Raw genomic sequence first — 144,179 nt, 5'->3', positions numbered from 1 at the left:
TGTTTGAACTTGCTATCACTTTTGGTTCCGGTAATTCCGTCGACCATATATGTGATATTCAGATGCCAAATGTCACATTGGAGCATGTTGGAGATAAAACACAAAATGTGCCCAAAACGTGATATTATGAAGTTATACGACGTTTTGAGCCATGTTTAAACTTTCTATCACTTTTGGTTCCGGTAATTCTGTCGACCATATATGTGATATTCAGATGGTAAATATTATTTTGGAGCATGTTGGAGATAAAAAACAAAATGTGCACAAAACGTGATATTATGACGTTATACGCCGTTTTGAGCCATGTTTGAACTTTCTATCACTTTTGGTTCCGGTAATTCCGTCGACCATCTATGGATATTCAGGTGGCAAATGTCACATTGGAGCATGTTGGAGTTAAAAAACAAAATGTGCCCAAAACGTGATATTATGACGTTATACGCCGTTTTGAGCCATGTTTGAACTTTCTATCACTTTTGGTTCCGGTAATTCCGTCGACCATATATGTGATATTCAGATGCCAAATGTCACATTGGAGCATGTTGGAGATAAAAAACAAAATGTTCCCAAAACGTGATATTATGACGTTATACGCCGTTTTGAGCCATGTTTGAACTTTCTATCACTTTTGGTTCCGGTAATTCTGGCGACCATATATGTGATATTCAGATGGTAAATATTATATTGGAGCATGTTGGAGATAAAAAACAAAATGTGCCCAAAACGTGATATTATGACGTTATACGCCGTTTTGAACCATGTTTGAACTTTCTATCACTTTTGGTTCCGGTAATTCTGTCGACCATATATGTGATATTCAGATGGTAAATATTATTTTGAAGTATGTTGGAGATAAAAACAAAATGTGCATTAAACGTGATATTATGACGTTATACGCCGTTTTGAGCAATGTTTGAACTTTCTATAACTTTTGGTTCCGGTAATTCTGTCGACCATATATGTGATATTCAGATGGTAAATATTATTTTGAAGTATGTTGGAGATAAAAAACAAAATGTGCATTAAACGTGATATTATGACGTTATACGCCGTTTTGAGCCATGTTTGAACTTTCTATCACTTTTGGTTCCGTTAATTCTGTTGACCATATATATGTCATTCAGGTGGCAAATGTCACATTGGAGCATGTTGGAGATAAAAAACAAGATGTGCCCAAAACGTGATATTATGACGTTATATGCCGTTTTGAGCCATGTTTGAACTTTCTATCACTTTTGGTTCCGGTAATTCTGGCGACCATATATGTGATATTCAGATGGTAAATATTATTTTGAGGCATGTTGGAGATAAAAAACAAAATGTGCCCAAAGCGTGATATTATGACGTTATGCGCCGTTTTGAGCCACGTTGGAACTTTCTATCACTTTTGGTTCCGGTAATTCTGTCGACCATATATGTGATATTCAGATGGTAAATATTATTTTGGAGTATGTTGGAGATAAAAAACAAAATGTGCCCAAAAGTGATATTATGAAGTTATACGCCGTTTTGAGCCATGTTTGAACTTTCTATCACTTTTGGTTCCGGTAATTCTGGCGACCATATATGTGATATTCAGATGGTAAATATTATTTTAGAGCATGTTCGAGATAAAAAGCAAAATGTGCCCAAAACGTGATAATATGGAGTTATACGCCGTTTTGAGCCATGTTTGAACTTTCTATCACTTTTGGTTCCGGTAATTCTGGCGACCATATATGTGATATTCAGATGGTAAATATTATTTTGGAACATGTTGGAGATAAAAAACAAAATGTGCCCAAAACGTGATATTATGACGTTATGCGCCGTTTTGAGCCATGTTTGAACTTGCTATCACTTTTGGTTCCGGTAATTCCGTCGACCATATATGTGATATTCAGATGCCAAATGTCACATTGGAGCATGTTGGAGATAAAAAACAAGATGTGCCCAAAACGTGATATTATGACGTTATATGCCGTTTTGAGCCATGTTTGAACTTTCTATCACTTTCGGTTCCGGTAATTCTGGCGACCATATATGTGATATTCAGATGGTAAATATTATTTTGGAGCATGTTGGAGATAAAAAACAAAATATGCCCAAAGCGTGATATTATGACGTTATACGCCGTTTTGAGCCATGTTGGAACTTTCTATCACTTTTGGTTCCGGTAATTCTGTCGACCATATATGTGATATTCAGATGGTAAATATTATTTTGGAGTATGTTGGAGATAAAAAACAAAATGTGCCCAAAAGTGATATTATGACGCTATACGCCGTTTTGAGCCATGTTTGAACTTTCTATTACTTTTTGTTCCGGTAATTCTGTCGACCATATATGGATATTCAGGTGGCAAATGTCACATTGGAGCATGTTGGAGTTAATAAACAAAATGTGCCCAAAACGTGATATTATGACGTTATACGCCGTTTTGAGCCATGTTTGAACTTTCTATCACTTTTGGTTCCGGTAATTCTGTCGACCATATATGGATATTCAGGTGGCAAATGTCACATTGGAGCATGTTGGAGTTAAAAAACAAAATGTGCCCAAAACGTAATATTATGACGTTATACGCCGTTTTGAGCCATGTTTGAACTTTCTATCACTTTTGGTTCCCGTAATTCTGTCGACCATATATCTGATATTCAGGTGGCAAATGTCACATAGGAGCATGTTGGAGATAAAAAACAAAATGTGCCCAAAACGTGATATTATGACGTTATACGCCGTTTTGAGCCATATTTGAACTTTCTATCACTTTTGGTTCCGGTAATTCTGTCGACCATATATGGATATTCAGGTGGCAAATGTCACATTGGAGCATGTTGGAGTTAAAAAACAAAATGTGCCCAAAACGTAATATTATGACGTTATACGCCGTTTTGAGCCATGTTTGAACTTTCTATCACTTTTGGTTCCCGTAATTCTGTCGACCATATATCTGATATTCAGGTGGCAAATGTCACATAGGAGCATGTTGGAGATAAAAAACAAAATGTGCCCAAAACGTGATATTATGACGTTATACGCCGTTTTGAGCCATGTTTGAACTTTCTATCACTTTTGGTTCCGGTAATTCTGTCGACCATATATGGATATTCAGGTGGCAAATGTCACATTGGAGCATGTTGGAGTTAAAAAACAAAATGTGCCAAAAACGTGATATTATGACGTTATGCGCCGTTTTGAGCCATGTTTGAACTTTCCATCACTTTTGGTTCCGGTAATTCTGTCGACCATATGTGTGATATTCAGATGCCAAATGTTATATTGGAGCATGTTGGAGATAAAAAACAAAATGTGCCCAAAGCGTGATATTATGACGTTTTACGCCGTTTTGAGCCATGATTGAACTTTCTATCACTTTTGGTTCCGGTAATTCTGTCGACCATATATGTGATATTCAGGTGGCAAATGTCACATTGGAGCATGTTGGAGATAAAAAAACAAAATGTGCCCAAAACGTGATATTATGAAGTTATACGCCGTTTTGAGCCATGTTTGAACTTTCTATCACTTTTGGTTCCGGTAATTCTGGCGACCATATATGTGATATTCAGATGGTAAATATTATTTTAGAGCATGTTCGAGATAAAAAACAAAATGTGCCCAAAACGTGATAATATGGAGTTATACGCCGTTTTGAGCCATGTTTGAACTTTCTATCACTTTTGGTTCCGGTAATTCTGGCGACCATATATGTGATATTCAGATGGTAAATTTTATTTTGGAACATGTTGGAGATAAAAAACAAAATGTGCCCAAAACGTGATATTATGACGTTATGCGCCGTTTTGAGCCATGTTTGAACTTTCTATCACTTTTGGTTCCGGTAATTCTGTCGACCATATATGGATATTCAGGTGGCAAATGTCACATTGGAGCATGTTGGAGTTAAAAAACAAAATGTGCCCAAAACGTGATATTATGACGTTATACGCCGTTTTGAGCCATGTTTGAACTTTCTATCACTTTTGGTTCCCGTAATTCTGTCGACCATATATCTGATATTCAGGTGGCAAATGTCACATAGGAGCATGTTGGAGATAAAAAACAAAATGTGCCCAAAACGTGATATTATGACGTTATACGCCGTTTTGAGCCATATTTGAACTTTCTATCACTTTTGGTTCCGGTAATTCTGTCGACCATATATGGATATTCAGGTGGCGAATGTCACATTGGAGCATGTTGGAGTTAAAAAACAAAATGTGCCCAAAACGTGATATTATGACGTTATGCGCCGTTTTGAGCCATGTTTGAACTTTCCATCACTTTTGGTTCCGGTAATTCTGTCGACCATATATGTGATATTCAGATGCCAAATGTTATATTGGAGCATGTTGGAGATAAAAAACAAAATGTGCCCAAAGCGTGATATTATGACGTTTTACGCCGTTTTGAGCCATGTTTGAACTTTCTATCATTTTTGGTTCCGGTAATTCTGTCGACCATCTATGTGATATTCAGGTGGCAAATGTCACATTGGAGCATGTTGGTGTTAAAAAACAAAATGTGTCCAAAACGTGATATTATGACGTTATACGCCGTTTTGAGCCATGATTGAACTTTCTATCACTTTTGGTTCCGGTAATCCTGTCGACCATATATGTGATATTCAGGTGGCAAATGTCACATTGGAGCATGTTGGAGATAAAAAAACAAAATGTGCCCAAAACGTGATATTATAAAGTTATACGCCGTTTTGAGCCATGTTTGAACTTTCTATCACTTTTGGTTCCGGTAATTCTGGCGACCATATATGTGATATTCAGATGGTAAATATTATTTTAGAGCATGTTCGAGATAAAAAGCAAAATGTGCCCAAAACGTGATAATATGGAGTTATACGCCGTTTTGAGCCATGTTTGAACTTTCTATCACTTTTGGTTCCGGTAATTCTGGCGACCATATATGTGATATTCAGATGGTAAATATTATTTTGGAACATGTTGGAGATAAAAAACAAAATGTGCCCAAAACGTGATATTATGACGTTATGCGCCGTTTTGAGCCATGTTTGAACTTGCTATCACTTTTGGTTCCGGTAATTCCGTCGACCATATATGTGATATTCAGATGCCAAATGTCACATTGGAGCATGTTGGAGATAAAACACAAAATGTGCCCAAAACGTGATATTATGAAGTTATACGACGTTTTGAGCCATGTTTAAACTTTCTATCACTTTTGGTTCCGGTAATTCTGTCGACCATATATGTGATATTCAGATGGTAAATATTATTTTGGAGCATGTTTTAGATAAAAAACAAAATGTGCACAAAACGTGATATTATGACGTTATACGCCGTTTTGAGCCATGTTTGAACTTTCTATCACTTTTGGTTCCGGTAATTCCGTCGACCATCTATGGATATTCAGGTGGCAAATGTCACATTGGAGCATGTTGGAGTTAAAAAACAAAATGTGCCCAAAACGTGATATTATGACGTTATACGCCGTTTTGAGCCATGTTTGAACTTTCTATCACTTTTGGTTCCGGTAATTCCGTCGACCATATATGTGATATTCAGATGCCAAATGTCACATTGGAGCATGTTGGAGATAAAAAACAAAATGTTCCCAAAACGTGATATTATGACGTTATACGCCGTTTTGAGCCATGTTTGAACTTTCTATCACTTTTGGTTCCGGTAATTCTGGCGACCATATATGTGATATTCAGATGGTAAATATTATATTGGAGCATGTTGGAGATAAAAAACAAAATGTGCCCAAAACGTGATATTATGACGTTATACGCCGTTTTGAACCATGTTTGAACTTTCTATCACTTTTGGTTCCGGTAATTCTGTCGACCATATATGTGATATTCAGATGGTAAATATTATTTTGAAGTATGTTGGAGATAAAAACAAAATGTGCATTAAACGTGATATTATGACGTTATACGCCGTTTTGAGCAATGTTTGAACTTTCTATCACTTTTGGTTCCGGTAATTCTGTCGACCATATATGTGATATTCAGATGGTAAATATTATTTTGAAGTATGTTGGAGATAAAAAACAAAATGTGCATTAAACGTGATATTATGACGTTATACGCCGTTTTGAGCCATGTTTGAACTTTCTATCACTTTTGGTTCCGTTAATTCTGTTGACCATATATATGTCATTCAGGTGGCAAATGTCACATTGGAGCATGTTGGAGATAAAAAACAAGATGTGCCCAAAACGTGATATTATGACGTTATATGCCGTTTTGAGCCATGTTTGAACTTTCTATCACTTTTGGTTCCGGTAATTCTGGCGACCATATATGTGATATTCAGATGGTAAATATTATTTTGAGGCATGTTGGAGATAAAAAACAAAATGTGCCCAAAGCGTGATATTATGACGTTATGCGCCGTTTTGAGCCACGTTGGAACTTTCTATCACTTTTGGTTCCGGTAATTCTGTCGACCATATATGTGATATTCAGATGGTAAATATTATTTTGGAGTATGTTGGAGATAAAAAACAAAATGTGCCCAAAAGTGATATTATGACGTTATACGCCGTTTTGAGCCATGTTTGAACTTTCTATTACCTTTTGTTCCGGTAATTCTGTCGACCATATATGGATATTCAGGTGGCAAATGTCACATTGGAGCATGTTGGAGTTAAAAAACAAAATGTGCCCAAAACGTGATATTATGACGTTATACGCCGTTTTGAGCCATGTTTGAACTTTCTATCACTTTTGGTTCCGGTAATTCTGTCGACCATATATGGATATTCAGGTGGCAAATGTCACATTGGAGCATGTTGGAGTTAAAAAACAAAATGTGCCCAAAACGTAATATTATGACGTTATACGCCGTTTTGAGCGATGTTTGAACTTTCTATCACTTTTGGTTCCCGTAATTCTGTCGACCATATATATGTCATTCAGGTGGCAAATGTCACATTGGAGCATGTTGGAGATAAAAAACAAGATGTGCCCAAAACGTGATATTATGACGTTATATGCCGTTTTGAGCCATGTTTGAACTTTCTATCACTTTTGGTTCCGGTAATTCTGGCGACCATATATGTGATATTCAGATGGTAAATATTATTTTGAGGCATGTTGCAGATAAAAAACAAAATGTGCCCAAAGCGTGATATTATGACGTTATGCGCCGTTTTGAGCCACGTTGGAACTTTCTATCACTTTTGGTTCCGGTAATTCTGTCGACCATATATGTGATATTCAGATGGTAAATATTATTTTGGAGTATGTTGGAGATAAAAAACAAAATGTGCCCAAAAGTGATATTATGACGTTATACGCCGTTTTGAGCCATGTTTGAACTTTCTATTACCTTTTGTTCCGGTAATTCTGTCGACCATATATGGATATTCAGGTGGCAAATGTCACATTGGAGCATGTTGTAGTTAAAAAACAAAATGTGCCCAAAACGTGATATTATGACGTTATACGCCGTTTTGAGCCATGTTTGAACTTTCTATCACTTTTGGTTCGGGTAATTCTGTCGACCATATATGGATATTCAGGTGGCAAATGTCACATTGGAGCATGTTGGAGTTAAAAAACAAAATGTGCCCAAAACGTAATATTATGACGTTATACGCCGTTTTGAGCCATGTTTGAACTTTCTATCACTTTTGGTTCCCGTAATTCTGTCGACCATATATCTGATATTCAGGTGGCAAATGTCACATAGGAGCATGTTGGAGATAAAAAACAAAATGTGCCCAAAACGTGATATTATGACGTTATACGCCGTTTTGAGCCATGTTTGAACTTTCTATCACTTTTGGTTCCGGTAATTCTGTCGACCATATATGGATATTCAGGTGGCGAATGTCACATTGGAGCATGTTGGAGTTAAAAAACAAAATGTGCCCAAAACGTGATATTATGACGTTATGCGCCGTTTTGAGCCATGTTTGAACTTTCCATCACTTTTGGTTCCGGTAATTCTGTCGACCATATATGTGATATTCAGATGCCAAATGTTATATTGGAGCATGTTGGAGATAAAAAACAAAATGTGCCCAAAGCGTGATATTATGACGTTTTACGCCGTTTTGAGCCATGTTTGAACTTTCTATCATTTTTGGTTCCGGTAATTCTGTCGACCATCTATGTGATATTCAGGTGGCAAATGTCACATTGGAGCATGTTGGTGTTAAAAAACAAAATGTGTCCAAAACGTGATATTATGACGTTATACGCCGTTTTGAGCCATGATTGAACTTTCTATCACTTTTGGTTCCGGTAATCCTGTCGACCATATATGTGATATTCAGGTGGCAAATGTCACATTGGAGCATGTTGGAGATAAAAAAACAAAATGTGCCCAAAACGTGATATTATGAAGTTATACGCCGTTTTGAGCCATGTTTGAACTTTCTATCACTTTTGGTTCCGGTAATTCTGGCGACCATATATGTGAAATTCAGATGGTAAATATTATTTTAGAGCATGTTCGAGATAAAAAGCAAAATGTGCCCAAAACGTGATAATATGGAGTTATACGCCGTTTTGAGCCATGTTTGAACTTTCTATCACTTTTGGTTCCGGTAATTCTGGCGACCATATATGTGATATTCAGATGGTAAATATTATTTTGGAACATGTTGGAGATAAAAAACAAAATGTGCCCAAAACGTGATATTATGACGTTATGCGCCGTTTTGAGCCATGTTTGAACTTGCTATCACTTTTGGTTCCGGTAATTCCGTCGACCATATATGTGATATTCAGATGCCAAATGTCACATTGGAGCATGTTGGAGATAAAAAACAAGAAGTGCCCAAAACGTGATATTATGACGTTATATGCCGTTTTGAGCCATGTTTGAACTTTCTATCACTTTTGGTTCCGGTAATTCTGGCGACCATATATGTGATATTCAGATGGTAAATATTATTTTAGAGCATGTTCGAGATAAAAAGCAAAATGTGCCCAAAACGTGATAATATGGAGTTATACGCCGTTTTGAGCCATGTTTGAACTTTCTATCACTTTTGGTTCCGGTAATTCTGGCGACCATATATGTGATATTCAGATGGTAAATATTATTTTGGAACATGTTGGAGATAAAAAACAAAATGTGCCCAAAACGTGATATTATGACGTTATGCGCCGTTTTGAGCCATGTTTGAACTTGCTATCACTTTTGGTTCCGGTAATTCCGTCGACCATATATGTGATATTCAGATGCCAAATGTCACATTGGAGCATGTTGGAGATAAAAAACAAGATGTGCCCAAAACGTGATATTATGACGTTATATGCCGTTTTGAGCCTTGTTTGAACTTTCTATCACTTTTGGTTCCGGTAATTCTGGCGACCATATATGTGATATTGAGATGGTAAATATTATTTTGGAGCATGTTGGAGATAAAAAACAAAATGTGCCCAAAGCGTGATATTATGACGTTATACGCCGTTTTGAGCCATGTTGGAACTTTCTATCACTTTTGGTTCCGGTAATTCTGTCGACCATATATGTGATATTCAGATGGTAAATATTATTTTGGAGTATGTTGGAGATAAAAAACAAAATGTGCCCAAAAGTGATATTATGACGCTATACGCCGTTTTGAGCCATGTTTGAACTTTCTATCACTTTTGGTTCCGGTAATTCTGTCGACCATATATGGATATTCAGGTGGCAAATGTCACATTGGAGCATGTTGGAGTTAATAAACAAAATGTGCCCAAAACGTGATATTATGACGTTATACGCCGTTTTGAGCCATGTTTGAACTTTCTATCACTTTTGGTTCCGGTAATTCTGTCGACCATATATGGATATTCAGGTGGCAAATGTCACATTGGAGCATGTTGGAGTTAAAAAACAAAATGTGCCCAAAACGTAATATTATGACGTTATACGCCGTTTTGAGCCATGTTTGAACTTTCTATCACTTTTGGTTCCCGTAATTCTGTCGACCATATATCTGATATTCAGGTGGCAAATGTCACATTGGAGCATGTTGGAGATAAAAAACAAAATGTGCCCAAAACGTGATATTATGACGTTATACGCCGTTTTGAGCCATATTTGAACTTTCTATCACTTTTGGTTCCGGTAATTCTGTCGACCATATATGGATATTCATGTGGCAAATGTCACATTGGAGCATGTTGGAGTTAAAAAACAAAATGTGCCCAAAACGTAATATTATGACGTTATACGCCGTTTTGAGCCATGTTTGAACTTTCTATCACTTTTGGTTCCCGTAATTCTGTCGACCATATATCTGATATTCAGGTGGCAAATGTCACATAGGAGCATGTTGGAGATAAAAAACAAAATGTGCCCAAAACGTGATATTATGACGTTATACGCCGTTTTGAGCCATGTTTGAACTTTCTATCACTTTTGGTTCCGGTAATTCTGTCGACCATATATGGATATTCAGGTGGCAAATGTCACATTGGAGCATGTTGGAGTTAAAAAAAAAAATGTGCCCAAAACGTGATATTATGACGTTATGCGCCGTTTTGAGCCATGTTTGAACTTTCCATCACTTTTGGTTCCGGTAATTCTGTCGACCATATGTGTGATATTCAGATGCCAAATGTTATATTGGAGCATGTTGGAGATAAAAAACAAAATGTGCCCAAAGCGTGATATTATGACGTTTTACGCCGTTTTGAGCCATGATTGAACTTTCTATCACTTTTGGTTCCGGTAATTCTGGCGACCATATATGTGATATTCAGATGGTAAATATTATTTTGGAACATGTTGGAGATAAAAAACAAAATGTGCCCAAAACGTGATATTATGACGTTATGCGCCGTTTTGAGCCATGTTTGAACTTGCTATCACTTTTGGTTCCGGTAATTCCGTCGACCATATATGTGATATTCAGATGCCAAATGTCACATTGGAGCATGTTGGAGATAAAAAACAAGATGTGCCCAAAACGTGATATTATGACGTTATATGCCGTTTTGAGCCATGTTTGAACTTTCTATCACTTTTGGTTCCGGTAATTCTGGCGACCATATATGTGATATTCAGATGGTAAATATTATTTTGGAGCATGTTGGAGATAAAAAACAAAATGTGCCCAAAGCGTGATATTATGACGTTATACGCCGTTTTGAGCCATGTTGGAACTTTCTATCACTTTTGGTTCCGGTAATTCTGTCGACCATATATGTGATATTCAGATGGTAAATATTATTTTGGAGTATGTTGGAGATAAAAAACAAAATGTGCCCAAAAGTGATATTATGACGCTATACGCCGTTTTGAGCCATGTTTGAACTTTCTATTACTTTTTGTTCCGATAATTCTGTCGACCATATATGGATATTCAGGTGGCAAATGTCACATTGGAGCATGTTGGAGTTAAAAAACAAAATGTGCCCAAAACGTAATATTATGACGTTATACGCCGTTTTGAGCCATGTTTGAACTTTCTATCACTTTTGGTTCCCGTAATTCTGTCGACCATATATCTGATATTCAGGTGGCAAATGTCACATAGGAGCATGTTGGAGATAAAAAACAAAATGTGCCCAAAACGTGATATTATGACGTTATACGCCGTTTTGAGCCATATTTGAACTTTCTATCACTTTTGGTTCCGGTAATTCTGTCGACCATATATGGATATTCAGGTGGCAAATGTCACATTGGAGCATGTTGGAGTTAAAAAACAAAATGTGCCCAAAACGTAATATTATGACGTTATACGCCGTTTTGAGCCATGTTTGAACTTTCTATCACTTTTGGTTCCCGTAATTCTGTCGACCATATATCTGATATTCAGGTGGCAAATGTCACATAGGAGCATGTTGGAGATAAAAAACAAAATGTGCCCAAAACGTGATATTATGACGTTATACGCCGTTTTGAGCCATGTTTGAACTTTCTATCACTTTTGGTTCCGGTAATTCTGTCGACCATATATGGATATTCAGGTGGCAAATGTCACATTGGAGCATGTTGGAGTTAAAAAACAAAATGTGCCCAAAACGTGATATTATGACGTTATGCGCCGTTTTGAGCCATGTTTGAACTTTCCATCACTTTTGGTTCCGGTAATTCTGTCGACCATATGTGTGATATTCAGATGCCAAATGTTATATTGGAGCATGTTGGAGATAAAAAACAAAATGTGCCCAAAGCGTGATATTATGACGTTTTACGCCGTTTTGAGCCATGATTGAACTTTCTATCACTTTTGGTTCCGGTAATTCTGTCGACCATATATGTGATATTCAGGTGGCAAATGTCACATTGGAGCATGTTGGAGATAAAAAAACAAAATGTGCCCAAAACGTGATATTATGAAGTTATACGCCGTTTTGAGCCATGTTTGAACTTTCTATCACTTTTGGTTCCGGTAATTCTGGCGACCATATATGTGATATTCAGATGGTAAATATTATTTTAGAGCATGTTCGAGATAAAAAACAAAATGTGCCCAAAACGTGATAATATGGAGTTATACGCCGTTTTGAGCCATGTTTGAACTTTCTATCACTTTTGGTTCCGGTAATTCTGGCGACCATATATGTGATATTCAGATGGTAAACTTTATTTTGGAACATGTTGGAGATAAAAAACAAAATGTGCCCAAAACGTGATATTATGACGTTATGCGCCGTTTTGAGCCATGTTTGAACTTTCTATCACTTTTGGTTCCGGTAATTCTGTCGACCATATATGGATATTCAGGTGGCAAATGTCACATTGGAGCATGTTGGAGTTAAAAAACAAAATGTGCCCAAAACGTGATATTATGACGTTATACGCCGTTTTGAGCCATGTTTGAACTTTCTATCACTTTTGGTTCCGGTAATTCTGTCGACCATATATGTGATATTCAGATGCCAAATGTTATATTGGAACATGTTGGAGATAAAAAACAAAATGTGCCCAAAACGTGATATTATGACGTTATACGCCGTTTTGAGCCATGTTTGAACTTTCTATCACTTTTGGTTCCGGTAATTCTGTCGACCATATATGTGATATTCAGATGGTAAATATTATTTTAGAGCATGTTGGAGATAAAAAACAAAATGTGCCCAAAACGTGATATTATGACGTTATACGCCGTTTTGAGCCATGCTTGAACTTTCTATCACTTTTGGTTCCGGTAATTCCGTCGACAATATATGTGATATTCCGATGCCAAATGTCACATTGGAGCATGTTGGAGATAAAAAACAAAATGTGCCCAAAACATGATATTATGACGTTATACGCCGTTTTGAGCCATGTTTGAACTTGCTATCACTTTTGGTTCCGGTAATTCCGTCGACCATATATGTGATATTCAGATGCCAAATGTCACATTGGAGCATGTTGGAAATAAAAAACAAAATGAGCCCAAAACGTGATATTATGAAGTTATACGACGTTTTGAGCCATGTTTGAACTTTTTATCACTTTTGGTTCCGGTAATTCTGTCGACCATATAGGTGATATTCAGATGCCAAATGTTATATTAGAGCATGTTGGAGATAAAAAACAAAATGAGCCCAAAACGTGATATTATGACGTTATACGCCGTTTTGAGCCATGTTTGAACTTTCTATCACTTTTGGTTCCGGTAATTCTGTCGACCATATATGTGATATTCGGGTGGCAAATGTCACATTGGAGTATGTTGGAGTTAAAAAACAAAATGTGCCCAAAACGTGATATTATGACGTTATACGCCGTTTTGAGCCATGTTTGAACTTTCGATCTCTTTTGGTTCCGGTAATTCTGTCGACCATATATGTGATATTCGGGTGGCAAATGTCACATTGGAGTATGTTGGAGTTAAAAAACAAAATGTGCCCAAAACGTGATATGACGTTATACGCCGTGTTGAGCCATGTTTGAACATTCTATCACTTTTGGTTCCGGTAATTCCGTCGACCATATACGTGATATTCAGATGGTAAATATTATTTTGGAGCATGTTGGAGATAAAAAACAAAATGTGCCCAAAACGTGATATTATGACGTTATATGCCGTTTTGAGCCATGTTTGAACTTTCTATCACTTTTGGTTCCGGTAATTCTGTCGTCCATATATGTGATATTCAGATGGTAAATATTATTTTGAAGTATGTTGGAGATAAAAAACAAAATGTGCATTAAACGTGATATTATGACGTTATACGCCGTTTTGAGCCATGTTTAAACTTTCTATCACTCTTGGTTCCGGTAATTCTGTCGACCATACATGTGATATTCAGATGGTAAATATTATTTTGGAGTATGTTGGAGATAAAAAACAAAATGTGCATTAAACGTGATATTATGACGTTATACGCCGTTTTGAGCCATGTTTGAACTTCCTATCACTTTTGGTTCCGTTAATTCTGTCGACCATATATATGTCATTCAGGTGGTAAATGTCACATTGGAGCATGTTGGAGTTAAAAAACAAAATGTGCCCAAAGCGTGATATTATGACGTTATACGCCGTTTTGAGCCATGTTTGAACTGTCTATCACTTTTGGTTCCGGTAATTCTGGCGACCATATATGTGATATTCAGATGGTAAATATTATTTTGGAGCATGTTGGAGATCAAAAACAAAATGTGCCCAAAACGTGATATTATGAAGTTATACGACGTTTTGAGCCATATTTGAACTTTCTATCACTTTTGGTTCCGATAATTCTGTCGACCATATAGGTGATATTCAGATGCCAAATGTTATATTAGAGCATGTTGGAGATAAAAAACAAAATGTGCCCAAAACGTGATATTATGACGTTATACGCCGTTTTGAGCCATGTTTGAACTTTCTATCACTTTTGGTTCCGGTAATTCCGTCGACCATATATGTGATATTCAGTTGTTAAATATTATTTTGAAGTATGTTGGAGATAAAAAACAAAATGTGCATTAAACGTGATATTATGACGTTATACGCCGTTTTGAGCCATGTTTAAACTTTCTATCACTCTTGGTTCCGGTAATTCTGTCGACCATACATGTGATATTCAGATGGTAAATATTATTTTGGAGTATGTTGGAGATAAAAAACAAAATGTGCATTAAACGTGATATTATGACGTTATACGCCGTTTTGAGCCATGTTTGAAATTTCTATCAGTTTTGGTTCCGGTAATTCTGTCGACCATATATGTGACATTCAGGTGGCAAATGTCACATTGGAGCATGTTGGAGTTAAAAAACAAAATGTGCCCAAAAGTGATATTATGACGTTATGCGCCGTTTTGAGCCATGTTTGAACTTTCTATTACTTTTTGTTCCGGTAATTCTGTCGACCATATATGGGATATTCAGATGCCAAATGTTATATTGGAGCATGTTGGAGATAAAGAACAAAATGTGCCCAAAACGTGATATTAATATTATTTTGGAGTATGTTGGAGTTAAAAAACAAAATGTGCCCAAAACGTTATATTATGACGTTATACGCCGTTTTGAGCCATGTTTGAACTTTCTATCACTTTTGGTTCCGGTAATTCTGTCGACCATATATGTGATATTCAGATGTCAAATGTTATGTTGGAGCATGTAGGTGATAAATAACAAAATGTGCCCAAGACGTGATGTTATGACGTTATAAGCCGTTTTGAGTCATGTTTGAACTTTCTATCACCTTTGGTTCCGGTAATTCTGGCCACCATATATGTGATATTCAGATGGTAAATATTATTTTGGAGCATGTTGGAGATAAAAAACAAAATGTTCCGAAAACATGATATTATGACGTTATACGCCGTTTTGGGCCATGTTTGAACTTTCTATCACTTTTGGTTCCGGAAATTCTGTCGACCATATATGTGATATTCAGATGGTAAATATTATTTTGGAGTATGTTGGAGATAAAAAACAAAATGTGCCCAAAACGTGATATCATGACGTTATACGCCGTTTTGAACCACGTTTGAACTTTCTATCACTTTTGGTTCCGGTAAATCTGGCGACGATATATGTGATATTCAGATGGTAAATATTATTTTGGAGTATGTTGGAGTTAAAAAACAAAATGTGCCCAAAACGTTATATTATGACGTTATACGCCGTTTTGAGCCATGTTTGAACTTTCTATCACTTTTGGTTCCGGTAATTCTGTCGACCATATATGTGATATTCAGATGTCAAATGTTATGTTGGAGCATGTAGGTGATAAATAACAAAATATGCCCAAAACGTGATATTATGACGTTATAAGCCGTTTTGAGCCATGTTTGAACTTTCTATCACTTTTGGTTCCGGTAATTCTGTCGACCATATATGTGATATTCAGATGGTAAATATTATTTTGAAGTATGTTGGAGATAAAAAACAAAATGTACATTAAACGTGATATTATGACGTTATACGCCGTTTTGAGCCATGTTTGAACTTTCTATCACTTTTGGTTCCGGAAATTTTGTCGACCATACTTGTGATATTCAGATGGTAAATATTATTTTGGAGTATGTTGGAGATAAAAAACAAAATGTGCCCAAAACGTGATATCATGACGTTATACGCCGTTTTGAACCACGTTTGAACTTTCTATCACTTTTGGTTCCGGTAAATCTGGCGACCATATATGTGATATTCAGATGGTAAATATTATTTTGGAGTATGTTGGAGTTAAAAAACAAAATGTGCCCAAAACGTGATATTATGACGTTATACGCCGTTTTGAGCCATGTTTGAACTTTCTATCACTTTTGGTTCCGGTAATTCTGTCGACCATATAGGTGATATTCAGATGCCAAATGTTATATTAGAGCATGTTGGAGATAAAAAACAAAATGTGCCCAAAACGTGATATTATGACGTTATACGCCGTTTTGAGACATGTTTGAACTTTCTATCACTTTTGGTTCCGGTAATTCCGTCGACCATATATGTGATATTCAGATGCCAAATGTCACATTGGAGCATGTTGGAGATAAAAAACAAAATGTGCCCAAAACGTGATATTATGACGTTATACGCCATTTTGAGCCATGTTTGAACTTTCGACCTCTTTTGGTTCCGGTAATTCTGTCGACCATATATGTGATATTCGGGTGGCAAATGTCACATTGGAGTATGTTGGAGTTAAAAAACAAAATGTGCCCAAAACGTGATATTATGACGTTATACGCCGTGTTGAGCCATGTTTGAACATTCTATCACTTTTGGTTCCTGTAATTCCGTCGTCCATATAAGTGATATTCAGATGCCAAATGTTATATTGGAGCATGTTGGAGATAAAAAACAAAATGTGCCCAAAACGTGATATTATGACGTTATACGCCGTTCTGAGCCATGTTTGAACTTTCTATCACTTTTGGTTCCGATAATTCTGCTGACCATATTTGTGATATTTAGGCGCCAAATGACATGTTGGAGCATGTTGGAGATAAAGACAAGATGTGCCCAAAACGTGATATTATGACGTTATACGCCGTTTTGAGCCATGTTTGAACTTTCTATCACTTTTGGTTCAGGTAATTCTGTCGACCATATATGTGATATTCAGATGGTAAATATTATTTTGGAGCATGTTGGAGATAAAAAACAAAATGTGCCCAAAACGTGATATTATGACGTTATACGCCGTTTTGAGCCATGTTTGAACTTTCTATCACTTTTGGTTCCGGTAATTCTGTCGACCATATATGTGATATTCAGATGGTAAATATTATTTTGAAGTATGTTGGAGATAAAAAACAAAATGTGCATTAAACGTGATATTATGACGTTTTACGCCGTTTTGAGCCATGTTTGAACTTTCTATCACTTTTGGTTCCGGAAATTTTGTCGACCATACTTGTGATATTCAGATGGTAAATATTATTTTGGAGTATGTTGGAGATAAAAAACAAAATGTGCCCAAAACGTGATATCATGACGTTATACGCCGTTTTGAGCCACGTTTGAACTTTCTATCACTTTTGGTTCCGGTAAATCTGGCAACCATATATGTGATATTCAGATGGTAAATATTATTTTGGAGTATGTTGGAGTTAAAAAACAAAATGTGCCCAAAACGTGATATTGTGACGTTATACGCCGTTTTGGGCCATGTTTGAACTTTCTATCAATTTTGGTTCCGGAAATTCTGTCGACCATATATGTGATATTCAGATGGTAAATATTATTTTGGAGTATGTTGGAGATAAAAAACAAAATGTGCCCAAAACGTGATATCATGACGTTATACGCCGTTTTGAACCACGTTTGAACTTTCTATCACTTTTGGTTCCGGTAAATCTGGCGACCATATATGTGATATTCAGATGGTAAATATTATTTTGGAGTATGTTGGAGTTAAAAAACAAAATGTGCCCAAAACGTGATATTATGACGTTATACGCCGTTTTGAGCCATGTTTGAACTTTCTATCACTTTTGGTTCCGGTAATTCTGTCGACCATATAGGTGATATTCTGATGCCAAATGTTATATTAGAGCATGTTGGAGATAAAAAACAAAATGTGCCCAAAACGTGATATTATGACGTTATACGCCGTTTTGAGACATGTTTGAACTTTCTATCACTTTTGGTTCCGGTAATTCCGTCGACCATATATCTGATATTCAGATGGTAAATATTATTTTGGAGTATGTTGGAGATAAAAAACAAAATGTGCCCAAAAGTGATATTATGACGTTATACGCCGTTTTGAGCCATGTTTGAACTTTCTATTACTTTTTGTTCCGGTAATTCTGTCGACCATATATGGATATTCAGGTGGCAAATGTCACATTGGAGCATGTTGGAGTTAAAAAACAAAATATGCCCAAAACGTGATATTATGACGTTATACGCCGTTTTGAGCCATGTTTGAACTTTCTATCACTTTTGGTTCCGGTAATTCTGTCGACCATGTATGGATATTCAGGTGGCAAATGTCACATTGGAGCATGTTGGAGTTAAAAAACAAAATGTGCCCAAAACGTAATATTATGACGTTATACGCCGTTTTGAGCAATGTTTGAACTTTCTATCACTTTTGGTTCCCGTAACTCTGTCGACCATATATCTGATATTCAGGTGGCAAATGTCACATTGGAGCATGTTGGAGATAAAAAACAAAATGTGCCCAAAACGTGATATTATGACGTTATACGCCGTTTTGAGCCATGTTTGAACTTTCTATCACTTTTGGTTCCGGTAATTCTGTCGACCATATATGGATATTCAGGTGGCAAATGTCACATTGGAGCATGTTGGAGTTAAAAAACAAAATGTGCCCAAAACGTGATATTATGACGTTATGCGCCGTTTTGAGCCATGTTTGAACTTTCCATCACTTTTGGTTCCGGTAATTCTGTCGACCATATATGTGATATTCAGATGCCAAATGTTATATTGGAGCATGTTGGAGATAAAAAACAAAATGTGCCCAAAGCGTGATATTATGACGTTTTACGCCGTTTTGAGCCATGTTTGAACTTTCTATCACTTTTGGTTCCGGTAATTCTGTCGACCATCTATGTGATATTCAGGTGGCAAATGTCACATTGGAGCATGTTGGAGTTAAAAAACAAAATGTGCCCAAAACGTGATATTATGACGTTATACGCCGTTTTAAGCCATGTTTGAACTTTCTATCACTTTTGGTTCCGGTAATTCTGGCGACCATATATGTGATATTCAGATGGTAAATATTATTTTGGAACATGTTGGAGATAATAAACAAAATGTGCCCAAAACGTGATATTATGACGTTATGCGCCGTTTTGAGCCATGTTTGAACTTTCTATCACTTTTGGTTCCGGTAATTCTGTCGACCATATATGTGATATTCAGATGGTAAATATTATTTTAGAGCATGTTCGAGATAAAAAACAAAATGTGCCCAAAACGTGATATTATGACGTTATACGCCGTTTTGAGCCATGTTTGAACTTTCTATCACTTTTGGTTCCGGTAATTCTGGCGACCATATATGTGATATTCAGATGGTATATATTATTTTGGAACATGTTGGAGATAATAAACAAAATGTGCCCAAAACGTGATGTTATGACGTTATGCGCCGTTTTGAGCCATGTTTGAACTTTCTATCACTTTTGGTTCCGGTAATTCTGTCGACCATATATGGATATTCAGGTGGCAAATGTCACATTGGAGCATGTTTGAGTTAAAAAACAAAATGTACCCAAAACGTGATATTATGACGTTATACGCCGTTTTGAGCCATGTTTGAACTTTCTATCACTTTTGGTTCCGGTAATTCTGTCGACCATATATGTGATATTCAGATGCCAAATGTTATATTGGAGCATGTTGGAGATAAAAAACAAAATGTGCCCAAAACGTGATATTATGACGTTATACGCCGTTTTGAGCCATGTTTGAACTTTCTATCACTTTTGGTTCCGGTAATTCTGTCGACCATATATGTGATATTCAGATGGTAAATATTATTTTAGAGCATGTTGGAGATAAACAAAATGTGCCCAAAACGTGATATTATGACGTTATACGCCGTTTTGAGCCATGTTTCAACTTTCTATCACTTTTGGTTCCGGTAATTCTGTCGACCATATAGGTGATATTCAGATGCCAAATGTTATATTAGAGCATGTTGGAGATAAAAAACAAAATGTGCCCAAAACGTGATATTATGACGTTATACGCCGTTTTGAGCCATGTTTGAACTTTCTATCACTTTTGGTTCCGGTAATTCTGTCGACCATATATGTGATATTCGGGTGGCAAATGTCACATTGGAGTATGTTGGAGTAAAAAACAAGATGTGCCCAAAACGTGATATTATGACGTTATACGCCGTTTTGAGCCATGTTTGAACTTTCGATCTCTTTTGGTTCCGGTAATTCTGTCGACCATATATGTGATATTCGGGTGGCAAATGTCACATTGGAGTATGTTGGAGTTAAAAAACAAAATGTGCCCAAAACGTGATATTATGACGTTATACGCCGTGTTGAGCCATGTTTGAACATTCTATCACTTTTGGTTCCGGTAATTCCGTCGACCATATACGTGATATTCAGATGGTAAATATTATTTTGGAGCATGTTGGAGATAAAAAACAAAATGTGCCCAAAACGTGATATTATGACGTTATACGCCGTTTTGAGCCATGTTTGAACTTTCTATCACTTTTGGTTCCGGTAATTCTGTCGACCATATATGTGATATTCAGATGGTAAATATTATTTTGAAGTATGTTGGAGATAGAAAACAAAATGTGCATTAAACGTGATATTATGACGTTATACGCCGTTTTGAGCCATGTTTCAACTTTCTATCACTCTTGGTTCCGGTAATTCTGTCGACCATATATGTGATATTCAGATGGTAAATATTATTTTGAAGTATGTTGGAGATAAAAAACAAAATGTGCATTAATCGTGATATTATGACGTTATACGCCGTTTTGAGCCATGTTTGAACTTCCTATCACTTTTGGTTCCGTTAATTCTGTCGACCATATACAGGGTGTCACACAAAAAACGCCCCAAGCTGTAACTCTGTCATTTATATTCCGATTTTCATGACCGAGGCATCAAATGAAATGGTTTGATGAATACTATGGTTCATGCTACAAATAAATTTTTTTCAAGGCCATCTTCAATTTTAAGCGATTATAACTGTTGTTTTTCAAATTGCTCCATATATTTTTCTTCACGTCATTAGATAGAGATTATTTTTCTGAATCCACTGATGTGCAATACATTCACTTTGAATGTAATTTTAGCAGAAAAAAGACACCTGTATATACAGGTTGTCGCACAAGAACGCCGTAAGCTGTAACTCTGTCATTTAACTTCCGATTTTTATGAACGAGGTATCAAATGAAATAGTTTGATGAATGCTATGATTCATGCTACAAATAAACTTTTTCCAACGCCATCTTCGATCTACATTGCATTAACATTAATTGTAATTTTAGCAGAGAAAAACAATTAAAACATTTTCCGAACATTGTCTTAGTCACTTCTGTAATACTGCAGTGTGCCATGGAAAAAAATAACACGCAAAACTGATAACAGTCATTAAATGCTATGTCAAAGCCCGAAGCAGTTGTAAATGATACTTATATGTTGTTTTTTCATTTATCCCATGGCACACTACAGTATAATACAAGTGACTTTAAGAGAATGTTCAGAAACTATTTTAATGTTTTTCTATGCTACAATTACAATTAATGTTGATGTATTGTACATTAATGGATTCAGAAAAAAAACTCTATCCAATAGCGTGAGGAAAAACATACCGAGCAATTTGAAAATCAAATGTTGATAATCGTTAGAAATTGAAGATGGCGTTGGAAAAAGTTTATTTGTAGCATGAATCATAGTATTCATCAAACCATTTCATTTGATAGCTAGGTCATGAAAATTGGAAGGTAAATGACAGAGGTACAGCTAGTGGCGTTCTTGTGTGGCAACCTGTATATACAGGTGTCTTTTTTCTACTAAAATTATATTCAAAATGGATGTATTGTACATCAGTGGATTCAGAAAAACAATCTCTATCCAATGACGTAAAGAAAAATATATAGAGCAATTTGAAAAGCAAAAGTTAATAATCGCTTAAAATTGAAGACGGCCTTGGAAAAAATTTATTTGTAGCATGAATCATAGTATTCATGAAACCATTTCATTTGATAACCCGCTCATGAAAATCGGAATGTAAATGACAGAGTTACAGCTTGGGGCGTTTTTTGTGTGACACCCTGTATATGTCATTCAGGTGGCAAATGTCACATTGGAGCATGTTGGAGTTAAAAAACAAAATGTGCCCAAAGCGTGATATTATGACGTTATACGCCGTTTTGAGCCATGTTTGAACTTTCTTTCACTTTTGGTTCCGGTAATTCTGGCGACCATATATGTGATATTCAGATGGTAAATATTATTTTGGAGCATGTTGGAGATAAAAAACAAAATGTGCCCAAAACGTGATATTATGAAGTTATACGACGTTTTGAGCAATGTTTGAACTTTCCATCACTTTTGGTTCCGGTAATTCTGTCGACCATATAGGTGATATTCAGATGCCAAATGTTATATTAGAGCATGTTGGAGATAAAAAACAAAATGTGCCCAAAACGTGATATTATGACGTTATACGCCGTTTTGAGCCATGTTTGAACTTTCTGTCACATTTGGTTCCGGTAATTCTGTCGACCATATATGTGATATTCGGGTGGCAAATGTCACATTGGAGTATGTTGGAGTTAAAAAACAAAATGTGCCCAAAACGTGATATTATGACGTTATACGCCGTTTTGAGCCATGTTTGAACTTTCGATCTCTTTTGGTTCCGGTAATTCTGTCGACCATATATGTGATATTCGGGTGGCAAATGTCACATTGGAGTATGTTGGAGTTAAAAAACAAAATGTGCCCAAAACGTGATATTATGACGTTATACGCCGTGTTGAGCCATGTTTGAACATTCTATCACTTTTGGTTCCGGTAATTCCGTCGACCATATACGTGATATTCAGATGGTAAATATTATTTTGGAGCATGTTGGAGATAAAAAACAAAATGTGCCCAAAACGTGATATTATGACGTTATACGCCGTTTTGAGCCATGTTTGAACTTTCTATCACTTTTGGTTCCGGTAATTCTGTCGACCATATATGTGATATTCAGATGGTAAATATTATTTTGAAGTATGTTGGAGATAAAAAACAAAATGTGCATTAAACGTGATATTATGACGTTATACGCCGTTTTGAGCCATGTTTAAACTTTCTATCACTCTTGGTTCCGGTAATTCTGTCGACCATATATGTGATATTCAGATGGTAAATATTATTTTGAAGTATGTTGGAGATAAAAAACAAAATGTGCATTAAACGTGATATTATGACGTTATACGCCGTTTTGAGCCATGTTTGAACTTCCTATCACTTTTGGTTCCGTTAATTCTGTCGACCATATATATGTCATTCAGGTGGCAAATGTCACATTGGAGCATGTTGGAGTTAAAAAACAAAATGTGCCCAAAGCGTGATATTATGACGTTATACGCCGTTTTGAGCCATGTTTGAACTTTCTATCACTTTTGGTTCCGGTAATTCTGTCGACCATATATGTGATATTCAGATGGTAAATATTATTTTGAAGTATGTTGGAGATAGAAAACAAAATGTGCATTAAACGTGATATTATGACGTTATACGCCGTTTTGAGCCATGTTTGAACTTCCTATCACTTTTGGTTCCGTTAATTCTGTCGACCATATATATGTCATTCAGGTGGCAAATGTCACATTGGGGCATGTTGGAGATAAAAAACAAGATGTGCCCAAAACGTGATATTATGACGTTATATGCCGTTTTGAGCCATGTTTGAACTTTCTATCACTTTTGGTTCCGGTAATTCTGGCGACCATATATGTGATATTCAGATGGTAAATATTATTTTGGAGCATGTTGGAGATAAAAAACAAAATGTTCCCAAAACGTGATATTATGACGTTATACGCCGTTTTGAGCCATGTTTGAACTTTCTATCACTTTTGGTTCCGGTAATTCTGTCGACCATATATGTGATATTCAGATGGTAAATATTATTTTGAAGTATGTTGGAGATAAAAAACAAAATGTGCATTAAACGTGATATTATGACGTTATACGCCGTTTTGGGCCATGTTTGAACTTTCTATCACTTTTGGTTCCGGTAATTCTGACGACCATATATGTGATATTCAGATGGTAAATATTATTTTGGAGTATGTTGGAGATAAAAAACAAAATGTGCCGAAAACGTGATATTATGACGTTATACGCCGTTTTGAGCCATGTTTGAACTTTCTATCACTTTTGGTTCCGGTAATTCTGGCGACAATATATCTGATATTCAGATGGTAAATATTATTTTGGAGTATGTTGGAGATAAAAAACAAAATGTGCCCAAAAGTGATATTATGACGTTATACGCCGTTTTGAGCCATGTTTGAACTTTCTATCACTTTTGGTTCCGGTAATTCTGGCGACCATATATGTGAAATTCAGGTGGCAAATGTCACATTGGAGCATGTTGGAGTTAAAAAACAAAATGTGCCCAAAACGTAATATTATGACGTTATACGCCGTTTTGAGCCATGTTTGAACTTTCTATCACTTTTGGTTCCGGTGATTCCGTCGACCATATATGTGATATTCAGGTGGCAAATGTCACATTGGAGCATTTGGAGATAAAAAACAAAATGTGCCCAAAACGTAATAGTATGACGTTATACGCCGTTTTGAGTCATGTTTGAACTTTCTATCACTTTGAGTTCCGGTAATTCCGTCGACCATATAGGTGATATTCGGGTGGCAAATGTTATATTGGAGCATGTTGGAGATAAAAGACAAAATGTGCCCAAAACGTGATATTATGACGTTATACGCCGTTTTGAGCCATGTTTGAACTTTCTATCACTTTTGGTTCCGGTAATTCTGTCGGCCATATAGGTGATATTCCGATGCCAAATGTCACATTGGAGCATGTTGGAGATAAAAAACAAAATGTGCCCAAAACGTGATATTATGAAGTTATACGACGTTTTGAGCCATGTTTGAACTTTCTATCACTTTTGGTTCCGGTAATTCTGTCGACCATATATGTGATATTTAGATGGTAAATATTATTTTGGAGCATGTTGGAGATAAAAAACAAAATGTGCACAAAACGTGATATTATGACGTTATACGCCGTTTTGAGCCATGTTTGAACTTTCTATCACTTTTGGTTCCGGTAAATCTGGCAACCATATATGTGATATTCAGATGGTAAATATTATTTTGGAGTATGTTGGAGTTAAAAAACAAAATGTGCCCAAAACGTGATATTATGACGTTATACGCCGTTTTGAGCCATGTTTGAACTTTCTATCACTTTTGTTTCCGGTAATTCTGTCGACTATATATGTGATATTCAGGTGGCAAATGTAACATTGGAGCATGTTGGAGATAAAAAACAAGATGTGCCCAAAACGTGATATTATGACGTTATACGCCGTTTTGAGCCATATTTGAACTTTCTATCACTTTTGGTTCCGGTAATTCTGGCGACCATATATGTGATATTCAGATGGTAAATATTATTTTGGAGCATGTTGGAGATAAAAAACAAAATGTGCCCAAAACGTGATATTATGACGTTATACGCCGTTTTGAGCCATGTTTGAACTTTCTATCACTTTTGGTTCCGGTAATTCTATCGACCGTATATGTGATATTCAGATGGTAAATATTATTTTGAAGTATGTTGGAGATAAAAAACAAAATGTGCATTAAACGTGATATTATGACGTTATACGCCGTTTTGAGCCATGTTTGAACTTTCTATCATTTTTGTTCCGTTAATTCTGTCGACCATATATATGTCATTCAGGTGGCAAATGTTACATTGGAGCATGTTGGAGATTAAAAACAAGATGTGCCCAAAACGTGATATTATGACGTTATACGCCGTTTTGAGCCATGTTTGAACTTTCTATCACTTTTGGTTCCGGTAATTCTGGCCACCATATATGTGATATTCAGATGGTAAATATTATTTTGGAGCATGTTGGAGATAAAAAACAAAATGTGCCCAAAACGTGATATTATGACGTTATACGCCGTTTTGAGCCATGTTTGAACTTTCTATCACTTTTGGTTCCGGTAATTCTGTCGACCATATATGTGATATTCAGATGGTAAATATTATTTTGGAGTATGTTGGAGTTAAAAAACAAAATGTGCATTAAACGTGATATTATGACGTTATACGCCGTTTTGAGCCATGTTTGAACTTTCTATCACTTTTGGTTCCGGTAATTCTGTCGACCATATATGTGATATTCAGATGGTAAATATTATTTTGGAGTATGTTGGAGATAAAAAACAAAATGTGCCGAAAACGTGATATTATGACGTTATACGCCGTTTTGGGCCATGTTTGAACTTTCTATCACTTTTGGTTCCGGAAATTCTGTCGACCATATATGTGATATTCAGATGGTAAATATTATTTTGGAGTATGTTGGAAGTAGTATAAAAACGAGAGTTCCCGACCGGAAGTTAATCCCCCTAATCCCCCTGTGACGTCTGCGCATGCGCGCGCAGGAAGTGACGTCACAGCGTGGGAAATTTGAAATGCTTGTAGCGCCATCCGGTGGTGTGCAGTGAAACTAAAAAACATGTCATGTTGGTTGCCTACGTCGTGAGACGTCACCTAGCGGTGGGTGGTGGAACTAACGCTATGTTGACCATCTGGTGGTGTGTAGTGAAACTAAAATATGTCATGTTGGTTGTCTACGTCGTGAGGTGTCACCTAGCGGTGGGTGGTGGATGTTGGTTACCTACTTCACGGGACGTCACCTAGCGGAAGTAACGCCAAACGGTGGTGGATAGACGATGCGCGCCCACCTAGCGGTGGATAGTTAAGCGGGGGTCTGATGGGCGATAGATGGCGCGCATAAATTTAAAAAAATTTATGTGACGTTATAGAATTCAGATGCAATTAATATAAAAAGGTTTCGGTGGTGTAACTTAACGAAATATACATAATACTTACTTGTTATAGGAATTGAACTAATAGCTGCAAGGAGAAATCTAGAAACTTTAAAGCCAATAAACCACCGATGAGCGATAGATGGCGAGCGTAAATTTTTAAAAATTCATGCGACGTTATAGAATTAAGATACAATTATTTTGGTAACATTAAAATACATGTAGCTTTAAAATTTTTATTGAGCGATAAATGGCGCGCGTATAGCTATAGGCGTTCTGGACCAAACTCCCATAAGATTTAACATAGGGGGGTTCAAAAGTACTTTTTATCCCCACCACTACCTCCTTCTGACCACACCCATATTTTAATATTGAATTAAGATAGAATTATTTTGGTAACATTAAAATACATGTAGCTTTAAAATTTTTATTGAGCGATAAATGGCGCGCGTATAGCTATAGGCGTTCTGGACCAAACTCCCATAAGATTTAACATAGGGGGGTTCAAAAGTACTTTTTATCCCCACCACTACCTCCTTCTGACCACACCCATATTTTAAATTCAACCAATCAGAGCGCAGCATTCTCCCGTTGATACATGTGAACGCAAAGCGTTAATTACATACAATTTAGACACGTCTAATTCGGATTGTTTTTTTCTTAAAAAATTAATTTAGATATGTTCTTCAATAAATTTTATTAAGGTTTTTTTTTACAAAATCAATAAAAAAATTTTATTAACACTTTTACTTTATAAGGTTTTTTTACATTTATTTACTTTCTGTTCTTTTACATTTATTTACATTTACTTACTTTCTAAAGTTTTTACATTTATTCACCTTCTAACGTTTTTACATTCATTTATTTTCTAACGTTTTTACAAAGTCGATGAGATGCGCTGGATTTCCTTTTCCAACATCTTTTACTCCTTTGAATATTAAGCTCATGCCAACTAGCTCAGTAATTTCACCATCCGTAATCACCTCCGCGATGCGTTTAGGTAGAAATACGGAGAATCCATCCTCCAAGTCTACGACAACTGATGGCCATGCGCATGATGTAATCCGCTTCACAGACTTAATCACATACATTTTATTTACCTCTAATTCGGATATGTTCTTCTTCGGGAAAAATTGATACTGACCTAATTGACTTAATCGCGACATACTAAATAGATTTTATAACGTGAGCGACTGATGTGAGTAGTAAGAGAAGGTAGTAACTGAGTTCCATATGAAAATTTTAACCGTTTATATACCATCGAGAAAAACCTTGAAAACTTTTAGAATGTGAGTTGCGCGGAGATCAACAACTTAAACGTTTATACATAATTAAACAAGTATAAAATTTAATAATCGGTAAAATTAACAACTATAGTATTTGTATTACGATACATATGCCAGTAGTTATAATTGTAATAACAATCGTTAATATATTCAAAATCGGTTAAATTAATATCACCATCAATAATTAATTTAGCTGATTCGCTATCGGGAAAGTATCCATTATCTTTTAAGAAATCTTTAAATTTTTTATGATTTTCAAAGTCATCATCACTACCAACATACAGAATATCACCCTTTCCATAAACTCTCCATATATTATTGTCAAATTCACAAAACTGTACAAATTGCGAATCGTTCATTTTATCACCATCCAAGTCTTCTATTCCTAGAAGTACGAAATCGAGCTGGACAATTTCCTCTGGGAAATTTGTGTTTAAGCACTGCTTCAAATGAAGACGGAAGTCGGACCAAGACATTATGATGTGAACACTTCAATTTTTAATAGCCAATTGAAGTAAATATTTACTTCAATTGGCTATTTTTTTTTATTTACATTTACAATTAAATAATAAACTGAGCCACAAAAGATTTAAAACACATTTTAGTAGCAGGTTATTCACATATTTTAAAGTTAGCGTTAACGTAATATAAAATAAAGTTATTATTTAATATAAATAATATATTATGTATTTTATTTTCTTGAATTTACATCACACTTCAATTTATGTAGTCGTTTATGTACGTTAACGCTATATTATTAACCATAAACCATTATAATTTGATTTTCGTGACTCTTTAACGCTATATTATTATTAACATAAACCATTATAATTTACGTTTTAATTTGATTTTCGTGACTCTTTAACGCTATATTATTAATCATAAACCATTATAATTTGCATTTTAATTTGATTTTCATGACTCTACGTCACACATTGATTTATATATATACATTAAATAGAAATTTAAAATGTATTTTTATTACAAAGTTATTAGCATATTTTAAAGTTGTTTATGTAAGTTTGCGTTTTAATTTGGTCCTCCTGAATGTTCGTCACACATTGATTTTTTACGTTTTAACATAAGTATATATATAACTGAGTAAATATGTATTTCAACGTTTAGTTGCATTACAATGGCTTTATTCAATCCATCTTCCTTAGCGGATTTAGCTATTGATAAAATTAATTTAAATATAAAAACCTGTGTAGATATACTAAAATTATATCGAGTAATACCATGGGATTTAGTTTTAAAGTTATGGGACACGTGGTTTGATATTAATTGGCGGGAATTGGGTGAACATGAAGAGTGTGTTGATAACGAAAATCTATTGTGTATTGAATTGGAAACATTTAAGTTTAGATTACCTCACAGAATTCACTGTGTCCTATTCAGGAATCCAGTATTGTACAGGTAAATTAAAAAACATTAAATAAAGTGTGATGTAATTTTTATAAAACCTTAGGGATGATTTATTCTTCCAATCGTTTGGTTATACAGGAGGGGTATTGTGTGTATGGGTTACGTACATCGAAACAGAACGTGGTCGTGTATGCGAAAAGTGTTTTGAGGAGTATAATGATCTTGTTATACGGGAACGACACTTTTTTGAAAATACGGAATTTAAGGAAATGGAAAAAGATGTAAGACTACATCATACACGAATTGTTAAATCCGAATTTATAGATTTAATAGAACGGGTTGATATGTGGTGCTCGTTTTGCATGAATCATCCACATTTTAAATTTTTTTTAAAAAGATATTGTTCAGAAGAACTGCATGAGATATTAATTGAATCACCTATATTTTAAATTTAATCGTTTGGTTATACAGGAGGGGTATATTGTTCAGAAGAACTGCATGAGATATTAATTGAATCACCTATATTTTAAATTTAATCGTTTGGTTATACAGGAGGGGTAGTGTGTGTATGGGTTACGTACATCGAAACAGAACGTGGTCGTGTATGTGAAAAGTGTTTTGAGGATTATAATGATCTGGTTATACGGGAACGACACTTTTTTGAAAATACGGAATTTAAGGAAATGGAAGAAGATGTAAGACTACATCATACACGAATTGTTAAATCTGAATTTATAGATTTAATAGAACGGGTTGATATGTGGTGCTCGTTTTGCATAAATCATCCACATTTTAAATTTTTTTTAAAAAGATATTGTTCAGAAGAACTGCATGAGATATTAATTGAATCACCTATATTTTAAATTTAATCGTTTGGTTATACAGGAGGGGTATATTGTTCAGAAGAACTGCATGAGATATTAATTGAATCACCTATATTTTAAATTTAATCGTTTGGTTATACAGGAGGGGTAGTGTGTGTATGGGTTACGTACATCGAAACAGAACGTGGTCGTGTATGTGAAAAGTGTTTTGAGGATTATAATGATCTTGTTATACGGGAACGACACTTTTTTGAAAATACGGAATTTAAGGAAATGGAGGAAGATGTAAGACTACATCATACACGAATTGTTAAATCTGAATTTATAGATTTAATAGAACGGGTTGATATGTGGTGCTCGTTTTGTATGAATCATCCACATTTTAATTTTTTTTAAAAAGATATTGTTCAGAAGAACTGCATGAGATATTAATTGAATCACCTATATTTTAAATTTAAGTCAGCTTATAGGAAAAAAACATGTAACACAATAAAATAATAATAATATAAAATATATTTATAATTAATATTTAATTTATAAAATATTTACTTATTACTACTTAACTAAAAAATAATACTTATATCATACAAGAATTGTTAAATCTGAAAATATTTGTTTATTACTACTTAACTAAAAAATAATACTTATAACTTATAAACAATAAAATATATTTATAGTTAATATTTAATTTATAAAATATTTACTTATTACTACTTAACTAAAAAATAATACTTATAACTTAATACTAATATATCTATTGAGGTGTAACTAAAAAATAATTTAATTATGATTAATATTCGGAGCTATATATAAATAACTTACAGACGGCAGTGAAATGGCTCGCAAAGCCGATCTCCCGGATAATTTTTAAGTGACCGCCGGGGATCGGTCCACAATAGAGGACATCACCCCCCTCATGAATGGTGATGTCCTCTAAATCCGCAGCCGACGTTATGAATACGCGGGGCTGTAATTTGAAAGGATACTGTATTATTACAATTAGGAAAGAATAATAATAAATAAAATATTACTTACATTATTAGATGCCCACGAACAAATTGTTGTTATTATTTCAATAACGTCGAGCGGTATTGGCGATACCGATGTCATTTTTAAAATAAAAGTGTATTTTTATCCTCTTTATATAATATATTATGGGATACTGTTTATGTAAGCAATTTTTATTTATTGCAAGACGTGTAGAAGTTTTCCTTATGGTAATATATGGGATACGATATATTTACAACAGCATAAACACAACAATTTTATTTACAAAATGAACCTTTATTTACAACAACATAAACACAACAATTTTATTTACAAAATAACAATGTAAAATTTAAACAATATTATCTCTAAAAATCCAGCTATTATGCGATGAATCGAATCCTAACCATTTGACGTACACTTTATTCTTTCTCCTCTTCAACACTTTTTTAACAAGATATACATCAGGTTGTTTGGATTTTTGGAGTTCAAATTCATAAAAAGCTCCTTTAATAGGTTGACCATTCATATCCTCTAATAAATAAGAAATTGGATTCGTAATTTGTCTTTTAACTATTTTAAATAGCTCGGTGGTCCAGTTGGGTAAATATCCTTTATCGAAAACGTGTTTATGCTTGCTAATGCGAACTACATCTCCAACTTTATATCTTTTAATTTACCACCTTTTTTAATTCTTTTTTGTCCCTCATGACCCATCCCTAATTTCCGTTTAACTTTCATAGCGTTTGTAACTAACCAAGCCGAAGTTTTTTCCCCAATTGTCGAATCTTTCGCTTTCACTCTTTCCCAAGCGTTATCCTCCAAACGTCTATCAGCCTCGTGACGTTGTTTTAAAGATGTATTTTCTGAGTACGCTATATCGTGTTCTCTACAAGCCCGATCTAATGGATTTATTCCTTTATCACCTCTAGCCAAACGCTTCTTTAATTTTGTTCCGGGTCCGCAAAATTGATAGCCTGGAACGTGTAACTCAACAGGTAGTTTATTGATAAGTGTATTAAGTATTCCGCTTCCTCCCACTGTCGTAGATGTACTATCTCGAATGAACGGCATACTCAACTAAGTATAGTTCACGTTTTCACATCTATTATATAGCATCTGTACATGAAGATTAAAACTCATTTTACTATCATAATGCGTGTAGTGCAACATCCATCTCTCACAATGTCATTAACCGATCTCTATCGGTTGATGATGATGACGAAGATGATAACAACACGTAGACATGGTACCTCATACCGAACAGTATACGAGCAATAGTGTGCGGCCCGAGTGGATGTGGGAAAACTAATTTGATGTTAAATCTCATTTTCGATAAAAATGGTTTAACTTTTGAAAATATTTATCTATACTCAAAATCCTTACATCAACCGAAATATAAATTTTTAGAGATGATTCTGAAACAATTACCTGAACTAGGATTTTATCGATTTACGGATAATGATGCGGTTATAGATCCATCTAAAGCTAAACAAAACTCAATTTTCATATTTGATGATGTAGCATGTGATAAACAGGATAAGATTCGATCATTTTTCTGTATGGGGCGACATAAAAATATTGATTCGTTCTACCTCACGCAAACCTATACACGAATACCTAAACACCTAATTCGCGATAATGCAAACGTCCTAATTCTATTCAAACAGGATGAGGTTAATTTAAAACATGTGTATGATGAACACGTTAACACTGATATGAAGTTTGATGTTTTCAAGGAAGCTTGTAAGCGGTGTTGGAATCATGATAAATATAACCTTCTGATTATTATGAAAGATTTTGAATTAAAAGATGGAAGGTATCGTATAGGAATGGATAAATTTATTTACCCAGACTAAATCATTACATTGTTACCTAGTATTTGCGAAAGTAAACATGTCACATGGTGATGAAATGGCTAAGCGTTCCATTCGTGAAAGAGATAAAGCTATAATTAACATAACAAATACTATTAAGAAAAAATATTTGGCGCTTAAACTCGGTCGAGAAAACGATGATCGTCTTATCGCTAAACTCCATCAGCCTTTAAGCGATTCATTGAAAGATATAACTAATAAATTAAGTGACGCGAAATTTTCCTCTTCTTCTGTACATTATCACCACCATTATCCGCATTCTGATGATACTGCTGTGGGTGTAAAAAAAAAATTTGATGAATCTGATTTTAAAACTCCAGGATTTAGGAAAAAATTAACATTTCCTGAAAGCGATGATGAACATAAAACGCCGGATGTAAAACAAAAATTGAAGGTGGAGGATTTACCTATAGAAAATCTACCGTTACAAATTCGGGATTTATATTATACGTTTGGTAAAAGAGGGGAAATTGATGAGAGAATGGGTATACGTTATGATCCTGATGAAAACGATTGGATGATTGGATCGAAGACTGTTCAATTTAAACCTTCCCATATTATCCTTGGAGGTGAAAAACGTATTCAAAACACTCCGGGTTTATATGAACTTATACAGTTAAAACGACCTACAAATTATACTGAAGAAGATCTACAACGCTACAAATCTATTCTAGAGTATACGGGTGCACATAAGCGGAATTTTGTTAATGAGTTAGTAGATGATGTTAATGAGTTAGTAGATCGATTGAGATTATTGTACGCATCACATGCCGCAGGAAATAATTCCCATATCAATGAAATTACATCCATTATAGAAGACCTGAAAGAGAGCGGTATTATATCATAATAAAAAATAGCAATTTATGTGTACTAATGAACAGTGGGTCAAGCGTTAGTGGTGCGAGCATTGATAAGTTTGGTCGCACATTTCGTTCTTCACGGAATAGACCATTGAGTTATGAGAATATAACTACATTTCAACGAAGTATTGGAATACCTTTAACCATAGATGGTGATTATGATATCCAGGGACGTAAACTATCTAACGTTCAACAACCCGACGGATGAAAACGATTGTGCGATAAAAATTTACGTAGACGAAATTTGTGAAAAATTGAAAGCTACAATCTTAAACGAAATTAACGTCATAATAGCGGAAGTTAGATTAAATCAATCGGATATATCGTCTTTACAAGGATCTTACAAAAGAATCGAGCAAAAACTTAAAGAAGACATTACAAAAATTAACGCGGGAATCCTATTAAACGAACAGCAAACTTCAGCTCTAAAAAGTTCATTCATTTCTAATTTAAATACAATTGATATACTCACAACCAATCTACAGAATGGAATACAGGATGTTGCAAATCGTATACTTGATATAGAAAACAGTATAAATTCCCGACTAGACGCATTAGAGAAAAAAGTTATACCTAATCCATAAGCGTAAGAATGCAGGTATCGAAAGCGAAACAAACTATAGTTGAAGAACTTCATCGACCTGCTAGACGTTTATTTTCCAGACGAAGAACTATATTGAAGGGGATTGCTGATTTATGGCAAGCTGATCTTATTGAAATGATTGAATTTAGTAAATTCAATGTTGGACATAAGTACATATTAGTGGTTATCGATTGTTTTTCGAAGTATCTCTGGATGCGTCCGTTAAAAAATAAATCTTCAACGGATGTAACACACGCGTTACGTTCAGTTCTCTCTGAAGGTCGTCTACCTAAAAATCTACAAACAGATCAAGGAAAAGAATTTTACAATACTCACTTCAAAAAGTTGATGATGGAATTTAAAATTAATCATTATTCAACCTATAGTGTAATGAAGGCTTCAATGGCTGAACGCGTAATTAGAACCGTAAAACAAAAGTTGTATAAAATGTTTAGTCTTTACGGAAATCATAAATGGTTACACTTATTAAATACTATCACAACTCAATATAACAATTCAAAGCATTCGACCACAAAAATGAAACCATCTCAAATAAATTCAAAATCTGTAGAAAATAAACTTCTCAATACGGTGTACAATCATATTAAAATTGGTGGTAAGGGAAACTTTAAAGTTGGAGATGTAGTTCGCATTAGCAAGCATAAACACGTTTTCGATAAAGGATATTTACCCAACTGGACCACCGAGCTATTTAAAATAGTTAAAAGACAAATTACGAATCCAATTTCTTATTTATTAGAGGATATGAATGGTCAACCTATTAAAGGAGCTTTTTATGAATTTGAACTCCAAAAATCCAAACAACCTGATGTATATCTTGTTGAAAAAGTGTTGAAGAGGAGAAAGAATAAAGTGTACGTCAAATGGTTAGGATTCGATTCATCGCATAATAGCTGGATTTTTAGAGATAATATTGTTTAAATTTTACATTGTTATTTTGTAAATAAAATTGTTGTGTTTATGTTGTTGTAAATAAAGGTTCATTTTGTAAATAAAATTGTTGTGTTTATGCTGTTGTAAATAAATCGTATCCCATATATTACCATAAGGAAAACTTCTACACGTCTTGCAATAAATAAAAATTACTTACATAAACAGTATCCCATAATATATTATATAAAGAGGATAAAAATACACTTTTATTTTAAAAATGACATCGGTATCGCCAATACCGCTCGATGTTATTGAAATAATAACAACAATTTGTTCGTGGGCATCTAATAATGTAAGTAATATTTTATTTATTATTATTCTTTCCTAATTGTAATAATACAGTATCCTTTCAAATTACAGCCCCGCGTATTCATAACGTCGGCTGCGGATTTAGAGGACATCACCATTCATGAGGGGGGTGATGTCCTCTATTGTGGACCGATCCCCGGCGGTCACTTAAAAATTATCCGGGAGATCGGCTTTGCGAGCCATTTCACTGCCGTCTGTAAGTTATTTATATATAGCTCCGAATATTAATCATAATTAAATTATTTTTTAGTTACACCTCAATAGATATATTAGTATTAAGTTATAAGTATTATTTTTTAGTTAAGTAGTAATAAACAAATATTTTCAGATTTAACAATTCTTGTATGATATAAGTATTATTTTTTAGTTAAGTAGTAACAAGTAAATATTTTATAAATTAAATATTAACTATAAATATATTTTATTGTTTATAAGTTATAAGTATTATTTTTTAGTTAAGTAGTAATAAACAAATATTTTCAGATTTAACAATTCTTGTATGATATAAGTATTATTTTTTAGTTAAGTAGTAACAAGTAAATATTTTATAAATTAAATATTAATTATAAATATATTTTATATTATTATTATTTTATTGTTTAATATACATGTTTTTTTCCTATAAGCTGACTTAAATTTAAAATATAGGTGATTCAATTAATATCTCATGCAGTTCTTCTGAACAATATCTTTTTAAAAAAAATTTAAAATGTGGATGATTCATACAAAACGAGCACCACATATCAACCCGTTCTATTAAATCTATAAATTCAGATTTAACAATTCGTGTATGATGTAGTCTTACATCTTCTTCCATTTCCTTAAATTCCGTATTTTCAAAAAAGTGTCGTTCCCGTATAACAAGATCATTATAATCCTCAAAACACTTTTCACATACACGACCACGTTCTGTTTCGATGTACGTAACCCATACACACAATACCCCTCCTGTATAATCAAACGATTAAATTTAAAATATAGGTGATTCAATTAATATCTCATGCAGTTCTTCTGAACAATATACCCCTCCTGTATAACCAAACGATTAAATTTAAAATATAGGTGATTCAATTAATATCTCATGCAGTTCTTCTGAACAATATCTTTTTAAAAAAAATTTAAAATGTGGATGATTCATGCAAAACGAGCACCACATATCAACCCGTTCTATTAAATCTATAAATTCGGATTTAACAATTCGTGTATGATGTAGTCTTACATCTTTTTCCATTTCCTTAAATTCCGTATTTTCAAAAAAGTGTCGTTCCCGTATAACAAGACCATTATACTCCTCAAAACACTTTTCGCATACACTACCACGTTCTGTTTCGATGTACGTAACCCATACACACAATACCCCTCCTGTATAACCAAACGATTGGAAGAATAAATAATCCCTAAGGTTTTATAAAAATTACATCACACTTTATTTAATGTTTTTTAATTTACCTGTACAATACTGGATCCCTGAATAGGACACAGTGAATTCTGTGAGGTAATCTAAACTTAAATGTTTCCAATTCAATACACAATAGATTTTCGTTATCAACACACTCTTCATGTTCACCCAATTCCCGCCAATTAATATCAAACCACGTGTCCCATAACTTTAAAACTAAATCCCATGGTATTACTCGATATAATTTTAGTATATCTACAGAGGTTTTTATATTTAAATTAATTTTATCAATAGCTAAATCCGCTAAGGAAGATGGATTGAATAAAGCCATTGTAATGCAACTAAACGTTGAAATACATATTTACTCAGTTATATATATACTTATGTTAAAACGTAAAAAATCAATGTGTGACGAAGATTCAGGAGGACCAAATTAAAACGCAAACTTACATAAACAACTTTAAAATATGCTAATAACTTTGTAATAAAAATACATTTTAAATTTCTATTTAATGTATATACATAAATCAATGTGTGACGTAGTCACGAAAATCAAATTAAAACGTAAATTATAATGGTTTATGTTAATAATAATATAGCGTTAATGAGTCACGAAAATCAAATTATAATGGTTTATGGTTAATAATATAGCGTTAACGTACATAAACGACTACATAAATTGAAGTGTGATGTAAATTCAAGAAAATAAAATACATAATATATTATTTATATTAAATAATAACTTTATTTTATACGTTAACGCTAACTTTAAAATATGTGAATAACCTGCTACTAAAATGTGTTTTAAATCTTTTGTGGCTCAGTTTATTATTTAATTGTAAATGTAAATCATATTTACTTCAGTTGGCTATTAAAAATTGAAGTGTTCACATCATAATGTCTTGGTCCGACTTCCGTCTTCATTTGAAGCAGTGCTTAAACACAAATTTCCCAGAGGAAATTGTCCAGCACGATTTCGTACTTCTAGGAATAGAAGACTTGGATGGTGATAAAATGAACGATTCGCAATTTGTACAGTTTTGTGAATTTGACAATAATATATGGAGAGTTTATGGAAAGGGTGATATTCTGTATGTTGGTAGTGATGATGACTTTGAAAATCATAAAAAATTTAAAGATTTCTTAAAAGATAATGGATACTTTCCCGATAGCGAATCAGCTAAATTAATTATTGATGGTGATATTAATTTAACCGATTTTGAATATATTAACGATTGTTATTACAATTATAACTACTGGCATGTGTATCGTAATACAAATACTATAGTTGTTAATTTTACCGATTATTAAATTTTATACTTGTTTAATTATGTATAAACGTTTAAGTTGTTGATCTCCGCGCAACTCACATTCTAAAAGTTTTCAAGGTTTTTCTCGATGGTATATAAACGGTTAAAATTTTCATATGGAACTCAGTTACTACCTTCTCTTACTACTCACATCAGTCGCTCACGTTATAAAATCTATTTAGTATATCGCGGTTAAGTCAATTAGGTCAGTATCAATTTTTCCCGAAGAAGAACATATCCGAATTAGAGGTAAATAAAATGTATGTGATTAAGTCTGTGAAGCGGATTACATCATGCGCATGGCCATCAGTTGTCGTAGACTTGGAGGATGGATTCTCCGTATTTCTACCTAAACGCATCGCGGAGGTGATTACGGATGGTGAAATTACTGAGCTAGTTGGCATGAGCTTAATATTCAAAGGAGTAAAAGATGTTGGAAAAGGAAATCCAGCGCATCTCATCGACTTTGTAAAAACGTTAGAAAATAAATGAATGTAAAAACGTTAGAAGGTGAATAAATGTAAAAACTTTAGAAAGTAAGTAAATGTAAATAAATGTAAAAGAACAGAAAGTAAATAAATGTAAAAAAACCTTATAAAGTAAAAATGTTAATAAAATTTTTTTATTGATTTTGTAAAAAAAAACATTAATAAAATTTATTGAAGAACATATCTAAATTAATTTTTTAAGAAAAAAACATATCCGAATTAGACGTGTCTAAATTGTATGTAATTAACGCTTTGCGTTCACATGTATCGACGGGAGAATGCTGCGCTCTGATTGGTTGAATTTAAAATATGGGTGTGGTCAGAAGGAGGTAGTGGTGGGGATAAAAAGTACTTTTGAACCCCCCTATGTTAAATCTTATGGGAGTTTGGTCCAGAACGCCTATAGCTATACGCGCGCCATTTATCGCTCAATAAAAATTTTAAAGCTACATGTATTTTAATGTTACCAAAATAATTGTATCTTAATTCTATAACGTCGCATGAATTTTTAAAAATTTACGCTCGCCATCTATCGCTCATCGGTGGTTTATTGGCTTTAAAGTTTCTAGATTTATCCTTGCAGCTATCAGTTCAATTCCTATAACAAGTAAGTATTATGTATATTTCGTTAAGTTACACCACCGAAACCTTTTTATATTAATTGTATCTGAATTCTATAACGTCACATAAATTTTTTTAAATTTATGCGCGCCATCTATCGCCCATCAGACCCTCGCTTAACTATCCACCTCAAGGTGGGCGCGCATCGTCTATCCACCGCCGTTTGGCGCTACTTCCGCTAGGTGACGTCCCGTGAAGTAGGTAACCAACATCCACCACCCACCGCTAGGTTTTTAGTTTCACTACACACCACCAGATGGCGCTACAAGCATTTCAAATTTCCCACGCTGTGACGTCACTTCCTGCGCGCGCATGCGCAGACGTCACAGGGGGATTAACTTCCGGTCGGGAACTCTCGTTTTTATATTACTGTTGGAGATAAAAAACAAAATGTGCCCAAAACGTGATATCATGACGTTATACGCCGTTTTGAACCACGTTTGAACTTTCTATCACTTTTGGTTCCGGTAAATCTGGCGACGATATATGTGATATTCAGATGGTAAATATTATTTTGGAGTATGTTGGAGTTAAAAAACAAAATGTGCCCAAAACGTTATATTATGACGTTATACGCCGTTTTGAGCCATGTTTGAACTTTCTATCACTTTTGGTTCCGGTAATTCTGTCGACCATATATGTGATATTCAGATGTCAAATGTTATGTTGGAGCATGTAGGTGATAAATAACAAAATGTGCCCAAAACGTGATATTATGACGTTATAAGCCGTTTTGAGCCATGTTTGAACTTTCTATTACTTTTGGTTCCGGTAATTCTGTCGACCATATATGTGATATTCGGCGCCAAATAACATGTTGGAGCAAGTTGGAGATAAAAACAAAACGTGCCTAAATCGTGATATTATGACGTTATACGCCTTTCTGAGCCATGTTTGAACTTTCTATCACTTTTGGTTCCGATAATTCTGCTGACCATATTTGTGATATTTAGGCGCCAAATGACATGTTGGAGCATATTGGAGATAAAAAACAAAATGTACCCAAAACGTGATATTATGACGTTATACGCCGTTTTGAGCCATGTTTGAACTTTCTATCACTTTTGGTACCGGTAATTCTGTCGACCATATATGTGATATTCAGATGGTAAATATTATTTTGGAGTATGTTGGAGATAAAAAACAAAATGTGCCCAAAACGTGATATTATGACGTTATACGCCGTTCTGAGCCATGCTTGAACTTTCTATCACTTTTGGTTCCGATAATTCTGCTGACCATATTTGTGATATTCTGGCGCCAAATAACATGTTGGAGCAAGTTGGAGATAAAAAACAAAATGTGCCCAAAACGTGATATGACGTTATACGCTTTTCTAAGCCATGTTTGAACTTTCTATCACTTTTGGTTCCGATAATTCTGCTGACCATATTTGTGTTATTCAGGCGCCAAATGTCATTTTGAACCATGTTGGAGATAAAAAACAAAATGTGACGTTATATGCCTTTCTGAGCCATGTTTGAATGTGCACAAAACGTGATATTATGACGTTATACGCCGTTTTGAGCCATGTTGGAACTTTCTATCACTTTTGGTTCCGGTAATTCTGTCGACCATATATGTGATATTCAGATGGTAAATATTATTTTGGACCATGTTGGAGATAAAATCAAAATGTGCCCAATACGTGATATTATGACGTTATACGCCGTTTTGAGCCATGTTGGAACTTTCTATCACTTTTGGTTCCGGTAATTCTGTCGACCATATATGTGATATTCAGATGGTAAATATTATTTTGGAGCAAGTTGGAGATAAAAAACAAAACGTGCCTAAAACGTGATATTATGACGTTATACGCCGTTCTGAGCCATGTTTGAACTTTCTATCACTTTTGGTTAAGATAATTCTGCTTACCATAATTGTGATATTTATTCGCCAAATGACATTTTGGAGCATGTTGGAGATAAAAAACAAAATGTGCCCAAAACGTGATATTATGACGTTATACGCCGTTTTGAGCCATGTTTGAACCTTCTATCACTTTTGGTTCCGGTAATTCTGTCGACCATATAGGTGATATTCAGATGCCAAATGTCACATTGGAGCATGTTGGAGATAAAAAACAAAATGTGCCCAAAACGTGATATTATGACGTTATACGCCGTTTTGAGCCATGTTTGAACCTTCTATCACTTTTGGTTCCGGTAATTCTGTCGACCATATACGTGATATTCAGATGCCAAATGTCACATTGGAGCATGTTGGAGATAAAAAACAAAATGTGCCCAAAACGTGATATTATGACGTTATACGCCGTTTTGAGCCATGTTTGAACTTTCTATCACTTTTGGTTACGGTAATTCTGTCTACCATATATGTGATATTCAGATGGTAAATATTATTTTGGAGTATGTTGGAGATAAAAAACAAAGTGTGCCTTAAACGTGATATTATGACGTTATACGCCGTTTTGAGCCATGTTTGAACTTTCTATCACTTTTGGTTCCGGTATTTCTGTCGACCATATATGTGATATTCAGATGGTAAATATTATTTTGAAGTATGTTGGAGATAAAAAACAAAATGTGCATTAAACGTGATATTATGACGTTATACGCCGTTTTTAGCCATGTTTGAACTTTCTATCACTTTTGGTTCCGGTAATTCTGTCGACCATATATGGATATTCAGGTGGCAAATGTCACATTGTAGCATGTTGGAGTTAAAAAACAAAATGTGCCAAAAACGTGATATTATGACGTTATACGCCGTTTTGAGCCATGTTTGAACTTTCTATCACTCTTGGTTCCGGTAATTCTGTCGACATTTTTCTGATATTCAGGTGGCAAATGTCACATTGAAGCATGTTGGAGATAAAAAACAAAATGTGCCCAAAACGTGATATTATGACGTTATACGCCGTTTTGGGCCATGTTTGAACTTTCTATCACTTTTGGTTCCGGAAATTCTGTCGACCATATATGTGATATTTAGATGGTAAATATTATTTTGGAGCATGTTGGAGATAAAAAACAAACTGTACACAAAACGTGATATTATGACGTTATACGCCGTTTTGAGCCATGTTGGAACTTTCTATCACTTTTGGTTCCGGTAATTCTGTCGACCATATATGTGATATTCAGATGGTAAATATTATTTTGGACCATGTTGGAGATAAAAAACAAAATGTGCCCAATACGTGATATTATGACGTTATACGCCGTTTTGAGCCATGTTGGAACTTTCTATCACTTTTGGTTCCGGTAATTCTGTCGACCATATATGTGATATTCAGATGGTAAATATTATTTTGGAGTATGTTGGAGATAAAAAACAAAATGTGCCCAAAACGTGATATTATGACGTTATACGCCGTTTTGAGCCATGTTTGAACTTTCTATCACTTTTGGTTCCGGTAATTCTGTCGACCATATATGTGATATTCAGATGGTAAATATTATTTTGGAGTATGTTGGAGATAAAAAACAAAATGTGCCCAAAAGTGATATTATGATGTTATACGCCGTTTTGAGCCATGTTTGAACTTTCTATCACTTTTGGTTCCGATAATTCTGCTGACCATATTTGTGTTATTCAGGCGCCAAATGACATGATGAACCATGTTGGGATAAAAAACAAAATGTGCCCAAAACGTGATATGATGACGTTATACGCCGTTTTGAACCCTGTTTGAACCTTCTATCACTTTTGGTTCCGGTAATTCTGTCGACCATATAGGTGATATTCAGATGCCAAATGTCACATTGGAGCATGTTGGAGATAAAAAACAAAATGTGCCCAAAACGTGATATTATGACGTTATACGCCGTTTTGAGCCATGTGTGAACCTTCTATCACTTTTGGTTCCGGTAATTCTGTCGACCATATAGGTGATATTCAGATGCCAAATGTCACATTGGAGCATGTTGGAGATAAAAAACAAAATGTGCCCAAAACGTGATATTATGACGTTATACGCCGTTTTGAGCCATGTTTGAACTTTCTATCACTTTTGGTTCCGGTAATTCTGTCTACCATATATGTGATATTCAGATGGTAAATATTATTTTGGAGTATGTTGGAGATAAAAAACAAAATGTGCCTTAAACGTGATATTATGACGTTATACGCCGTTTTGAGCCATGTTTGAACTTTCTATCACTATTGGTTCCGGTATTTCTGTCGACCATATATGTGATATTCAGATGGTAAATATTATTTTGAAGTATGTTGAAGATAAAAAACAAAATGTGCATTAAACGTGATATTATGACGTTATACGCCGTTCCGAGCCATGTTTGAACTTTCTATCACTTTTGGTTCCGATAATTCTGCTGACCATATTTGTGTTATTCAGGCGCCAAATGACATGTTGAACCATGTTGGAGATAAGAAACAAAACGTGCCCAAAACGTGATATTATGACGTTATACGCCGTTCTGAGCCATGTTTGAACTTTCTATCACTTTTGGTTCCGATAATTCTGCTGACCATATTTGTGATATTCAGGCGCCAAATAACATGTTGGAGCAAGTCGGAGATAAAAAACAAAACGTGCCCAAAACGTGATATTATGACGTTATACGCCGTTCTGAGCCATGTTTGAACTTTCTATCACTTTTGGTTCCGATAATTCTGCTGACCATATTTGTGATATTCAGGCGCCAAATAACCTGTTGGAGCAAGTTGGAGATAAAAAACAAAACGTGCCCAAAACGTGATATTATGACGTTATACGCCGTTCTGAGCCATGTTTGAACTTTCTATCACTTTTGATTCTGATAATTCTGCTGACCATATTTGTGATATTCAGGCGCCAAATAACATGTTGGAGCAAGTTGGAGATAAAAAACAAAATGTGCCCAAAACGTGATATTATGACGTTATACGCCGTTCTGAGCCATGTTTGAACTTTCTATCACTTTTGGTTCCGATAATTCTGCTGACCATATTTGTGATATTTAGGAGCCAAATGACATGTTGAACCATGTTGGAGATAAAAAACAAAATGTGCCCAAAACGTGATATTATGACGTTATACGCTGTTCTGAGCTATGTTTGAACTTTCTATCACTTTTGGTTTCGATAATTCTGCTGACCATATAGGTGATATTCAGATGCCAAATGTTATATTAGAGCATGTTGGAGATAAAAAACAAAATGTGCCCAAAACGTGATATTATGACGTTATACGCCGTTTTGAGCCATGTTTGAACTTTCTATCACTTTTGGTTCCGGTAATTCCATCGACCATATATGTGATATTCAGATGGTAAATATCATTTTGGAGCATGTTGGAGATAAAAAACAAAATGTGCCCAAAACGTGATATTATGACGTTATACGCCGTTCTGAGCCATGTTTGAACTTTCTATCACTTTTGGTTCCGATAATTCTGCTGACCATATTTGTGATATTTAGGAGCCAAATGACATGATGAACCATGTTGGAGATAAAAAACAAAATGTGCCAAAACGTGATATTATGACGTTATACGCCCTTCTGAGCCATGTTTGAACTTTCTATCACTTTTGGTTCCGATAATTCTGCTGACCATATTTGTGTTATTCAGGCGCCAAATGACATGATGAACCATGTTGGAGATAAAAAACAAAATGTGCCCAAAACGTGATATGATGACGTTATACGCAGTTCTGAGCCATGTTTGAACTTTCTATCACTTTTGGTTCCGATAATTCTGCTGACCATATTTGTGTTATTCAGGCGCCAAATGTCATTTTGAACCATGTTGGAGATAAAAAACAAAATGTGACGTTATACGCCTTTCTGATCCATGTTTGAACTTTCTATCACTTTTGGTACCGATAATTCTGCTGACCATACTTGTGTTATTCAGGCGCCAAATGTCATGTTGAACCATGTTGGAGATAAAAAACAGAATGTGCCCAAAACGTGATATTAACGCCATACGCCGTTCTGAGCCATGTTTGAACTTTCTATCACTTTTGGTTCCGATAATTCTGCTGACCATATTTGTGATATTCAGGCGCCAAATAACATGTTGGAGCAAGTTGGAGATAAAAAACAAAATGTGCCCAAAACGTGATATTATGACGTTATACGCCGTTCTGAGCCATGTTTGAACTTTCTATCACTTTTGGTTCCGATAATTCTGCTGACCATATTTGTGATATTTAGGAGCCAAATGACATGTTGAACCATGTTGGAGATAAAAAACAAAATGTGCCCAAAACGTGATATTATGACGTTATACGCTGTTCTGAGCCATGTTTGAACTTTCTATCACTTTTGGTTCCGATAATTCTGCTGACCATATTTGTGTTATGCAGGCGCCAAATAACATGGTGGAGCAAGTTGGAGATAAAAAACAAAATGTGCCCAAAACGTGATATTATGACGTTATACGCCGTTCTGAGCCATGTTTGAACTTTCTATCACTTTTGGTTCCGATAATTCTGCTGACCATATTTGTGATATTTAGGAGCCAAATGACATGTTGAACCATGTTGGAGATAAAAAACAAAATGTGCCCAAAATGTGATATTATGACGTTATACGCCGTTCTGAGCCATGTTTGAACTTTCTATCACTTTTGGTTCCGATAATTCTGCTGACCATATTTGTGATTTTCAGGCGCCAAATAACATGTTGGAGCAAGTTGGAGATAAAAAACAAAATGTGCCCAAAACGTGATATTATGACGTTATACGCTGTTCTGAGCCTTGTTTGAACTTTCTATCACTTTTGGTTCCGATAATTCTGCTGACCATATTTGTGATATTTAGGAGCCAAATGACATGTTGGAGCAAGTTGGAGATAAAAAACAAAATGTGCCCAAAACGTGATATTATGACGTTATACGCCGTTCTGAGCCATGTTTGAACTTTCTATCACTTTTGGTTCCGATAATTCTGCTGACCATATTTGTGTTATTCAGGCGCCAAATGACATGATGAACCATGTTGGAGATAAAAAACAAAATGTGCCCAAAACGTGATATGATGACGTTATACGCAGTTCTGAGCCATGTTTGAACTTTCTATCACTATTGGTTCCGATAATTCTGCTGACCATATTTGTGTTATTCAGGCGCCAAATGTCATTTTGAACCATGTTGGAGATAAAAAACAAAATGTGACGTTATACGCCTTTCTGAGCCATGTTTGAACTTTCTATCACTTTTGGTACCGATAATTCTGCTGACCATACTTGTGTTATTCAGGCGCCAAATGTCATGTTGAACCATGTTGGAGATAAAAAACAGAATGTGCCCAAAACGTGATATTAACGCCATACGCCGTTCTGAGCCATGTTTGAACTTTCTATCACTTTTGGTTCCGATAATTCTGCTGACCATATTTGTGTTATTCAGGCGCCAAATAACATGTTGGAGCAAGTTCTAGATAAAAAACAAAATGTGCCCAAAACGTGATATTATGACGTTATACGCCGTTCTGAGCCATGTTTGAACTTTCTATCACTTTTGGTTCCGATAATTCTGCTGACCATATTTGTGTTATTCAGGCGCCAAATAACATGTTGGAGCAAGTTCTAGATAAAAAACAAAATGTGCCCAAAACGTGATATTATGACGTTATACGCCGTTCTGAGCCATGTTTGAACTTTCTATCACTATTGGTTCCGGTATTTCTGTCGACCATATATGTGATATTCAGATGGTAAATATTATTTTGAAGTATGTTGAAGATAAAAAACAAAATGTGCATTAAACGTGATATTATGACGTTATACGCCGTTCCGAGCCATGTTTGAACTTTCTATCACTTTTGGTTCCGATAATTCTGCTGACCATATTTGTGTTGTTCAGGCGCCAAATGACATGTTGAACCATGTTGGAGATAAAAAACAAAATGTGCCCAAAACGTGATATTATGACGTTATACGCCGTTCTGAGCTAAGTTTGAACTTTCTATCACTTTTGGTTCCGATAATTCTGCTGACCATATTTGTGATATTCAGGCGCCAAATGACATGTTGAACCATGTTGGAGATAAAAAACAAAATGTGCCCAAAACGTGATATTATGACGTTATACGCCGTTCTGAGCCAAGTTTGAACTTTCTATCACTTTTGGTTCCGATAATTCTGCTGACCATATTTGTGATATTCAGGCGCCAAATAACATGTTGGAGCAAGTTGGAGATAAAAAACAAAATGTGCCCAAAACGTGATATTATGACGTTATACGCCGTTCTGAGCCACGTTTGAACTTTCTATCACTTTTGGTTCCGATAATTCTGCTGACCATATTTGTGTTATTCAGGCGCCAAATGACATGATGAACCATGTTGGAGATGAAAAACAAAATGTGCGAAAAACGTGATATTAACGCCATACGCCGTTCTGAGCCATGTTTGAACTTTCTATCACTTTTGGTTCCGATAATTCTGCTGACCATATTTGTGATTTTCAGGCGCCAAATAACATGTTGAACCATGTTGGAGATAAAAAACAAAACGTGCCCAAAACGTGATATGACGTTATACGCCGTTCTGAGCCATGTTTGAACTTTCTATCACTTTTGATTCCGATAATTCTGCTGACCATATTTGTGATATTTAGGAGCCAAATGACATGTTGAACCATGTTGGAGATAAGAAACAAAACGTGCCCAAAACGTGATATTATGACGTTATACGCCGTTCTGAGCCATGTTTGAACTTTCTATCACTTTTGGTTCTGATAATTCTGCTGACCATATTTGTGATATTTATTAGCCAAATGACATGTTGAACCATGTTGGAAATAAAAAACAAAATGTGCCCAAAACGTGATATTATGACGTTATACGCCGTTCTGAGCCATGTTTGAACTTTCTATCACTTTTGGTTCCGATAATTCTGCTGACCATATTTGTGATATTTAGAAGCCAAATGACATGTTGAACCATGTTGGAGATAAGAAACAAAACGTGCCCAAAACGTGATATTATGACGTTATACGCCGTTCTGAGCCATGTTTGAACTTTCTATCACTTTTGGTTCCGATAATTCTGCTGACCATATTTGTGATATTCAGGCGCCAAATAACATGTTGGAGCAAGTCGGAGATAAAAAACAAAACGTGCCCAAAACGTGATATTATGACGTTATACGCCGTTCTGAGCCATGTTTGAACTTTCTATCACTTTTGGTTCTGATAATTCTGCTGACCATATTTGTGATATTTATTAGCCAAATGACATGTTGAACCATGTTGGAAATAAAAAACAAAATGTGCCCAAAACATGATATTATGACGTTATACGCCGTTCTGAGCCATGTTTGAACTTTCTATCACTTTTGGTTTCGATAATTCTGCTGACCATATAGGTGATATTCAGATGCCAAATGTTATATTAGAGCATGTTGGAGATAAAAAACAAAATGTGCCCAAAACGTGATATTATGACGTTATACGCCGTTTTGAGCCATGTTTGAACTTTCTATCACTTTTGGTTCCGGTAATTCTGTCGACCATATATGGATATTCAGGTGGCAAATGTCACATTGGAGCATGTTGGAGTTAAAAAACAAAATGTGCCCAAAACGTGATATTATGACGTTATACGCCGTTTTGAGCCATGTTTGAACTTTCTATCACTTTTGGTTCCGATAATTCTGCTGACCATATTTGTGTTATTCAGGCGCCAAATGTCATTTTGAACCATGTTGGTGATAAAAAACAAAATGTGACGTTATACGCCTTTCTGATCCATGTTTGAACTTTCTATCACTTTTGGTACCGATAATTCTGCTGACCATACTTGTGTTATTCAGGCGCCAAATGTCATGTTGAACCATGTTGGAGATAAAAAACAGAATGTGCCCAAAACGTGATATTAACGCCATACGCCGTTCTGAGCCATGTTTGAACTTTCTATCACTTTTGGTTCCGATAATTCTGCTGACCATATTTGTGATATTCAGGCGCCAAATAACATGTTGGAGCAAGTTGGAGATAAAAAACAAAATGTGCCTAAAACGTGATATTATGACGTTATACGCCGTTCTGAGCCACGTTTGAACTTTCTATCACTTTTGGTTCCGATAATTCTGCTGACCATATTTGTGATATTTAGGAGCCAAATGACATGTTGAACCATGTTGGAGATAAAAAACAAAATGTGCCCAAAACGTGATATTATGACGTTATACGCTGTTCTGAGCCATGTTTGAACTTTCTATCACTTTTGGTTCCGATAATTCTGCTGACCATATTTGTGTTATTCAGGCGCCAAATGTCATTTTGAACCATGTTGGAGATAAAAAACAAAATGTGACGTTATACGCCTTTCTGATCCATGTTTGAACTTTCTATCACTTTTGGTACCGATAATTCTGCTGACCATACTTGTGTTATTCAGGCGCCAAATGTCATGTTGAACCATGTTGGAGATAAAAAACAGAATGTGCCCAAAACGTGATATTAACGCCATACGCCGTTCTGAGCCATGTTTGAACTTTCTATCACTTTTGGTTCCGATAATTCTGCTGACCATATTTGTGATATTCAGGCGCCAAATAACATGTTGGAGCAAGTTGGAGATAAAAAACAAAATGTGCCCAAAACGTGATATTATGACGTTATACGCCGTTCTGAGCCATGTTTGAACTTTCTATCACTTTTGGTTCCGATAATTCTGCTGACCATATTTGTGATATTTAGGAGCCAAATGACATGTTGAACCATGTTGGAGATAAAAAAGAAAATGTGCCCAAAACGTGATATTATGACGTTATACGCTGTTCTGAGCCATGTTTGAACTTTCTATCACTTTTGGTTTCGATAATTCTGCTGACCATATAGGTGATATTCAGATGCCAAATGTTATATTAGAGCATGTTGGAGATAAAAAACAAAATGTGCCCAAAACGTGATATTATGACGTTATACGCCGTTTTGAGCCATGTTTGAACTTTCTATCACTTTTGGTTCCGGTAATTCCATCGACCATATATGTGATATTCAGATGGTAAATATCATTTTGGAGCATGTTGGAGATAAAAAACAAAATGTGCCCAAAACGTGATATTATGACGTTATACGCCGTTCTGAGCCATGTTTGAACTTTCTATCACTTTTGGTTCCGATAATTCTGCTGACCATATTTGTGATATTTAGGAGCCAAATGACATGATGAACCATGTTGGAGATAAAAAACAAAATGTGCCAAAACGTGATATTATGACGTTATACGCCGTTCTGAGCCATGTTTGAACTTTCTATCACTTTTGGTTCCGATAATTCTGCTGACCATATTTGTGTTATTCAGGCGCCAAATGACATGATGAACCATGTTGGAGATAAAAAACAAAATGTGCCCAAAACGTGATATGATGACGTTATACGCAGTTCTGAGCCATGTTTGAACTTTCTATCACTTTTGGTTCCGATAATTCTGCTGACCATATTTGTGTTATTCAGGCGCCAAATGTCATTTTGAACCATGTTGGAGATAAAAAACAAAATGTGACGTTATACGCCTTTCTGATCCATGTTTGAACTTTCTATCACTTTTGGTACCGATAATTCTGCTGACCATACTTGTGTTATTCAGGCGCCAAATGTCATGTTGAACCATGTTGGAGATAAAAAACAGAATGTGCCCAAAACGTGATATTAACGCCATACGCCGTTCTGAGCCATGTTTGAACTTTCTATCACTTTTGGTTCCGATAATTCTGCTGACCATATTTGTGATATTCAGGCGCCAAATAACATGTTGGAGCAAGTTGGAGATAAAAAACAAAATGTGCCCAAAACGTGATATCATGACGTTATACGCAGTTCTGAGCCATGTTTGAACTTTCTATCACTTTTGGTTCCGATAATTCTGCTGACCATATTTGTGTTATTCAGGCGCCAAATAACATGTTGGAGCAAGTTCTAGATAAAAAACAAAATGTGCCCAAAACGTGATATTATGACGTTATACGCCGTTCTGAGCCATGTTTGAACTTTCTATCACTTTTGGTTCCGATAATTCTGCTGACCATATTTGTGATTTTCAGGCGCCAAATAACATGTTGGAGCAAGTTGGAGATAAAAAACAAAATGTGCCCAAAACGTGATATTTGACGTTATACGCCGTTCTGAGCCATGTTTGAACTTTCTATCACTTTTGGTTCCGATAATTCTGCTGACCATATTTGTGATATTTAGGAGCCAAATGACATGTTGGAGCAAGTTGGAGATAAAAAACAAAATGTGCCCAAAACGTGATATTATGACGTTATACGCCGTTCTGAGCCATGTTTGAACTTTCTATCGCTTTTGGTTCCCATAATTCTGCTGACCATATTTGTGTTATTCAGGCGCCAAATGACATGATGGAGCAAGATGGAGATAAAAAACAAAATGTGCCCAAAACGTGATATTATGACGTTATACGCCGTTCTGAGCCATGTTTGAACTTTCTATCACTTTTGGTTCCGATAATTCTGCTGACCATATTTGTGATTTTCAGGCGCCAAATAACATGTTGGAGCAAGTTGGAGATAAAAAACAAAATGTGCCCAAAACGTGATATTATGACGTTATACGCCGTTCTGAGCCATGTTTGAACTTTCTATCACTTTTGGTTCCGATAATTCTGCTGACCATATTTGTGTTATTCAGGCGCCAAATGACATGATGGAGCAAGTTGGAGATAAAAAACAAAATGTGCTCAAAACGTGATATTATGACGTTATACGCCGTTCTGAGCCATGTTTGAACTTTCTATCACTTTTGGTTCCGATAATTCTGCTGACCATATTTGTGATATTTAGAAGCCAAATGACATGTTGAACCATGTTGGAGATAAAAAACAAAATGTGCCCAAAACGTGATATTATGACGTTATACGCCGTTCTGAGCCATGTTTGAACATTCTATCACTTTTGGTTCCGATAATTCTGCTGACCATATTTGTGATTTTCAGGCGCCAAATAACATGTTGGAGCAAGTTGGAGATAAAAAACAAAATGTGCCCAAAACGTGATATTATGACGTTATACGCCGTTCTGAGCCATGTTTGAACTTTCTATCACTTTTGGTTCCGATAATTCTGCTGACCATATTTGTGATAATTAGGAGCCAATGACATGTTGGAGCAAGTTGGAGATAAAAAACAAAATGTGCTCAAAACGTGATATTATGACGTTATACGCCGTTCTGAGCCATGTTTGAACTTTCTATCACTTTTGGTTCCGATAATTCTGCTGACCATATTTGTGATGTTTAGAAGCCAAATGACATGTTGAACCATGTTGGAGATAAAAAACAAAATGTGCCCAAAACGTGATATTATGACGTTATACGCCGTTCTGAGCCATGTTTGAACTTTCTATCACTTTTGGTTCCGATAATTCTGCTGACCATATTTGTGATTTTCAGGCGCCAAATAACATGTTGGAGCAAGTTGGAGATAAAAAACAAAATGTGCCCAAAACGTGATATTATGACGTTATACGCCGTTCTGAGCCATGTTTGAACTTTCTATCACTTTTGGTTCCGATAATTCTGCTGCCCATATTTGTGATATTTAGGAGCCAAATGACATGTTGGAGCAAGTTGGAGATAAAAAACAAAATGTGCTCAAAACGTGATATTATGACGTTATACGCCGTTCTGAGCCATGCGTGAACTTTCTATCGCTTTTGGTTCCGATAATTCTGCTGACCATATTTGTGTTATTCAGGCGCCAAATGACATGATGGAGCAAGATGGAGATAAAAAACAAAATGTGCCCAAAACGTGATATTATGACGTTATACGCCGTTCTGAGCCATGTTTGAACTTTCTATCACTTTTGGTTCCGATAATTCTTCTGACCATATTTGTGTTATTCAGGCACCAAATGACATGATGGAGCAAGTTGGAGATAAAAAACAAAATGTGCCCAAAACGTGATATTATGACGTTATACGCCGTTCTGAGCCATGTTTGAACTTTCTATCACTTTTGGTTCCGATAATTCTTCTGACCATATTTGTGTTATTCAGGCACCAAATGACATGATGGAGCAAGTTGGAGATAAAAAACAAAATGTGCCCAAAACGTGATATTATGACGTTATACGCCGTTCTGAGCCATGTTTGAACTTTCTATCACTTTTGGTTCCGATAATTCTGCTGACCATATTTGTGATTTTCAGGCGCCAAATAACATGTTGGAGCAAGTTGGAGATAAAAAACAAAATGTGCCCAAAACGTGATATTATGACGTTATACGCCGTTCTGAGCCATGTTTGAACTTTCTATCACTTTTGGTTCCGATAATTCTGCTGACCATATTTGTGATATTTAGGAGCCAAATGACATGTTGGAGCAAGTTGGAGATAAAAAACAAAATGTGCCCAAAACGTGATATTATGACGTTATACGCCGTTCTGAGCCATGTTTGAACTTTCTATCGCTTTTGGTTCCCATAATTCTGCTGACCATATTTGTGTTATTCAGGCGCCAAATGACATGATGGAGGAAGATGGAGATAAAAAACAAAATGTGCCCAAAACGTGATATTATGACGTTATACGCCGTTCTGAGCCATGTTTGAACTTTCTATCACTTTTGGTTCCGATAATTCTTCTGACCATATTTGTGTTATTCAGGCGCCAAATGACATGATGGAGCAAGTTGGAGATAAAAAACAAAATGTGCCCAAAACGTGATATTATGACGTTATACGCCGTTCTGAGCCATGTTTGAACTTTCTATCACTTTTGGTTCCGATAATTCTGCTGACCATATTTGTGTTATTCAGGCGCCAAATGACATGATGGAGCAAGTTGGAGATGAAAAACAAAATGTGCCCAAAACGTGATATTATGACGTTATACGCCGTTCTGAGCCATGTTTGAACTTTCTATCACTTTTAGTTCCGATAATTCTGCTGACCATATTTGTGATATTTAGCATCCAAATGACATGTTGAACCATGTTGGAGATAAAAAACAAAATGTGCCCAAAACGTGATATTATGACGTTATACGCCGTTCTGAGCCATGTTTGAACTTTCTATCACTTTTGGTTCCGATAATTCTGCTGACCATATTTGTGTTATTCAGGCGCCAAATGACATGATGGAGCAAGTTGGAGATGAAAAACAAAATGTGCCCAAAACGTGATATTATGACGTTATACGCCGTTCTGAGCCATGTTTGAACTTTCTATCACTTTTAGTTCCGATAATTCTGCTGACCATATTTGTGATATTTAGCATCCAAATGACATGTTGAACCATGTTGGAGATAAAAAACAAAATGTGCCCAAAACGTGATATTATGACGTTATACGCCGTTCTGAGCCATGTTTGAACTTTCTATCACTTTTGGTTCCGATAATTCTGCTGACCATATTTGTGATTTTCAGGCGCCAAATAACATGTTGGAGCAAGTTGGAGATAAAAAACAAAATGTGCCCAAAACGTGATATTATGACGTTATACGCCGTTCTGAGCCATGTTTGAACTTTCTATCACTTTTGGTTCCGATAATTCTGCTGACCATATTTGTGATATTTAGGAGCCAAATGACATGTTGAACCATGTTGGAGATAAAAAACAAAATGTGCCCAAAACGTGATATTATGACGTTATACGCCGTTCTGAGCCATGTTTGAACTTTCTATCACTTTTGGTTCCGATAATTCTGCTGACCATATTTGTGATTTTCAGGCGCCAAATAACATGTTGGAGCAAGTTGGAGATAAAAAACAAAATGTGCCCAAAACGTGATATTATGACGTTATACGCCGTTCTGAGCCATGTTTGAACTTTCTATCACTTTTGGTTCCGATAATTCTGCTGACCATATTTGTGATATTTAGGAGCCAAATGACATGTTGGAGCAAGTTGGAGATAAAAAACAAAATGTGCTCAAAACGTGATATTATGACGTTATACGCCGTTCTGAGCCATGCTTGAACTTTCTATCGCTTTTGGTTCCCATAATTCTGCTGACCATATTTGTGTTATTCAGGCGCCAAATGACATGATGGAGCAAGATGGAGATAAAAAACAAAATGTGCCCAAAACGTGATATTATGACGTTATACGCCGTTCTGAGCCATGTTTGAACTTTCTATCACTTTTGGTTCCGATAATTCTTCTGACCATATTTGTGTTATTCAGGCGCCAAATGACATGATGGAGCAAGTTGGAGATAAAAAACAAATTGTGCCCAAAACGTGATATTATGACGTTATACGCCGTTCTGAGCCATGTTTGAACTTTCTATCACTTTTGGTTCCGATAATTCTTCTGACCATATTTGTGTTATTCAGGCACCAAATGACATGATGGAGCAAGTTGGAGATAAAAAACAAAATGTGCCCAAAACGTGATATTATGACGTTATACGCCGTTCTGAGCCATGTTTGAACTTTCTATCACTTTTGGTTCCGATAATTCTTCTGACCATATTTGTGTTATTCAGGCACCAAATGACATGATGGAGCAAGTTGGAGATAAAAAACAAAATGTGCCCAAAACGTGATATTATGACGTTATACGCCGTTCTGAGCCATGTTTGAACTTTCTATCACTTTTGGTTCCGATAATTCTGCTGACCATATTTGTGATTTTCAGGCGCCAAATAACATGTTGGAGCAAGTTGGAGATAAAAAACAAAATGTGCCCAAAACGTGATATTATGACGTTATACGCCGTTCTGAGCCATGTTTGAACTTTCTATCACTTTTGGTTCCGATAATTCTGCTGACCATATTTGTGATATTTAGGAGCCAAATGACATGTTGGAGCAAGTTGGAGATAAAAAACAAAATGTGCCCAAAACGTGATATTATGACGTTATACGCCGTTCTGAGCCATGTTTGAACTTTCTATCGCTTTTGGTTCCCATAATTCTGCTGACCATATTTGTGTTATTCAGGCGCCAAATGACATGATGGAGGAAGATGGAGATAAAAAACAAAATGTGCCCAAAACGTGATATTATGACGTTATACGCCGTTCTGAGCCATGTTTGAACTTTCTATCACTTTTGGTTCCGATAATTCTTCTGACCATATTTGTGTTATTCAGGCGCCAAATGACATGATGGAGCAAGTTGGAGATAAAAAACAAAATGTGCCCAAAACGTGATATTATGACGTTATACGCCGTTCTGAGCCATGTTTGAACTTTCTATCACTTTTGGTTCCGATAATTCTGCTGACCATATTTGTGTTATTCAGGCGCCAAATGACATGATGGAGCAAGTTGGAGATGAAAAACAAAATGTGCCCAAAACGTGATATTATGACGTTATACGCCGTTCTGAGCCATGTTTGAACTTTCTATCACTTTTAGTTCCGATAATTCTGCTGACCATATTTGTGATATTTAGCATCCAAATGACATGTTGAACCATGTTGGAGATAAAAAACAAAATGTGCCCAAAACGTGATATTATGACGTTATACGCCGTTCTGAGCCATGTTTGAACTTTCTATCACTTTTGGTTCCGATAATTCTGCTGACCATATTTGTGTTATTCAGGCGCCAAATGACATGATGGAGCAAGTTGGAGATGAAAAACAAAATGTGCCCAAAACGTGATATTATGACGTTATACGCCGTTCTGAGCCATGTTTGAACTTTCTATCACTTTTAGTTCCGATAATTCTGCTGACCATATTTGTGATATTTAGCATCCAAATGACATGTTGAACCATGTTGGAGATAAAAAACAAAATGTGCCCAAAACGTGATATTATGACGTTATACGCCGTTCTGAGCCATGTTTGAACTTTCTATCACTTTTGGTTCCGATAATTCTGCTGACCATATTTGTGATTTTCAGGCGCCAAATAACATGTTGGAGCAAGTTGGAGATAAAAAACAAAATGTGCCCAAAACGTGATATTATGACGTTATACGCCGTTCTGAGCCATGTTTGAACTTTCTATCACTTTTGGTTCCGATAATTCTGCTGACCATATTTGTGATATTTAGGAGCCAAATGACATGTTGAACCATGTTGGAGATAAAAAACAAAATGTGCCCAAAACGTGATATTATGACGTTATACGCCGTTCTGAGCCATGTTTGAACTTTCTATCACTTTTGGTTCCGATAATTCTGCTGACCATATTTGTGATTTTCAGGCGCCAAATAACATGTTGGAGCAAGTTGGAGATAAAAAACAAAATGTGCCCAAAACGTGATATTATGACGTTATACGCCGTTCTGAGCCATGTTTGAACTTTCTATCACTTTTGGTTCCGATAATTCTGCTGACCATATTTGTGATATTTAGGAGCCAAATGACATGTTGGAGCAAGTTGGAGATAAAAAACAAAATGTGCTCAAAACGTGATATTATGACGTTATACGCCGTTCTGAGCCATGCTTGAACTTTCTATCGCTTTTGGTTCCCATAATTCTGCTGACCATATTTGTGTTATTCAGGCGCCAAATGACATGATGGAGCAAGATGGAGATAAAAAACAAAATGTGCCCAAAACGTGATATTATGACGTTATACGCCGTTCTGAGCCATGTTTGAACTTTCTATCACTTTTGGTTCCGATAATTCTTCTGACCATATTTGTGTTATTCAGGCGCCAAATGACATGATGGAGCAAGTTGGAGATAAAAAACAAATTGTGCCCAAAACGTGATATTATGACGTTATACGCCGTTCTGAGCCATGTTTGAACTTTCTATCACTTTTGGTTCCGATAATTCTTCTGACCATATTTGTGTTATTCAGGCACCAAATGACATGATGGAGCAAGTTGGAGATAAAAAACAAAATGTGCCCAAAACGTGATATTATGACGTTATACGCCGTTCTGAGCCATGTTTGAACTTTCTATCACTTTTGGTTCCGATAATTCTTCTGACCATATTTGTGTTATTCAGGCACCAAATGACATGATGGAGCAAGTTGGAGATAAAAAACAAAATGTGCCCAAAACGTGATATTATGACGTTATACGCCGTTCTGAGCCATGTTTGAACTTTCTATCACTTTTGGTTCCGATAATTCTGCTGACCATATTTGTGATTTTCAGGCGCCAAATAACATGTTGGAGCAAGTTGGAGATAAAAAACAAAATGTGCCCAAAACGTGATATTATGACGTTATACGCCGTTCTGAGCCATGTTTGAACTTTCTATCACTTTTGGTTCCGATAATTCTGCTGACCATATTTGTGATATTTAGGAGCCAAATGACATGTTGGAGCAAGTTGGAGATAAAAAACAAAATGTGCCCAAAACGTGATATTATGACGTTATACGCCGTTCTGAGCCATGTTTGAACTTTCTATCGCTTTTGGTTCCCATAATTCTGCTGACCATATTTGTGTTATTCAGGCGCCAAATGACATGATGGAGGAAGATGGAGATAAAAAACAAAATGTGCCCAAAACGTGATATTATGACGTTATACGCCGTTCTGAGCCATGTTTGAACTTTCTATCACTTTTGGTTCCGATAATTCTTCTGACCATATTTGTGTTATTCAGGCGCCAAATGACATGATGGAGCAAGTTGGAGATAAAAAACAAAATGTGCCCAAAACGTGATATTATGACGTTATACGCCGTTCTGAGCCATGTTTGAACTTTCTATCACTTTTGGTTCCGATAATTCTGCTGACCATATTTGTGTTATTCAGGCGCCAAATGACATGATGGAGCAAGTTGGAGATGAAAAACAAAATGTGCCCAAAACGTGATATTATGACGTTATACGCCGTTCTGAGCCATGTTTGAACTTTCTATCACTTTTAGTTCCGATAATTCTGCTGACCATATTTGTGATATTTAGCATCCAAATGACATGTTGAACCATGTTGGAGATAAAAAACAAAATGTGCCCAAAACGTGATATTATGACGTTATACGCCGTTCTGAGCCATGTTTGAACTTTCTATCACTTTTGGTTCCGATAATTCTGCTGACCATATTTGTGTTATTCAGGCGCCAAATGACATGATGGAGCAAGTTGGAGATGAAAAACAAAATGTGCCCAAAACGTGATATTATGACGTTATACGCCGTTCTGAGCCATGTTTGAACTTTCTATCACTTTTAGTTCCGATAATTCTGCTGACCATATTTGTGATATTTAGCATCCAAATGACATGTTGAACCATGTTGGAGATAAAAAACAAAATGTGCCCAAAACGTGATATTATGACGTTATACGCCGTTCTGAGCCATGTTTGAACTTTCTATCACTTTTGGTTCCGATAATTCTGCTGACCATATTTGTGATATTTAGGAGCCAAATGACATGTTGGAGCAAGTTGGAGATAAAAAACAAAATGTGCTCAAAACGTGATATTATGACGTTATACGCCGTTCTGAGCCATGCTTGAACTTTCTATCGCTTTTGGTTCCCATAATTCTGCTGACCATATTTGTGTTATTCAGGCGCCAAATGACATGATGGAGCAAGATGGAGATAAAAAACAAAATGTGCCCAAAACGTGATATTATGACGTTATACGCCGTTCTGAGCCATGTTTGAACTTTCTATCACTTTTGGTTCCGATAATTCTTCTGACCATATTTGTGTTATTCAGGCGCCAAATGACATGATGGAGCAAGTTGGAGATAAAAAACAAATTGTGCCCAAAACGTGATATTATGACGTTATACGCCGTTCTGAGCCATGTTTGAACTTTCTATCACTTTTGGTTCCGATAATTCTGCTGACCATATTTGTGTTATTCAGGCGCCAAATGACATGATGGAGCAAGTTGGAGATAAAAAACAAATTGTGCCCAAAACGTGATATTATGACGTTATACGCCGTTCTGAGCCATGTTTGAACTTTCTATCACTTTTGGTTCCGATAATTCTACTGACCATATTTGTGATATTTAGGAGCCAAATGACATGTTGAACCAAGTTGGAGATAAAAAACAAAATGTGCCCAAAACGTGATATTATGACGTTATACGCCGTTCTGAGCCATGTTTGAACTTTCTATCACTTTTGGTTCCGATAATTCTGCTGACCATATTTGTGATTTTCAGGCGCCAAATAACATGTTGGAGCAAGTTGGAGATAAAAAACAAAATGTGCCCAAAACGTGATATTATGACGTTATACGCCGTTCTGAGCCATGTTTGAACTTGCTATCACTTTTGGTTCCGATAATTCTGCTGACCATATTTGTGATATTTAGGAGCCAAATGACATGTTGGAGCAAGTTGGAGATAAAAAACAAAATGTGCCCAAAACGTGATATTATGACGTTATACGCCGTTCTGAGCCATGTTTGAACTTTCTATCGCTTTTGGTTCCCATAATTCTGCTGACCATATTTGTGTTATTCAGGCGCCAAATGACATGATGGAGCAAGATGGAGATAAAAAACAAAATGTGCCCAAAACGTGATATTATGACGTTATACGCCGTTCTGAGCCATGTTTGAACTTTCTATCACTTTTGGTTCCGATAATTCTGCTGACCATATTTGTGATTTTCAGGCGCCAAATAACATGTTGGAGCAAGTTGGAGATAAAAAACAAAATGTGCCCAAAACGTGATATTATGACGTTATACGCCGTTCTGAGCCATGTTTGAACTTGCTATCACTTTTGGTTCCGATAATTCTGCTGACCATATTTGTGATATTTAGGAGCCAAATGACATGTTGGAGCAAGTTGGAGATAAAAAACAAAATGTGCCCAAAACGTGATATTATGACGTTATACGCCGTTCTGAGCCATGTTTGAACTTTCTATCGCTTTTGGTTCCCATAATTCTGCTGACCATATTTGTGTTATTCAGGCGCCAAATGACATGATGGAGCAAGATGGAGATAAAAAACAAAATGTGCCCAAAACGTGATATTATGACGTTATACGCCGTTCTGAGCCATGTTTGAACTTTCTATCACTTTTGGTTCCGATAATTCTTCTGACCATATTTGTGTTATTCAGGCGCCAAATGACATGATGGAGCAAGTTGGAGATAAAAAACAAAATGTGCCCAAAACGTGATATTATGACGTTATACGCCGTTCTGAGCCATGTTTGAACTTTCTATCACTTTTGGTTCCGATAATTCTGCTGACCATATTTGTGATATTTAGGAGCCAAATGACATGTTGAACCATGTTGGAGATAAAAAACAAAATGTGCCCAAAACGTGATATTATGACGTTATACGCCGTTCTGAGCCATGTTTGAACTTTCTATCACTTTTGGTTCCGATAATTCTGCTGACCATATTTGTGATTTTCAGGCGCCAAATAACATGTTGGAGCAAGTTGGAGATAAAAAACAAAATGTGCCCAAAACGTGATATTATGACGTTATACGCCGTTCTGAGCCATGTTTGAACTTTCTATCACTTTTGGTTCCGATAATTCTGCTGACCATATTTGTGTTATTCAGGCGCCAAATCACATGTTGAACCATGTTGGAGATGAAAAACAAAATGTGCCCAAAACGTGATATTATGACGTTATACGCCGTTCTGAGCCATGTTTGAACTTTCTATCACTTTTGGTTCCGATAATTCTGCTGACCATATTTGTGTTATTCAGGCGCCAAATGACATGATGGAGCAAGTTGCAGATAAAAAACAAATTGTGCCCAAAACGTGATATTATGACGTTATACGCCGTTCTGAGCCATGTTTGAACTTTCTATCACTTTTGGTTCCGATAATTCTGCTGACCATATTTGTGATATTTAGGAGCCAAATGACATGTTGGAGCAAGTTGGAGATAAAAAACAAAATGTGCCCAAAACATGATATTATGACGTTATACGCCGTTCTGAGCCATGTTTGAACTTTCTATCACTTTTGGTTCCGATAATTCTGCTGACCATATTTGTGTTATTCAGGCGCCAAATGACATGATGGAGCAAGTTGGAGATAAAAAACAAAATGTGCCCAAAACGTGATATTATGACGTTATACGCCGTTCTGAGCCATGTTTGAACTTTCTATCACTTTTGGTTCCGATAATTCTGCTGACCATATTTGTGATATTTAGCAGCCAAATGACATGTTGAACCATGTTGGAGATAAAAAAGAAAATGTACCCAAAACGTGATATTATGACGTTATACGCCGTTCTGAGCCATGTTTGAACTTTCTATCACTTTTGGTTCCGATAATTCTGCTGACCATATTTGTGTTATTCAGGCGCCAAATGACATGATGGAGCAAGTTGGAGATAAAAAACAAATTGTGCACAAAACGTGATATTATGACGTTATACGCCGTTCTGAGCCATGTTTGAACTTTCTATCACTTTTGGTTCCGATAATTCTGCTGACCATATTTGTGATATTTAGGAGCCAAATGACATGTTGAACCATGTTGGAGATAAAAAACAAAATGTGCCCAAAACGTGATATTATGACGTTATACGCCGTTCTGAGCCATGTTTGAACTTTCTATCACTTTTGGTTCCGATAATTCTGCTGACCATATTTGTGATTTTCAGGCGCCAAATAACATGTTGGAGCAAGTTGGAGATAAAAAACAAAATGTGCCCAAAACGTGATATTATGACGTTATACGCCGTTCTGAGCCATGTTTGAACTTTCTATCACTTTTGGTTCCGATAATTCTGCTGACCATATTTGTGATTTTCAGGCGCCAAATAACATGTTGGAGCAAGTTGGAGATAAAAAACAAAATGTGCCCAAAACGTGATATTATGACGTTATACGCCGTTCTGAGCCATGTTTGAACTTTCTATCACTTTTGGTTCCGATAATTCTGCTGACCATATTTGTGATATTTAGGAGCCAAATGACATGTTGAACCATGTTGGAGATAAAAAACAAAATGTGCCCAAAACGTGATATTATGACGTTATACGCCGTTCTGAGCCATGTTTGAACTTTCTATCACTTTTGGTTCCGATAATTCTGCTGACCATATTTGTGATATTTAGGAGCCAAATGACATGTTGAACCATGTTGGAGATAAAAAACAAAATGTGCCCAAAACGTGATATTATGACGTTATACGCCGTTCTGAGCCATGTTTGAACTTTCTATCACTTTTGGTTCCGATAATTCTGCTGACCATATTTGTGATATTTAGGAGCCAAATGACATGTTGAACCATGTTGGAGATAAAAAACAAAATGTGCCCAAAACGTGATATTATGACGTTATACGCCGTTCTGAGCCATGTTTGAACTTTCTATCACTTTTGGTTCCGATAATTCTGCTGACCATATTTGTGATTTTCAGGCGCCAAATAATATGTTGGAGCAAGTTGGAGATAAAAAACAAAATGTGCCCAAAACGTGATATTATGACGTTATACGCCGTTCTGAGCCATGTTTGAACTTTCTATCACTTTTGGTTCCGATAATTCTGCTGACCATATTTGTGATATTTAGGAGCCAAATGACATGTTGGAGCAAGTTGGAGATAAAAAACAAAATGTGCCCAAAACGTGATATTATGACGTTATACGCCGTTCTGAGCCATGTTTGAACTTTCTATCGCTTTTGGTTCCCATAATTCTGCTGACCATATTTGTGTTATTCAGGCGCCAAATGACATGATGGAGCAAGATGGAGATAAAAAACAAAATGTGCCCAAAACGTGATATTATGACGTTATACGCCGTTCTGAGCCATGTTTGAACTTTCTATCACTATTGGTTCCGATAATTCTGCTGACCATATTTGTGATATTTAGGAGCCAAATGACATGTTGAACCATGTTGGAGATAAAAAACAAAATGTGCCCAAAACGTGATATTGTGACGTTATACGCCGTTCTGAGCCATGTTTGAACTTTCTATCACTATTGGTTCCGATAATTCTGCTGACCATATTTGTGATATTTAGGAGACAAATGACATGTTGAACCATGTTGGAGATAAAAAAGAAAATGTGCCCAAAACGTGATATTATGACGTTATACGCCGTTCTGAGCCATGTTTGAACTTTCTATCACTTTTGGTTCCGATAACTCTGCTGACCATATTTGTGTTATTCAGGCGCCAAATGACATGATGGAGCAAGTTGGAGATAAAAAAGAAAATGTGCCCAAAACGTGATATTATGACGTTATACGCCGTTCTGAGCCATGTTTGAACTTTCTATCACTTTTGGTTCCGATAATTCTGCTGACCATATTTGTGATATTTAGGAGCCAAATGACATGTTGGAGCAAGTTGGAGATAAAAAACAAAATGTGCCCAAAACGTGATATTATGACGTTATACGCCGTTCTGAGCCATGTTTGAATTTTCTATCACTTTTGGTTCCGATAATTCTGCTGACCATATTTGTGATTTTCAGGCGCCAAATAACATGTTGGAGCAAGTTGGAGATAAAAAACAAAATGTGCCCAAAACGTGATATTATGACGTTATACGCCGTTCTGAGCCATGTTTGAACTTTCTATCACTTTTGGTTCCGATAATTCTGCTGACCATATTTGTGTTATTCAGGCGCCAAATGACATGTTGAACCATGTTGGAGATAAAAAACAAAATGTGCCCAAAACATGATATTATGACGTTATACGCCGTCCTGAGCCATGTTTGAACTTTCTATCACTTTTGGTTCTGATAATTCTGCTGACCATATTTGTGATTTTCAGGCGCCAAATAACATGTTGGAGCAAGTTGGAGATAAAAAACAAAATGTGCCCAAAACGTGATATTATGACGTTATACGCCGTTCTGAGCCATGTTTGAACTTTCTATCACTTTTGGTTCCGATAATTCTGCTGACCATATTTGTGATATTTAGGAGCCAAATGACATGTTGAACCATGTTGGAGATAAAAAACAAAATGTGCCCAAAACGTGATATTATGACGTTATACGCCGTTCTGAGCCATGTTTGAACTTTCTATCACTTTTGGTTCCGATAATTCTGCTGACCATATTTGTGATATTTAGGAGCCAAATGACATGTTGAACCATGTTGGAGATAAAAAACAAAATGTGCCCAAAACGTGATATTATGACGTTATACGCCGTTCTGAGCCATGTTTGAACTTTCTATCACTTTTGGTTCTGATAATTCTGCTGACCATATTTGTGATTTTCAGGCGCCAAATAACATGTTGGAGCAAGTTGGAGATAAAAAACAAAATGTGCCCAAAACGTGATATTATGACGTTATACGCCGTTCTGAGCCATGTTTGAACTTTCTATCACTTTTGGTTCCGATAATTCTGCTGACCATATTTGTGTTATTCAGGCGCCAAATGACATGATGGAGCAAGTTGGAGATAAAAAACAAATTGTGCCCAAAACGTGATATTATGACGTTATACGCCGTTCTGAGCCATGTTTGAACTTTCTATCACTTTTGGTTCCGATAATTCTGCTGACCATATTTGTGATATTTAGGAGCCAAATGACATGTTGAACCATGTTGGAGATAAAAAACAAAATGTGCCCAAAACGTGATATTATGACGTTATACGCCGTTCTGAGCCATGTTTGAACTTTCTATCACTTTTGGTTCCGATAATTCTGCTGACCATATTTGTGATATTTAGGAGCCAAATGACATGTTGAACCATGTTGGAGATAAAAAACAAAATGTGCCCAAAACGTGATATTATGACGTTATACGCCGTTCTGAGCCATGTTTGAACTTTCTATCACTTTTGGTTCCGATAACTCTGCTGACCATATTTGTGTTATTCAGGCGCCAAATGACATGATGGAGCAAGTTGGAGATAAAAAAGAAAATGTGCCCAAAACGTGATATTATGACGTTATACGCCGTTCTGAGCCATGTTTGAACTTTCTATCACTTTTGGTTCCGATAATTCTGCTGACCATATTTGTGTTATTCAGGCGCCAAATGACATGTTGAACCATGTTGGAGATAAAAAACAAAATGTGCCCAAAACGTGATATTATGACGTTATACGCCGTTCTGAGCCATGTTTGAACTTTCTATCACTTTTGGTTCCGATAATTCTGCTGACCATATTTGTGATATTTAGGAGCCAAATGACATGTTGAACCATGTTGGAGATAAAAAACAAAATGTGCCCAAAACGTGATATTGTGACGTTATACGCCGTTCTGAGCCATGTTTGAACTTTCTATCACTTTTGGTTCCGATAATTCTGCTGACCATATTTGTGATATTTAGCAGCCAAATGACATGTTGAACCATGTTGGAGATAAAAAAGAAAATGTGCCCAAAACGTGATATTATGACGTTATACGCCGTTCTGAGCCATGTTTGAACTTTCTATCACTTTTGGTTCCGATAATTCTGCTGACCATATTTGTGTTATTCAGGCGCCAAATGACATGTTGAACCATGTTGGAGATAAAAAACAAAATGTGCCCAAAACGTGATATTATGACGTTATACGCCGTTCTGAGCCATGTTTGAACTTTCTATCACTTTTGGTTCCGATAATTCTGCTGACCATATTTGTGATATTTAGGAGCCAAATGACATGTTGAACCATGTTGGAGATAAAAAACAAAATGTGCCCAAAACGTGATATTATGACGTTATACGCCGTTCTGAGCCATGTTTGAACTTTCTATCACTTTTGGTTCCGATAACTCTGCTGACCATATTTGTGTTATTCAGGCGCCAAATGACATGATGGAGCAAGTTGGAGATAAAAAAGAAAATGTGCCCAAAACGTGATATTATGACGTTATACGCCGTTCTGAGCCATGTTTGAACTTTCTATCACTTTTGGTTCCGATAATTCTGCTGACCATATTTGTGTTATTCAGGCGCCAAATGACATGATGGAGCAAGTTGGAGATAAAAAAGAAAATGTGCCCAAAACGTGATATTATGACGTTATACGCCGTTCTGAGCCATGTTTGAACTTTCTATCACTTTTGGTTCCGATAATTCTGCTGACCGTATTTGTGTTATTCAGGCGCCAAATGACATGTTGAACCATGTTGGAGATAAAAAACAAAATGTGCCCAAAACGTGATATTATGACGTTATACGCCGTTCTGAGCCATGTTTGAACTTTCTATCACTTTTGGTTCCGATAATTCTGCTGACCATATTTGTGATTTTCAGGCGCCAAATAACATGTTGGAGCAAGTTGGAGATAAAAAACAAAATGTGCCCAAAACGTGATATTATGACGTTATACGCCGTTCTGAGCCATGTTTGAACTTTCTATCACTTTTGGTTCCGATAATTCTGCTGACCATATTTGTGTTATTCAGGCGCCAAATGACATGTTGAACCATGTTGGAGATAAAAAACAAAATGTGCCCAAAACATGATATTATGACGTTATACGCCGTTCTGAGCCATGTTTGAACTTTCTATCACTTTTGGTTCCGATAATTCTGCTAACCATATTTGTGATATTTAGGAGCCAAATGACATGTTGAACCATGTTGGAGATAAAAAACAAAATGTGCCCAAAACGTGATATTATGACGTTATACGCCGTTCTGAGCCATGTTTGAACTTCCTATCACTTTTGGTTCCGATAATTCTGCTGACCATATTTGTGATATTTAGGAGCCAAATGACATGTTGGAGCAAGTTGGAGATAAAAAACAAAATGTGCCCAAAACGTGATATTATGACGTTATACGCCGTTCTGAGCCATGTTTGAACTTTCTATCACTTTTGGTTCCGATAATTCTGCTGACCATATTTGTGTTATTCAGGCGCCAAATGACATGTTGAACCATGTTGGAGATAAAAAACAAAATGTGCCCAAAACATGATATTAAGACGTTATACGCCGTTCTGAGCCATGTTTGAACTCTCTATCACTTTTGGTTCCGATAATTCTGCTGACCATATTTGTGATATTTAGGAGCCAAATGACATGTTGAACCATGTTGGAGATAAAAAACAAAATGTGCCCAAAACGTGATATTGTGACGTTATACGCCGTTCTGAGCCATGTTTGAACTTTCTATCACTTTTGGTTCCGATAATTCTGCTGACCATATTTGTGATATTTAGCAGCCAAATGACATGTTGAACCATGTTGGAGATAAAAAAGAAAATGTGCCCAAAACGTGATATTATGACGTTATACGCCGTTCTGAGCCATGTTTGAACTTTCTATCACTTTTGGTTCCGATAATTCTGCTGACCATATTTGTGATATTTAGGAGCCAAATGACATGTTGGAGCAAGTTGGAGATAAAAAACAAAATGTGCCCAAAACGTGATATTATGACGTTATACGCCGTTCTGAGCCATGTTTGAACTTTCTATCACTTTTGGTTCCGATAATTCTGCTGACCATATTTGTGTTATTCAGGCGCCAAATGACATGATGGAGCAAGTTGGAGATGAAAAACAAAATGTGCCCAAAACGTGATATTATGACGTTATACGCCGTTCTGAGCCATGTTTGAATTTCTATCACTTTTAGTTCCGATAATTCTGCTGACCATATTTGTGATATTTAGCATCCAAATGACATGTTGAACCATGTTGGAGATAAAAAACAAAATGTGCCCAAAACGTGATATTCGCCGTTCTGAGCCATGTTTGAACTTTCTATCACTTTTGGTTCCGATAATTCTGCTGACCATATTTGTGATTTTCAGGCGCCAAATAACATGTTGGAGCAAGTTGGAGATAAAAAACAAAATGTGCCCAAAACGTGATATTATGACGTTATACGCCGTTCTGAGCCATGTTTGAACTTTCTATCACTTTTGGTTCCGATAATTCTGCTGACCATATTTGTGATATTTAGGAGCCAAATGACATGTTGGAGCAAGTTGGAGATAAAAAACAAAATGTGCCCAAAACGTGATATTATGACGTTATACGCCGTTCTGAGCCATGTTTGAATTTTCTATCACTTTTGGTTCCGATAATTCTGCTGACCATATTTGTGATTTTCAGGCGCCAAATAACATGTTGGAGCAAGTTGGAGATAAAAAACAAAATGTGCCCAAAACGTGATATTATGACGTTATACGCCGTTCTGAGCCATGTTTGAACTTTCTATCACTTTTGGTTCCGATAATTCTGCTGACCATATTTGTGTTATTCAGGCGCCAAATGACATGTTGAACCATGTTGGAGATAAAAAACAAAATGTGCCCAAAACATGATATTATGACGTTATACGCCGTTCTGAGCCATGTTTGAACTTTCTATCACTTTTGGTTCCGATAATTCTGCTGACCATATTTGTGATATTTAGGAGCCAAATGACATGTTGAACCATGTTGGAGATAAAAAACAAAATGTGCCCAAAACGTGATATTGTGACGTTATACGCCGTTCTGAGCCATGTTTGAACTTTCTATCACTTTTGGTTCCGATAATTCTGCTGACCATATTTGTGATATTTAGCAGCCAAATGACATGTTGAACCATGTTGGAGATAAAAAAGAAAATGTGCCCAAAACGTGATATTATGACGTTATACGCCGTTCTGAGCCATGTTTGAACTTTCTATCACTTTTGGTTCCGATAATTCTGCTGACCATATTTGTGTTATTCAGGCGCCAAATGACATGATGGAGCAAGTTGGAGATAAAAAAGAAAATGTGCCCAAAACGTGATATTATGACGTTATACGCCGTTCTGAGCCATGTTTGAACTTTCTATCACTTTTGGTTCCGATAATTCTGCTGACCGTATTTGTGTTATTCAGGCGCCAAATGACATGTTGAACCATGTTGGAGATAAAAAACAAAATGTGCCCAAAACGTGATATTATGACGTTATACGCCGTTCTGAGCCATGTTTGAACTTTCTATCACTTTTGGTTCCGATAATTCTGCTGACCATATTTGTGATTTTCAGGCGCCAAATAACATGTTGGAGCAAGTTGGAGATAAAAAACAAAATGTGCCCAAAACGTGATATTATGACGTTATACGCCGTTCTGAGCCATGTTTGAACTTTCTATCACTTTTGGTTCCGATAATTCTGCTGACCATATTTGTGTTATTCAGGCGCCAAATGACATGTTGAACCATGTTGGAGATAAAAAACAAAATGTGCCCAAAACATGATATTATGACGTTATACGCCGTTCTGAGCCATGTTTGAACTTTCTATCACTTTTGGTTCCGATAATTCTGCTAACCATATTTGTGATATTTAGGAGCCAAATGACATGTTGAACCATGTTGGAGATAAAAAACAAAATGTGCCCAAAACGTGATATTATGACGTTATACGCCGTTCTGAGCCATGTTTGAACTTCCTATCACTTTTGGTTCCGATAATTCTGCTGACCATATTTGTGATATTTAGGAGCCAAATGACATGTTGGAGCAAGTTGGAGATAAAAAACAAAATGTGCCCAAAACGTGATATTATGACGTTATACGCCGTTCTGAGCCATGTTTGAACTTTCTATCACTTTTGGTTCCGATAATTCTGCTGACCATATTTGTGTTATTCAGGCGCCAAATGACATGTTGAACCATGTTGGAGATAAAAAACAAAATGTGCCCAAAACATGATATTAAGACGTTATACGCCGTTCTGAGCCATGTTTGAACTCTCTATCACTTTTGGTTCCGATAATTCTGCTGACCATATTTGTGATATTTAGGAGCCAAATGACATGTTGAACCATGTTGGAGATAAAAAACAAAATGTGCCCAAAACGTGATATTGTGACGTTATACGCCGTTCTGAGCCATGTTTGAACTTTCTATCACTTTTGGTTCCGATAATTCTGCTGACCATATTTGTGATATTTAGCAGCCAAATGACATGTTGAACCATGTTGGAGATAAAAAAGAAAATGTGCCCAAAACGTGATATTATGACGTTATACGCCGTTCTGAGCCATGTTTGAACTTTCTATCACTTTTGGTTCCGATAATTCTGCTGACCATATTTGTGATATTTAGGAGCCAAATGACATGTTGGAGCAAGTTGGAGATAAAAAACAAAATGTGCCCAAAACGTGATATTATGACGTTATACGCCGTTCTGAGCCATGTTTGAACTTTCTATCACTTTTGGTTCCGATAATTCTGCTGACCATATTTGTGTTATTCAGGCGCCAAATGACATGATGGAGCAAGTTGGAGATGAAAAACAAAATGTGCCCAAAACGTGATATTATGACGTTATACGCCGTTCTGAGCCATGTTTGAATTTTCTATCACTTTTGGTTCCGATAATTCTGCTGACCATATTTGTGATTTTCAGGCGCCAAATAACATGTTGGAGCAAGTTGGAGATAAAAAACAAAATGTGCCCAAAACGTGATATTATGACGTTATACGCCGTTCTGAGCCATGTTTGAACTTTCTATCACTTTTGGTTCCGATAATTCTGCTGACCATATTTGTGTTATTCAGGCGCCAAATGACATGTTGAACCATGTTGGAGATAAAAAACAAAATGTGCCCAAAACGTGATATTCGCCGTTCTGAGCCATGTTTGAACTTTCTATCACTTTTGGTTCCGATAATTCTGCTGACCATATTTGTGATTTTCAGGCGCCAAATAACATGTTGGAGCAAGTTGGAGATAAAAAACAAAATGTGCCCAAAACGTGATATTATGACGTTATACGCCGTTCTGAGCCATGTTTGAACTTTCTATCACTTTTGGTTCCGATAATTCTGCTGACCATATTTGTGATATTTAGGAGCCAAATGACATGTTGGAGCAAGTTGGAGATAAAAAACAAAATGTGCCCAAAACGTGATATTATGACGTTATACGCCGTTCTGAGCCATGTTTGAATTTTCTATCACTTTTGGTTCCGATAATTCTGCTGACCATATTTGTGATTTTCAGGCGCCAAATAACATGTTGGAGCAAGTTGGAGATAAAAAACAAAATGTGCCCAAAACGTGATATTATGACGTTATACGCCGTTCTGAGCCATGTTTGAACTTTCTATCACTTTTGGTTCCGATAATTCTGCTGACCATATTTGTGTTATTCAGGCGCCAAATGACATGTTGAACCATGTTGGAGATAAAAAACAAAATGTGCCCAAAACATGATATTATGACGTTATACGCCGTTCTGAGCCATGTTTGAACTTTCTATCACTTTTGGTTCCGATAATTCTGCTGACCATATTTGTGATATTTAGGAGCCAAATGACATGTTGAACCATGTTGGAGATAAAAAACAAAATGTGCCCAAAACGTGATATTGTGACGTTATACGCCGTTCTGAGCCATGTTTGAACTTTCTATCACTTTTGGTTCCGATAATTCTGCTGACCATATTTGTGATATTTAGGAGCCAAATGACATGTTGGAGCAAGTTGGAGATAAAAAACAAAATGTGCCCAAAACGTGATATTATGACGTTATACGCCGTTCTGAGCCATGTTTGAACTTTCTATCACTTTTGGTTCCGATAATTCTGCTGACCATATTTGTGATATTTAGGAGCCAAATGACATGTTGAACCATGTTGGAGATAAAAAACAAAATGTGCCCAAAACGTGATATTATAACGTTATACGCCGTTCTGAGCCATGTTTGAACCTTCTATCACTTTTGGTTCCGATAATTCTGCTGACCATATTTGTGATTTTCAGGCGCCAAATAACATGTTGGAGCAAGTTGGAGATAAAAAACAAAATGTGCCCAAAACGTGATATTATGACGTTATACGCCGTTCTGAGCCATGTTTGAACTTTCTATCACTTTTGGTTCCGATAATTCTGCTGACCATATTTGTGTTATTCAGGCGCCAAATGACATGATGGAGCAAGTTGGAGATAAAAAACAAAATGTGCCCAAAACGTGATATTATGCCGTTATACGCCGTTCTGAGCCATGTTTGAACTTTCTATCACTTTTAGTTCCGATAATTCTGCTGACCATATTTGTGATATTTAGCATCCAAATGACATGTTGAACCATGTTGGAGATAAAAAACAAAATGTGCCCAAAACGTGATATTATGACGTCATACGCCGTTCTGAGCCATGTTTGAACTTTCTATCACTTTTGGTTCCGATAATTCTGCTGACCATATTTGTGTTATTCAGGCGCCAAATGACATGATGGAGCAAGTTGGAGATAAAAAACAAAATGTGCCCAAAACGTGATATTATGACGTTATACGCCGTTCTGAGCCATGTTTGAACTTTCTATCACTTTTGGTTCCGATAATTCTGCTGACCATATTTGTGATATTTAGGAGCCAAATGACATGTTGAACCATGTTGGAGATAAAAAACAAAATGTGCCCAAAACGTGATATTATGACGTTATACGCCGTTCTGAGCCATGTTTGAACTTTCTATCACTTTTGGTTCCGATAATTCTGCTGACCATATTTGTGTTATTCAGGCGCCAAATGACATGATGGAGCAAGATGGAGATAAAAAACAAAATGTGCCCAAAACGTGATATTATGACGTTATACGCCGTTCTGAGCCATGTTTGAACTTTCTATCACTTTTGGTTCCGATAATTCTGCTGACCATATTTGTGATTTTCGGGCGCCAAATAACATGTTGGAGCAAGTTGGAGATAAAAAACAAAATGTGCCCAAAACGTGATATTATGACGTTATACGCCGTTCTGAGCCATGTTTGAACTTTCTATCACTTTTGGTTCCGATAATTCCGCTGACCATATTTGTGATATTTAGGAGCCAAATGACATGTTGAACCATGTTGGAGATAAAAAACAAAATGTGCCCAAAACGTGATATTATGACGTTATACGCCGTTCTGAGCCATGTTTGAACTTTCTATCACTTTTGGTTCCGACAATTCTGCTGACCATATTTGTGTTATTCAGGCGCCAAATGACATGATGGAGCAAGTTGGAGATAAAAAACAAATTGTGCCCAAAACGTGATATTATGACGTTATACGCCGTTCTGAGCCATGTTTGAACTTTCTATCACTTTTGGTTCCGATAATTCTGCTGACCATATTTGTGATATTTAGGAGCCAAATGACATGTTGAACCATGTTGGAGATAAAAAAGAAAATGTGCCCAAAACGTGATATTATGACGTTATACGCCGTTCTGAGCCATGTTTGAACTTTCTATCACTTTTGGTTCCGATAATTCTGCTGACCATATTTGTGATATTTAGGAGCCAAATGACATGTTGAACCATGTTGGAGATAAAAAAGAAAATGTGCCCAAAACGTGATATTATGACGTTATACGCCGTTCTGAGCCATGTTTGAACTTTCTATCACTTTTGGTTCCGATAATTCTGCTGACCATATTTGTGTTATTCAGGCGCCAAATGACATGTTGAACCATGTTGGAGATAAAAAACAAAATGTGCCCAAAACATGATATTATGACGTTATACGCCGTTCTGAGCCATGTTTGAACTTACTATCACTTTTGGTTCCGATAACTCTGCTGACCATATTTGTGTTATTCAGGCGCCAAATGACATGATGGAGCAAGTTGGAGATAAAAAACAAATTGTGCCCAAAACGTGATATTATGACGTTATACGCCGTTCTGAGCCATGTTTGAACTTTCTATCACTTTTGGTTCCGATAATTCTGCTGACCATATTTGTGATATTTAGGAGCCAAATGACATGTTGAACCATGTTGGAGATAAAAAAGAAAATGTGCCCAAAACGTGATATTATGACGTTATACGCCGTTCTGAGCCATGTTTGAACTTTCTATCACTTTTGGTTCCGATAATTCTGCTGACCATATTTGTGATATTTAGGAGCCAAATGACATGTTGAACCATGTTGGAGATAAAAAAGAAAATGTGCCCAAAACGTGATATTATGACGTTATACGCCGTTCTGAGCCATGTTTGAACTTTCTATCACTTTTGGTTCCGATAATTCTGCTGACCATATTTGTGATATTTAGGAGCCAAATGACATGTTGGAGCAAGTTGGAGATAAAAAAGAAAATGTGCCCAAAACGTGATATTATGACGTTAGACGCCGTTCTGAGCCATGTTTGAACTTTCTATCACTTTTGGTTCCGATAATTCTGCTGACCATATTTGTGATATTTAGGAGCCAAATGACATGTTGGAGCAAGTTGGAGATAAAAAACAAAATGTGCCCAAAACGTGATATTATGACGTTATACGCCGTTCTGAGCCATGTTTGAACTTTCTATCACTTTTGGTTCCGATAATTCTGCTGACCATATTTGTGTTATTCAGGCGCCAAATGACATGTTGAACCATGTTGGAGATAAAAAACAAAATGTGCCCAAAACATGATATTATGACGTTATACGCCGTTCTGAGCCATGTTTGAACTTTCTATCACTTTTGGTTCCGATAATTCTGCTGACCATATTTGTGATATTTAGGAGCCAAATGACATGTTGAACCATGTTGGAGATAAAAAACAAAATGTGCCCAAAACGTGATATTATGACGTTATACGCCGTTCTGAGCCATGTTTGAACTTTCTATCACTTTTGGTTCCGATAATTCTGCTGACCGTATTTGTGTTATTCAGGCGCCAAATGACATGATGGAGCAAGATGGAGATAAAAAACAAAATGTGCCCAAAACGTGATATTATGACGTTATACGCCGTTCTGAGCCATGTTTGAACTTTCTATCACTTTTGGTTCCGATAATTCTGCTGACCATATTTGTGATTTTCAGGCGCCAAATAACATGTTGGAGCAAGTCGGAGATAAAAAACAAAATGTGCCCAAAACGTGATATTATGACGTTATACGCCGTTCTGAGCCATGTTTGAACTTTCTATCACTTTTGGTTCCGATAATTCTGCTGACCATATTTGTGTTATTCAGGCGCCAAATGACATGATGGAGCAAGTTGGAGATAAAAAACAAAATGTGCCCAAAACGTGATATTATGACGTTATACGCCGTTCTGAGCCATGTTTGAACTTTCTATCACTTTTGGTTCCGATAATTCTGCTGACCATATTTGTGATATTTAGGAGCCAAATGACATGTTGAACCATGTTGGAGATAAAAAACAAAATGTGCCCAAAACGTGATATTATGACGTTATACGCCGTTCTGAGCCATGTTTGAACTTTCTATCACTTTTGGTTCCGATAATTCTGCTGACCATATTTGTGTTATTCAGGCGCCAAATGACATGATGGAGCAAGATGGAGATGAAAAACAAAATGTGCCCAAAACGTGATATTATGACGTTATACGCCGTTCTGAGCCATGTTTGAACTTTCTATCACTTTTGGTTCCGATAATTCTGCTGACCATATTTGTGATTTTCAGGCGCCAAATAACATGTTGGAGCAAGTTGGAGATAAAAAACAAAATGTGCCCAAAACGTGATATTATGACGTTATACGCCGTTCTGAGCCATGTTTGAACTTTCTATCACTTTTGGTTCCGATAATTCCGCTGACCATATTTGTGATATTTAGGAGCCAAATGACATGTTGAACCATGTTGGAGATAAAAAACAAAATGTGCCCAAAACGTGATATTATGACGTTATACGCCGTTCTGAGCCATGTTTGAACTTTCTATCACTTTTGGTTCCGACAATTCTGCTGACCATATTTGTGTTATTCAGGCGCCAAATGACATGATGGAGCAAGTTGGAGATAAAAAACAAATTGTGCCCAAAACGTGATATTATGACGTTATACGCCGTTCTGAGCCATGTTTGAACTTTCTATCACTTTTGGTTCCGATAATTCTGCTGACCATATTTGTGATATTTAGGAGCCAAATGACATGTTGAACCATGTTGGAGATAAAAAACAAAATGTGCCCAAAACGTGATATTATGACGTTATACGCCGTTCTGAGCCATGTTTGAACTTACTATCACTTTTGGTTCCGATAACTCTGCTGACCATATTTGTGTTATTCAGGCGCCAAATGACATGATGGAGCAAGTTGGAGATAAAAAACAAATTGTGCCCAAAACGTGATATTATGACGTTATACGCCGTTCTGAGCCATGTTTGAACTTTCTATCACTTTTGGTTCCGATAATTCTGCTGACCATATTTGTGATATTTAGGAGCCAAATGACATGTTGAACCATGTTGGAGATAAAAAAGAAAATGTGCCCAAAACGTGATATTATGACGTTATACGCCGTTCTGAGCCATGTTTGAACTTTCTATCACTTTTGGTTCCGATAATTCTGCTGACCATATTTGTGATATTTAGGAGCCAAATGACATGTTGAACCATGTTGGAGATAAAAAAGAAAATGTGCCCAAAACGTGATATTATGACGTTATACGCCGTTCTGAGCCATGTTTGAACTTTCTATCACTTTTGGTTCCGATAATTCTGCTGACCATATTTGTGATATTTAAGAGCCAAATGACATGTTGGAGCAAGTTGGAGATAAAAAACAAAATGTGCCCAAAACGTGATATTATGACGTTATACGCCGTTCTGAGCCATGTTTGAACTTTCTATCACTTTTGGTTCCGATAATTCTGCTGACCATATTTGTGTTATTCAGGCGCCAAATGACATGTTGAACCATGTTGGAGATAAAAAACAAAATGTGCCCAAAACATGATATTATGACGTTATACGCCGTTCTGAGCCATGTTTGAACTTTCTATCACTTTTGGTTCCGATAATTCTGCTGACCATATTTGTGATATTTAGGAGCCAAATGACATGTTGAACCATGTTGGAGATAAAAAACAAAATGTGCCCAAAACGTGATATTATGACGTTATACGCCGTTCTGAGCCATGTTTGAACTTTCTATCACTTTTGGTTCCGATAATTCTGCTGACCGTATTTGTGTTATTCAGGCGCCAAATGACATGATGGAGCAAGATGGAGATAAAAAACAAAATGTGCCCAAAACGTGATATTATGACGTTATACGCCGTTCTGAGCCATGTTTGAACTTTCTATCACTTTTGGTTCCGATAATTCTGCTGACCATATTTGTGATTTTCAGGCGCCAAATAACATGTTGGAGCAAGTCGGAGATAAAAAACAAAATGTGCCCAAAACGTGATATTATGACGTTATACGCCGTTCTGAGCCATGTTTGAACTTTCTATCACTTTTGGTTCCGATAATTCTGCTGACCATATTTGTGTTATTCAGGCGCCAAATGACATGATGGAGCAAGTTGGAGATAAAAAACAAAATGTGCCCAAAACGTGATATTATGACGTTATACGCCGTTCTGAGCCATGTTTGAACTTTCTATCACTTTTGGTTCCGATAATTCTGCTGACCATATTTGTGATATTTAGGAGCCAAATGACATGTTGAACCATGTTGGAGATAAAAAACAAAATGTGCCCAAAACGTGATATTATGACGTTATACGCCGTTCTGAGCCATGTTTGAACTTTCTATCACTTTTGGTTCCGATAATTCTGCTGACCATATTTGTGTTATTCAGGCGCCAAATGACATGATGGAGCAAGATGGAGATAAAAAACAAAATGTGCCCAAAACGTGATATTATGACGTTATACGCCGTTCTGAGCCATGTTTGAACTTTCTATCACTTTTGGTTCCGATAATTCTGCTGACCATATTTGTGATTTTCAGGCGCCAAATAACATGTTGGAGCAAGTTGGAGATAAAAAACAAAATGTGCCCAAAACGTGATATTATGACGTTATACGCCGTTCTGAGCCATGTTTGAACTTTCTATCACTTTTGGTTCCGATAATTCCGCTGACCATATTTGTGATATTTAGGAGCCAAATGACATGTTGAACCATGTTGGAGATAAAAAACAAAATGTGCCCAAAACGTGATATTATGACGTTATACGCCGTTCTGAGCCATGTTTGAACTTTCTATCACTTTTGGTTCCGACAATTCTGCTGACCATATTTGTGTTATTCAGGCGCCAAATGACATGATGGAGCAAGTTGGAGATAAAAAACAAATTGTGCCCAAAACGTGATATTATGACGTTATACGCCGTTCTGAGCCATGTTTGAACTTTCTATCACTTTTGGTTCCGATAATTCTGCTGACCATATTTGTGATATTTAGGAGCCAAATGACATGTTGAACCATGTTGGAGATAAAAAAGAAAATGTGCCCAAAACGTGATATTATGACGTTATACGCCGTTCTGAGCCATGTTTGAACTTTCTATCACTTTTGGTTCCGATAATTCTGCTGACCATATTTGTGATATTTAGGAGCCAAATGACATGTTGAACCATGTTGGAGATAAAAAAGAATATGTGCCCAAAACGTGATATTATGACGTTATACGCCGTTCTGAGCCATGTTTGAACTTTCTATCACTTTTGGTTCCGATAATTCTGCTGACCATATTTGTGTTATTCAGGCGCCAAATGACATGTTGAACCATGTTGGAGATAAAAAACAAAATGTGCCCAAAACATGATATTATGACGTTATACGCCGTTCTGAGCCATGTTTGAACTTACTATCACTTTTGGTTCCGATAACTCTGCTGACCATATTTGTGTTATTCAGGCGCCAAATGACATGATGGAGCAAGTTGGAGATAAAAAACAAATTGTGCCCAAAACGTGATATTATGACGTTATACGCCGTTCTGAGCCATGTTTGAACTTTCTATCACTTTTGGTTCCGATAATTCTGCTGACCATATTTGTGATATTTAGGAGCCAAATGACATGTTGAACCATGTTGGAGATAAAAAAGAAAATGTGCCCAAAACGTGATATTATGACGTTATACGCCGTTCTGAGCCATGTTTGAACTTTCTATCACTTTTGGTTCCGATAATTCTGCTGACCATATTTGTGATATTTAGGAGCCAAATGACATGTTGAACCATGTTGGAGATAAAAAAGAAAATGTGCCCAAAACGTGATATTATGACGTTATACGCCGTTCTGAGCCATGTTTGAACTTTCTATCACTTTTGGTTCCGATAATTCTGCTGACCATATTTGTGATATTTAGGAGCCAAATGACATGTTGAACCATGTTGGAGATAAAAAAGAAAATGTGCCCAAAACGTGATATTATGACGTTATACGCCGTTCTGAGCCATGTTTGAACTTTCTATCACTTTTGGTTCCGATAATTCTGCTGACCATATTTGTGATATTTAGGAGCCAAATGACATGTTGGAGCAAGTTGGAGATAAAAAAGAAAATGTGCCCAAAACGTGATATTATGACGTTATACGCCGTTCTGAGCCATGTTTGAACTTTCTATCACTTTTGGTTCCGATAATTCTGCTGACCATATTTGTGATATTTAGGAGCCAAATGACATGTTGGAGCAAGTTGGAGATAAAAAAGAAAATGTGCCCAAAACGTGATATTATGACGTTATACGCCGTTCTGAGCCATGTTTGAACTTTCTATCACTTTTGGTTCCGATAATTCTGCTGACCATATTTGTGTTATTCAGGCGCCAAATCACATGTTGAACCATGTTGGAGATGAAAAACAAAATGTGCCCAAAACGTGATATTATGACGTTATACGCCGTTCTGAGCCATGTTTGAACTTTCTATCACTTTTGGTTCCGATAATTCTGCTGACCATATTTGTGTTATTCAGGCGCCAAATGACATGATGGAGCAAGATGGAGATAAAAAACAAAATGTGCCCAAAACGTGATATTATGACGTTATACGCCGTTCTGAGCCATGTTTGAACTTTCTATCACTTTTGGTTCCGATAATTCTGCTGACCATATTTGTGTTATTCAGGCGCCAAATCACATGTTGAACCATGTTGGAGATGAAAAACAAAATGTGCCCAAAACGTGATATTATGACGTTATACGCCGTTCTGAGCCATGTTTGAACTTTCTATCACTTTTGGTTCCGATAATTCTGCTGACCATATTTGTGTTATTCAGGCGCCAAATGACATGATGGAGCAAGATGGAGATAAAAAACAAAATGTGCCCAAAACGTGATATTATGACGTTATACGCCGTTCTGAGCCATGTTTGAACTTTCTATCACTTTTGGTTCCGATAATTCTGCTGACCATATTTGTGATTTTCAGGCGCCAAATAACATGTTGGAGCAAGTTGGAGATAAAAAACAAAATGTGCCCAAAACGTGATATTATGACGTTATACGCCGTTCTGAGCCATGTTTGAACTTTCTATCACTTTTGGTTCCGATAATTCTGCTGACCATATTAGTGATATTTAGGAGCCAAATGACATGTTGAACCATGTTGGAGATAAAAAACAAAATGTGCCCAAAACGTGATATTATGACGTCATACGCCGTTCTGAGCCATGTTTGAACTTTCTATCACTTTTGGTTCCGATAATTCTGCTGACCATATTTGTGTTATTCAGGCGCCAAATGACATGATGGAGCAAGTTGGAGATGAAAAACAAAATGTGCCCAAAACGTGATATTATGACGTTATACGCCGTTCTGAGCCATGTTTGAACTTTCTATCACTTTTAGTTCCGATAATTCTGCTGACCATATTTGTGATATTTAGCATCCAAATGACATGTTGAACCATGTTGGAGATAAAAAACAAAATGTGCCCAAAACGTGATATTATGACGTTATACGCCGTTCTGAGCCATGTTTGAACTTTCTATCACTTTTGGTTCCGATAATTCTGCTGACCATATTTGTGTTATTCAGGCGCCAAATGACATGATGGAGCAAGATGGAGATAAAAAACAAAATGTGCCCAAAACGTGATATTATGACGTTATACGCCGTTCTGAGCCATGTTTGAACTTTCTATCACTTTTGGTTCCGATAATTCTGCTGACCATATTTGTGTTATTCAGGCGCCAAATCACATGTTGAACCATGTTGGAGATGAAAAACAAAATGTGCCCAAAACGTGATATTATGACGTTATACGCCGTTCTGAGCCATGTTTGAACTTTCTATCACTTTTGGTTCCGATAATTCTGCTGACCATATTTGTGTTATTCAGGCGCCAAATGACATGATGGAGCAAGATGGAGATAAAAAACAAAATGTGCCCAAAACGTGATATTATGACGTTATACGCCGTTCTGAGCCATGTTTGAACTTTCTATCACTTTTGGTTCCGATAATTCTGCTGACCATATTTGTGATTTTCAGGCGCCAAATAACATGTTGGAGCAAGTTGGAGATAAAAAACAAAATGTGCCCAAAACGTGATATTATGACGTTATACGCCGTTCTGAGCCATGTTTGAACTTTCTATCACTTTTGGTTCCGATAATTCTGCTGACCATATTTGTGATATTTAGGAGCCAAATGACATGTTGAACCATGTTGGAGATAAAAAACAAAATGTGCCCAAAACGTGATATTATGACGTTATACGCCGTTCTGAGCCATGTTTGAACTTTCTATCACTTTTGGTTCCGATAATTCTGCTGACCATATTTGTGTTATTCAGGCGCCAAATCACATGTTGAACCATGTTGGAGATGAAAAACAAAATGTGCCCAAAACGTGATATTATGACGTTATACGCCGTTCTGAGCCATGTTTGAACTTTCTATCACTTTTGGTTCCGATAATTCTGCTGACCATATTTGTGTTATTCAGGCGCCAAATGACATGATGGAGCAAGATGGAGATAAAAAACAAAATGTGCCCAAAACGTGATATTATGACGTTATACGCCGTTCTGAGCCATGTTTGAACTTTCTATCACTTTTGGTTCCGATAATTCTGCTGACCATATTTGTGATTTTCAGGCGCCAAATAACATGTTGGAGCAAGTTGGAGATAAAAAACAAAATGTGCCCAAAACGTGATATTATGACGTTATACGCCGTTCTGAGCCATGTTTGAACTTTCTATCACTTTTGGTTCCGATAATTCTGCTGACCATATTAGTGATATTTAGGAGCCAAATGACATGTTGAACCATGTTGGAGATAAAAAACAAAATGTGCCCAAAACGTGATATTATGACGTTATACGCCGCTCTGAGCCATGTTTGAATTTTCTATCACTTTTGGTTCCGATAATTCTGCTGACCATATTTGTGTTATTCAGGCGCCAAATGACATGATGGAGCAAGTTGGAGATGAAAAACAAAATGTGCCCAAAACGTGATATTATGACGTTATACGCCGTTCTGAGCCATGTTTGAACTTTCTATCACTTTTGGTTCCGATAATTCTGCTGACCATATTTGTGTTATTCAGGCGCCAAATGACATGATGGAGCAAGTTGGAGATGAAAAACAAAATGTGCCCAAAACGTGATATTATGACGTTATACGCCGTTCTGAGCCATGTTTGAACTTTCTATCACTTTTGGTTCCGATAATTCTGCTGACCATATTTGTGTTATTCAGGCGCCAAATGACATGATGGAGCAAGTTGGAGATGAAAAACAAAATGTGCCCAAAACGTGATATTATGACGTTATACGCCGTTCTGAGCCATGTTTGAACTTTCTATCACTTTTAGTTCCGATAATTCTGCTGACCATATTTGTGATATTTAGCATCCAAATGACATGTTGAACCATGTTGGAGATAAAAAACAAAATGTGCCCAAAACGTGATATTATGACGTTATACGCCGTTCTGAGCCATGTTTGAACTTTCTATCACTTTTGGTTCCGATAATTCTGCTGACCATATTTGTGTTATTCAGGCGCCAAATGACATGATGGAGCAAGATGGAGATAAAAAACAAAATGTGCCCAAAACGTGATATTATGACGTTATACGCCGTTCTGAGCCATGTTTGAACTTTCTATCACTTTTGGTTCCGATAATTCTGCTGACCATATTTGTGTTATTCAGGCGCCAAATCACATGTTGAACCATGTTGGAGATGAAAAACAAAATGTGCCCAAAACGTGATATTATGACGTTATACGCCGTTCTGAGCCATGTTTGAACTTTCTATCACTTTTGGTTCCGATAATTCTGCTGACCATATTTGTGTTATTCAGGCGCCAAATGACATGATGGAGCAAGTTGGAGATAAAAAACAAAATGTGCCCAAAACGTGATATTATGACGTTATACGCCGTTCTGAGCCATGTTTGAACTTTCTATCACTTTTAGTTCCGATAATTCTGCTGACCATATTTGTGATATTTAGCATCCAAATGACATGTTGAACCATGTTGGAGATAAAAAACAAAATGTGCCCAAAACGTGATATTATGACGTCATACGCCGTTCTGAGCCATGTTTGAACTTTCTATCACTTTTGGTTCCGATAATTCTGCTGACCATATTTGTGTTATTCAGGCGCCAAATGACATTATGGAGCAAGTTGGAGATAAAAAACAAAATGTGCCCAAAACGTGATATTATGACGTTATACGCCGTTCTGAGCCATGTTTGAACTTTCTATCACTTTTGGTTCCGATAATTCTGCTGACCATATTTGTGTTATTCAGGCGCCAAATGACATGATGGAGCAAGTTGGAGATGAAAAACAAAATGTGCCCAAAACGTGATATTATGACGTTATACGCCGTTCTGAGCCATGTTTGAACTTTCTATCACTTTTGGTTCCGATAATTCTGCTGACCATATTTGTGTTATTCAGGCGCCAAATGACATGATGGAGCAAGTTGGAGATGAAAAACAAAATGTGCCCAAAACGTGATATTATGACGTTATACGCCGTTCTGAGCCATGTTTGAACTTTCTATCACTTTTGGTTCCGATAATTCTGCTGACCATATTTGTGTTATTCAGGCGCCAAATGACATGATGGAGCAAGTTGGAGATGAAAAACAAAATGTGCCCAAAACGTGATATTATGACGTTATACGCCGTTCTGAGCCATGTTTGAACTTTCTATCACTTTTAGTTCCGATAATTCTGCTGACCATATTTGTGATATTTAGCATCCAAATGACATGTTGAACCATGTTGGAGATAAAAAACAAAATGTGCCCAAAACGTGATATTATGACGTTATACGCCGTTCTGAGCCATGTTTGAACTTTCTATCACTTTTGGTTCCGATAATTCTGCTGACCATATTTGTGTTATTCAGGCGCCAAATGACATGATGGAGCAAGATGGAGATAAAAAACAAAATGTGCCCAAAACGTGATATTATGACGTTATACGCCGTTCTGAGCCATGTTTGAACTTTCTATCACTTTTGGTTCCGATAATTCTGCTGACCATATTTGTGTTATTCAGGCGCCAAATGACATGATGGAGCAAGATGGAGATAAAAAACAAAATGTGCCCAAAACGTGATATTATGACGTTATACGCCGTTCTGAGCCATGTTTGAACTTTCTATCACTTTTGGTTCCGATAATTCTGCTGACCATATTTGTGTTATTCAGGCGCCAAATCACATGTTGAACCATGTTGGAGATGAAAAACAAAATGTGCCCAAAACGTGATATTATGACGTTATACGCCGTTCTGAGCCATGTTTGAACTTTCTATCACTTTTGGTTCCGATAATTCTGCTGACCATATTTGTGTTATTCAGGCGCCAAATCACATGTTGAACCATGTTGGAGATGAAAAACAAAATGTGCCCAAAACGTGATATTATGACGTTATACGCCGTTCTGAGCCATGTTTGAACTTTCTATCACTTTTGGTTCCGATAATTCTGCTGACCATATTTGTGTTATTCAGGCGCCAAATGACATGATGGAGCAAGATGGAGATAAAAAACAAAATGTGCCCAAAACGTGATATTATGACGTTATACGCCGTTCTGAGCCATGTTTGAACTTTCTATCACTTTTGGTTCCGATAATTCTGCTGACCATATTTGTGTTATTCAGGCGCCAAATCACATGTTGAACCATGTTGGAGATGAAAAACAAAATGTGCCCAAAACGTGATATTATGACGTTATACGCCGTTCTGAGCCATGTTTGAACTTTCTATCACTTTTGGTTCCGATAATTCTGCTGACCATATTTGTGTTATTCAGGCGCCAAATCACATGTTGAACCATGTTGGAGATGAAAAACAAAATGTGCCCAAAACGTGATATTATGACGTTATACGCCGTTCTGAGCCATGTTTGAACTTTCTATCACTTTTGGTTCCGATAATTCTGCTGACCATATTTGTGTTATTCAGGCGCCAAATGACATGATGGAGCAAGATGGAGATAAAAAACAAAATGTGCCCAAAACGTGATATTATGACGTTATACGCCGTTCTGAGCCATGTTTGAACTTTCTATCACTTTTGGTTCCGATAATTCTGCTGACCATATTTGTGTTATTCAGGCGCCAAATCACATGATGGAGCAAGTTGGAGATGAAAAACAAAATGTGCCCAAAACGTGATATTATGACGTTATACGCCGTTCTGAGCCATGTTTGAACTTTCTATCACTTTTGGTTCCGATAATTCTGCTGACCATATTTGTGTTATTCAGGCGCCAAATGACATGATGGAGCAAGTTGGAGATGAAAAACAAAATGTGCCCAAAACGTGATATTATGACGTTATACGCCGTTCTGAGCCATGTTTGAACTTTCTATCACTTTTAGTTCCGATAATTCTGCTGACCATATTTGTGATATTTAGCATCCAAATGACATGTTGAACCATGTTGGAGATAAAAAACAAAATGTGCCCAAAACGTGATATTATGACGTTATACGCCGTTCTGAGCCATGTTTGAACTTTCTATCACTTTTGGTTCCGATAATTCTGCTGACCATATTTGTGTTATTCAGGCGCCAAATGACATGATGGAGCAAGTTGGAGATGAAAAACAAAATGTGCCCAAAACGTGATATTATGACGTTATACGCCGTTCTGAGCCATGTTTGAACTTTCTATCACTTTTAGTTCCGATAATTCTGCTGACCATATTTGTGATATTTAGCATCCAAATGACATGTTGAACCATGTTGGAGATAAAAAACAAAATGTGCCCAAAACGTGATATTATGACGTTATACGCCGTTCTGAGCCATGTTTGAACTTTCTATCACTTTTAGTTCCGATAATTCTGCTGACCATATTTGTGATATTTAGCATCCAAATGATATGTTGAACCATGTTGGAGATAAAAAACAAAATGTGCCCAAAACGTGATATTATGACGTTATACGCCGTTCTGAGCCATGTTTGAACTTTCTATCACTTTTGGTTCCGATAATTCTGCTGACCATATTTGTGTTATTCAGGCGCCAAATGACATGATGGAGCAAGTTGGAGATAAAAAACAAAATGTGCCCAAAACGTGATATTATGACGTTATACGCCGTTCTGAGCCATGTTTGAACTTTCTATCACTTTTGGTTCCGATAATTCTGCTGACCATATTTGTGTTATTCAGGCGCCAAATGACATGATGGAGCAAGATGGAGATAAAAAACAAAATGTGCCCAAAACGTGATATTATGACGTTATACGCCGTTCTGAGCCATGTTTGAACTTTCTATCACTTTTGGTTCCGATAATTCTGCTGACCATATTTGTGTTATTCAGGCGCCAAATCACATGTTGAACCATGTTGGAGATGAAAAACAAAATGTGCCCAAAACGTGATATTATGACGTTATACGCCGTTCTGAGCCATGTTTGAACTTTCTATCACTTTTGGTTCCGATAATTCTGCTGACCATATTTGTGTTATTCAGGCGCCAAATGACATGATGGAGCAAGATGGAGATAAAAAACAAAATGTGCCCAAAACGTGATATTATGACGTTATACGCCGTTCTGAGCCATGTTTGAACTTTCTATCACTTTTGGTTCCGATAATTCTGCTGACCATATTTGTGTTATTCAGGCGCCAAATCACATGTTGAACCATGTTGGAGATGAAAAACAAAATGTGCCCAAAACGTGATATTATGACGTTATACGCCGTTCTGAGCCATGTTTGAACTTTCTATCACTTTTGGTTCCGATAATTCTGCTGACCATATTTGTGTTATTCAGGCGCCAAATGACATGATGGAGCAAGATGGAGATAAAAAACAAAATGTGCCCAAAACGTGATATTATGACGTTATACGCCGTTCTGAGCCATGTTTGAACTTTCTATCACTTTTGGTTCCGATAATTCTGCTGACCATATTTGTGATTTTCAGGCGCCAAATAACATGTTGGAGCAAGTTGGAGATAAAAAACAAAATGTGCCCAAAACGTGATATTATGACGTTATACGCCGTTCTGAGCCATGTTTGAACTTTCTATCACTTTTGGTTCCGATAATTCTGCTGACCATATTAGTGATATTTAGGAGCCAAATGACATGTTGAACCATGTTGGAGATAAAAAACAAAATGTGCCCAAAACGTGATATTATGACGTTATACGCCGCTCTGAGCCATGTTTGAATTTTCTATCACTTTTGGTTCCGATAATTCTGCTGACCATATTTGTGTTATTCAGGCGCCAAATGACATGATGGAGCAAGTTGGAGATGAAAAACAAAATGTGCCCAAAACGTGATATTATGACGTTATACGCCGTTCTGAGCCATGTTTGAACTTTCTATCACTTTTGGTTCCGATAATTCTGCTGACCATATTTGTGTTATTCAGGCGCCAAATGACATGATGGAGCAAGTTGGAGATGAAAAACAAAATGTGCCCAAAACGTGATATTATGACGTTATACGCCGTTCTGAGCCATGTTTGAACTTTCTATCACTTTTGGTTCCGATAATTCTGCTGACCATATTTGTGTTATTCAGGCGCCAAATGACATGATGGAGCAAGTTGGAGATGAAAAACAAAATGTGCCCAAAACGTGATATTATGACGTTATACGCCGTTCTGAGCCATGTTTGAACTTTCTATCACTTTTGGTTCCGATAATTCTGCTGACCATATTTGTGTTATTCAGGCGCCAAATGACATGATGGAGCAAGTTGGAGATAAAAAACAAAATGTGCCCAAAACGTGATATTATGACGTTATACGCCGTTCTGAGCCATGTTTGAACTTTCTATCACTTTTAGTTCCGATAATTCTGCTGACCATATTTGTGATATTTAGCATCCAAATGACATGTTGAACCATGTTGGAGATAAAAAACAAAATGTGCCCAAAACGTGATATTATGACGTTATACGCCGTTCTGAGCCATGTTTGAACTTTCTATCACTTTTGGTTCCGATAATTCTGCTGACCATATTTGTGTTATTCAGGCGCCAAATGACATGATGGAGCAAGATGGAGATAAAAAACAAAATGTGCCCAAAACGTGATATTATGACGTTATACGCCGTTCTGAGCCATGTTTGAACTTTCTATCACTTTTGGTTCCGATAATTCTGCTGACCATATTTGTGTTATTCAGGCGCCAAATCACATGTTGAACCATGTTGGAGATGAAAAACAAAATGTGCCCAAAACGTGATATTATGACGTTATACGCCGTTCTGAGCCATGTTTGAACTTTCTATCACTTTTGGTTCCGATAATTCTGCTGACCATATTTGTGTTATTCAGGCGCCAAATGACATGATGGAGCAAGTTGGAGATAAAAAACAAAATGTGCCCAAAACGTGATATTATGACGTTATACGCCGTTCTGAGCCATGTTTGAACTTTCTATCACTTTTAGTTCCGATAATTCTGCTGACCATATTTGTGATATTTAGCATCCAAATGACATGTTGAACCATGTTGGAGATAAAAAACAAAATGTGCCCAAAACGTGATATTATGACGTCATACGCCGTTCTGAGCCATGTTTGAACTTTCTATCACTTTTGGTTCCGATAATTCTGCTGACCATATTTGTGTTATTCAGGCGCCAAATGACATGATGGAGCAAGTTGGAGATGAAAAGCAAAATGTGCCCAAAACGTGATATTATGACGTTATACGCCGTTCTGAGCCATGTTTGAACTTTCTATCACTTTTGGTTCCGATAATTCTGCTGACCATATTTGTGTTATTCAGGCGCCAAATGACATGATGGAGCAAGTTGGAGATGAAAAACAAAATGTGCCCAAAACGTGATATTATGACGTTCTACGCCGTTCTGAGCCATGTTTGAACTTTCTATCACTTTTAGTTCCGATAATTCTGCTGACCATATTTGTGATATTTAGCATCCAAATGACATGTTGAACCATGTTGGAGATAAAAAACAAAATGTGCCCAAAACGTGATATTATGACGTTATACGCCGTTCTGAGCCATGTTTGAACTTTCTATCACTTTTGGTTCCGATAATTCTGCTGACCATATTTGTGTTATTCAGGCGCCAAATGACATGATGGAGCAAGATGGAGATAAAAAACAAAATGTGCCCAAAACGTGATATTATGACGTTATACGCCGTTCTGAGCCATGTTTGAACTTTCTATCACTTTTGGTTCCGATAATTCTGCTGACCATATTTGTGTTATTCAGGCGCCAAATCACATGTTGAACCATGTTGGAGATGAAAAACAAAATGTGCCCAAAACGTGATATTATGACGTTATACGCCGTTCTGAGCCATGTTTGAACTTTCTATCACTTTTGGTTCCGATAATTCTGCTGACCATATTTGTGTTATTCAGGCGCCAAATGACATGATGGAGCAAGATGGAGATAAAAAACAAAATGTGCCCAAAACGTGATATTATGACGTTATACGCCGTTCTGAGCCATGTTTGAACTTTCTATCACTTTTGGTTCCGATAATTCTGCTGACCATATTTGTGATTTTCAGGCGCCAAATAACATGTTGGAGCAAGTTGGAGATAAAAAACAAAATGTGCCCAAAACGTGATATTATGACGTTATACGCCGTTCTGAGCCATGTTTGAACTTTCTATCACTTTTGGTTCCGATAATTCTGCTGACCATATTTGTGATATTTAGGAGCCAAATGACATGTTGAACCATGTTGGAGATAAAAAACAAAATGTGCCCAAAACGTGATATTATGACGTTATACGCCGTTCTGAGCCATGTTTGAACTTTCTATCACTTTTGGTTCCGATAATTCTGCTGACCATATTTGTGTTATTCAGGCGCCAAATCACATGTTGAACCATGTTGGAGATGAAAAACAAAATGTGCCCAAAACGTGATATTATGACGTTATACGCCGTTCTGAGCCATGTTTGAACTTTCTATCACTTTTGGTTCCGATAATTCTGCTGACCATATTTGTGTTATTCAGGCGCCAAATGACATGATGGAGCAAGATGGAGATAAAAAACAAAATGTGCCCAAAACGTGATATTATGACGTTATACGCCGTTCTGAGCCATGTTTGAACTTTCTATCACTTTTGGTTCCGATAATTCTGCTGACCATATTTGTGATTTTCAGGCGCCAAATAACATGTTGGAGCAAGTTGGAGATAAAAAACAAAATGTGCCCAAAACGTGATATTATGACGTTATACGCCGTTCTGAGCCATGTTTGAACTTTCTATCACTTTTGGTTCCGATAATTCTGCTGACCATATTAGTGATATTTAGGAGCCAAATGACATGTTGAACCATGTTGGAGATAAAAAACAAAATGTGCCCAAAACGTGATATTATGACGTTATACGCCGCTCTGAGCCATGTTTGAATTTTCTATCACTTTTGGTTCCGATAATTCTGCTGACCATATTTGTGTTATTCAGGCGCCAAATGACATGATGGAGCAAGTTGGAGATGAAAAACAAAATGTGCCCAAAACGTGATATTATGACGTTATACGCCGTTCTGAGCCATGTTTGAACTTTCTATCACTTTTGGTTCCGATAATTCTGCTGACCATATTTGTGTTATTCAGGCGCCAAATGACATGATGGAGCAAGTTGGAGATAAAAAACAAAATGTGCCCAAAACGTGATATTATGACGTTATACGCCGTTCTGAGCCATGTTTGAACTTTCTATCACTTTTAGTTCCGATAATTCTGCTGACCATATTTGTGATATTTAGCATCCAAATGACATGTTGAACCATGTTGGAGATAAAAAACAAAATGTGCCCAAAACGTGATATTATGACGTCATACGCCGTTCTGAGCCATGTTTGAACTTTCTATCACTTTTGGTTCCGATAATTCTGCTGACCATATTTGTGTTATTCAGGCGCCAAATGACATGATGGAGCAAGTTGGAGATAAAAAACAAAATGTGCCCAAAACGTGATATTATGACGTTATACGCCGTTCTGAGCCATGTTTGAACTTTCTATCACTTTTGGTTCCGATAATTCTGCTGACCATATTTGTGATATTTAGGAGCCAAATGACATGTTGAACCATGTTGGAGATGAAAAACAAAATGTGCCCAAAACGTGATATTATGACGTAATACGCCGTTCTGAGCCATGTTTGAACTTTCTATCACTTTTGGTTCCGATAATTCTGCTGACCATATTTGTGTTATTCAGGCGCCAAATGACATGATGGAGCAAGATGGAGATAAAAAACAAAATGTGCCCAAAACGTGATATTATGACGTTATACGCCGTTCTGAGCCATGTTTGAACTTTCTATCACTTTTGGTTCCGATAATTCTGCTGACCATATTTGTGATTTTCAGGCGCCAAATAACATGTTGGAGCAAGTTGGAGATAAAAAACAAAATGTGCCCAAAACGTGATATTATGACGTTATACGCCGTTCTGAGCCATGTTTGAACTTTCTATCACTTTTGGTTCCGATAATTCTGCTGACCATATTTGTGATATTTAGGAGCCAAATGACATGTTGAACCATGTTGGAGATAAAAAACAAAATGTGCCCAAAACGTGATATTATGACGTTATACGCCGTTCTGAGCCATGTTTGAACTTTCTATCACTTTTGGTTCCGATAATTCTGCTGACCATATTTGTGTTATTCAGGCGCCAAATCACATGTTGAACCATGTTGGAGATGAAAAACAAAATGTGCCCAAAACGTGATATTATGACGTTATACGCCGTTCTGAGCCATGTTTGAACTTTCTATCACTTTTGGTTCCGATAATTCTGCTGACCATATTTGTGATTTTCAGGCGCTAAATAACATGTTGGAGCAAGTTGGAGATAAAAAACAAAATGTGCCCAAAACGTGATATTATGACGTTATACGCCGTTCTGAGCCATGTTTGAAATTTCTATCACTTTTGGTTCCGATAATTCTGCTGACCATATTTGTGATATTTAGGAGCCAAATGACATGTTGAACCATGTTGGAGATAAAAAACAAAATGTGCCCAAAACGTGATATTATGACGTTATACGCCGTTCTAAGCCATGTTTGAATTTTCTATCACTTTTGGTTCCGATAATTCTGCTGACCATATTTGTGTTATTCAGGCGCCAAATGACATGATGGAGCAAGTTGGAGATGAAAAACAAAATGTGCCCAAAACGTGAAATTATGACGTTATACGCCGTTCTGAGCCATGTTTGAACTTTCTATCACTTTTGGTTCCGATAATTCTGCTGACCATATTTGTGTTATTCAGGCGCCAAATGACATGATGGAGCAAGTTGGAGATGAAAAACAAAATGTGCCCAAAACGTGATATTATGACGTTATACGCCGTTCTGAGCCATGTTTGAACTTTCTATCACTTTTGGTTCCGATAATTCTGCTGACCATATTTGTGATTTTCAGGCGCTAAATAACATGTTGGAGCAAGTTGGAGATAAAAAACAAAATGTGCCCAAAACGTGATATTATGACGTTATACGCCGTTCTGAGCCATGTTTGAACTTTCTATCACTTTTGGTTCCGATAATTCTGCTGACCATATTTGTGTTATTCAGGCGCCAAATCACATGTTGAACCATGTTGGAGATGAAAAACAAAATGTGCCCAAAACGTGATATTATGACGTTATACGCCGTTCTGAGCCATGTTTGAACTTTCTATCACTTTTGGTTCCGATAATTCTGCTGACCATATTTGTGTTATTCAGGCGCCAAATGACATGATGGAGCAAGATGGAGATAAAAAACAAAATGTGCCCAAAACGTGATATTATGACGTTATACGCCGTTCTGAGCCATGTTTGAACTTTCTATCACTTTTGGTTCCGATAATTCTGCTGACCATATTTGTGATTTTCAGGCGCCAAATAACATGTTGGAGCAAGTTGGAGATAAAAAACAAAATGTGCCCAAAACGTGATATTATGACGTTATACGCCGTTCTGAGCCATGTTTGAACTTTCTATCACTTTTGGTTCCGATAATTCTGCTGACCATATTTGTGATATTTAGGAGCCAAATGACATGTTGAACCATGTTGGAGATAAAAAACAAAATGTGCCCAAAACGTGATATTATGACGTTATACGCCGTTCTGAGCCATGTTTGAACTTTCTATCACTTTTGGTTCCGATAATTCTGCTGACCATATTTGTGTTATTCAGGCGCCAAATCACATGTTGAACCATGTTGGAGATGAAAAACAAAATGTGCCCAAAACGTGATATTATGACGTTATACGCCGTTCTGAGCCATGTTTGAACTTTCTATCACTTTTGGTTCCGATAATTCTGCTGACCATATTTGTGTTATTCAGGCGCCAAATGACATGATGGAGCAAGATGGAGATAAAAAACAAAATGTGCCCAAAACGTGATATTATGACGTTATACGCCGTTCTGAGCCATGTTTGAACTTTCTATCACTTTTGGTTCCGATAATTCTGCTGACCATATTTGTGATTTTCAGGCGCCAAATAACATGTTGGAGCAAGTTGGAGATAAAAAACAAAATGTGCCCAAAACGTGATATTATGACGTTATACGCCGTTCTGAGCCATGTTTGAACTTTCTATCACTTTTGGTTCCGATAATTCTGCTGACCATATTAGTGATATTTAGGAGCCAAATGACATGTTGAACCATGTTGGAGATAAAAAACAAAATGTGCCCAAAACGTGATATTATGACGTTATACGCCGCTCTGAGCCATGTTTGAATTTTCTATCACTTTTGGTTCCGATAATTCTGCTGACCATATTTGTGTTATTCAGGCGCCAAATGACATGATGGAGCAAGTTGGATATGAAAAACAAAATGTGCCCAAAACGTGATATTATGACGTTATACGCCGTTCTGAGCCATGTTTGAACTTTCTATCACTTTTGGTTCCGATAATTCTGCTGACCATATTTGTGTTATTCAGGCGCCAAATGACATGATGGAGCAAGTTGGAGATGAAAAACAAAATGTGCCCAAAACGTGATATTATGACGTTATACGCCGTTCTGAGCCATGTTTGAACTTTCTATCACTTTTGGTTCCGATAATTCTGCTGACCATATTTGTGTTATTCAGGCGCCAAATGACATGATGGAGCAAGTTGGAGATGAAAAACAAAATGTGCCCAAAACGTGATATTATGACGTTATACGCCGTTCTGAGCCATGTTTGAACTTTCTATCACTTTTAGTTCCGATAATTCTGCTGACCATATTTGTGATATTTAGCATCCAAATGACATGTTGAACCATGTTGGAGATAAAAAACAAAATGTGCCCAAAACGTGATATTATGACGTTATACGCCGTTCTGAGCCATGTTTGAACTTTCTATCACTTTTGGTTCCGATAATTCTGCTGACCATATTTGTGTTATTCAGGCGCCAAATGACATGATGGAGCAAGTTGGAGATGAAAAACAAAATGTGCCCAAAACGTGATATTATGACGTTATACGCCGTTCTGAGCCATGTTTGAACTTTCTATCACTTTTAGTTCCGATAATTCTGCTGACCATATTTGTGATATTTAGCATCCAAATGACATGTTGAACCATGTTGGAGATAAAAAACAAAATGTGCCCAAAACGTGATATTATGACGTTATACGCCGTTCTGAGCCATGTTTGAACTTTCTATCACTTTTGGTTCCGATAATTCTGCTGACCATATTTGTGATTTTCAGGCGCCAAATAACATGTTGGAGCAAGTTGGAGATAAAAAACAAAATGTGCCCAAAACGTGATATTATGACGTTATACGCCGTTCTGAGCCATGTTTGAACTTTCTATCACTTTTGGTTCCGATAATTCTGCTGACCATATTTGTGATATTTAGGAGCCAAATGACATGTTGAACCATGTTGGAGATAAAAAACAAAATGTGCCCAAAACGTGATATTATGACGTTATACGCCGTTCTGAGCCATGTTTGAACTTTCTATCACTTTTGGTTCCGATAATTCTGCTGACCATATTTGTGATTTTCAGGCGCCAAATAACATGTTGGAGCAAGTTGGAGATAAAAAACAAAATGTGCCCAAAACGTGATATTATGACGTTATACGCCGTTCTGAGCCATGTTTGAACTTTCTATCACTTTTGGTTCCGATAATTCTGCTGACCATATTTGTGATATTTAGGAGCCAAATGACATGTTGGAGCAAGTTGGAGATAAAAAACAAAATGTGCTCAAAACGTGATATTATGACGTTATACGCCGTTCTGAGCCATGCTTGAACTTTCTATCGCTTTTGGTTCCCATAATTCTGCTGACCATATTTGTGTTATTCAGGCGCCAAATGACATGATGGAGCAAGATGGAGATAAAAAACAAAATGTGCCCAAAACGTGATATTATGACGTTATACGCCGTTCTGAGCCATGTTTGAACTTTCTATCACTTTTGGTTCCGATAATTCTTCTGACCATATTTGTGTTATTCAGGCGCCAAATGACATGATGGAGCAAGTTGGAGATAAAAAACAAATTGTGCCCAAAACGTGATATTATGACGTTATACGCCGTTCTGAGCCATGTTTGAACTTTCTATCACTTTTGGTTCCGATAATTCTTCTGACCATATTTGTGTTATTCAGGCACCAAATGACATGATGGAGCAAGTTGGAGATAAAAAACAAAATGTGCCCAAAACGTGATATTATGACGTTATACGCCGTTCTGAGCCATGTTTGAACTTTCTATCACTTTTGGTTCCGATAATTCTTCTGACCATATTTGTGTTATTCAGGCACCAAATGACATGATGGAGCAAGTTGGAGATAAAAAACAAAATGTGCCCAAAACGTGATATTATGACGTTATACGCCGTTCTGAGCCATGTTTGAACTTTCTATCACTTTTGGTTCCGATAATTCTGCTGACCATATTTGTGATTTTCAGGCGCCAAATAACATGTTGGAGCAAGTTGGAGATAAAAAACAAAATGTGCCCAAAACGTGATATTATGACGTTATACGCCGTTCTGAGCCATGTTTGAACTTTCTATCACTTTTAGTTCCGATAATTCTGCTGACCATATTTGTGATATTTAGCATCCAAATGACATGTTGAACCATGTTGGAGATAAAAAACAAAATGTGCCCAAAACGTGATATTATGACGTTATACGCCGTTCTGAGCCATGTTTGAACTTTCTATCACTTTTGGTTCCGATAATTCTGCTGACCATATTTGTGTTATTCAGGCGCCAAATGACATGATGGAGCAAGATGGAGATAAAAAACAAAATGTGCCCAAAACGTGATATTATGACGTTATACGCCGTTCTGAGCCATGTTTGAACTTTCTATCACTTTTGGTTCCGATAATTCTGCTGACCATATTTGTGTTATTCAGGCGCCAAATCACATGTTGAACCATGTTGGAGATGAAAAACAAAATGTGCCCAAAACGTGATATTATGACGTTATACGCCGTTCTGAGCCATGTTTGAACTTTCTATCACTTTTGGTTCCGATAATTCTGCTGACCATATTTGTGTTATTCAGGCGCCAAATGACATGATGGAGCAAGTTGGAGATAAAAAACAAAATGTGCCCAAAACGTGATATTATGACGTTATACGCCGTTCTGAGCCATGTTTGAACTTTCTATCACTTTTAGTTCCGATAATTCTGCTGACCATATTTGTGATATTTAGCATCCAAATGACATGTTGAACCATGTTGGAGATAAAAAACAAAATGTGCCCAAAACGTGATATTATGACGTCATACGCCGTTCTGAGCCATGTTTGAACTTTCTATCACTTTTGGTTCCGATAATTCTGCTGACCATATTTGTGTTATTCAGGCGCCAAATGACATGATGGAGCAAGTTGGAGATAAAAAACAAAATGTGCCCAAAACGTGATATTATGACGTTATACGCCGTTCTGAGCCATGTTTGAACTTTCTATCACTTTTGGTTCCGATAATTCTGCTGACCATATTTGTGATATTTAGGAGCCAAATGACATGTTGAACCATGTTGGAGATGAAAAACAAAATGTGCCCAAAACGTGATATTATGACGTTATACGCCGTTCTGAGCCATGTTTGAACTTTCTATCACTTTTGGTTCCGATAATTCTGCTGACCATATTTGTGTTATTCAGGCGCCAAATGACATGATGGAGCAAGATGGAGATAAAAAACAAAATGTGCCCAAAACGTGATATTATGACGTTATACGCCGTTCTGAGCCATGTTTGAACTTTCTATCACTTTTGGTTCCGATAATTCTGCTGACCATATTTGTGATTTTCAGGCGCCAAATAACATGTTGGAGCAAGTTGGAGATAAAAAACAAAATGTGCCCAAAACGTGATATTATGACGTTATACGCCGTTCTGAGCCATGTTTGAACTTTCTATCACTTTTGGTTCCGATAATTCTGCTGACCATATTTGTGATATTTAGGAGCCAAATGACATGTTGAACCATGTTGGAGATAAAAAACAAAATGTGCCCAAAACGTGATATTATGACGTTATACGCCGTTCTGAGCCATGTTTGAACTTTCTATCACTTTTGGTTCCGATAATTCTGCTGACCATATTTGTGTTATTCAGGCGCCAAATCACATGTTGAACCATGTTGGAGATGAAAAACAAAATGTGCCCAAAACGTGATATTATGACGTTATACGCCGTTCTGAGCCATGTTTGAACTTTCTATCACTTTTGGTTCCGATAATTCTGCTGACCATATTTGTGATTTTCAGGCGCTAAATAACATGTTGGAGCAAGTTGGAGATAAAAAACAAAATGTGCCCAAAACGTGATATTATGACGTTATACGCCGTTCTGAGCCATGTTTGAAATTTCTATCACTTTTGGTTCCGATAATTCTGCTGACCATATTTGTGATATTTAGGAGCCAAATGACATGTTGAACCATGTTGGAGATAAAAAACAAAATGTGCCCAAAACGTGATATTATGACGTTATACGCCGTTCTAAGCCATGTTTGAATTTTCTATCACTTTTGGTTCCGATAATTCTGCTGACCATATTTGTGTTATTCAGGCGCCAAATGACATGATGGAGCAAGTTGGAGATGAAAAACAAAATGTGCCCAAAACGTGATATTATGACGTTATACGCCGTTCTGAGCCATGTTTGAACTTTCTATCACTTTTGGTTCCGATAATTCTGCTGACCATATTTGTGTTATTCAGGCGCCAAATGACATGATGGAGCAAGTTGGAGATGAAAAACAAAATGTGCCCAAAACGTGATATTATGACGTTATACGCCGTTCTGAGCCATGTTTGAACTTTCTATCACTTTTAGTTCCGATAATTCTGCTGACCATATTTGTGATATTTAGCATCCAAATGACATGTTGAACCATGTTGGAGATAAAAAACAAAATGTGCCCAAAACGTGATATTATGACGTTATACGCCGTTCTGAGCCATGTTTGAACTTTCTATCACTTTTGGTTCCGATAATTCTGCTGACCATATTTGTGTTATTCAGGCGCCAAATGACATGATGGAGCAAGATGGAGATAAAAAACAAAATGTGCCCAAAACGTGATATTATGACGTTATACGCCGTTCTGAGCCATGTTTGAACTTTCTATCACTTTTGGTTCCGATAATTCTGCTGACCATATTTGTGTTATTCAGGCGCCAAATGACATGATGGAGCAAGTTGGAGATGAAAAACAAAATGTGCCCAAAACGTGATATTATGACGTTATACGCCGTTCTGAGCCATGTTTGAACTTTCTATCACTTTTGGTTCCGATAATTCTGCTGACCATATTTGTGTTATTCAGGCGCCAAATCACATGTTGAACCATGTTGGAGATGAAAAACAAAATGTGCCCAAAACGTGATATTATGACGTTATACGCCGTTCTGAGCCATGTTTGAACTTTCTATCACTTTTGGTTCCGATAATTCTGCTGACCATATTTGTGTTATTCAGGCGCCAAATGACATGATGGAGCAAGATGGAGATAAAAAACAAAATGTGCCCAAAACGTGATATTATGACGTTATACGCCGTTCTGAGCCATGTTTGAACTTTCTATCACTTTTGGTTCCGATAATTCTGCTGACCATATTTGTGATATTTAGCATCCAAATGACATGTTGAACCATGTTGGAGATAAAAAACAAAATGTGCCCAAAACGTGATATTATGACGTCATACGCCGTTCTGAGCCATGTTTGAACTTTCTATCACTTTTGGTTCCGATAATTCTGCTGACCATATTTGTGTTATTCAGGCGCCAAATGACATGATGGAGCAAGTTGGAGATGAAAAACAAAATGTGCCCAAAACGTGATATTATGACGTTATACGCCGTTCTGAGCCATGTTTGAACTTTCTATCACTTTTGGTTCCGATAATTCTGCTGACCATATTTGTGTTATTCAGGCGCCAAATGACATGATGGAGCAAGATGGAGATAAAAAACAAAATGTGCCCAAAACGTGATATTATGACGTTATACGCCGTTCTGAGCCATGTTTGAACTTTCTATCACTTTTGGTTCCGATAATTCTGCTGACCATATTTGTGTTATTCAGGCGCCAAATCACATGTTGAACCATGTTGGAGATGAAAAACAAAATGTGCCCAAAACGTGATATTATGACGTTATACGCCGTTCTGAGCCATGTTTGAACTTTCTATCACTTTTGGTTCCGATAATTCTGCTGACCATATTTGTGTTATTCAGGCGCCAAATGACATGATGGAGCAAGTTGGAGATAAAAAACAAAATGTGCCCAAAACGTGATATTATGACGTTATACGCCGTTCTGAGCCATGTTTGAACTTTCTATCACTTTTGGTTCCGATAATTCTGCTGACCATATTTGTGTTATTCAGGCGCCAAATGACATGATGGAGCAAGTTGGAGATAAAAAACAAAATGTGCCCAAAACGTGATATTATGACGTTATACGCCGTTCTGAGCCATGTTTGAACTTTCTATCACTTTTGGTTCCGATAATTCTGCTGACCATATTTGTGTTATTCAGGCGCCAAATGACATGATGGAGCAAGTTGGAGATGAAAAACAAAATGTGCCCAAAACGTGATATTATGACGTTATACGCCGTTCTGAGCCATGTTTGAACTTTCTATCACTTTTAGTTCCGATAATTCTGCTGACCATATTTGTGATATTTAGCATCCAAATGACATGTTGAACCATGTTGGAGATAAAAAACAAAATGTGCCCAAAACGTGATATTATGACGTTATACGCCGTTCTGAGCCATGTTTGAACTTTCTATCACTTTTGGTTCCGATAATTCTGCTGACCATATTTGTGATTTTCAGGCGCCAAATAACATGTTGGAGCAAGTTGGAGATAAAAAACAAAATGTGCCCAAAACGTGATATTATGACGTTATACGCCGTTCTGAGCCATGTTTGAACTTTCTATCACTTTTGGTTCCGATAATTCTGCTGACCATATTTGTGATATTTAGGAGCCAAATGACATGTTGAACCATGTTGGAGATAAAAAACAAAATGTGCCCAAAACGTGATATTATGACGTTATACGCCGTTCTGAGCCATGTTTGAACTTTCTATCACTTTTGGTTCCGATAATTCTGCTGACCATATTTGTGATTTTCAGGCGCCAAATAACATGTTGGAGCAAGTTGGAGATAAAAAACAAAATGTGCCCAAAACGTGATATTATGACGTTATACGCCGTTCTGAGCCATGTTTGAACTTTCTATCACTTTTGGTTCCGATAATTCTGCTGACCATATTTGTGATATTTAGGAGCCAAATGACATGTTGGAGCAAGTTGGAGATAAAAAACAAAATGTGCTCAAAACGTGATATTATGACGTTATACGCCGTTCTGAGCCATGCTTGAACTTTCTATCGCTTTTGGTTCCCATAATTCTGCTGACCATATTTGTGTTATTCAGGCGCCAAATGACATGATGGAGCAAGATGGAGATAAAAAACAAAATGTGCCCAAAACGTGATATTATGACGTTATACGCCGTTCTGAGCCATGTTTGAACTTTCTATCACTTTTGGTTCCGATAATTCTTCTGACCATATTTGTGTTATTCAGGCGCCAAATGACATGATGGAGCAAGTTGGAGATAAAAAACAAATTGTGCCCAAAACGTGATATTATGACGTTATACGCCGTTCTGAGCCATGTTTGAACTTTCTATCACTTTTGGTTCCGATAATTCTTCTGACCATATTTGTGTTATTCAGGCACCAAATGACATGATGGAGCAAGTTGGAGATAAAAAACAAAATGTGCCCAAAACGTGATATTATGACGTTATACGCCGTTCTGAGCCATGTTTGAACTTTCTATCACTTTTGGTTCCGATAATTCTTCTGACCATATTTGTGTTATTCAGGCACCAAATGACATGATGGAGCAAGTTGGAGATAAAAAACAAAATGTGCCCAAAACGTGATATTATGACGTTATACGCCGTTCTGAGCCATGTTTGAACTTTCTATCACTTTTGGTTCCGATAATTCTGCTGACCATATTTGTGATTTTCAGGCGCCAAATAACATGTTGGAGCAAGTTGGAGATAAAAAACAAAATGTGCCCAAAACGTGATATTATGACGTTATACGCCGTTCTGAGCCATGTTTGAACTTTCTATCACTTTTAGTTCCGATAATTCTGCTGACCATATTTGTGATATTTAGCATCCAAATGACATGTTGAACCATGTTGGAGATAAAAAACAAAATGTGCCCAAAACGTGATATTATGACGTTATACGCCGTTCTGAGCCATGTTTGAACTTTCTATCACTTTTGGTTCCGATAATTCTGCTGACCATATTTGTGTTATTCAGGCGCCAAATGACATGATGGAGCAAGATGGAGATAAAAAACAAAATGTGCCCAAAACGTGATATTATGACGTTATACGCCGTTCTGAGCCATGTTTGAACTTTCTATCACTTTTGGTTCCGATAATTCTGCTGACCATATTTGTGTTATTCAGGCGCCAAATCACATGTTGAACCATGTTGGAGATGAAAAACAAAATGTGCCCAAAACGTGATATTATGACGTTATACGCCGTTCTGAGCCATGTTTGAACTTTCTATCACTTTTGGTTCCGATAATTCTGCTGACCATATTTGTGTTATTCAGGCGCCAAATGACATGATGGAGCAAGTTGGAGATAAAAAACAAAATGTGCCCAAAACGTGATATTATGACGTTATACGCCGTTCTGAGCCATGTTTGAACTTTCTATCACTTTTGGATCCGATAATTCTGCTGACCATATTTGTGTTATTCAGGCGCCAAATGACATGATGGAGCAAGTTGGAGATGAAAAACAAAATGTGCCCAAAACGTGAAATTATGACGTTATACGCCGTTCTGAGCCATGTTTGAACTTTCTATCACTTTTGGTTCCGATAATTCTGCTGACCATATTTGTGTTATTCAGGCGCCAAATGACATGATGGAGCAAGTTGGAGATGAAAAACAAAATGTGCCCAAAACGTGATATTATGACGTTATACGCCGTTCTGAGCCATGTTTGAACTTTCTATCACTTTTGGTTCCGATAATTCTGCTGACCATATTTGTGTTATTCAGGCGCCAAATGACATGATGGAGCAAGTTGGAGATGAAAAACAAAATGTGCCCAAAACGTGATATTATGACGTTATACGCCGTTCTGAGCCATGTTTGAACTTTCTATCACTTTTAGTTCCGATAATTCTGCTGACCATATTTGTGATATTTAGCATCCAAATGACATGTTGAACCATGTTGGAGATAAAAAACAAAATGTGCCCAAAACGTGATATTATGACGTTATACGCCGTTCTGAGCCATGTTTGAACTTTCTATCACTTTTGGTTCCGATAATTCTGCTGACCATATTTGTGTTATTCAGGCGCCAAATGACATGATGGAGCAAGATGGAGATAAAAAACAAAATGTGCCCAAAACGTGATATTATGACGTTATACGCCGTTCTGAGCCATGTTTGAACTTTCTATCACTTTTGGTTCCGATAATTCTGCTGACCATATTTGTGTTATTCAGGCGCCAAATGACATGATGGAGCAAGTTGGAGATGAAAAACAAAATGTGCCCAAAACGTGATATTATGACGTTATACGCCGTTCTGAGCCATGTTTGAACTTTCTATCACTTTTGGTTCCGATAATTCTGCTGACCATATTTGTGTTATTCAGGCGCCAAATCACATGTTGAACCATGTTGGAGATGAAAAACAAAATGTGCCCAAAACGTGATATTATGACGTTATACGCCGTTCTGAGCCATGTTTGAACTTTCTATCACTTTTGGTTCCGATAATTCTGCTGACCATATTTGTGTTATTCAGGCGCCAAATGACATGATGGAGCAAGATGGAGATAAAAAACAAAATGTGCCCAAAACGTGATATTATGACGTTATACGCCGTTCTGAGCCATGTTTGAACTTTCTATCACTTTTGGTTCCGATAATTCTGCTGACCATATTTGTGATATTTAGCATCCAAATGACATGTTGAACCATGTTGGAGATAAAAAACAAAATGTGCCCAAAACGTGATATTATGACGTCATACGCCGTTCTGAGCCATGTTTGAACTTTCTATCACTTTTGGTTCCGATAATTCTGCTGACCATATTTGTGTTATTCAGGCGCCAAATGACATGATGGAGCAAGTTGGAGATGAAAAACAAAATGTGCCCAAAACGTGATATTATGACGTTATACGCCGTTCTGAGCCATGTTTGAACTTTCTATCACTTTTGGTTCCGATAATTCTGCTGACCATATTTGTGTTATTCAGGCGCCAAATGACATGATGGAGCAAGTTGGAGATGAAAAACAAAATGTGCCCAAAACGTGATATTATGACGTTATACGCCGTTCTGAGCCATGTTTGAACTTTCTATCACTTTTAGTTCCGATAATTCTGCTGACCATATTTGTGATATTTAGCATCCAAATGACATGTTGAACCATGTTGGAGATAAAAAACAAAATGTGCCCAAAACGTGATATTATGACGTTATACGCCGTTCTGAGCCATGTTTGAACTTTCTATCACTTTTGGTTCCGATAATTCTGCTGACCATATTTGTGTTATTCAGGCGCCAAATGACATGATGGAGCAAGATGGAGATAAAAAACAAAATGTGCCCAAAACGTGATATTATGACGTTATACGCCGTTCTGAGCCATGTTTGAACTTTCTATCACTTTTGGTTCCGATAATTCTGCTGACCATATTTGTGATTTTCAGGCGCCAAATAACATGTTGGAGCAAGTTGGAGATAAAAAACAAAATGTGCCCAAAACGTGATATTATGACGTTATACGCCGTTCTGAGCCATGTTTGAACTTTCTATCACTTTTGGTTCCGATAATTCTGCTGACCATATTTGTGATATTTAGGAGCCAAATGACATGTTGGAGCAAGTTGGAGATAAAAAACAAAATGTGCCCAAAACGTGATATTATGACGTTATACGCCGTTCTGAGCCATGTTTGAACTTTCTATCACTTTTGGTTCCGATAATTCTGCTGACCATATTTGTGATATTTAGGAGCCAAATGACATGTTGGAGCAAGTTGGAGATAAAAAACAAAATGTGCCCAAAACGTGATATTATGACGTTATACGCCGTTCTGAGCCATGTTTGAATTTTCTATCACTTTTGGTTCCGATAATTCTGCTGACCATATTTGTGTTATTCAGGCGCCAAATCACATGTTGAACCATGTTGGAGATGAAAAACAAAATGTGCCCAAAACGTGATATTATGACGTTATACGCCGTTCTGAGCCATGTTTGAACTTTCTATCACTTTTGGTTCCGATAATTCTGCTGACCATATTTGTGTTATTCAGGCGCCAAATGACATGATGGAGCAAGATGGAGATAAAAAACAAAATGTGCCCAAAACGTGATATTATGACGTTATACGCCGTTCTGAGCCATATTTGAACTTTCTATCACTTTTGGTTCCGATAATTCTGCTGACCATATTTGTGTTATTCAGGCGCCAAATGACATGATGGAGCAAGATGGAGATAAAAAACAAAATGTGCCCAAAGCGTGATATTATGACGTTATACGCCGTTCTGAGCCATGTTTGAACTTTCTATCACTTTTGGTTCCGATAATTCTGCTGACCATATTTGTGATTTTCAGGCGCCAAATAACATGTTGGAGCAAGTTGGAGATAAAAAACAAAATGTGCCCAAAACGTGATATTATGACGTTATACGCCGTTCTGAGCCATGTTTGAACTTTCTATCACTTTTGGTTCCGATAATTCTGCTGACCATATTTGTGATATTTAGGAGCCAAATGACATGTTGAACCATGTTGGAGATAAAAAACAAAATGTGCCCAAAACGTGATATTATGACGTTATACGCCGTTCTGAGCCATGTTTGAACTTTCTATCACTTTTGGTTCCGATAATTCTGCTGACCATATTTGTGATTTTCAGGCGCCAAATAACATGTTGGAGCAAGTTGGAGATAAAAAACAAAATGTGCCCAAAACGTGATATTATGACGTTATACGCCGTTCTGAGCCATGTTTGAACTTTCTATCACTTTTGGTTCCGATAATTCTGCTGACCATATTTGTGATATTTAGGAGCCAAATGACATGTTGGAGCAAGTTGGAGATAAAAAACAAAATGTGCCCAAAACGTGATATTATGACGTTATACGCCGTTCTGAGCCATGTTTGAACTTTCTATCACTTTTGGTTCCGATAATTCTGCTGACCATATTTGTGATATTTAGGAGCCAAATGACATGTTGGAGCAAGTTGGAGATAAAAAACAAAATGTGCCCAAAACGTGATATTATGACGTTATACGCCGTTCTGAGCCATGTTTGAATTTTCTATCACTTTTGGTTCCGATAATTCTGCTGACCATATTTGTGTTATTCAGGCGCCAAATCACATGTTGAACCATGTTGGAGATGAAAAACAAAATGTGCCCAAAACGTGATATTATGACGTTATACGCCGTTCTGAGCCATGTTTGAACTTTCTATCACTTTTGGTTCCGATAATTCTGCTGACCATATTTGTGTTATTCAGGCGCCAAATGACATGATGGAGCAAGATGGAGATAAAAAACAAAATGTGCCCAAAACGTGATATTATGACGTTATACGCCGTTCTGAGCCATATTTGAACTTTCTATCACTTTTGGTTCCGATAATTCTGCTGACCATATTTGTGTTATTCAGGCGCCAAATGACATGATGGAGCAAGATGGAGATAAAAAACAAAATGTGCCCAAAGCGTGATATTATGACGTTATACGCCGTTCTGAGCCATGTTTGAACTTTCTATCACTTTTGGTTCCGATAATTCTGCTGACCATATTTGTGATTTTCAGGCGCCAAATAACATGTTGGAGCAAGTTGGAGATAAAAAACAAAATGTGCCCAAAACGTGATATTATGACGTTATACGCCGTTCTGAGCCATGTTTGAACTTTCTATCACTTTTGGTTCCGATAATTCTGCTGACCATATTTGTGATATTTAGGAGCCAAATGACATGTTGAACCATGTTGGAGATAAAAAACAAAATGTGCCCAAAACGTGATATTATGACGTTATACGCCGTTCTGAGCCATGTTTGAACTTTCTATCACTTTTGGTTCCGATAATTCTGCTGACCATATTTGTGTTATTCAGGCGCCAAATGACATGATGGAGCAAGTTGGAGATGAAAAACAAAATGTGCCCAAAACGTGATATTATGACGTTATACGCCGTTCTGAGCCATGTGTGAACTTTCTATCACTTTTAGTTCCGATAATTCTGCTGACCATATTTGTGATATTTAGCATCCAAATGACATGTTGAACCATGTTGGAGATAAAAAACAAAATGTGCCCAAAACGTGATATTATGACGTTATACGCCGTTCTGAGCCATGTTTGAACTTTCTATCACTTTTGGTTCCGATAATTCTGCTGACCATATTTGTGTTATTCAGGCGCCAAATGACATGATGGAGCAAGATGGAGATAAAAAACAAAATGTGCCCAAAACGTGATATTATGACGTTATACGCCGTTCTGAGCCATGTTTGAACTTTCTATCACTTTTGGTTCCGATAATTCTGCTGACCATATTTGTGATTTTCAGGCGCCAAATAACATGTTGGAGCAAGTTGGAGATAAAAAACAAAATGTGCCCAAAACGTGATATTATGACGTTATACGCCGTTCTGAGCCATGTTTGAACTTTCTATCACTTTTGGTTCCGATAATTCTGCTGACCATATTTGTGATATTTAGGAGCCAAATGACATGTTGGAGCAAGTTGGAGATAAAAAACAAAATGTGCCCAAAACGTGATATTATGACGTTATACGCCGTTCTGAGCCATGTTTGAACTTTCTATCACTTTTGGTTCCGATAATTCTGCTGACCATATTTGTGATATTTAGGAGCCAAATGACATGTTGGAGCAAGTTGGAGATAAAAAACAAAATGTGCCCAAAACGTGATATTATGACGTTATACGCCGTTCTGAGCCATGTTTGAATTTTCTATCACTTTTGGTTCCGATAATTCTGCTGACCATATTTGTGTTATTCAGGCGCCAAATCACATGTTGAACCATGTTGGAGATGAAAAACAAAATGTGCCCAAAACGTGATATTATGACGTTATACGCCGTTCTGAGCCATGTTTGAACTTTCTATCAGTTTTGGTTCCGATAATTCTGCTGACCATATTTGTGTTATTCAGGCGCCAAATGACATGATGGAGCAAGATGGAGATAAAAAACAAAATGTGCCCAAAACGTGATATTATGACGTTATACGCCGTTCTGAGCCATATTTGAACTTTCTATCACTTTTGGTTCCGATAATTCTGCTGACCATATTTGTGTTATTCAGGCGCCAAATGACATGATGGAGCAAGATGGAGATAAAAAACAAAATGTGCCCAAAGCGTGATATTATGACGTTATACGCCGTTCTGAGCCATGTTTGAACTTTCTATCACTTTTGGTTCCGATAATTCTGCTGACCATATTTGTGATTTTCAGGCGCCAAATAACATGTTGGAGCAAGTTGGAGATAAAAAACAAAATGTGCCCAAAACGTGATATTATGACGTTATACGCCGTTCTGAGCCATGTTTGAACTTTCTATCACTTTTGGTTCCGATAATTCTGCTGACCATATTTGTGATATTTAGGAGCCAAATGACATGTTGAACCATGTTGGAGATAAAAAACAAAATGTGCCCAAAACGTGATATTATGACGTTATACGCCGTTCTGAGCCATGTTTGAACTTTCTATCACTTTTGGTTCCGATAATTCTGCTGACCATATTTGTGTTATTCAGGCGCCAAATGACATGATGGAGCAAGTTGGAGATGAAAAACAAAATGTGCCCAAAACGTGATATTATGACGTTATACGCCGTTCTGAGCCATGTGTGAACTTTCTATCACTTTTAGTTCCGATAATTCTGCTGACCATATTTGTGATATTTAGCATCCAAATGACATGTTGAACCATGTTGGAGATAAAAAACAAAATGTGCCCAAAACGTGATATTATGACGTTATACGCCGTTCTGAGCCATGTTTGAACTTTCTATCACTTTTGGTTCCGATAATTCTGCTGACCATATTTGTGTTATTCAGGCGCCAAATGACATGATGGAGCAAGATGGAGATAAAAAACAAAATGTGCCCAAAACGTGATATTATGACGTTATACGCCGTTCTGAGCCATGTTTGAACTTTCTATCACTTTTGGTTCCGATAATTCTGCTGACCATATTTGTGTTATTCAGGCGCCAAATGACATGATGGAGCAAGATGGAGATAAAAAACAAAATGTGCCCAAAACGTGATATTATGACGTTATACGCCGTTCTGAGCCATGTTTGAACTTTCTATCACTTTTGGTTCCGATAATTCTGCTGACCATATTTGTGATTTTCAGGCGCCAAATAACATGTTGGAGCAAGTTGGAGATAAAAAACAAAATGTGCCCAAAACGTGATATTATGACGTTATACGCCGTTCTGAGCCATGTTTGAACTTTCTATCACTTTTGGTTCCGATAATTCTGCTGACCATATTTGTGATATTTAGGAGCCAAATGACATGTTGGAGCAAGTTGGAGATAAAAAACAAAATGTGCCCAAAACGTGATATTATGACGTTATACGCCGTTCTGAGCCATGTTTGAATTTTCTATCACTTTTGGTTCCGATAATTCTGCTGACCATATTTGTGTTATTCAGGCGCCAAATCACATGTTGAACCATGTTGGAGATGAAAAACAAAATGTGCCCAAAACGTGATATTATGACGTTATACGCCGTTCTGAGCCATGTTTGAACTTTCTATCACTTTTGGTTCCGATAATTCTGCTGACCATATTTGTGTTATTCAGGCGCCAAATGACATGATGGAGCAAGATGGAGATAAAAAACAAAATGTGCCCAAAACGTGATATTATGACGTTATACGCCGTTCTGAGCCATGTTTGAACTTTCTATCACTTTTGGTTCCGATAATTCTGCTGACCATATTTGTGATTTTCAGGCGCCAAATAACATGTTGGAGCAAGTTGGAGATAAAAAACAAAATGTGCCCAAAACGTGATATTATGACGTTATACGCCGTTCTGAGCCATGTTTGAACTTTCTATCACTTTTGGTTCCGATAATTCTGCTGACCATATTTGTGATATTTAGGAGCCAAATGACATGTTGAACCATGTTGGAGATAAAAAACAAAATGTGCCCAAAACGTGATATTATGACGTTATACGCCGTTCTGAGCCATGTTTGAACTTTCTATCACTTTTGGTTCCGATAATTCTGCTGACCATATTTGTGTTATTCAGGCGCCAAATGACATGATGGAGCAAGTTGGAGATGAAAAACAAAATGTGCCCAAAACGTGATATTATGACGTTATACGCCGTTCTGAGCCATGTTTGAACTTTCTATCACTTTTGGTTCCGATAATTCTGCTGACCATATTTGTGATATTTAGCAGCCAAATGACATGTTGAACCTTGTTGGAGATAAAAAACAAAATGTGCCCAAAACGTGATATTATGACGTTATACGCCGTTCTGAGCCATGTTTGAACTTTCTATCACTTTTGGTTCCGATAATTCTGCTGACCATATTTGTGATATTTAGCAGCCAAATGACATGTTGAACCTTGTTGGAGATAAAAAACAAAATGTGCCCAAAACGTGATATTATGACGTTATACGCCGTTCTGAGCCATGTTTGAACTTTCTATCACTTTTGGTTCCGATAATTCTGCTGACCATATTTGTGATTTTCAGGCGCCAAATAACATGTTGGAGCAAGTTGGAGATAAAAAACAAAATGTGCCCAAAACGTGATATTATGACGTTATACGCCGTTCTGAGCCATGTTTGAACTTTCTATCACTTTTGGTTCCGATAATTCTGCTGACCATATTTGTGTTATTCAGGCGCCAAATGACATGATGGAGCAAGTTGGAGATAAAAAACAAAATGTGCCCAAAACGTGATATTATGACGTTATACGCCGTTCTGAGCCATGTTTGAACTTTCTATCACTTTTGGTTCCGATAATTCTGCTGACCATATTTGTGATATTTAGGAGCCAAATGACATGTTGAACCTTGTTGGAGATAAAAAACAAAATGTGCCCAAAACGTGATGTTATGACGTTATACGCCGTTCTGAGCCATGTTTGAACTTTCTATCACTTTTGGTTCCGATAATTCTGCTGACCATATTTGTGATATTTAGGAGCCAAATGCCATGTTGGAGCAAGTTGGAGATAAAAAACAAAATGTGCCCAAAACGTGATATTATGACGTTATACGCCGTTCTGAGCCATGTTTGAACTTTCTATCACTTTTGGTTCCGATAATTCTGCTGACCATATTTGTGTTATTCAGGCGCCAAATGACATGTTGAACCATGTTGGAGATAAAAAACAAAATGTGCCCAAAACGTGATATTATGACGTTATACGCCGTTCTGAGCCATGTTTGAACTTTCTATCACTTTTGGTTCCGATAATTCTGCTGACCATATTTGTGTTATTCAGGCGCCAAATGACATGTTGAACCATGTTGGAGATAAAAAACAAAATGTGCCCAAAACGTGATATTATGACGTTATACGCCGTTCTGAGCCATGTTTGAACTTTCTATCACTTTTGGTTCCGATAATTCTGCTGACCATATTTGTGATATTTAGGAGCCAAATGCCATGTTGGAGCAAGTTGGAGATAAAAAACAAAATGTGCCCAAAACGTGATATTATGACGTTATACGCCGTTCTGAGCCATGTTTGAACTTTCTATCACTTTTGGTTCCGATAATTCTGCTGACCATATTTGTGATATTTAGCAGCCAAATGACATGTTGAACCATGTTGGAGATAAAAAACAAAATGTGCCCAAAACGTGATATTATGACGTTATACGCCGTTCTGAGCCATGTTTGAACTTTCTATCACTTTTGGTTCCGATAATTCTGCTGACCATATTTGTGATATTTAGGAGCCAAATGACATGTTGAACCATGTTGGAGATAAAAAACAAAATGTGCCCAAAACGTGATATTATGACGTTATACGCCGTTCTGAGCCATGTTTGAACTTTCTATCACTTTTGGTTCCGATAATTCTGCTGACCATATTTGTGATATTTAGCAGCCAAATGACATGTTGAACCATGTTGGAGATAAAAAACAAAATGTGCCCAAAACGTGATATTATGACGTTATACGCCGTTCTGAGCCATGTTTGAACTTTCTATCACTTTTGGTTCCGATAATTCTGCTGACCATATTTGTGTTATTCAGGCGCCAAATGACATGATGGAGCAAGTTGGAGATAAAAAACAAATTGTGCCCAAAACGTGATATTATGACGTTATACGCCGTTCTGAGCCATGTTTGAACTTTCTATCACTTTTGGTTCCGATAATTCTGCTGACCATATTTGTGTTATTCAGGCGCCAAATGACATGATGGAACAAGTTGGAGATAAAAAACAAATTGTGCCCAAAACGTGATATTATGACGTTATACGCCGTTCTGAGCCATTTTTGAACTTTCTATCACTTTTGGTTCCGATAATTCTGCTGACCATATTTGTGTTATTCAGGCGCCAAATGACATGTTGAACCATGTTGGAGATAAAAAAGAAAATGTGCCCAAAACGTGATATTATGACGTTATACGCCGTTCTGAGCCATGTTTGAACTTTCTATCACTTTTGGTTCCGATAATTCTGCTGACCATATTTGTGATATTTAGGAGCCAAATGCCATGTTGGAGCAAGTTGGAGATAAAAAACAAAATGTGCCCAAAACGTGATATTATGACGTTATACGCCGTTCTGAGCCATGTTTGAACTTTCTATCACTTTTGGTTCCGATAATTCTGCTGACCATATTTGTGATATTTAGCAGCCAAATGACATGTTGAACCATGTTGGAGATAAAAAACAAAATGTGCCCAAAACGTGATATTATGACGTTATACGCCGTTCTGAGCCATGTTTGAACTTTCTATCACTTTTGGTTCCGATGATTCTGCTGACCATATTTGTGATATTTAGGAGCCAAATGACATGTTGAACCATGTTGGAGATAAAAAACAAAATGTGCCCAAAACGTGATATTATGACGTTATACGCCGTTCTGAGCCATGTTTGAACTTTCTATCACTTTTGGTTCCGATAATTCTGCTGACCATATTTGTGTTATTCAGGCGCCAAATGACATGATGGAGCAAGTTGGAGATAAAAAACAAATTGTGCCCAAAACGTGATATTATGACGTTATACGCCGTTCTGAGCCATGTTTGAACTTTCTATCACTTTTGGTTCCGATAATTCTGCTGACCATATTTGTGTTATTCAGGCGCCAAATGACATGATGGAACAAGTTGGAGATAAAAAACAAATTGTGCCCAAAACGTGATATTATGACGTTATACGCCGTTCTGAGCCATGTTTGAACTTTCTATCACTTTTGGTTCCGATAATTCTGCTGACCATATTTGTGTTATTCAGGCGCCAAATGACATGTTGAACCATGTTGGAGATAAAAAAGAAAATGTGCCCAAAACGTGATATTATGACGTTATACGCCGTTCTGAGCCATGTTTGAACTTTCTATCACTTTTGGTTCCGATAATTCTGCTGACCATATTTGTGATATTTAGGAGCCAAATGCCATGTTGGAGCAAGTTGGAGATAAAAAACAAAATGTGCCCAAAACGTGATATTATGACGTTATACGCCGTTCTGAGCCATGTTTGAACTTTCTATCACTTTTGGTTCCGATAATTCTGCTGACCATATTTGTGTTATTCAGGCGCCAAATGACATGATGGAACAAGTTGGAGATAAAAAACAAATTGTGCCCAAAACGTGATATTATGACGTTATACGCCGTTCTGAGCCATGTTTGAACTTTCTATCACTTTTGGTTCCGATAATTCTGCTGACCATATTTGTGTTATTCAGGCGCCAAATCACATGTTGAACCATGTTGGAGATGAAAAACAAAATGTGCCCAAAACGTGATATTATGACGTTATACGCCGTTCTGAGCCATGTTTGAACTTTCTATCACTTTTGGTTCCGATAATTCTGCTGACCATATTTGTGTTATTCAGGCGCCAAATGACATGATGGAGCAAGATGGAGATAAAAAACAAAATGTGCCCAAAACGTGATATTATGACGTTATACGCCGTTCTGAGCCATGTTTGAACTTTCTATCACTTTTGGTTCCGATAATTCTGCTGACCATATTTGTGTTATTCAGGCGCCAAATGACATGATGGAGCAAGTTGGAGATGAAAAACAAAATGTGCCCAAAACGTGATATTATGACGTTATACGCCGTTCTGAGCCATGTTTGAACTTTCTATCACTTTTAGTTCCGATAATTCTGCTGACCATATTTGTGATATTTAGCATCCAAATGACATGTTGAACCATGTTGGAGATAAAAAACAAAATGTTCCCAAAACGTGATATTATGACGTTATACGCCGTTCTGAGCCATGTTTGAACTTTCTATCACTTTTGGTTCCGATAATTCTGCTGACCATATTTGTGTTATTCAGGCGCCAAATGACATGATGGAGCAAGATGGAGATAAAAAACAAAATGTGCCCAAAACGTGATATTATGACGTTATACGCCGTTCTGAGCCATGTTTGAACTTTCTATCACTTTTAGTTCCGATAATTCTGCTGACCATATTTGTGATATTTAGCATCCAAATGACATGTTGAACCATGTTGGAGATAAAAAACAAAATGTTCCCAAAACGTGATATTATGACGTTATACGCCGTTCTGAGCCATGTTTGAACTTTCTATCACTTTTGGTTCCGATAATTCTGCTGACCATATTTGTGTTATTCAGGCGCCAAATGACATGATGGAGCAAGATGGAGATAAAAAACAAAATGTGCCCAAAACGTGATATTATGACGTTATACGCCGTTCTGAGCCATGTTTGAACTTTCTATCACTTTTGGTTCCGATAATTCTGCTGACCATATTTGTGATTTTCAGGCGCCAAATAACATGTTGGAGCAAGTTGGAGATAAAAAACAAAATGTGCCCAAAACGTGATATTATGACGTTATACGCCGTTCTGAGCCATGTTTGAACTTTCTATCACTTTTGGTTCCGATAATTCTGCTGACCATATTTGTGATATTTAGGAGCCAAATGACATGTTGGAGCAAGTTGGAGATAAAAAACAAAATGTGCCCAAAACGTGATATTATGACGTTATACGCCGTTCTGAGCCATGTTTGAATTTTCTATCACTTTTGGTTCCGATAATTCTGCTGACCATATTTGTGTTATTCAGGCGCCAAATCACATGTTGAACCATGTTGGAGATGAAAAACAAAATGTGCCCAAAACGTGATATTATGACGTTATACGCCGTTCTGAGCCATGTTTGAACTTTCTATCACTTTTAGTTCCGATAATTCTGCTGACCATATTTGTGATATTTAGCATCCAAATGACATGTTGAACCATGTTGGAGATAAAAAACAAAATGTGCCCAAAACGTGATATTATGACGTCATACGCCGTTCTGAGCCATGTTTGAACTTTCTATCACTTTTGGTTCCGATAATTCTGCTGACCATATTTGTGATATTTAGGAGCCAAATGACATGTTGAACCATGTTGGAGATGAAAAACAAAATGTGCCCAAAACGTGATATTATGACGTTATACGCCGTTCTGAGCCATGTTTGAACTTTCTATCACTTTTGGTTCCGATAATTCTGCTGACCATATTTGTGATATTTAGGAGCCATATGACATGTTGAACCATGTTGGAGATAAAAAACAAAATGTGCCCAAAACGTGATATTATGACGTTATACGCCGTTCTGAGCCATGTTTGAACTTTCTATCACTTTTGGTTCCGATAATTCTGCTGACCATATTTGTGTTATTCAGGCGCCAAATGACATGATGGAGCAAGTTGGAGATGAAAAACAAAATGTGCCCAAAACGTGATATTATGACGTTATACGCCGTTCTGAGCCATGTTTGAACTTTCTATCACTTTTGGTTCCGATAATTCTGCTGACCATATTTGTGTTATTCAGGCGCCAAATGACATGATGGAGCAAGTTGGAGATGAAAAACAAAATGTGCCCAAAACGTGATATTATGACGTTATACGCCGTTCTGAGCCATGTTTGAACTTTCTATCACTTTTAGTTCCGATAATTCTGCTGACCATATTTGTGATATTTAGCATCCAAATGACATGTTGAACCATGTTGGAGATAAAAAACAAAATGTGCCCAAAACGTGATATTATGACGTTATACGCCGTTCTGAGCCATGTTTGAACTTTCTATCACTTTTGGTTCCGATAATTCTGCTGACCATATTTGTGTTATTCAGGCGCCAAATCACATGTTGAACCATGTTGGAGATGAAAAACAAAATGTGCCCAAAACGTGATATTATGACGTTATACGCCGTTCTGAGCCATGTTTGAACTTTCTATCACTTTTGGTTCCGATAATTCTGCTGACCATATTTGTGTTATTCAGGCGCCAAATGACATGATGGAGCAAGATGGAGATAAAAAACAAAATGTGCCCAAAACGTGATATTATGACGTTATACGCCGTTCTGAGCCATGTTTGAACTTTCTATCACTTTTGGTTCCGATAATTCTGCTGACCATATTTGTGATTTTCAGGCGCCAAATAACATGTTGGAGCAAGTTGGAGATAAAAAACAAAATGTGCCCAAAACGTGATATTATGACGTTATACGCCGTTCTGAGCCATGTTTGAACTTTCTATCACTTTTGGTTCCGATAATACTGCTGACCATATTTGTGTTATTCAGGCGCCAAATGACATGATGGAGCAAGTTGGAGATGAAAAACAAAATGTGCCCAAAACGTGATATTATGACGTTATACGCCGTTCTGAGCCATGTTTGAACTTTCTATCACTTTTAGTTCCGATAATTCTGCTGACCATATTTGTGATATTTAGCATCCAAATGACATGTTGAACCATGTTGGAGATAAAAAACAAAATGTGCCCAAAACGTGATATTATGACGTTATACGCCGTTCTGAGCCATGTTTGAACTTTCTATCACTTTTGGTTCCGATAATTCTGCTGACCATATTTGTGTTATTCAGGCGCCAAATGACATGATGGAGCAAGATGGAGATAAAAAACAAAATGTGCCCAAAACGTGATATTATGACGTTATACGCCGCGTTCTGAGCCATGTTTGAACTTTCTATCACTTTTGGTTAAGATAATTCTGCTGACCATATTTGTGATTTTCAGGCGCCAAATAACATGTTGGAGCAAGTTGGAGATAAAAAACAAAATGTGCCCAAAACGTGATATTATGACGTTATACGCCGTTCTGAGCCATGTTTGAACTTTCTATCACTTTTGGTTCCGATAATTCTGCTGACCATATTTGTGTTATTCAGGCGCCAAATGACATGATGGAGCAAGATGGAGATAAAAAACAAAATGTGCCCAAAACGTGATATTATGACGTTATACGCCGTTCTGAGCCATGTTTGAACTTTCTATCACTTTTGGTTCCGATAATTCTGCTGACCATATTTGTGTTATTCAGGCGCCAAATGACATGATGGAGCAAGATGGAGATAAAAAACAAAATGTGCCCAAAACGTGATATTATGACGTTATACGCCGTTCTGAGCCATGTTTGAACTTTCTATCACTTTTGGTTCCGATAATTCTGCTGACCATATTTGTGATTTTCAGGCGCCAAATAACATGTTGGAGCAAGTTGGAGATAAAAAACAAAATGTGCCCAAAACGTGATATTATGACGTTATACGCCGTTCTGAGCCATGTTTGAACTTTCTATCACTTTTGGTTCCGATAATTCTGCTGACCATATTTGTGATATTTAGGAGCCAAATGACATGTTGAACCATGTTGGAGATAAAAAACAAAATGTGCCCAAAACGTGATATTATGACGTTATACGCCGTTCTGAGCCATGTTTGAATTTTCTATCACTTTTGGTTCCGATAATTCTGCTGACTGATTCAGGCGCCAAATGACATGATGGAGCAAGTTGGAGATGAAAAACAAAATGTGCCCAAAACGTGATATTATGACGTTATACGCCGTTCTGAGCCATGTTTGAACTTTCTATCACTTTTGGTTCCGATAATTCTGCTGACCATATTTGTGTTATTCAGGCGCCAAATGACATGATGGAGCAAGTTGGAGATGAAAAACAAAATGTGCCCAAAACGTGATATTATGACGTTATACGCCGTTCTGAGCCATGTTTGAACTTTCTATCACTTTTGGTTCCGATAATTCTGCTGACCATATTTGTGTTATTCAGGCGCCAAATGACATGATGGAGCAAGTTGGAGATGAAAAACAAAATGTGCCCAAAACGTGATATTATGACGTTATACGCCGTTCTGAGCCATGTTTGAACTTTCTATCACTTTTAGTTCCGATAATTCTGCTGACCATATTTGTGATATTTAGCATCCAAATGACATGTTGAACCATGTTGGAGATAAAAAACAAAATGTGCCCAAAACGTGATATTATGACGTTATACGCCGTTCTGAGCCATGTTTGAACTTTCTATCACTTTTGGTTCCGATAATTCTGCTGACCATATTTGTGTTATTCAGGCGCCAAATGACATGATGGAGCAAGATGGAGATAAAAAACAAAATGTGCCCAAAACGTGATATTATGACGTTATACGCCGTTCTGAGCCATGTTTGAACTTTCTATCACTTTTGGTTCCGATAATTCTGCTGACCATATTTGTGATATTTAGGAGCCAAATGACATGTTGGAGCAAGTTGGAGATAAAAAACAAAATGTGCCCACAACGTGATATTATGACGTTATACGCCGTTCTGAGCCATGTTTGAACTTTCTATCACTTTTGGTTCCGATAATTCTGCTGACCATATTTGTGATTTTCAGGCGCCAAATAACATGTTGGAGCAAGTTGGAGATAAAAAACAAAATGTGCCCAAAACGTGATATTATGACGTTATACGCCGTTCTGAGCCATGTTTGAACTTTCTATCACTTTTGGTTCCGATAATTCTGCTGACCATATTTGTGTTATTCAGGCGCCAAATGACATGATGGAGCAAGTTGGAGATAAAAAACAAAATGTGCCCAAAACGTGATATTATGACGTTATACGCCGCTCTGAGCCATGTTTGAACTTTCTATCACTTTTGGTTCCGATAATTCTGCTGACCATATTTGTGATTTTCAGGCGCCAAATAACATGTTGGAGCAAGTTGGAGATAAAAAACAAAATGTGCCCAAAACGTGATATTATGACGTTATACGCCGTTCTGAGCCATGTTTGAACTTTCTATCACTTTTGGTTCCGATGATTCTGCTGACCATATTTGTGTTATTCAGGCGCCAAATGACATGATGGAGCAAGTTGGAGATGAAAAACAAAATGTGCCCAAAACGTGATATTATGACGTTATACGCCGTTCTGAGCCATGTTTGAACTTTCTATCACTTTTAGTTCCGATAATTCTGCTGACCATATTTGTGATATTTAGCATCCAAATGACATGTTGAACCATGTTGGAGATAAAAAACAAAATGTGCCCAAAACGTGATATTATGACGTTATACGCCGTTCTGAGCCATGTTTGAACTTTCTATCACTTTTGGTTCCGATAATTCTGCTGACCATATTTGTGATTTTCAGGCGCCAAATAACATGTTGGAGCAAGTTGGAGATAAAAAACAAAATGTGCCCAAAACGTGATATTATGACGTTATACGCCGTTCTGAGCCATGTTTGAACTTTCTATCACTTTTGGTTCCGATAATTCTGCTGACCATATTTGTGATATTCGGGAGCCAAATGACATGTTGAACCATGTTGGAGATAAAAAACAAAATGTGCCCAAAACGTAATATTATGACGTTATACGCCGTTCTGAGTCATGTTTGAACTTTCTATCACTTTTGGTTCCGATAATTCTGCTGACCATATTTGAGTTATTCAGGCGCCAAATGACATGTTGAACCATGTTGGAGATAAAAAACAAAATGTGCCCAAAACGTGATATTATGACGTTATACGCCGTTCTGAGCCATGTTTGAACTTTCTATCACTTTTGGTTCCGATAATTCTGCTGACCATATTTGTGATATTTAGGAGCCAAATGACATGTTGAACCATGTTGGAGATAAAAAACAAAATGTGCCCAAAACGTGATATTATGACGTTATACGCCGTTCTGAGCCATGTTTGAACTTTCTATCACTTTTGGTTCCGATAATTCTGCTGACCATATTTGTGATTTTCAGGCGCCAAATAACATGTTGGAGCAAGTTGGAGATAAAAAACAAAATGTGCCCAAAACGTGATATTATGACGTTATACGCCGTTCTGAGCCATGTTTGAACTTTCTATCACTTTTGGTTCCGATAATTCTGCTGACCATATTTGTGTTATTCAGGCGCCAAATGACATGATGGAGCAAGTTGGAGATAAAAAACAAAATGTGCCCAAAACGTGATATTATGACGTTATACGCCGCTCTGAGCCATGTTTGAACTTTCTATCACTTTTGGTTCCGATAATTCTGCTGACCATATTTGTGATTTTCAGGCGCCAAATAACATGTTGGAGCAAGTTGGAGATAAAAAACAAAATGTGCCCAAAACGTGATATTATGACGTTATACGCCGTTCTGAGCCATGTTTGAACTTTCTATCACTTTTGGTTCCGATAATTCTGCTGACCATATTTGTGTTATTCAGGCGCCAAATGACATGATGGAGCAAGTTGGAGATGAAAAACAAAATGTGCCCAAAACGTGATATTATGACGTTATACGCCGTTCTGAGCCATGTTTGAACTTTCTATCACTTTTAGTTCCGATAATTCTGCTGACCATATTTGTGATATTTAGCATCCAAATGACATGTTGAACCATGTTGGAGATAAAAAACAAAATGTGCCCAAAACGTGATATTATGACGTTATACGCCGTTCTGAGCCATGTTTGAACTTTCTATCACTTTTGGTTCCGATAATTCTGCTGACCATATTTGTGATTTTCAGGCGCCAAATAACATGTTGGAGCAAGTTGGAGATAAAAAACAAAATGTGCCCAAAACGTGATATTATGACGTTATACGCCGTTCTGAGCCATGTTTGAACTTTCTATCACTTTTGGTTCCGATAATTCTGCTGACCATATTTGTGATATTCGGGAGCCAAATGACATGTTGAACCATGTTGGAGATAAAAAACAAAATGTGCCCAAAACGTAATATTATGACGTTATACGCCGTTCTGAGTCATGTTTGAACTTTCTATCACTTTTGGTTCCGATAATTCTGCTGACCATATTTGTGTTATTCAGGCGCCAAATGACATGTTGAACCATGTTGGAGATAAAAAACAAAATGTGCCCAAAACGTGATATTATGACGTTATACGCCGTTCTGAGCCATGTTTGAACTTTCTATCACTTTTGGTTCCGATAATTCTGCTGACCATATTTGTGATATTTAGGAGCCAAATGACATGTTGAACCATGTTGGAGATAAAAAACAAAATGTGCCCAAAACGTGATATTATGACGTTATACGCCGTTCTGAGCCATGTTTGAACTTTCTATCACTTTTGGTTCCGATAATTCTGCTGACCATATTTGTGATATTTAGGAGCCAAATGACATGTTGAACCATGTTGGAGATAAAAAACAAAATGTGCCCAAAACGTGATATTATGACGTTATACGCCGTTCTGAGCCATGTTTGAACTTTCTATCACTTTTGGTTCCGATAATTCTGCTGACCATATTTGTGTTATTCAGGCGCCAAATGACATGATGGAGCAAGTTGGAGATAAAAAACAAATTGTGCCCAAAACGTGATATTATGACGTTATACGCCGTTCTGAGCCATGTTTGAACTTTCTATCACTTTTGGTTCCGATAATTCTGCTGACCATATTTGTGTTATTCAGGCGCCAAATGACATGATGGAGCAAGTTGGAGATAAAAAACAAATTGTGCCCAAAACGTGATATTATGACGTTATACGCCGTTCTGAGCCATGTTTGAACTTTCTATCACTTTTGGTTCCGATAATTCTGCTGACCATATTTGTGTTATTCAGGCGCCAAATGACATGATGGAGCAAGTTGGAGATAAAAAACAAATTGTGCCCAAAACGTGATATTATGACGTTATACGCCGCTCTGAGCCATGTTTGAACTTTCTATCACTTTTGGTTCCGATAATTCTGCTGACCATATTTGTGATTTTCAGGCGCCAAATAACATGTTGGAGCAAGTTGGAGATAAAAAACAAAATGTGCCCAAAACGTGATATTATGACGTTATACGCCGTTCTGAGCCATGTTTGAACTTTCTATCACTTTTGGTTCCGATAATTCTGCTGACCATATTTGTGTTATTCAGGCGCCAAATGACATGATGGAGCAAGTTGGAGATGAAAAACAAAATGTGCCCAAAACGTGATATTATGACGTTATACGCCGTTCTGAGCCATGTTTGAACTTTCTATCACTTTTAGTTCCGATAATTCTGCTGACCATATTTGTGATATTTAGCATCCAAATGACATGTTGAACCATGTTGGAGATAAAAAACAAAATGTGCCCAAAACGTGATATTATGACGTTATACGCCGTTCTGAGCCATGTTTGAACTTTCTATCACTTTTGGTTCCGATAATTCTGCTGACCATATTTGTGTTATTCAGGCGCCAAATGACATGATGGAGCAAGTTGGAGATAAAAAACAAATTGTGCCCAAAACGTGATATTATGACGTTATACGCCGCTCTGAGCCATGTTTGAACTTTCTATCACTTTTGGTTCCGATAATTCTGCTGACCATATTTGTGATTTTCAGGCGCCAAATAACATGTTGGAGCAAGTTGGAGATAAAAAACAAAATGTGCCCAAAACGTGATATTATGACGTTATACGCCGTTCTGAGCCATGTTTGAACTTTCTATCACTTTTGGTTCCGATAATTCTGCTGACCATATTTGTGTTATTCAGGCGCCAAATGACATGATGGAGCAAGTTGGAGATGAAAAACAAAATGTGCCCAAAACGTGATATTATGACGTTATACGCCGTTCTGAGCCATGTTTGAACTTTCTATCACTTTTAGTTCCGATAATTCTGCTGACCATATTTGTGATATTTAGCATCCAAATGACATGTTGAACCATGTTGGAGATAAAAAACAAAATGTGCCCAAAACGTGATATTATGACGTTATACGCCGTTCTGAGCCATGTTTGAACTTTCTATCACTTTTGGTTCCGATAATTCTGCTGACCATATTTGTGATTTTCAGGCGCCAAATAACATGTTGGAGCAAGTTGGAGATAAAAAACAAAATGTGCCCAAAACGTGATATTATGACGTTATACGCCGTTCTGAGCCATGTTTGAACTTTCTATCACTTTTGGTTCCGATAATTCTGCTGACCATATTTGTGATATTCGGGAGCCAAATGACATGTTGAACCATGTTGGAGATAAAAAACAAAATGTGCCCAAAACGTAATATTATGACGTTATACGCCGTTCTGAGTCATGTTTGAACTTTCTATCACTTTTGGTTCCGATAATTCTGCTGACCATATTTGTGTTATTCAGGCGCCAAATGACATGTTGAACCATGTTGGAGATAAAAAACAAAATGTGCCCAAAACGTGATATTATGACGTTATACGCCGTTCTGAGCCATGTTTGAACTTTCTATCACTTTTGGTTCCGATAATTCTGCTGACCATATTTGTGATATTTAGGAGCCAAATGACATGTTGAACCATGTTGGAGATAAAAAACAAAATGTGCCCAAAACGTAATATTATGACGTTATACGCCGTTCTGAGCCATGTTTGAACTTTCTATCACTTTTGGTTCCGATAATTCTGCTGACCATATTTGTGTTATTCAGGCGCCAAATGACATGATGGAGCAAGTTGGAGATAAAAAACAAATTGTGCCCAAAACGTGATATTATGACGTTATACGCCGTTCTGAGCCATGTTTGAACTTTCTATCACTTTTGGTTCCGATAATTCTGCTGACCATATTTGTGTTATTCAGGCGCCAAATGACATGATGGAGCAAGTTGGAGATAAAAAACAAATTGTGCCCAAAACGTGATATTATGACGTTATACGCCGTTCTGAGCCATGTTTGAACTTTCTATCACTTTTGGTTCCGATAATTCTGCTGACCATATTTGTGTTATTCAGGCGCCAAATGACATGTTGAACCATGTTGGAGATAAAAAACAAAATGTGCCCAAAACGTGATATTATGACGTTATACGCCGTTCTGAGCCATGTTTGAACTTTCTATCACTTTTGGTTCCGATAATTCTGCTGACCATATTTGTGATATTTAGGAGCCAAATGACATGTTGAACCATGTTGGAGATAAAAAACAAAATGTACCCAAAACGTGATATTATGACGTTATACGCCGTTCTGAGCCATGTTTGAACTTTCTATCACTTTTGGTTCCGATAATTCTGCTGACCATATTTGTGTTATTCAGGCGCCAAATGACATGATGGAGCAAGTTGGAGATAAAAAACAAAATGTGCCCAAAACGTGATATTATGACGTTATACGCCGCTCTGAGCCATGTTTGAACTTTCTATCACTTTTGGTTCCGATAATTCTGCTGACCATATTTGTGATTTTCAGGCGCCAAATAACATGTTGGAGCAAGTTGGAGATAAAAAACAAAATGTGCCCAAAACGTGATATTATGACGTTATACGCCGTTCTGAGCCATGTTTGAACTTTCTATCACTTTTGGTTCCGATAATTCTGCTGACCATATTTGTGATATTCGGGAGCCAAATGACATGTTGAACCATGTTGGAGATAAAAAACAAAATGTGCCCAAAACGTAATATTATGACGTTATACGCCGTTCTGAGTCATGTTTGAACTTTCTATCACTTTTGGTTCCGATAATTCTGCTGACCATATTTGTGTTATTCAGGCGCCAAATGACATGTTGAACCATGTTGGAGATAAAAAACAAAATGTGCCCAAAACGTGATATTATGACGTTATACGCCGTTCTGAGCCATGTTTGAACTTTCTATCACTTTTGGTTCCGATAATTCTGCTGACCATATTTGTGATATTTAGCAGCCAAATGACATGTTGAACCATGTTGGAGATAAAAAACAAAATGTGCCCAAAACGTGATATTATGACGTTATACGCCGTTCTGAGCCATGTTTGAACTTTCTATCACTTTTGGTTCCGATAATTCTGCTGACCGTATTTGTGTTATTCAGGCGCCAAATGACATGATGGAGCAAGTTGGAGATGAAAAACAAAATGTGCCCAAAACGTGATATTATGACGTTATACGCCGTTCTGAGCCATGTTTGAACTTTCTATCACTTTTGGTTCCGATAATTCTGCTGACCATATTTGTGTTATTCAGGCGCCAAATGACATGTTGAACCATGTTGGAGATAAAAAACAAAATGTGCCCAAAACGTGATATTATGACGTTATACGCCGTTCTGAGCCATGTTTGAACTTTCTATCACTTTTGGTTCCGATAATTCTGCTGACCATATTTGTGATATTTAGGAGCCAAATGACATGTTGAACCATGTTGGAAATAAAAAACAAAATGTGCCCAAAACGTGATATTATGACGTTATACGCCGTTCTGAGCCATGTTTGAACTTTCTATCACTTTTGGTTCCGATAATTCTGCTGACCATATTTGTGTTATTCAGGCGCCAAATGACATGTTGAACCATGTTGGAGATAAAAAACAAAATGTGCCCAAAACGTGATATTATGACGTTATACGCCGTTCTGAGCCATGTTTGAACTTTCTATCACTTTTGGTTCCGATAATTCTGCTGACCATATTTGTGTTATTCAGGCGCCAAATAACATGTTGGAGCAAGTTGGAGATAAAAAACAAAATGTGCCCAAAACGTGATATTATGACGTTATACGCCGTTCTGAGCCATGTTTGAACTTTCTATCACTTTTGGTTCCGATAATTCTGCTGACCATATTTGTGATATTTAGCAGCCAAATGACATGTTGAACCATGTTGGAGATAAAAAACAAAATGTGCCCAAAACGTGATATTATGACGTTATACGCCGTTCTGAGCCATGTTTGAACTTTCTATCACTTTTGGTTCCGATAATTCTGCTGACCATATTTGTGATATTTAGGAGCCAAATGACATGTTGGAGCAAGTTGGAGATAAAAAACTAAATGTGCCCAAAACGTGATATTATGACGTTATACGCCGTTCTGAGCCATGTTTGAACTTTCTATCACTTTTGGTTCCGATAATTCTGCTGACCATATTTGTGTTATTCAGGCGCCAAATGACATGATGGAGCAAGTTGGAGATAAAAAACAAAATGTGCCCAAAACGTGATATTATGACGTTATACGCCGTTCTGAGCCATGTTTGAACTTTCTATCACTTTTAGTTCCGATAATTCTGCTGACCATATTTGTGTTATTCAGGCGCCAAATGACATGATGGAGCAAGTTGGAGATAAAAAACAAATTGTGCCCAAAACGTGATATTATGACGTTATACGCCGTTCTGAGCCATGTTTGAACTTTCTATCACTTTTGGTTCCGATAATTCTGCTGACCATATTTGTGTTATTCAGGCGCCAAATGACATGATGGAGCAAGTTGGAGATAAAAAACAAATTGTGCCCAAAACGTGATATTATGACGTTATACGCCGTTCTGAGCCATGTTTGAACTTTCTATCACTTTTGGTTCCGATAATTCTGCTGACCATATTTGTGATATTTAGCAGCCAAATGACATGTTGAACCATGTTGGAGATAAAAAACAAAATGTGCCCAAAACGTGATATTATGACGTTATACGCCGTTCTGAGCCATGTTTGAACTTTCTATCACTTTTGGTTCCGATAATTCTGCTGACCATATTTGTGATATTTAGGAGCCAAATGACATGTTGAACCATGTTGGAGATAAAAAACAAAATGTACCCAAAACGTGATATTATGACGTTATACGCCGTTCTGAGCCATGTTTGAACTTTCTATCACTTTTGGTTCCGATAATTCTGCTGACCATATTTGTGATTTTCAGGCGCCAAATAACATGTTGGAGCAAGTTGGAGATAAAAAACAAAATGTGCCCAAAACGTGATATTATGACGTTATACGCCGTTCTGAGCCATGTTTGAACTTTCTATCACTTTTGGTTCCGATAATTCTGCTGACCATATTTGTGTTATTCAGGCGCCAAATGACATGATGGAGCAAGTTGGAGATAAAAAACAAATTGTGCCCAAAACGTGATATTATGACGTTATACGCCGTTCTGAGCCATGTTTGAACTTTCTATCACTTTTGGTTCCAATAATTCTGCTGACCATATTTGTGATATTTAGCAGCCAAATGACATGTTGAACCATGTTGGAGATAAAAAACAAAATGTACCCAGAACGTGATATTATGACGTTATACGCCGTTCTGAGCCATGTTTGAACTTTCTATCACTTTTGGTTCCGATAATTCTGCTGACCATATTTGTGTTATTCAGGCGCCAAATAACATGTTGGAGCAAGTTGGAGATAAAAAACAAAATGTGCCCAAAACGTGATATTATGACGTTATACGCCGTTCTGAGCCATGTTTGAACTTTCTATCACTTTTGGTTCCGATAATTCTGCTGACCATATTTGTGATATTTAGCAGCCAAATGACATGTTGAACCATGTTGGAGATAAAAAACAAAATGTGCCCAAAACGTGATATTATGACGTTATACGCCGTTCTGAGCCATGTTTGAACTTTCTATCACTTTTGGTTCCGATAATTCTGCTGACCATATTTGTGATATTTAGGAGCCAAATGACATGTTGGAGCAAGTTGGAGATAAAAAACTAAATGTGCCCAAAACGTGATATTATGACGTTATACGCCGTTCTGAGCCATGTTTGAACTTTCTATCACTTTTGGTTCCGATAATTCTGCTGACCATATTTGTGTTATTCAGGCGCCAAATGACATGATGGAGCAAGTTGGAGATAAAAAACAAAATGTGCCCAAAACGTGATATTATGACGTTATACGCCGTTCTGAGCCATGTTTGAACTTTCTATCACTTTTGGTTCCGATAATTCTGCTGACCATATTTGTGATATTTAGCAGCCAAATGACATGTTGAACCATGTTGGAGATAAAAAACAAAATGTGCCCAAAACGTGATATTATGACGTTATACGCCGTTCTGAGCCATGTTTGAACTTTCTATCACTTTTAGTTCCGATAATTCTGCTGACCATATTTGTGTTATTCAGGCGCCAAATGACATGATGGAGCAAGTTGGAGATAAAAAACAAATTGTGCCCAAAACGTGATATTATGACGTTATACGCCGTTCTGAGCCATGTTTGAACTTTCTATCACTTTTGGTTCCGATAATTCTGCTGACCATATTTGTATTATTCACGCGCCAAATGACATGTTGAACCATGTTGGAGATAAAAAACAAAATGTGCCCAAAACGTGATATTATGACGTTATACGCCGTTCTGAGCCATGTTTGAACTTTCTATCACTTTTGGTTCCGATAATTCTGCTGACCATATTTGTGATATTTAGGAGCCAAATGACATGTTGAACCATGTTGGAGATAAAAAACAAAATGTGCCCAAAACGTGATATTATGACGTTATACGCCGTTCTGAGCCATGTTTGAACTTTCTATCACTTTTGGTTCCGATAATTCTGCTGACCATATTTGTGATATTTAGCAGCCAAATGACATGTTGAACCATGTTTGTTGTAATTTGTATCTTGTTTATACACATTTTTGCATTTTTTATTTGTATTTAAATTAGTTTTCCGATTTGTCAAGAATCATAGCAATAAGAAGTTTTTGTTTTGTTTTCGTTGTTGTTGACAACAAGCGCGTCACTATCAATAAGATTTTTGTAAGAGCGTCGTTTGAGTCGTGTTGTACCTTCGTTATAATTAATAAATAATTCGTTACAACAAAAGCCAACAAATCGTTATTCGTTACGAAGAAGTGTTAACCAGCGCTATAACATACGTTATATTATTCAACATGGTCCTTCGAGCCGGATTAAATTAATTATCGTCGTTTTTGAGATTATCATCAGTCGTGGTTGCCAAGCAACACAAACAGGAAAAATTTGGTGAGCTGGAATTCAAAGGAAATTCGGAAGAACCTTCGTCGGGACACGTTATCCACGGGCCGGAAGCATCCCCCTTTAAGTTTGAGCGTGTCGTAAGCATATAATCCTTTTTTTCCATTTCCTTTTCCCTTGCTTAAATTTGAATCAATTGCGTTGCGTTCATTTTACGTATTATCATGTCGGAAATAGAAACTTTAATAAAAAAACGTGGCATTGTCAAGGCAAGCTAACTAATTTTTCAAAATTTGTTACTAAATCGAAATTAGATGATAAGGGTAGTCTCGATCAGACGTGGGTTTTTGAGTTGGAACAACGGTACGATCGTGCACTTAATTTAATTAGTGATTTCGAAATCATTCAGGAGAACATTGATTTAGTAAGCGCCGACGGGGAGGTGCAAGCGTTAGAACGAGAAAATTTTGAGACGGCTTTTTACGCAAGCACCGCGGAAGCCAAACGTATATTAACAAATAGCAAAAATTCTCGCAATTCTTCTCTCACTGTCAGTCCTGCTCCGGAGCAATGCGTAAAGTTACCGGTAATTGATTTACCTAAATTTAATGGAAATAGCGAATCATGGCTGGAATTTCACGATATTTTCGAGTCATTGATTCATAATAATCATGCCGTGAATGACGTTCAAAAATTCCATTATTTGTTATCAACTTTAACGGGTGAAGCTCGACAAGTAATTGCGAGTTTAGAAATTACCAATACAAACTATGATGTTGCGTGGGATTTAGTTTGCAGTCGATATAACAACCCTCGAATACTAGTGCAAAATCACATTAAGGCACTTTTTAAAATTGAAAGAATTACTTCCGTTAACTCGAATGTAATACGCACTTTAATTGATAACATTCGCAAACATTTACGTGCATTAAACACATTAAAGGAACCCACCGATAAATGGGACACATTAATTGTATATTTAGTTTCCACTAAATTGGATTTCGAATCAAACCGTGAATGGGAACATCAAAAAATACAGATTGATAAACCCACATTAGACGATTTATTGGATTGCTTAAAAGGTAGAGCTGATTTATTAGAATCACTTGAAGATAAAGGGGCGTCTAAATCATTAGTTAAACATCAGTCAGCTACTAAAGCTAGATCATTTGTAGTTTCAAGGCAGATAGATGCAATAAAATGTGTTTTGTGCAAGGCCGAACATAATCTTCAACATTGCCCTGAATTTCTTCAACTTAACATACAAAAACGTATAGAGCAAGTAAAAAAATTGAAACTTTGTATGAATTGTCTTCGATTGGGTCACTTTATTAATCAATGTAGGTCGGGTCTATGTAAACAATGTAAATCTAAACACCACACCCTTCTGCATATCACATATAATCGTTCAGATTCGCAACAATCACCAACAACACAATTACAAACTCTCACATCTAGTTCATTAACAACTGTACAAACATTATTATCAACTGTCACTTTACATGCATTTGATCGGCGAAATAAAAAACACACATTCCGTGCACTACTAGATCCAGGTAGTCAAAGTAGCTTCATAACGACAGATCTTCGCGAAAGGTTGCATCTCCCTGAAACAAAAACAAATATCAGCGTTACGGGAATAACTCAATCTAAATCTACAATTTCTACTTCATGTTTGCTAAAAATACATTCGCATTGTACTAATTTTTCACTTCAAGTTACGTGTCTTGTCCTTCCAGTAATTACTAGTAATTTGCCTCAGTTCGCTATCGATGTTAATTCGTTAAAGATTCCTGCTCACCTACGCTTAGCTGATCCTGAGTTTTATAACCCAAATAGTATTGATATGTTGCTAGGCGCAGATTACTTTTGGGAATTGTTGTGCATAGGTCAAATCAAATTAGATGATGGACCGGTTATACAAAATACAAGGTTCGGGTGGATTGTTTCGGGCCCGGTTCAAACAAGCGCTGTGCCTTCTATCCAGTGCAATTTAGTTCAAAGCGCACAGTCATCAAAACTTCACGAACAACTCACGCGTTTTTGGGAAGTTGAGTCGGTGAACGTACCCATTTCGCTATCGAAATCTGACGCGTTCTGTGAGAAACATTTTCAAGAAACGACCTCGCGAACGGATGACGGCCGATTCATAGTTACAATTCCAATCGATGGAGAACTTCATCAATTGGGCGAGTCGTACCACAATGCCAAACACGCTTACTAAGTATGGAGCGTAAATTCAAGCGATTACCAGAATTCGGCAATAAATATCGCGAATTCATGCGAGAATACTCTGAATTAGGCCATATGCGTAGGGTAGTATCGCCGCAGGAATCAGATAAAAATAATTACTATATACCCCACCACGGTGTTATAAACGAAAAAAGCGCAACCACAAAGTTACGAGTAGTGTTTGACGCGTCGTGCCCTACATCCACCGGTTATTCTTTTAACCATCTGCAGGTTGTGGGTCCTACTATCCAACCAGATCTATTTAGCGCTCTAGTCCGGTACAGACAATATAGCATAGTTGTAGTATCAGATATTCAAAAAATGTATCGTGCATGCCTCGTTAACACGGAACAATTAAGGTTCCAACGTATTCTATGGCGCGATTCCGAAAATCTTCCAATAGAGGTTTACGAGTTAACCACTATTACCTACGGTACAGCATCAGCAAGTTACCTAGCAACTCGCTGTTTAAAGCAGTTAGGTTTAGAAAGCTCCGATCCAGTGATTGCTAACGTTATTAAGAATCATTTTTACGTAGACGACCTTCTTACGGGAGCGGATTCAGTTGAGAAAGTTATGTACATTATTGACGGAGTATCACAAACTTTGAATGCGGGCGGTTTCAAGCTACATAAATGGGTTTCTAACAATCCCGCAATATTACGTTGTGTATCAGATAGTAGAGCGGAAGATATAATAGACATGGGACGTAGGGAAAATACGCGTACGTTAGGTCTGATGTGGGATCCTCAGAAAGATGTCTTTAAATTTAACATTAGCAAAAACACAACTATGACACGGGTTACCAAACGATCTATTCTTTCTGAGATAGCTCAAATCTTCGATCCGTTAGGGTTATTGAGTCCTGTTATCATAAGGGCCAAAATTATCCTTCAACACATTTGGCAGGAGGGATTGGATTGGGATGTTTCACTTCCAAATCAAATTTACACACGTTGGTGTGAATTTCGTGACATGTTAGTTCTATTAAATTCCATTGAAATTCCACGTCATATTTCGTTAAAAAATGCGAATGAATTTGAACTACATGGATTTTCAGACGCATCAATTAAAGCATACGGAGCTTGTGTTTACTTACGAGCTACTAATTCTTATAATGATTGTTCGGTTCAATTAGTATGCGCAAAATCCAGAGTGGCTCCAATAAAACCTACTACGGTTCCGCGATTAGAACTGCTTGGTGCTTTGTTACTTACCGATCTTGTTAATAAAGTTAGAACAGCTTTAAATCTAGAAATTAAAAGAGTAGTGTACTGGACGGACTCTAGTGTTCTGATAGGATGGCTAGGAACTGATCCTAGTAAATTACATACATTCGTAGGAAATCGCATTGCGCGAATTCTTGACTTATCGAGAGCGTCTGATTGGCGCTACGTTTCAACCGAGCACAACCCCGCAGACCCCGTTTCACGCGGTATAGACTCGGGAGCCCTCGCGGATTTAACAATATATTGGTGTGGTCCTGTATGGTTAAAGCAAGATGAGTCGTTATGGCCACGTAGAACGTTTCGTTCTGAAAGTTTACCGGAAATAAAGGTTAAAGTTCTAAAAGCTACTATAATTGAAGAATGCGTTATTCCGTTCACGCGCTTTTCTACCCTATTTCGGCTACAACGTGTAATAGCATATTGTCTGCGGTTCATTAATAATTCTTCAAATAAATCTGATAAACGAACGGGTTCTTTAAAATGTTCGGAATTGAATGAAGCGCAAATTTACCTAATCAAATGTAGTCAATGAGACTCATTTCAGGATGAAATCAATCATTTGAGTGGCAAGGGCAGTTTGCCGCAGAAAAACGAACTAACTAAATTAAACGTATTTCTTGATCACACTGGTATTATGCGCGTAGGCGGTCGATTACGCAATTCGTCTTATAACGTTGATAAAAAGCACCCGATGCTACTTCATAGTAAACACGTGTTAACGCGGTTGATCTTCGAACACGAACACGTACAACTTCTTCATGCAGGTCCGCAACATTTACTAGCTTCAATACGGGATCGGTATTGGCCGATTGGGGGGAGAAATCTTGCCAAAAAGGTAATCTTTAATTGCATGCGTTGTTTTCGAGTAAAACCGCGGGTGTCGCAGCCTATTATGGGCGATTTACCATCGCAACGTGTTACTCCAGCACCTCCGTTCAGTACCACCGGCGTCGATTACGCTGGCCCGTTTCTTTTGAAAGATCGGAAAGGTCGCGGTTCTAAAACTTCAAAATGCTATATTTGTCTATTTGTATGCTTTATAACACGTGCTATACACCTTGAATTGGTGTCGGATTTGACTTCTGAATGTTTTATTGCAGCACTGCGGCGTTTTGTTGGTCGCCGTGGAAAGCCGTCTCAGATTTTTTCGGATAACGGTACCAATTTCGTCGGCGCGAATCGCGAGCTTCACGAGTTAGAAACGTTCCTACAAGGTTCCAATCAATTAACCGATGTGATTGAGAATGAGTCGATTAATTGGTCATTCATTCCCCCTAATTCGCCTCATTTCGGCGGTTTATGGGAGGCAGGCGTTAAAGCAACCAAATATCATTTAAAGCGGGTCGTTGGCAATGTAATACTTACCTTTGAACAATTTTATACGCTGTTGATTCAAATTGAAGCTATCCTAAATTCTCGCCCTTTGTCACCCTTGTCCACGGATCCCAATGATTTAACACCCTTAACTCCTGCGCATTTCTTAATTGGGAGAACGCTTTCGGCCCCACCAGATCCAAGCCTGGATCACGTCAAGTTAAATCGGCTGTCCCACTATCAATATACGCAACGAATTCAGCAAGACTTTTGGAAGCGTTGGTCAAAGGAATACATTTCGGAACTCCAACGCCGTTCCAAGTGGTCAACTAAAACAGAGAATCTTAAAATTGATGAATTGGTTGTAGTAAAGGATGACAACTTACCAACATTGAAGTGGTTATATGGTCGCGTTATCGCTCTACACCCTGGATCCGATGGTATTGCAAGAGTTGCTACCGTACGCACCACCAACGGGATTATCAAGCGACCAACCAATAAACTTTGCCCGCTTCCAATGACAAATTAGTATTAATTTTGATATTATTTACTTTTTTTGTTATTGTTACCTTAGGTGATTGTCTATTAGATATAGACAATCAAATAATTTGTTATAATATGTTTTCTTTAGCGCTCCCCCCTCCCATATACTCACTAATTTTTTTTTTGAAAGGCAGTCCTTTCAAGGCGGGGGGCATGTTGTAATTTGTATCTTGTTTATACACATTTTTGCATTTTTTATTTGTATTTAAATTAGTTTTCCGATTTGTCAAGAATCATAGCAATAAGAAGTTTTTGTTTTGTTTTCGTTGTTGTTGACAACAAGCGCGTCACTATCAATAAGATTTTTGTAAGAGCGTCGTTTGAGTCGTGTTGTACCTTCGTTATAATTAATAAATAATTCGTTACAACAAAAGCCAACAAATCGTTATTCGTTACGAAGAAGTGTTAACCAGCGCTATAACATACGTTATATTATTCAACAATGTTGGAGATAAAAAACAAAATGTGCCCAAAACGTGATATTATGACGTTATACGCCGTTCTGAGCCATGTTTGAACTTTCTATCACTTTTGGTTCCGATAATTCTGCTGACCATATTTGTGATTTTCAGGCGCCAAATAACATGTTGGAGCAAGTTGGAGATAAAAAACAAAATGTGCCCAAAACGTGATATTATGACGTTATACGCCGTTCTGAGCCATGTTTGAATTTTCTATCACTTTTGGTTCCGATAATTCTGCTGACCATATTTGTGTTATTCAGGCGCCAAATGACATGATGGAGCAAGTTGGAGATGAAAAACAAAATGTGCCCAAAACGTGATATTATGACGTTATACGCCGTTCTGAGCCATGTTTGAACTTTCTATCACTTTTGGTTCCGATAATTCTGCTGACCATATTTGTGTTATTCAGGCGCCAAATGACATGATGGAGCAAGTTGGAGATGAAAAACAAAATGTGCCCAAAACGTGATATTATGACGTTATACGCCGTTCTGAGCCATGTTTGAACTTTCTATCACTTTTGGTTCCGATAATTCTGCTGACCATATTTGTGTTATTCAGGCGCCAAATGACATGATGGAGCAAGTTGGAGATGAAAAACAAAATGTGCCCAAAACGTGATATTATGACGTTATACGCCGTTCTGAGCCATGTTTGAACTTTCTATCACTTTTGGTTCCGATAATTCTGCTGACCATATTTGTGTTATTCAGGCGCCAAATGACATGATGGAGCAAGTTGGAGATGAAAAACAAAATGTGCCCAAAACGTGATATTATGACGTTATACGCCGTTCTGAGCCATGTTTGAACTTTCTATCACTTTTAGTTCCGATAATTCTGCTGACCATATTTGTGATATTTAGCATCCAAATGACATGTTGAACCATGTTGGAGATAAAAAACAAAAAGTGCCCAAAACGTGATATTATGACGTTATACGCCGTTCTGAGCCATGTTTGAACTTTCTATCACTTTTGGTTCCGATAATTCTGCTGACCATATTTGTGTTATTCAGGCGCCAAATGACATGATGGAGCAAGATGGAGATAAAAAACAAAATGTGCCCAAAACGTGATATTATGACGTTATACGCCGTTCTGAGCCATGTTTGAACTTTCTATCACTTTTGGTTAAGATAATTCTGCTGACCATATTTGTGATTTTCAGGCGCCAAATAACATGTTGGAGCAAGTTGGAGATAAAAAACAAAATGTGCCCAAAACGTGATATTATGACGTTATACGCCGTTCTGAGCCATGTTTGAACTTTCTATCACTTTTGGTTCCGATAATTCTGCTGACCATATTTGTGATATTTAGGAGCCAAATGACATGTTGAACCATGTTGGAGATGAAAAACAAAATGTGCCCAAAACGTGATATTATGACGTTATACGCCGTTCTGAGCCATGTTTGAACTTTCTATCACTTTTGGTTCCGATAATTCTGCTGACCATATTTGTGTTATTCAGGCGCCAAATGACATGATGGAGCAAGATGGAGATAAAAAACAAAATGTGCCCAAAACGTGATATTATGACGTTATACGCCGTTCTGAGCCATGTTTGAACTTTCTATCACTTTTGGTTCCGATAATTCTGCTGACCATATTTGTGATTTTCAGGCGCCAAATAACATGTTGGAGCAAGTTGGAGATAAAAAACAAAATGTGCCCAAAGCGTGATATTATGACGTTATACGCCGTTCTGAGCCATGTTTGAACTTTCTATCACTTTTGGTTCCGATAATTCTGCTGACCATATTTGTGATATTTAGGAGCCAAATGACATGTTGAACCATGTTGGAGATAAAAAACAAAATGTGCCCAAAACGTGATATTATGACGTTATACGCCGTTCTGAGCCATGTTTGAACTTTCTATCACTTTTGGTTCCGATAATTCTGCTGACCATATTTGTGTTATTCAGGCGCCAAATCACATGTTGAACCATGTTGGAGATGAAAAACAAAATGTGCCCAAAACGTGATATTATGACGTTATACGCCGTTCTGAGCCATGTTTGAACTTTCTATCACTTTTGGTTCCGATAATTCTGCTGACCATATTTGTGTTATTCAGGCGCCAAATGACATGATGGAGCAAGATGGAGATAAAAAACAAAATGTGCCCAAAACGTGATATTATGACGTTATACGCCGTTCTGAGCCATGTTTGAACTTTCTATCACTTTTGGTTCCGATAATTCTGCTGACCATATTTGTGATTTTCAGGCGCCAAATAACATGTTGGAGCAAGTTGGAGATAAAAAACAAAATGTGCCCAAAACGTGATATTATGACGTTATACGCCGTTCTGAGCCATGTTTGAACTTTCTATCACTTTTGGTTCCGATAATTCTGCTGACCATATTTGTGATATTTAGGAGCCAAATGACATGTTGAACCATGTTGGAGATAAAAAACAAAATGTGCCCAAAACGTGATATTATGACGTTATACGCCGTTCTGAGCCATGTTTGAATTTTCTATCACTTTTGGTTCCCATAATTCTGCTGACCATATTTGTGTTATTCAGGCGCCAAATGACATGATGGAGCAAGTTGGAGATGAAAAACAAAATGTGCCCAAAACGTGATATTATGACGTTATACGCCGTTCTGAGCCATGTTTGAACTTTCTATCACTTTTGGTTCCGATAATTCTGCTGACCATATTTGTGTTATTCAGGCGCCAAATGACATGATGGAGCAAGTTGGAGATGAAAAACAAAATGTGCCCAAAACGTGATATTATGACGTTATACGCCGTTCTGAGCCATGTTTGAACTTTCTATCACTTTTAGTTCCGATAATTCTGCTGACCATATTTGTGATATTTAGCATCCAAATGACATGTTGAACCATGTTGGAGATAAAAAACAAAATGTGCCCAAAACGTGATATTATGACGTTATACGCCGTTCTGAGCCATGTTTGAACTTTCTATCACTTTTGGTTCCGATAATTCTGCTGACCATATTTGTGTTATTCAGGCGCCAAATGACATGATGGAGCAAGATGGAGATAAAAAACAAAATGTGCCCAAAACGTGATATTATGACGTTATACGCCGCGTTCTGAGCCATGTTTGAACTTTCTATCACTTTTGGTTAAGATAATTCTGCTGACCATATTTGTGATTTTCAGGCGCCAAATAACATGTTGGAGCAAGTTGGAGATAAAAAACAAAATGTGCCCAAAACGTGATATTATGACGTTATACGCCGTTCTGAGCCATGTTTGAACTTTCTATCACTTTTGGTTCCGATAATTCTGCTGACCATATTTGTGTTATTCAGGCGCCAAATGACATGATGGAGCAAGATGGAGATAAAAAACAAAATGTGCCCAAAACGTGATATTATGACGTTATACGCCGTTCTGAGCCATGTTTGAACTTTCTATCACTTTTGGTTCCGATAATTCTGCTGACCATATTTGTGTTATTCAGGCGCCAAATGACATGATGGAGCAAGATGGAGATAAAAAACAAAATGTGCCCAAAACGTGATATTATGACGTTATACGCCGTTCTGAGCCATGTTTGAACTTTCTATCACTTTTGGTTCCGATAATTCTGCTGACCATATTTGTGTTATTCAGGCGCCAAATGACATGATGGAGCAAGTTGGAGATGAAAAACAAAATGTGCCCAAAACGTGATATTATGACGTTATACGCCGTTCTGAGCCATGTTTGAACTTTCTATCACTTTTGGTTCCGATAATTCTGCTGACCATATTTGTGTTATTCAGGCGCCAAATGACATGATGGAGCAAGTTGGAGATGAAAAACAAAATGTGCCCAAAACGTGATATTATGACGTTATACGCCGTTCTGAGCCATGTTTGAACTTTCTATCACTTTTAGTTCCGATAATTCTGCTGACCATATTTGTGATATTTAGCATCCAAATGACATGTTGAACCATGTTGGAGATAAAAAACAAAAAGTGCCCAAAACGTGATATTATGACGTTATACGCCGTTCTGAGCCATGTTTGAACTTTCTATCACTTTTGGTTCCGATAATTCTGCTGACCATATTTGTGTTATTCAGGCGCCAAATGACATGATGGAGCAAGATGGAGATAAAAAACAAAATGTGCCCAAAACGTGATATTATGACGTTATACGCCGTTCTGAGCCATGTTTGAACTTTCTATCACTTTTGGTTAAGATAATTCTGCTGACCATATTTGTGATTTTCAGGCGCCAAATAACATGTTGGAGCAAGTTGGAGATAAAAAACAAAATGTGCCCAAAACGTGATATTATGACGTTATACGCCGTTCTGAGCCATGTTTGAACTTTCTATCACTTTTGGTTCCGATAATTCTGCTGACCATATTTGTGATATTTAGGAGCCAAATGACATGTTGAACCATGTTGGAGATGAAAAACAAAATGTGCCCAAAACGTGATATTATGACGTTATACGCCGTTCTGAGCCATGTTTGAACTTTCTATCACTTTTGGTTCCGATAATTCTGCTGACCATATTTGTGTTATTCAGGCGCCAAATGACATGATGGAGCAAGATGGAGATAAAAAACAAAATGTGCCCAAAACGTGATATTATGACGTTATACGCCGTTCTGAGCCATGTTTGAACTTTCTATCACTTTTGGTTCCGATAATTCTGCTGACCATATTTGTGATTTTCAGGCGCCAAATAACATGTTGGAGCAAGTTGGAGATAAAAAACAAAATGTGCCCAAAGCGTGATATTATGACGTTATACGCCGTTCTGAGCCATGTTTGAACTTTCTATCACTTTTGGTTCCGATAATTCTGCTGACCATATTTGTGATATTTAGGAGCCAAATGACATGTTGAACCATGTTGGAGATAAAAAACAAAATGTGCCCAAAACGTGATATTATGACGTTATACGCCGTTCTGAGCCATGTTTGAACTTTCTATCACTTTTGGTTCCGATAATTCTGCTGACCATATTTGTGTTATTCAGGCGCCAAATCACATGTTGAACCATGTTGGAGATGAAAAACAAAATGTGCCCAAAACGTGATATTATGACGTTATACGCCGTTCTGAGCCATGTTTGAACTTTCTATCACTTTTGGTTCCGATAATTCTGCTGACCATATTTGTGTTATTCAGGCGCCAAATGACATGATGGAGCAAGATGGAGATAAAAAACAAAATGTGCCCAAAACGTGATATTATGACGTTATACGCCGTTCTGAGCCATGTTTGAACTTTCTATCACTTTTGGTTCCGATAATTCTGCTGACCATATTTGTGATTTTCAGGCGCCAAATAACATGTTGGAGCAAGTTGGAGATAAAAAACAAAATGTGCCCAAAACGTGATATTATGACGTTATACGCCGTTCTGAGCCATGTTTGAACTTTCTATCACTTTTGGTTCCGATAATTCTGCTGACCATATTTGTGATATTTAGGAGCCAAATGACATGTTGAACCATGTTGGAGATAAAAAACAAAATGTGCCCAAAACGTGATATTATGACGTTATACGCCGTTCTGAGCCATGTTTGAATTTTCTATCACTTTTGGTTCCCATAATTCTGCTGACCATATTTGTGTTATTCAGGCGCCAAATGACATGATGGAGCAAGTTGGAGATGAAAAACAAAATGTGCCCAAAACGTGATATTATGACGTTATACGCCGTTCTGAGCCATGTTTGAACTTTCTATCACTTTTGGTTCCGATAATTCTGCTGACCATATTTGTGTTATTCAGGCGCCAAATGACATGATGGAGCAAGTTGGAGATGAAAAACAAAATGTGCCCAAAACGTGATATTATGACGTTATACGCCGTTCTGAGCCATGTTTGAACTTTCTATCACTTTTAGTTCCGATAATTCTGCTGACCATATTTGTGATATTTAGCATCCAAATGACATGTTGAACCATGTTGGAGATAAAAAACAAAATGTGCCCAAAACGTGATATTATGACGTTATACGCCGTTCTGAGCCATGTTTGAACTTTCTATCACTTTTGGTTCCGATAATTCTGCTGACCATATTTGTGTTATTCAGGCGCCAAATGACATGATGGAGCAAGATGGAGATAAAAAACAAAATGTGCCCAAAACGTGATATTATGACGTTATACGCCGCGTTCTGAGCCATGTTTGAACTTTCTATCACTTTTGGTTAAGATAATTCTGCTGACCATATTTGTGATTTTCAGGCGCCAAATAACATGTTGGAGCAAGTTGGAGATAAAAAACAAAATGTGCCCAAAACGTGATATTATGACGTTATACGCCGTTCTGAGCCATGTTTGAACTTTCTATCACTTTTGGTTCCGATAATTCTGCTGACCATATTTGTGTTATTCAGGCGCCAAATGACATGATGGAGCAAGATGGAGATAAAAAACAAAATGTGCCCAAAACGTGATATTATGACGTTATACGCCGTTCTGAGCCATGTTTGAACTTTCTATCACTTTTGGTTCCGATAATTCTGCTGACCATATTTGTGTTATTCAGGCGCCAAATGACATGATGGAGCAAGATGGAGATAAAAAACAAAATGTGCCCAAAACGTGATATTATGACGTTATACGCCGTTCTGAGCCATGTTTGAACTTTCTATCACTTTTGGTTCCGATAATTCTGCTGACCATATTTGTGATTTTCAGGCGCCAAATAACATGTTGGAGCAAGTTGGAGATAAAAAACAAAATGTGCCCAAAACGTGATATTATGACGTTATACGCCGTTCTGAGCCATGTTTGAACTTTCTATCACTTTTGGTTCCGATAATTCTGCTGACCATATTTGTGATATTTAGGAGCCAAATGACATGTTGAACCATGTTGGAGATAAAAAACAAAATGTGCCCAAAACGTGATATTATGACGTTATACGCCGTTCTGAGCCATGTTTGAATTTTCTATCACTTTTGGTTCCGATAATTCTGCTGACTGATTCAGGCGCCAAATGACATGATGGAGCAAGTTGGAGATGAAAAACAAAATGTGCCCAAAACGTGATATTATGACGTTATACGCCGTTCTGAGCCATGTTTGAACTTTCTATCACTTTTGGTTCCGATAATTCTGCTGACCATATTTGTGTTATTCAGGCGCCAAATGACATGATGGAGCAAGTTGGAGATGAAAAACAAAATGTGCCCAAAACGTGATATTATGACGTTATACGCCGTTCTGAGCCATGTTTGAACTTTCTATCACTTTTGGTTCCGATAATTCTGCTGACCATATTTGTGTTATTCAGGCGCCAAATGACATGATGGAGCAAGTTGGAGATGAAAAACAAAATGTGCCCAAAACGTGATATTATGACGTTATACGCCGTTCTGAGCCATGTTTGAACTTTCTATCACTTTTAGTTCCGATAATTCTGCTGACCATATTTGTGATATTTAGCATCCAAATGACATGTTGAACCATGTTGGAGATAAAAAACAAAATGTGCCCAAAACGTGATATTATGACGTTATACGCCGTTCTGAGCCATGTTTGAACTTTCTATCACTTTTGGTTCCGATAATTCTGCTGACCATATTTGTGTTATTCAGGCGCCAAATGACATGATGGAGCAAGATGGAGATAAAAAACAAAATGTGCCCAAAACGTG

The 144,179-nt window shown here is 37.0% G+C and overlaps 2 protein-coding genes and 1 long non-coding RNA gene across 3 annotated transcripts; 2 read left to right on the top strand and 1 right to left on the bottom strand.

The window, feature by feature from the left end:
* Positions 1–38,699: 38,699 nt before the first annotated feature.
* Positions 38,700–133,012, top strand: LOC139431515 (uncharacterized). The gene is made up of 2 exons (XM_071199394.1): positions 38,700–39,039; positions 131,103–133,012. Exons 1-2 carry the CDS (start codon positions 38,700–38,702, stop codon positions 133,010–133,012), a joined length of 2,250 nt encoding a protein of 749 aa, XP_071055495.1.
* Positions 133,013–133,014: 2 nt separating this feature from the next.
* Positions 133,015–134,781, top strand: LOC139431514 (uncharacterized). The gene has a single exon (XM_071199393.1). The coding sequence runs from the start codon at positions 133,015–133,017 to the stop codon at positions 134,779–134,781; it is 1,767 nt and encodes a 588-aa protein (XP_071055494.1).
* A 771-nt stretch (positions 134,782–135,552) lies between these two features.
* LOC139431572 (uncharacterized) lies at positions 135,553–136,487 on the bottom strand. The gene is made up of 2 exons (XR_011641654.1): positions 135,950–136,487; positions 135,553–135,892 (listed from the first exon to the last, which is right to left on the bottom strand). It is a non-coding gene; the product is annotated as an uncharacterized lncRNA (long non-coding RNA).
* Positions 136,488–144,179: the final 7,692 nt, after the last annotated feature.

Source organism: Onthophagus taurus, chromosome 10 (assembly GCF_036711975.1).
Source record: "Onthophagus taurus isolate NC chromosome 10, IU_Otau_3.0, whole genome shotgun sequence".
NCBI classification, from domain to species: Eukaryota; Metazoa; Arthropoda; class Insecta; order Coleoptera; family Scarabaeidae; genus Onthophagus; species Onthophagus taurus.
The sequence above is the reverse complement of the archived record's forward strand: the minus strand, read 5'-3'. Positions and strand labels throughout refer to the sequence as shown.

Excerpts from the sequence above, each read along its gene's own strand:
- LOC139431515 (XM_071199394.1), top strand. The coding sequence starts at position 38,700 with ATGTCTTGGTCCGACTTCCGTCTTCATTTGAAGCAGTGCTTAAACACA. Across the intron at positions 39,040-131,102 it reads TTTTGAATATATTAACGATT|ATGATAAGGGTAGTCTCGAT; the intron begins GTTATTACAATT and ends AATCGAAATTAG.
- LOC139431514 (XM_071199393.1), top strand. The coding sequence starts at position 133,015 with ATGGAGCGTAAATTCAAGCGATTACCAGAATTCGGCAATAAATATCGC.